Genomic DNA, 117,887 nt, shown 5'->3' on the forward strand with positions numbered 1-117,887 from the left:
CATGTAGGAAAGTTCAGAGGAGGGAGGGTGAGCAATTATGACTGGGCCACTCTGGCTGGCAGTTGTAGCTATTGGCAGAAGATGGTTTACTAGTAACTTCACACTCACCTAAGCCACACCTCTGGGCATTTCCTTTCATCCGGAGACTCACTGCAACTCTCCTCCCCATAGAAAGGACTCTGAATTTACTGGATAGTAATAATAATTAAATTACATGCTTTTTCAGCATCCAGCTCTCCCCAATTGATACATAGTTTCTGGTCTTATAAAATACGCTGATACTGGACTATAGAACAAGAATACTGAGACCTCACATCATGCTTTTGACTCCGAGATCTCACTGCACTTTACAAGGGAGGGTATCAGTACTCCCGTTTTAGATAGGGAAACTTAGGCACAGCAAGAGGCAGAGACTTCCCAAAGTCATGCATCAGGTCAGTAGCAAAACTAGCAGTGGATCCCACCTATCCTAACTCCTAGGCCACTGCCTTGGACTATGCTGCCTTATCCATTATTCCTAAAGACTGAGTTCAAATCCTGAACTGAGTTGCAAGGAAACCTGTTTGGTGGGTCTCCCCTTCAGTCCTCTTAAAAGGGCCAGGCAGTTTGTACTAGTCACCTGTGCTCACCAGAGGCCCAGAGTATTCATGGATGCAACAGGTCAGACTTTTGATGCTTGGGGAGGGGGCGCCAGGTTCGAATGGTGCCTGTGCTCACTTTGCCTGACTCGAAACAGACTTTCACCTTCACAAGCACAAACTTTGTACCTGGAACCCACCTGTGTCATCACCTTTGGAAGTGTTTCCTGCATACATGATCCTCCTTGTGTCCTCGCCTCACTAGGACAAGGTTTTCTGAACGCCTAGTTCAGTAAAAGCCCAGTGGAGGAGATGCCATCTATCAGACCTCATATGCTTTTTTGTCCCTATTGGATGAATATCTGCAGAAGCCTTGGTGTTTGTCTAGATAAATAGTTTGCCTGGTTGCTAGATGTGCCCCTAAAAAGTACCATCATGTCTCCTCACAAATGGGTGTATGGGTTTCCCCGTGTTTGTACTCTAATGTAAATATGCAGTATGCAGGAGAGAATTCAGTCCCTTATACAAGGTTTGGTTTTCTTTCTCTATCCCTTTCCTGTAGAGACATTGGATAAACTGATGAAGAAAAGGGTTATCCCCAAAATCATCGTCACTGGACCCTTGGAGGATGAGATGTCAAGTACATCAGTGGATGATCTCCCTGAGTCCAAAACCATCAAGGATATAGCTGACAGCGGTTCATACAACGTGCACACAAAACCCAGCACCATAGAGGCTTACCAAGTCAGGGAAGAAGCACCATGAGCTCTGGCTCTAGAAAGAAGCTATTCCTTATAGTGACAACACAAAGAAAGCAGGATGTGATGAAGGCCACCAAGTAGGGCCAGTTATACAGCCCTGGACCCCCCAACCATTAAAAAGGAATCCGTCACAACAAGCTCTTTCATGGTCTCACTTTCCACAGCTCTATACGACACCTGGAGGAGAAGAGCAGGAAATAGCTACATTTAAAGGTGAACTGAAAAGCGTGCTTAAAAGTAAATATATTTAGAAAATGGTTTCAGCTTGCAAGTCAGTAACAGAATATGTGTGTGGGTGGACACATGACAGATAATCATCCTAGCACTCTTCTCCCCAAACAATCCCACAGTATGGACATGCAGCACCATGGACATGCAGCCACCTCTGGAGTGGAGGGCAGTAGCCCACTGCACAACAGTAGGGGAGGGGAATTTTGGGCCAGACACCAAGGCAAGGCACCATTTTTATGTGACGTGGCTCAAGAGGTCTTTCATGTCTCCCCAGAGTAGACCGGACCTGGGTTTTTAGGGTCCTACACACAGCAACCGGCATTGAATTCCTTTCATCTATCAGACCTCAGATGGGTGAAGAGCTAAGATGATCCTGCTGGGGTCTGAACCTTGTAGTCCCAGGGAGACTAAAGATTTCAGAACCAATTGTTATATGACAGACAAACCATCAGAAAATCATTTCCTCCTCCATTTAGATTCCAAGATCCAACCTTAGGGTTCTGAGCTACCACAGCAACCACTGATGATGTCTTAAGCACCCAAAACGAAAATACTCTCTATTCTTTGGCTATTAGTGATGCTATCAGCTGTAGCCAAGGAAACACAGAAGAACCCTAAGATCAGGTTTTGGCAAGTAAAAAGCCTTTCAGTTCACCTTTTAATGTAAAAGCTGTAATCTGCTAACTTGGCACCAGAAGCACTGAGAGAGAGAGAGTTGTATGAGAATTCTCAGTTGTAAAACGTTTATTTGTAAAAAGCAGGTGAAATGTGTGTTTTAAGGCAGTGTTTCTCAACCTTTTTGATACCAGGGACCAGCTTCCTATACTGTGTCAGGGAGATCTCAGGCTTTCTATACTGTGTGACAGAGATCTCAGGGACTGGTGCCAGTCCTTGGAACGGTTGAAAAACACTGTTTTAAGGTACATACCTAAACCGCGCGTTACTGCTCAATTTTAGGTTTAAGCAAATATTTGCCAAGAAGTGCTGGTTGTTATTGAAAGCTGATTTTCCAACAAATATTGTTTTATAAACTCTCCCTTCCCCATCAGGCTAATTCTCTGCATTTCTGGTTGTCACAAAATCTATTCGCTCATCTTTATCAAGAGGACGATAATGACAAAACTAAGGACATTTTACTTTCCTCTTAAACAATTTGCCTCACCTGAGTAGAATTTTGCAAGGCTATCCTACTCAGTTTTTAAGATGTATTAGTATTAATTCAGTACTGCTAGTGAGTAGAGTCAGCCATCTAATAATAATATTTTGCACAACTATAGCAACTTCCAAGCAAGGATATCAATGTGCTTTACAGATATAAATTAATTTAAGACATACAGTACTCTTGGGAGGTAGGTTGGTATCATTATCCCCACTGATAATGGAAACTGAGGCAGGTTACTCAGGAATTCCATAGCAGAGCCAGGAATGGAGCCCATATCTCCCAACTCCCAGAGAGATTTAAATTTGACATGCTCTGCATTTAAAAGCTTGGGCCCAAATCCATAAAGGTATTTAGGCTCCAAACTTCCATTGAAATCATTGGAAGTTAGGAGCTAAAATGCCTTTGTGAATCTGGGCCTTTGTTTGTAGCTTTTAGTCTTCGTCCATTCCACAACGGTGGAGATTTTTTGGCTGTCTCCAATGTTTTCATTTTCCAAACATCTACATTGCTTCTGACATTAATGGTCCAACTTCCGCCTCATGACACTTGTGTCCTCATTAAATAATGCAGGTAAACATGATGCTGATAGCAACTTTTATCAGGCCTGAGAGACTTCTTACCTGCCCACGGTCCTTGCTGGAGAGACTATCCTGACAGTTTTAACCCAGTGTCTTTCAGATTTCCAATCCCTCCAATGAAATGTCAGGGGCGTTAAGGTGTCTGCCCCTCTTCCTCTCTCCCACAGCTACCTTTCAAACAGTGTCAGCGGCGGTCTGTCCAGCCACTAGACAGGGCCATCCAGCATGACTAGCAAGTGGAGCGGGTTTCACGGCATTGCCTTACCATGGATGGTTAGGGAACAAAACCAAACCCCGCAGCAAGCGGCACTGGGTGAACTGTGTGTGAGTGCTGGTGTGGCAGTGGGAGCGGGGGGCCGATGCGGCGTGCACTGCTAGGCAGGCTGGCCATCCCCTCCCCCTCTCTGTGACTCACCGCCCCCAAACAACCCCCTGGGGCCTGTGTGAACCCCCAACTCCGGCCTGGCTGAGAGGGGCGAGAGCAGCCCCCCTGTCCTGCTCTGCCAGCGGAGCCGTGCCCAGGCCATGGCGCACCCGGCTGCTCCGCCGCCCGCTGCCCGGGGCCGGATCCTCGCTGGGGGTTTGGACCGTGCCCAGTGCTTGGACTGTGGCCCCCAGCTCCCGGCCAGGCCAGCCCGCGCCTAGCATTCGCCCTTGGCCAGGCCGCAGCCTGCAGGGGCTGGGGGGGGCTGGAGCCAGCCCCAGCGAGACGCACCCTGCCCTCCAGGGCCTGGCCCCCCCCCGGGGCGGCTTCAAACAGGGGCAGCCCCGGGGAGAGCTGGGGGGGGGCAACTCTACGGATGGCCCCCCCCTCCGCCGGGCGGCCCTCAGCCCGCGGGCCCAGCCCATAGCAACCGTTGCTACAGACTCTGAGGGGAAGGCGAGGGCGGGCCCAGCCGAGCACTGCGCCTGCGCAGCGAGGAGGCCCTGCAGTGCGCATGCGCACTCACTGGGGCAGCGAGACGCTCCTCCCTCCAGCCCCGCCCACGGGTGCTCCCCGCCCCGCCCCCACTCTCCCCCTCCCCCCCAGTGTCTGTCATGGCGGAGGCGGCCTCCGCCGAGCCGGAGCCGGAGGTGCTGCGACTCAAGCGCCTCCGCGGCGGGGGCTTCTTCCCGGTGCCCCCCGGGGACAGGGTGAGCGGCCCCCCCGTGCGCAGCCTGGGCGGCGGGGGCGGGATGCGGGTGGGGGGATGGGAGTAAGGGGGGAGGGGTGGGGAGCACGGTAGATGTGGGGGGCGATGGGAGTAAGGGGGTGAGGTGGGGGAAGGGTTGGGAAGATGGGAGTAAGGGGTGGGGGATGGTGGGGGGGATGGGAGGAAGGGGTGGGGGATGGTAGGGGGGATGGGAGTAAGGGCTGGGGGATGGGGGGAGGGCTGGGGGGGATGGGAGTGTGGGGTGGGGTGGGGTGGGGGAAGGGTTGGGAGGATGGTGGGGGGTGGGGCTGCTCCCACCCTTCCCCAGGCAGGGCCCAGGCAGGGCCCCGAGAGCCTGGCTGGGGTCTTGCAAGGGGGGAGCCCAGGCCAGGCCCTGGGTGCGCAGAGCCGCCGGCCCCCCCAGACCGGGTGCTGCAGCATGCGTTGCGGACGCAGAGCCCCCGGCGATGAGGGCTGGGCAGACGCACAGGCCGCCGTCTGCGTGTGAAGTTGGTGGCCGTGTTTGCACGCTCCGTGGTGGTGACGGGGCGTGGACATGACAGACGTGCGCGTTTGCAAGGAGTGGTCAAAGCGTCTGCCTCGCCTGGGCCCAGCCCGGGGAGAGCCGGCGAGGCGGGGCCCTGGCACCGACGCCGTGTCACAAAGCCGGTGCATGGCAGGTTGCCCTGCAGAGCGCTGGCTAGAAGAGTGTCTGAACAGCGACGTTCCGGCAGGTGTCCCTCTCCGGCTGTGATTACAGCACGCTGCTCTCAGCCTTTCCAACGCCCCTGCATCCGCTGTCCACAGGCGGAAATGCATCATCCAGCTGTTCTAGTCTGGAACGATCATTCCCCTAGTATCTGAGCACCTTCCAGCCATACACTGAACAACACAACTAACATCTGTCCCCTGGCTGTCTCATGGCTGCGGTACAGCTGTGTAGCCGTCTCATGGCAGTGATGTATTTCAGCTTCTGGAGAGCTCCAGATAAAACTAAGGTCACCATAAAAGTCATGATCCTTTAACGCTGCCCCAAAGATAGCTCAGTAGAGGGCCCGGCTGGTCTGTGACATGGCTCTCTGCTTTCAGCTGGGAAGATGCCGGAGCGTGAAGGAGTTTGAGAAGCTGAATCGAATTGGGGAAGGGACCTATGGCATCGTGTGTAAGTGTTGTGTCTGCTGCAGACAGCAGCAGCGGGAGCCTCTTTGTTTCCAGAGGTGGGGATGATGAGAGCAGCATCTCGTGACCCAAGACGCTGGAAAATACTCAATGGCATACATCCCCAAGTCTGTGGGCAACCCTAGCACAGGCTGACGCCCATCTTCCAGGATCTTGCCTGTTCCCCGGTGAGGAGCACATTGGGGGGCTGGGGGTCATGTTAGCCCCAGCAGTGCTGAGAGGTGACGGTCAATGGTTCACGTGGTGACCTGTGTCGGTGGTGGATCAGGCATTGGCTTTGCTGCGAGGCAGTTTGACGTGCAGGTACTGACCAGGTGGTGTGTGTCACTGTTTCAGATCGTGCTCGAGACACCCACACGAATGAGATCGTGGCACTGAAGAAGGTGCGGATGGACAAGGAGAAAGATGGTAAGGGGGGCTGCTCTTCCTAGGAAGCTCTGTGGTTTTATGAGAGCCCTCCCCACTGCTAAAAACCGTTATTTAGAAATGTGGTTAGCTCTGCACAGCCAGGTCAGGCCAGGGGACTGGAGGGGGACTTCTAATGTGCGACTCACGTACCACTCTCTGCAGGAATCCCCATCAGCAGCCTGCGGGAGATCACCCTGCTTCTGAAGCTTCGGCACCCCAACATTGTGGAGTTGAAGGAGGTGGTTGTGGGGAACCATCTGGAGAGGTAACAATCCCCTTACAGTCGCTCTGCACCTGCTCTCCCTTAGGGAGGAGGTGGTAGGTCCTCTCTCTCCTACCCTGTACATGCCATGTGTCCCGGCACTCCCACTGCCCGTGGTAGGGATGGCAGTTGGGTGGGATGTCCTGGGGTGGCGGTCTGCACAGTGGGACTGCGGTGAGGTGACTGATTGTGCCTGTCTCCGGCAGTATTTTCCTGGTGATGGGTTACTGCGAACAGGATCTTGCCAGCCTTCTGGAGAACATGCAGACGCCGTTTTCCGAGGCTCAGGTATGAGTGGGTTGTGCCACGCCCAGCTGTGAGAGGGAGCCGGTTCCAGAGTGTATGGGATTGTTCTGCAGCATTGCCTCACCCCTGTCAGCCCAGGGCATCAAAGCGGTTGGTATCGGCGGCGTCCAGTGGTTGGTGGAGCTGGTGGTAGGCACTGGGAGACAGAAGCTAGTCTAGAAGTGGGCTGCCAGTCATCAGGTCACATGGCCTGATTGAATCATCACTTGGCTACCCTGTCCAGTGTGGAGTAGAACAATCACACCCCCGAGCCTCCTGTGCATTACACCCGTTAGCATTGCTGCAGTTAGAAACTTCTCTTCGTCAGAATGTTTTGGGTCTTGGGCTCCAGGTTGGGGTGCACGGCTTTATGTTAACCTTGAGCGTCTGCACAAAACGAAGCAGGGCGTCAGCTGTTGGCAGCTGCTGGTCACCTAGTTCAGTGCAGGACTGGAAGGGCCTGAGATCCTCGAGGGATGAGGACACGCTTGGAACCTGTGCGGGTACACGTTAAGTGCTGGCGTGCTGCTGTCATGTTACCCCTGTCTCCCAACACTCATAGGTGAAATGCATCATCTTACAAGTACTTAAAGGCCTTCAGTATCTGCATGAGAACTTCATCATCCATAGGTAAGGGGCAGAGTGCAAGGCACTGTGGGTAAAGGGATTGCATGGGGTAATGGGCTGGACATTGGGAGCTAGCTGTACCGGTTGGGCTGTTTCCTTGGCTCACGGCAGGGAAGGGGGAGGCCCTCCTGGAGCAGCAGGTACTTTAGCCAACATGGAATGGCCCTGGGTGAAGCACTGCCCCCAATATGACCATCAGTCACTGGCTTCTCTCTGATGGCAGGGATCTGAAGGTGTCTAACCTGCTCATGACCGACAAAGGCTGCGTGAAGATAGGTGAGCTCCCCTCCCAGCTGCCTGTCACCTTTGCTAACTCAGCTCCAGCTAGAGAGAGGCCTCTGGCGCTCTCTCCATGTTGTAATGCAGAGACCAGGGCAGGAGCTGGCGTGCTTTTTTACCTCAGCTCTGCCCTCTTTTGCAGCGGATTTTGGGCTGGCTCGTGCTCACGGAGTGCCACTAAAACCAATGACCCCTAAAGTCGTCACCCTCTGGTGAGTAGGCTCTGCTGAGCCCTGCCATGGACCTCCTCGGAGGCTGTGGGTCAGTCTGGATGAATGAGACAACGGGGAGCATCACTGATTGTAACTCCTGCATGGATTCATCTCCCTGGGGCTCTTGGTCCCTGAACCCTTCACATCCACCGTTCGTTCAGTTCCTTGCCTCGCGCAGCAGTGCCCTCGGATGATTACTTCTCTGTGCAGCACGCCCCTGCCGGTGGTATTGACTGACTGCCCTGTCCTCCATTCAGAGCCAGGCAGCGCTGAGACTGGGGAAACTGGCGCCCTGTGATAAACTAAACAGATCAAGCTTTCTACGTCTCGCACTGTCATGCACTTTCTCCAGTCCTCAAAGCATTTTTGTGACTCGTCTGTGCTCTCTCCCAGTTTTTCACAGCCTGTACAGAGTGTGGGCGCCAGGCCTGGATGCAGTATTCCAGTACTGGTCTCACCAGCGCTGCCCTCAGAGGTAGAATCAGCTTCCTTCTCACTGCTCCCTGTTTATCCATCCAAGGAGCACAGGAGCCCTCCGTGCCCAGCATCCTACTGAGAGCTTGTGCTCCGTTACGTGAGGCTAGTGTGAGATTGCACCGGGCTCCTTCCGTATCACACTGTAGAGCCTGACTTCCTTCTCTGCCCTGCATCTATTGCTAGTTCAGCCCGGAGTGGAGTATGGCACGTAAGCCCCCGTGTGCTGTTGCATGTCTCTGGCTGTGGAGTATCTCGCGTTCTCTGCGTTAGGCCTGGCTTTGCCTGAACAGCAGCCTGGCCCCTTTCTGAGTAGTCTCTCTCCTTTGCTTACGTCGCACAGGTACAGGGCCCCAGAGCTGCTGCTGGGAACGACGACCCAGACCACGGGCATAGATATGTGGTAAGGGGATCTCGTGTTGGAAGGTAACGCTCTTGCCAGGAATTTGCAGAACTAGCTGGGGGACGACCAGGTGACCGGTTGGGGGCAGGGCAACAGCTTCAGGAAGCAATGTTCACATCTGTACAAAGGTCTCCGACTGAACCAGGGCGAAGGTGGGTCTGCCTCAACCGGAGGGATCTGCTGCTGGGGGCAGAGGAGTCAGCGTCTGATGCAAGAGATTGGTGTGCCTATTCCCACTAAGCCAGGAAGTCTGTTCCCTCCCCAGGGCAGTCGGGTGTATCCTCGCGGAATTGCTGGCCCACAAGCCGTTACTCCCAGGCAGCTCCGAGATCCAGCAGATTGACCTGATCGTGCAGCTGCTGGGGACACCCAATGAAAACATCTGGCCGGTAAGTGATCGCTCTGCGTCCCCTGCCCTGCCGCTCCCTTCCCTGACCCTCACGTGTCTCCCTCTCCCCGCAGGGCTTTTCCAAGTTGCCCCTAGTGAGCCAATACACCCTGCGGAAGCAGCCGTACAACAACCTCAAGCACAAGTTCCCATGGCTGTCGGAGGCTGGGCTTCGCCTTCTCAACTTCCTCTTCATGTATGACCCCAAAAAAAGGTAGCGAACCATCTGCAGGCCATGGACCTGTCTGTGTGGTGTGGGGTCCGGCCTCCTCAGCGTGTGGGGTGGGTTCCTGCCAGCCAGGGCTGCTCCCCTCCAGTGTAGACGTCACTCTTTCTGCGGCCATGCGTGGGGGATCTGTGGGCTTCCAGGAAGCACGCGGCAGCCCCGAGCTGGGGGCTGTAATCAGTTTCTCCCCTGAGGATGGGGCAGGTCAAGGCAATCCAGCAAGACCAGCCGTGCACAAGGAGCGACGCCAGTTCCTGCTGTGCTGCGCGGCTCGAGAGGCCGAGCCCCATGCCCCTGTTCAGCCCAAGGTCTGGCATGTCCCCAGGCATCGCGGCGCTGCTTCGCCCTCAGGCTGGGCATGTGTCTGCCTGCTACGGAACAGGCTTGCACTGCGCCCTGGCCAGAGGCGGTCGAGCAGGGGGCTCAGGGACTGTGCTGAAGGAGCCCAGTGTGGGACGTACTGGGCGTTGCCCCTCGGGACAGGAAGGCAACAGCAGCAGCATGGCCCCAGCTTTGCTGAGCTGCTTGGGGGCAGGGAAGGTCTCACGTACCCAGGGGTTTCCTGAAGAAGCAGAGGGAGTGTTTGCAGGGGGCGAGGGACTTTCCCTGTAACGTGCGTTTGCCTCTTCAGGGCAACGGCGGGAGACTGCCTGGAGAGCTCCTACTTCAAAGAAAAGCCCTTGCGTAAGTGACTCCTCTGCACGGTTGGGGCCTGGGGGACTCTGAGCCCTGCCTGAGACTCACGTCCTCTCCCTTTCTCTCCAGCCTGCGAACCGGAGCTCATGCCCACCTTCCCCCACCATCGCAACAAACGAGCTGCTCCGCCCAGCGCCGGGCTGGAGAGCCAGGGCAAGCGCAGCAAACCCTGAGGCTGCCGGGTACGAACTGTTGTCTTCTGTCCCCTGGAGTCGGAGCAGCAGTGATCCAGCCCTTCAGTAACACAGCAGGGATCGGCTCCCAGCAGGGATAAGCCTCTCCCTTCAGGATGAACTGAGTGCTTTGGAAAGGCTCCTGTCCCGGCTCCGCCCATGCCCCAGCCCTGCCCTGCTGCTGTTCCTCACCCAGTGCTACCTGCCTCTCCTGGGTTGAGACTGTCTCAGTTGGCAGGGGGCTGTGATGCAGACTAGACAGAACCGCAGGTGACTGGAGGCCAAAGCCCTGGCTGGCTGCCCCACTTCGAGTATCAGATTAAACCGCTTGCAAAAGACAAGCCTAGTTCCTGCTGGGCGTGCAGAACAGGGAGCCAGTTTTCCCAGTTACTTGCCAGGAGAGGAGCCAGAAAGCAGCCCTGATGTACTGGCCTGTCTAGGAGAGCGAGGGGGGAGACAGGCCTCCCAGTCGATGTCTTGGTCTCGCCCTGGAAGGCGCCTGCTCCCGCCTGTTGGCCAGTCCAGCTCCTGGGGCCTTTAGTTTGTTTCTATGTTTAGACTCTCCTGCCCGCGGCACAGGGCGCCATGCATGGGGGTGCTCTGCCCTGCCTCTGTCTCTGCAATGCTCCCAGCCTGGGGCACAGCTTTGCTACCTCCAAGGCAGCATGTGGTCGTCCACTCCCCCCAGGGCTCAGGCCATGCTGCGGAGGATCCCCCCTTCCCTCCCCAGTCCCTGGAAGCTGTTCTCCCACAATGCCAGCAGCCTCCGCCAGTCTCTGCTCACCCACACCCCTTCGAATAAAGCGCCAGCATGTGTTCGTCTAGTTAAGGTGTAGCCAAAGCTAGAGCTCAAGAGCTCGGCCGCCGCAGAGGCGGGGAAGGCGCTGGGAGCTGAAGGGTTTGTACCCAGCTGCTGTGGGCCCCACGGCAGACGCCGTACAAGCACCTCTGGACCTGTCGGTATTCCCGGGCTGCCTCCTGCGGGGAGATGCTGCGCTGGCTAGGCGAGATTTTCCATTTAGTGCAGCTGTTGGACACAGGCTCGAGGGCCGTGGGCTGTTCCTAGCATCTTTGTACCAGGCAGCAGTCAGGGCTGACTTGTATCTATCCTCCCGCATCCCTCTGCCCACAGGGGGTGCATGCTGCTGCCAGGCAGAAGCTCCGAGGAAAGGGCAGCGTGCGAACGCATTCCATGGGGCTGAACGGAACCTCAAGCCCTGCAGCGTCTGCCTCGCCCCACAGGTGAACAGCAGGGGCAGGAGGAGCCAGCCAGCCCCCTCAGCTGCTGGGTGTGTTACAGGCTGGAAGCTGCACTGCCCAGCTCACGGGCGCTAGACGACCCCTTTGTTCCTCCTTGTGCGTCCCGTCGTCCTGCCCTCAATAAAACGTCTTGCCTGGTGTCGGCTGGAGTGGGTATTGCTGCAGTGCCGCTCTCCTAGCCAGCTCGCTCGTGTGCTCCAGGCAGCCAGGGCGGCGGCAGGCAGGAATGGCCGCCCTGCGTGTAGCGTGTCCCAGCCAGAGCCCTGGGGGTGTCACCGCGCTCACACCGCACAGCACAGCACTTGATTAGGGCCTGTCCTGCGCTGCCTGTGCCTGCCTTGGCATGCCAGCCCAACAGACCCTGAGCCGATGCTGCGTGTCTTGTGAGGGGATCTCAAGGTGTCTGGCCCGGGTTCCGGGGGCACCCTGCACGCTCAGCTCCTCTAGCAGGCACAGCTTCCACTCTGCCAGCCATCGGCTGGAGCTTATCGCCCTCCCCTTGGCGAGAGAGCCACCCATGGCACCGAGCCACGGAAATGGAAGTCTGACGCAAGAACCGCTTCTCCCCCTGGAGCCACTGCTCACGGGCAGGTGGGATGAGCGGGCCATGGGAAGGGCTCCTGCTGCTCCCGCTCCCACACCCTGCCCGGCAGCCAGAATACCAGGCTAGCAAGAACACCACTTTATTAGGTAACGGGGGAGTTGACAGACAAGGTTGTGTCTTTGCTCGGGTACAGCAGAAAGGAGGGGAGGGTTACCAGCCAGGGCTGAGTTGGCAGGGGCAGTACCCGCGCCGAGGGGCTGGGGGGCCTGGCTCGTGGAGAAGCAGAGGGCAGCAGGTTAGCTGGAAGGCGCAGCACACCTCACTCCTGGACTGGGCCCAGGGTGGCTGTATTTAGTTTTGGCTGCTTCTAGCCCCTCGCCCTGAAACTGGGGCCAGCCCAAGCACTCTCAGCTTCCTCTCCCGCAGTCTGAGCTGGGAGCTGCCAGTGCTGCACTGAACAGCGTGGCAGGAGGACACCGTGCCCACCCCGCAGGCAGCAGCAGCAGGCAGCTCCTGTTCTCTTGGGCTTGCCCGGGTCCAGTAAGCGCTGGTGTGCATTTCCAGCCCGGGAGCATGTCTCCCTAGGGGCAGGGGCTTGGCTGTCTTTTGCAGGAGCCAGCACCCTCGCCCCTGTATCCCCGAATATGGGAGGAGGAAGCCAGGCTCCAGCCCCAAGCACTTACCACCTGCCCAGGAAAGGCGCAAGTGGTGACCTGGGCAGAGGCGAGTCCTGAGCGAGCAGGGCTGAGCCGTGGGGAGATGGTAACTGAATCCCCCCGGCTCTCCGCTAACCAAGGAGCTGGGGCGTTACCCAGAGGATGCGGGCACTCCTAATGCACTGCACCCGGTGGTACCCTTCCGCCACCCCTCCAGCGCTGCTCCTCGTGACTCTGGAGAGCCCGCAGTGCCACAAGCCCAGGGAGGAAGGCAGTGGGTACTACAGGGACAACGGCAGTGCAAGCGCCTGGCTTGGTAACTGCCTGCAGCCTGCTAACCCGGGCCCAGAGCAGCTGAGCCAGGCAGGCGGAGGGAGAAGCATCACCCACGGAGAGGGCAGGTGCACACAGCTAAAAGTGTCCTTTCCTTCTGCACCATCGGTCAGCGGCACACGGGGGTGGAGCTCAAACCCCCACAGCAGGAAGGGGCCAGGCCACGTCTTCCTCTGGGCCCCTTTAGTCCTAGCCACAACCTCAAGGCCAGTGCCCCGAGCAGCAGCAGGTGGGAACAGTCTGAGCTGGGGAACCGCACAGTTCTTCCGTCCCCCGCTGGCCTGGGTTTGTGCGTCTCTCCTGGGGCAGAGCTGCCCACATGGGACCTGGCCGGAGCAGCGTCCTCTCAAGGGAATCCAGTCTCTCATCGCTCCTTAGATCCAGTAGGGCAGGCTGGCCGGAGAAGCCTGTGCACTCCGCTGGCAGAGGGAAGCAGGGCGGGGAGATGAGGCCAGTCAGGTACAGAGACAGCGCAGTGGCCACGCCCTGGACCTGGCTCCGAGGAGTTGGGGGTGTTGCACACGCTGCAGGGTTCACGTAGGCAGCTACAGCAGGGGAGGGTCTGGGGCAAGTCTCTCCAGGGCTGTAGTGGGGAGGGACGGGGGGGAGGGGGAAGAAGAGCAGCAGCTCTGCCACCAGTGGCTTCCCCTAGAACAGAACAGGGTGACATGGCGCAACTCCTGCCGCTTCCCCCAGAGGTAGGGTGTGGTTGGCATGTCCCAGGGCATTTGCCGGCAGTGGGGAGGCAGCGTGGTAGCTGGAGGCAGGCCCAGCGCCCTCCTGCAGCAGCATGTCCACCTCGGCCTTCTGTAACCACATGCGCTGCTGCGTCTCGCACTGCAGCTCTTGCATGCGGTGGCTACTCCTGCAGGTCTGCAAAGCCGCGCAGCCGCGGGCGTGCAGCAGGCAGCAGGTGGAGCAGCTGTAGGAGGGGAGCGCACCTCGGCCCAGGCAGGAATGCAGCTGGTAGCACGGGGGCTGCGGCACGTTCCACGTGCTGCTCTCCAGCCTCGGCGCAGCAGGCGGCAGCCCCCTGGCGTTCTCCGCAGCCTGGGGCCAGAGGCCAGCAGCGCTGCACTCGGCGGGCACAGCCTCACCAGCAGAGCGGGGCATTAGCCAGCTTGCGTCTCCATGTGGCTTGAGCCCTGCACTGTCAGAAGGGGAGCTCCGAGGAGGGCTCCCCACAACCTCAGGGCAGACTGAGTCACTCACCCTGCTAAGCTCCCGACGCAAGGAGATGAACGAGAAGGCGGCAGGCTGTGGCTCGGTCCGGTTTCTGTAAGGCTGCTCCTGGCCAGACTCATTAGCCCCCAGCTTGTCCCAGATCCTTCCCTCGTTTTCCCGGAGAGCCTCAGGATAAGGTACGTCAGCAGCCTCTCGCCACGGCTTGGGGCTCTGTTCCCAGCTGGGAGGCCTGAGCAGCCACTGGGGAGTCCGTCCCCACGGGGATGATTGCAGCACGGCTCCTGTGGGCTCGCTGTACAGGTTCACAGCCTCCGGGCTCTCCAGCGCACCCCTGTACAGATCGATGCTGTCAGCACAGCCAGGAGCTGTCGTGGCTCCAGCCTCTTTGTCTTGCGGCCAACTGGTAAGTCTCTGCAGCTTCTCCACGCAGTCGTCCAGGTCCCTGGTGCCCATCCGCAGCTGGATCAGGTCTTCGGCAGACACGCGGCACGGCCCCAGCCGCTGCAGGATCTCCTCCAGGATCTCGCACTCCACCCTGGCCGCGAAGAAGCCACAGGCAGCTTGGACAAGCTCAGCTTCCGGGGGCAGCCGGGACAAGACAAAGTGATGGTCATCGCGCTGAACGTATCCCATGCTGCGGAAGCTCTTTGCAATGTCGGGATCTGACAGGGCCGCCTGCAGTGAGTGCACGTACACCCCCGAGAAGGTCTGCAATAGAAGCACCACGTCATTTGCTGGCCATCGCCCAGGCCAGTCTAACCAAGGGACCGCACCACCCCTGCCTCAGCCGCCCTGTTGGCGGCCAGGAGGGGCACCGGCAAGGCCTCCTCACAACACAGCCTGAGAGCTCAGCCTCGGGCCAGCAGCCCAGAGCACGTTCACTGCAGGTCAAACTCACCCCCGGCCTCCAGCCCGCCCCAGTGGGCACAGCCACCCTGCGAATGCCGCAGCTCCTGGGCCTGCCAGGCAAGGAGGAAATTCAACTCCCAGGAAGGCAGTGGAGTCAAACGGGGGCGAGGGTGGCCCTGGGGTGCCCCCCCCACCTCCGCACCCCTTCATGTCTGACATCAGCTGGAGATGCCTCACCAAGGGACCGGCCCCTTCTGCGCAGGGTTCCTTTGGAGACACCCCCCCCCGCAACGAGGAACTTTCAACTCCTTCGCCGAGCCAGTTCCAGGTCCCACACGGCCCTGAGCCTCCTGCCAATCTCTGTGGCTTTCCCAATCACTTTGCCAGCATCCCTGAACCCACGGCTGCGTGACAGGGCCGCGTATACAGCAGGGGAAACAGCGACACCCACCAGACACGAAGGACAACTTCCCGTCACATCCTAGCCACTCAAGGCCACACAGACACAGGCGGGATTTCCGTCGTGGCGGGGTACCTTGGTCTAAAGGCCCAGCACATACCAAGGATGCAGCGGCAGGGATCCTTCCTGACTCCCCATCCTGCGGTTAGACCATGCCTCTCCCATGAGCGGGGGCGAGGGGGGTCTCTCGAGTTCACCCCGGAATCCGTCTGGGCACGCGTGCCATCAGCACTGCACGCCCACACTCACCTTGATGGTGCCGAACTCCTTGCGCCAGGGGAGGAGGTGCAGATTGACAGCTGCCCGCTCAAGGACCTCGAAGGCCCCGGCCAGGCCCCTGAGCGCCACGGGCAGGTCGTCCGCGCCCCGAAGGCTGCGGGCGAGCGTGGCGAAGACGTCGCTCTGCAGGGCGCCGTGCAGCTGCGGGTCCTCCAGCAGGCGCTGCTGCAGCGACTCCCTCAGCGGCGGGTCGGCGCAGACCCCGGCGTGACCCCGGCGGAAATCCCGCTCCAGACACCGCCGGTACTCCTGCTGCACCGCCCAGCCGGGGCCCATCCTAGGGCAGGAGGGAGCAGCTAAGAGCCCACGCCGGGCAGCACCCAGCCAGGGCCCCCCGACAGCCCCGCGCACCCCACGGGTGGGCAGCCCCGTCCCGCCCCGCCCCGCCCCTGCCCCACACCCAGGAGCCAGGCCAGCTCCCCGCCCCCCAGCTCGTCATGCAGACTTGGCCAGTCACCCCCAGCTGTGCAGGGGGGGGCTCCGCCCCACTGCTCCCTGCTCAGGGCCTGCCTCGCTGCTGGGGGAAGGGGGCTGAGGGTTGGGGGCTGGGGCGGGGCGGGGCCAACACCTCGTCTCTGCCTCCGGGCCTGTCCTGGGCACCCCACAGACACCTTCGATACCCGGGCAGGCCCAGCCCCCCGGGACATGGGGGCAAAGGGCTGAGACAGGCCCCTCCCCCCTCTGCGGGTGGTGGGGGGCTGAGACAGGCCCCTCCCCCATCTGTGGGTATGGGGGGGCTAAGACAGGCCCCTCCCCCATCTGTGGGTATGGGGGGGCTGAGACAGGCCCCTCCCCCATCTGTGGGTATGGGGGGGCTAAGACAGGCCCCTCCCACTCTGTGAGCGGGGGGCGGGGAGCACCTCTCACCTGCCGGCCCCGGGACTCTCTCTCTCTCTCTCTCTCTCTCTCTCCTCCCCGCCGGGGAACTTCCGGTTTCTTCTGGCCCCGCCCGCGGACGTCACGTGACGAGAGGCGGGGCTCCGCGGCGCCCCGCCCACGAGCGGTTCACCCTTTCCCTGCCGGTTGGCGTCACTCGCCGGGCCGGGCGCTGGGGCTGGGCTCCCCCGCGTGGGGCCTGCGGAGCCCGGGGCCCGCCTGGCCAGAGACCCCCCCCCCAGGGACCCCCCGCCCCGGGACTTCCCCCCGCCCCCCGGAGCACCCGGCAGGGCCCCCCCCACGTCACCCCCCGACCCCCCCGGGCAGGGCCCCCCCACACGTCACCCCCCGCCCCCGTCCGGGGTGGCCCCGCGTCCCGACATTCGGGGTCCCAGATTTGGGGCTTTGTCTTGTACAGGCGCCTGTGACCCCACGACCCCCCCCGTGCTGCCCGGTCCCCCTGCCCCGCCCGGCCCGGAGCAGTGGGGCTGGGTGGGGCTGGGTGCGGCTAGGGGGTACGTGCGCCCAGCCCAGGGGGACCCACGCCCCCCGCAGCCCCCTGCCCCCCCAGCCTGGCCAGGCTCCCGGCTCACCGCAGCGGTGCCGGCCATGGGCCCCGACGGGGGGTGCTCCTGGGTCCAACCCTCGCTGGTGCCGACCCGCCGGAAGGAGCCCCTGGGCGGGGAGCTGAGAACAGGGCGGCAGGGGCGGCCCAGGCTTTGCCCACCAGGCGGTTCCCCCCCCGCCCGGCAAGGGATGCAGCCTGCTGGTACCCCATGGAGCTGTCGGCAGCTGCCTTGTCTTTCCAGTGAGCTCCTGGGGCAGGGCCACGTCTGCCCCGCCAGGCTCTGCCCTGCTAAGACCCCCGCCGGGCAGGCCAGCCGGCCCATGCTGGCACCGCTGCAGGGCAGCGTAGGTGGGGTGCGAGGCTGGCCTGGCTCCAGGAATCTCACCCACGTTGCAGGGGATGAGGCAGGAGCTAATCAGGCTCCGTGGCTGGCAGCGCTCCCCTCGCTGAAAGACAGACGCCCGTCGCACCCTGACACGCTGCTTGCTGGGCCGGTTTCTGGGTGTGTGGGGAAGGGATCATCTGTGTCTGTGTCTGTGTCTGTGTCACACCCCCCTGGGTCAGGAGCTGGTCACGCAGCCGGGGTCCCCAGCGTGCACTGCAGCACAGGGAGACCGGCGCCGGAGCAGAGGTGGGACGTGCCCATGGCAGCGATCGGGCCAGGCCGTGCCAGACGGCCAGAGCAGCAGAGGAGAAGCTCGCACACGGAGCAGGGCAGGCGGTGCAAGGTCAGCGAGGAGGCCGGGGGTGGATGGCAGCTGGACGAGGAGCGGAGAGGTTGGCTGGGCTGTTTTGAGATGGATCCAGAAGCCCGCAGGTGGGGGAGCCCAGGGCAGAGAGCACCTGGCTGGGTGGCGAGGAGGTAGGCAGGTAGTGACAGCGGAGATGGAGACAGGCAGGGCCCAGGGAGGGGAGAAGAGGGCAGGGCACGGAGCAGCTGCAGCGAGTAGGAAGAGGCCGCATGGACTGGGCGTGGGGCGCCTGCATCCACATGCTGCCCTCGCTCTGGCCATGCCAAGGAACCCCCGGGGCAGAGGGGGGGCGCCGAGGTGGGTGGAGGGAGCGAGCTGTGAGGGCCTGGCTAGCTAGACGACTGGCAGGAGGGGGCCGCGCCCCAGGGGAGGGCTGGCAGCGCCCACGCAGAGCGGCGCTGAGCAGGGAGGGACAACCCGCCCGTGGGACCGGGAGGGTGGAGGAGTCGCTGAGTGGAGGGGGGGAGCCCCATCACTGAGAGGCTCCTGGATGGACCGGCCGAGGCGCTCAGCCCTGCCCCTCCATCCCGGGCATCACAACAGGCCATTTGTGAGCCAGGAGACAAAAGGGGGTGGGGCAGAAGCAGGAGGCGGGGCTAAGGGTGGTGGGTGTGACTGTGGGAGTTGGGGGTGGAGCTAGGTCTGCACCTTCCCTATTTATTGCCCCATCTGGGAGCTGCAGCCACAGCCCAGCCTGGTTTGTGGCTCACCCTGCTGTGGCTCTGCCGTCAGCCTGGTCTCCAGCGCGCCCCGGGATGTCTGCCTCGGACAGAGTGGTCGTGGTGCTTGGAGGGGCCGGCACGGTGGGGTCTGGGATCGTGAAGTCCCTGCTGGAGAGAGGTAAGGGCGGCCAGGCGGCCATCCCAGGTGCTGGGTGCATGGGGAGTTTGCCAGAGATGATGATGATGATGCATGGGGAGTAGGTTGCCTTGTTTTCTAACCACAGCCCCATGGGGTCTGGGATCCTCCTTGCTGGAGGGAGGCCCCAAGGCACCTCAGCCCTCGAGCCCCCCCGGGGCTACATTTCAGTGGACACCCACTGGCGGGAGCTGAGACCCCCCTTCCCGGTGAGACCCAGCCCCTGCCAGCTCCTTCCTTGCTCCTGGATTATTTCAGACACTTTGTTCCAGGGCAGCAGAGCGAAAAAGCTGCTGTGTCCTAGCCACGCAGCCACCGCACTCCAGGCTGTTTCTGCAAATAAAACTAGCCCTGGGCTGGAGGGGTGCTGTCGTCCTGGAGATATCTGGGGCAATGGGCGCAGGCCAGCTGGGGCGCACACTGCTCCCAGCTCAGATGAGGCCATTCAGGAGGGGCGAGGTGCCCGGGTCTCTCTAGGGCAGAGCCTGGTGGCATCAGGCTTGGTCCCTTTCTGAGCCGCCTGTGCAAATTCTGCCAGCGATGGCACCATGCGAGGTGGGCTGCCTGCCCTCGGTGCTCCTGTGCCTCTCCCTGGCTGGAGCCGGTCTGTTTGACACCTGCCTGGTGTCGACGTGCCTGCAGAGCCCAGGCTGCAGAGCCGTGAGGCTCCATCTCGGTCGCCCCTCGGGGCCGGTGGGTTGTTCCGTCTGTGTCTGCCGCAACTCGCCCTCACCCCAGCTCTCCTAGCACCCTGCTACACGCAGCAGGCTCAGTACGTAACGCTCTGCCCCAGGCAGGGATGAGGCCTGCCCATGCTGGCCCAGGGAGCCAGTGGCCGAGTGGGGAATGGAGGCCAGCAGTCCTGGCCCCTAGCCTGCAGCTCCTGCCTCCCTGGCGTGGTGCGGTCCCGTCCCTGGGGACTCCCTCACTCACCAGCAGAAGCTGCGGGTCTGCTCCAGGGCATGCCCCGTGGTGACAGAATGATGCCGGGGCCCAGGAAGCAGTGGGCAGAGGCTCTGTCTCTGGTGGGAAGCGAAGGGCTGTGCTCACGAGCGCCCTGCCAGCCGACTGCAGGATGCTGCATGCCCGCGTCTCCCCGCCGTGCTCTCTCGGCTGCAGGTTTCCAAGTTGCTGTCATCTCCCGCGATGGAAACAGGCTGGAGAGGCTGAGAAGCTTTGTGCCGGCAGCAACCCGGGACCGTCTGCACACGCTCGTCGGGGACGTGGGTAAGGCCTGGGCAGGCAGCGCTCCCAGGGAGGCTGGCAGGGGAGCTGGTAACAGCAATGCCAGGGGAGACACGGTAGTATCAGGCTGTCCCTCCAGGGAGCCCCTTATTCCAGCTCTTACCCCACTGGAGGAGAGGCCGAGCTCAAGAGAGAGGAGAGTCGTGGGGTCCGGAAATCTACCCCCACGGCCTGGCTGGGCCATGTTTGCGCAGTGCCTAGCACACGGCTCCTGGGCTGCGTCCCCGACCGGGGCTCCGGGAGGGTAAAGCGGGCGTGCTCCTGGTTTTGAAGAGGGCAGTGAGCGTTCGGTGCCCCCAGGGGGGGAAGGGAGGTGCAGAGCCGGTGGGGGAAGAGGTGGGTAGCAGCAAGGGCTGCCTGCTTGGGGCACGTAGCAGTGAGGGTCCCATTCCCACGGGCCAAGGTGCCCAGAGCACGGCCCGTGTAACAAACGCTGCTGCTCCCTGTAATCCAGCTCCTGGTCAGCATGCAGGGCGCATTAATCAAGAGATGCAATCGGCCAGGACCCCCGTGGGCAGGGAGCCCTCTGCAGCGAGGGCTGGGCTGAATCCCCTTTGCCCCTTGCAGTTGCAGGGCTGGGCACGGGGCCAGGGTCTCTCACTCGCCGCTGAAATCCTTCCAGGGTCCGAGGAGGGAGCGGAGGCAGCCAAGGGAGCCCTGCTGAAGAGCGTCGGGAAGGTCACGGACGTGGTGTCCTCGCTGGGCTTCAGCTGGTGGCAGGGAGGCCCCCCCCACACTCAGACGCTGCAGGAGCTCCACCGGGTGGGTGTGGGCAGGCGATGCAGCTGGCTCTGGGGAGGAGCCGGCAGGGAGGTGGCAGGAGAGGCCGGGATCCAGACTCCACCATGCCCTTGTAAACTGCAGCCTGGTAGCGCTATCCTGGGCGCTGAATGCGGGGGTCCGTGCGAGGCGTCAGGGCAGCGGCTGTGGAGACGAGGCTCAGCCCCGGCGGCGGGGAACGGCCCCCACCCCTGGCTGAGTCCCAGGACGGTGCTGGGGACAAAAGCTGCATCCCCGCTGCTTCCCCAGGGGTCGGGTTAGCAGGGCAGGTGGGGAGGGGGAGCTGCCCTGTCTCCAAGAGGTGGCTGGCCCCGGGGGTCGCAGCCAGTCCTGTTGGCGCACAGCCTGGTCCGGGGATGCAGAGCATCAGCCTGCATGTGAGGGGGGACGGGGGGATGGACACGGCTGCAGGCGGGTTTGAAACATATCCCCCCCCCTTCCCAGGTCCTCGAAACGCTGCTGCTGAGCACCTTCACGGCCTGGAAGGCCTTCTTCCCCCTCGTCCGGGAGAATCCCGGCGGCTCGTACACCTTCATCACAGGTGAGGGGAGACACGGGCCCAGCACCAGCCTGCATGAATGGCACCGATCCTCTGCGTCCGGCCACGCCGTGCCCTGGGCCCGCCCCTCCCCGCGGAGTGCGCCCACGGGGGCTGCCCTGCATCCAGCTGTGGGGTGCCGGCCTGAGCCAGGGCTGCAGGACACCCCCCCGGGCACTAATACCAGGCCCGCTCTGTTTCAGGAGGGGCTGGCGAGCGACTCCTCATGCCGGGCACAGGGTTCCTGACGCTGGGGGCCGCGGGGGCTCTGGCCTTCTGCCAGGTGGTCCGGGAGGAGTACCCCGACGTACCCTGCAAGCTGAACGAGGTCAGTGCGCCCACAGGCCAGGCGTGGCTGGGAGGGGCAGGGTGAGGAGGGGCTGTCACAGCCCCCATTATGGGCCTGGAGGGGGAAGGAACGGAGCCAAGAGGCCCGTCTCCCACACTGAGCTGGGCTCTCATGTAGGTCAGCAAAAGGGCCCCCACGCTCCTGGTTCAGAGGATTTCCTGGGGCAACCTGCCCACCCATGCCCCTCCACGTCTGGCCAGGCCCTGGCTCAGGGGGTCCTGGTGCACAACTGGGGCCAGATGATTCAAGTAACATGGGGCCCCCTGCAGCCGGGGCAGGTTTGTGGGTTAACGCGGGCCATGGACTCTGCTCTCGGGTGGGCGAGGGCCCCTTTGCTGGCCAGCAGGTGTTGGACGCCCTGGGAGTAACCACCTCTGCTTGCCCCTGCAGGTGAAGATTAACATGGGCGTGGCGACCCCCGAGCGCGCGGGCCCCGGCTACGTGAGTCACCTGCAGGTGGGCGAGGCGGTGGCCTCGCTGGTCGAGAAGAGGCGCGTCTCGCACGCGGTGCTGTGCGCCAGCTCGCCCGCCGACCTGCAGACCCTCACCCTGGAGGGGAAGATCTGAGGATCCTCTGACCCACTCGACCACATCCTTTGCAAAGCCTTCCGTCGCTGCGTCCGCTCTCTGCCCCCTTGTACGGGTCTCCTGGGTACGTCTGCCCCGTGCTCCGGTCCCCCGCGGGGATGGGTGGGCTCAGCTGGGATTCGATGCTGATCGGTGGCTGGCTTGGCACTCCCGGCACGGACAGCACGGCCTGGCTCTGCACTCCTGCTCACCGATTAGCGAGGCCACGATGACTTGGGCAGCCGATGGCAGGACGATGCCACCTTCGCTGCTGGGGACCCCGGACCCTCTTCTCTCCAAGCCCCTTTCCCTCGTCCCTGGCCCAGCTGCTGGGCTGGCACCTCTCCCAGTCCGAAGCCTGGGCAGGAATGAAGGCAGGACACAGAAGCGACCGTAGCAGCAGGCAGTTCTGGGAGGAGCTGCTGGGGCCCCAGCAGAGGTTAAAGCCAGGCCCCAGCTTGCCATGGGGTCTCACAAGGGGCAATCCCCACAATTCAGCTTCTCCAGCCGGTTGCCTGCGCCAGTGATCCACGGCCAGCCGGCCAGGTCCGTCTGTCCAGCCAGCGAGCTGCCTACCCAGGCCATGTCCTGCCCTACCTCCTCTTCACCTCTGCAAGGCTGCAGTGGGTCAGGCCCCTTCCCCGCTGCATGGCCTTTCCAGTGGCCGGGGCCAGACTCAGCATCCCCTCCCTGCAGCAGGGTTTCTGGGGGAGCTTGTGGGACGTGCAGGCCCCCCCAGCCCCTGCTGTCAAAGCTCTTAAAATCACATGCTGCAGTGGGCACCAGGCCGTCTGCCCGAGCCGCCGGGCTGGGCCTCTTGTCTGCCCCCTTCCCTACCTGCTCTCCCCAGCTCCCTGCTGCTGGTAGCTGCTTCTCTGTGTGGGGCGGTTTTGCATGTTTGAATAAACGTTATTTGCACAAACTCTCTCTGCTGCGTCATGGCGTCGGCAGGCAGCTGCTGCTGGGGAGAAGCCTGTGCCAGGGCTAGCCCCAGGATGCAGCCTGGGCATGAGGGGCACGTGCATGGGGTGGGGCAGGCACAGAACAGCGGGGAGGGGGGCGCCAGGCCAGCAGCGAGGCAGAGCCGTGGTGGGGCCTGAGCTAGCCGGGGGGCGGCTCCGTGTCTCTATTAAAGCACTCTGGAACCAGGGGGAGGGGTAGGAAGCCACTCACCAGCCACGGCCCTCGCTCACCCCTTGCTAGTGCTTTGCACACGGCCAGCTCGCTCTAACCCCAAACCTCAGCGCTAAGCCCCCTTCGCCCCCCGGAGCAAGGCCTGCAAGGGGGAGGGCTGGAAAGCATGTCACTATAGCCCGTGGCTGGCTCCCAGCCCCACGCCCCGCAGCTGGGAGAAAGGTGGCAGCTCCCAGGCCCAGCTGGCAATGCCATGGGCAAGGCGGTGCTTGCGAATCCGCCCGGAGAATTGCTCCTCGCCGGCCCCGAGCAGCAGCTGGGCTCCAGCAGGTTAATTTACTCCTGGTCTGCTGAATCCCGGGGCCGGCCTGCGTGCACAGAGTGTGGAGCGAAGGCCGGGACGGCCTCCTGCTGCTGCAGGGCCCACGGGCAGGGCCCAGGGAGGGGTGGGTCCATGTTCCCGCACCGGTGTGCCTGATGCGGGCTGGCATGTTTACCAGGGCGCCGAGCGCTCCTTCGCGGGCCGCTGGCCGGGAGCAGGGACAATGGGCAGCGGCGCTGTCACGCCTGCCCGGGCACATCAGCATCAGCCTCCAGCACAGTCTCTCTGCCGCCCTGCGCTCAGCTCCCTCGCAGAGCTCCCAGCACGGGGCGCAGGCAGCCTGCCAGCCCCACGGTGGCTCCTGCTCCCCCTCCATAGCACCCCACTGGCCCAGTCAGGCTGTGGCCCGTCTCCAACCCCAGCCAGCCAATGCTGGATGCTCCAGGGGAAGCAGAGCAACCCCCAGAACGCACCCCTTCCAGCCGGGCTATCCCAAACCGGCCGGACTTCTCCTCCCCGAGTCCAGCTGGCCGCCAGCTTCTTCCACGACCAGCAAGCCCCCGGCTCATGCTAGCCTCTTATCTCACCACTGGTGCCAGGGTGTTCCTGTCAACGTCTAACCCTGGCTTTCACTCTTGCTAAACTACCTGCCTCGGTAACATCCTGCAGTGGTGAGTTCCATGGGTCGCGTGGAAAAGGATTTCCTTGTATCCTGTGGTGCCAATTCACATCCCTGATTGCCCCCGGGTCCCTCTGCTACAGCAGAGCAACCGAGGGCCCAGCTGGCTGGCTCCTCGCTGGCCAGATCCCATGCCTATGGCCTCCTCTGCCAGGCACTGCCTGCTACAATGCCTTTGTGCAGCTATCTCCAGGTTAATCTCTAGCTTCTTCCTAACACAGACCGATTGCTCGGCCAACCACCGGGCCCCGACACACTACCAGACACCGGTGGCAGCTTTGCCTCCCTACACATGCCCTGGAAGCTGCTGATGTTGTGGTCCCGAGAGATGCCCTCCGCTCGCCAGCCCCGCCACGCTTTCAGCTCTGTCCTCATGCCTGTCAGGGCAGCACCTCTGACACAACCTGGCCAGTCAGCATGCCCGGCTCCCCCTGGGCCTGTACAGCTGCAGGCATCTCCTCTTCCTCCCCCCAGGGCAGCTGCTAAAGGGAACTGGGTGCCCAACGGACTGCCCCCAGCCTGCCACCGCCTCCAGCTACAGGGCCAACACCACAAGTGTGAGCTAAAGAGGGCGGGAACTTTGGCTTCCACGGCCAAGGCACACTCCATCCTTCGCTCAGCCGGGGCAGCCCCCGCGGTCAGTCAGGATGGAGCGGGGGACGTCGCTCCTTCCTTACTTCCGAGTTCATGCACCAGAACCCAGCCCAGAGGAACCAGCCACGTTTATTACGCTACAATCCCCCACCGCAGGAAGGTGCCACCGTAAAACGAAGCCGCCTTTAAAGACAAAGAGGGACAGAAAACACCCCAAGCACAGAACCAGCCCCCGGTTTGGCCTTCAACAGCTAGCAGCGCCTGGGGGGAGGGGGGACGGCTTCTAAGCAGAGGAAATCTCTTTTGTGGGCAGCCCCACAAACACGCTGGACTGACGTTCCCATTGCATCGGGAGAGGGCAACGGGGAGCTCCCATTGCTCCCTGCCCTCCCACCTAGGGAATCCCCAGATGACAAAGATCAGCCCACGGGATGAATGATCACCACGGCTGGGTGTGGTGCAAAGGCTCAGCCAACTGGAGCGTGGCCCCGACTCAGCCCTGGGCTTCTTGGTGGTGGGACCTTTGCCAGCCCTGCCATCCAGCCCAGTGGCTGGAACAACCCCGGCTCTTGACACGCCTGGGAGAGGGATCCTGGCTCAGCCACACTCCCATGAGCGCCCCCAGCACCTGCCTGGCAGGAGGGGCATTCAGGGCCCCGGCACTGTAGCAGGGATTCCCGGCGCGAAGCTGATGGGCCCGTTGTGATCACTGGGCCTACAAACCTTCCCTCAGAGCGAGCTCAGCTGCCACAGGCATGTGCAAGTTCGGAGATGTCACAATCACCCACAACAATGGGGCTTGATGGGAAAAGGTGCAACCGAAAGTCAGACAGGCTGAGTGCAGGATGTCAGAGCCACCCCTCCCTGTCTGTCTGGCAGGCAGGCCAGGCCCCTCGCTGCACTGGGTTTGTCTATTGCTATAACTCAGGGACTGCGTTAAGATCATGCCTCATAACCAAGAGATGTGTGGGACCGGAAACCAGTGAGCCAAAACTGGTGTGTAAGGAAGCAGGCGGATCGGGCGGCCCACGTAATGAGTGGAGGGGGTATTCCACCCACACTCCCTTGGGGGGTCCTTAAAGACTTTGGGGAGAGAGTGGAGGGCGTCACCATCCTGACTGCGAGCCCCACCATCTCCTCGGACTCCAGCCCATCTTCGTCCTAATCCTGAGACACATCCTGGCCAGTCCGAGGGACCCAGAGGACATCAACACCTCTGCCAGCTGCAGCTGCACCCCATCCCCACCTGGGATGAGAGACGTCATCTCCTGCCTTCTATCCCCGTCTCCTTTTGCTTCCTTACCTTATTTCTTCTCTTTCCTCTCTCTCCTTTTCCCTTCTGTCTAATAAGTCTGGCTTAGCGGCCCGAGGCTGAATATGCTGCAACCCCGCTGTGAGCAGAGGCAGCTAAAAGCAGTGCCCCAGACAGCCCACTGCTGGAATGAGCTTGCCAGGTCTTGCAGTGGCTAATCAGACCATGCGTTACACCAGTGTTTCTCCACCAGTGAGGTAGAAGAAGTCAGCACCAGAGACAGAAGCTGCATTTTCTCTTTGCTGTTCTTTTCTCTCTCCTGTCGTGTGTTCTTCTTGCCTCGTCTCCTTAGGAAACAGAATCAGACTTTATCAACAGCAACCACAGCTCAACTCACTTCTCCGCTCCCCAAAGGGACAGTCATGACCAGCCGCGAGCCTGGCCGACCGGGATTTCCATCCACGAACACTCTCTAGCTAAAGGGAAAGCAAACTGGGGGTGCTGTTAACACGAAAACTTTATTTAACACGTTCCATTGCCAAGGCTTGAACGGCTTCTCCTGCTTTCCTCTCTGTCGTTAGCAGAAGGCTGGAAGGTTTTCAGTGGCGTTTGCCATGGTGCGAAGCAGGCCGAGGTCCCTGTACACCAAATCCCAGATCTTGTTTGACACTGTCCAGTGCTGGACAGTGATGGGGTCGTTTGCACCCTTGACGGTGTCCCCCGATAGTCCATCCAAATTAATACAACCCCCCCTCCCCCCCAGCACTGCTGCCACCCCTACCGTGGGAAGATCACAGCGCTCACAGCCCACACCACGGAAACCAGCCACGCCCAGGGCAGCGCTCGCCACCCCGCCTCCAACCCTCCCTGAGCCACAAAGGAGCAGGGATGGAAGGACAGTCTGACATGGCTCCTGGGGGGACACACCAGGTTCTCCACCCACCCCACAGGAAGACAGACAGGCAGCACCTCCTCATTCACAGGCCATGTGGCTGGTTCATTGGCCCGCTCTAAGGAGGATGTCAAGTAACTCCAGCAGATCCAGTAGTTTTTCACCTCCGGGGATTTTGCCCAGTGGTCAGTTGCATTGAAAGCTCCCGTCAAAGAGAGCCCAGTACCTGCGGCACGCATGGGAAATGACTGCCCTGCAGCCCTCGCTCCCGGGGGCACAGCCTAGGGTGCAGCTCTGCCTGCCACATCCCTGCCCCGCAAGCCGCTGACTGGCCAGAACTGAGCATCCGTGCAAAAGTCACACGTGTTTCTGCCAAACTCTCCTCCACGGCCCGGCCCGGAGCATGCAATCCCCTCCCCAGGCCCCCCTCACACAGACACGCAGCAGTCTGCCTTCGCTTTGGGGCTCAGGCCCGCTAGCTCTGTCTCCATCGCCAGGCGCTGTACACAGACGCTAGGTCTGTGCTGACTGGTACTTTCCGAAGGAATCGGACTCAGACAGAACAGGCCCCGGAGGCAGCAGATGGAATGAGATGGGGACTGATGCCCGGGGTATTGCAGCAGCTCTCACAGACACACGATCTAGAGCAGACACAATTTACATACACAGTTAAAACACTGCCGCGCCCCAGGGGCCGGAACTTCAGCCGCAAGGGGTTTGGTGTCAGGGCCCAACGTCAGCTCCTGGCGTCACGCGGCTGAAACAGCCCGAGTTGCATCAGCCGTGGAGCAGCTGGCTCCACGCAGTGCCCAGGGACCCTGCAGTGGGCACACAGGGCAGGAGAGGAGTCACAGAGCTGGGGCCCGCTCCAGCCCTGCCCTCACCAACGCTCGCCCTGGCCAGACGGCTGCAGGAGGCTACAAAATGGGACCGGCCTGGCGGCCCCGCAAGAGACTGTGCTCAGTTCAAATCCTTCTCTAGATTCAGCAGTGGCAGCTGTCCAGGCAGCCCTCCAGGGCCGGCCATTGCTCCCAGTTAGAGGATGGGACCCCAGGCCTCCTTCCGGCCCCGTCCCTGTGCAGCGGTATGGAGGCAGTGCCCCAGGGCAGGCGGGAGGGAGCCCCACACAAAAGCAGCACAGACGGGCTCCTAAAAGCCATCGATACAGGCACAAGAAGCAAATCCCAGCAGCAGCCCACGCGCTGTTCTCCCCTCTCTCCGTAGTGGTTAGAGTCTGTATTAAAAGGTGCAGAGCAGCAACCCGGCGTCCCCCCCACCCCAGACCACTGCACAGAACCGGCCCTTCACAACGGGCGAGCCGAGGGGCTAGGGAGGGGGGAACGTCCGGTTCTCTCTCTTCAAGTCAGGGGCCCCTCAGCCCCAGGTAGTCTCTCAGGAAGACGTGTGTCCATTGCATCTCCCAGCCGCGGAGGGGTTCGAGGGATCAGGGCGGGGCCCATTTGCTCTGCAGGTGGACGCGAGGCCCCATTACTTCACCGTGGCTCCTCCGTGCAGGGACTCCACGTAGGACAGCGCGCTCTGCAGGGAGGTCAGGCAGTACCCTTCCTCTCCAATCAGGTATCTGCACGGAAACGAGAGAGATCAGGGGACCCTGAAAGCCACAAGGAGGGATTTCAATCAGCCGCAACGGCCAGGCACCGCCACCTTGCAGAGAGCCCCTCCCCCAACTCCGAGTGCGACACCACCTGCCTGCTCTCCTGCAAGCTCTCAGCGCTCCCCCAGCGCACGCTCCCCACCTTCGCAAGGCCCTGGCAGCGCTCACCCTGCCCCACAGACTGGCACAGAGGCAGCAACCTGCCCTGGGCAGGGCAGAATTGGAGCTCAGCCCTTCCTGCTCTGTCCCAGGCGACAGGCCCCCAGACGTCCCCTTGTGGTGAGAAGCAAATTAAAAGTTGGGTTTTTTGTATTGAAATTCAACACAGGTTTGTTTATTTTAAATGAATCTATTTAAAATTAGATTTGAAACTGACAACTTATGTTAAGGCCTAAACGTCTTCTCATCAATTAAAAGCAGGTCATGTAAAATGCAACTAAAAGCAGGTCATGTAAAATGCAACCAGAAGCAGTGCGGGTTTGCTGCCAGGTCTGAAAGACAGTCAAGTCACTGAACTGGAGGAAGCCCCGCCTAAGCTCCTGGAACCTGAGTTTGCTGCAGGCCTAGACCAGTTTTTGAGGGCGGCAGACTCTGCTGCAGGGGCAGAGAATATTTTCTTCATTTCAGTTTCTTCACCTGGTTCAGTTCAGTGACTAGTTCATTCAAAGTTAAGAAACCAACTGGAATTGAGAAGCAGGAAAGCTTGTTTCCCCTCTTCCGCTCTCTGAACAAAAACTACCTGAGAGAGGACAGGATCTATTTCTAACCCCTTGAAAGACACAGTGACCAGAAACAATCACTCCAGTTTACGAGTTGCAGACAATACTTCCTGTGTGTAATAAATCAGCTAGTTTGAAATGCAAAGACATGCTCTGATCAACTTTTTAAATAACTTTTCTTGTGTATCCAGAACTGTTAGGGCCGTTTTATTTAATTAAAAAACCATTAAAAGGCTTGTTTTGTGCATTTTTAAATCAAATTTGAATTTCTATCCAAATAAAGCTGGACACAAAATCACAAGTAAAATATTAATCACCTGGTAAATCAGAAATGCATCGTTCCCCATTTTCTAACACAAGGAAAAAACTTAAGAATCTCACTCAAGGCAAGTTGAGCTATATAAGGGTTTAAATAAATGTTCATAGATACAGTGTATCCTCCTGGTTAGCATAAAGCAGCACCAAATGTAGTGGAGAGGCTACATTTAACTGCCAATCAGCATGTTTTAATGGCTACCAACCAATGAGAATCAACCTTTCTTTAGGAAAACAAAGGAAAAGTTCAGATGCAAAACAGGATTAAAATTAGTGATTTAAATGGAGGTTTCCTTTTCCGGATTTAAATGATTAAAAATGGGTGATTTAAAGCGCTTTGATTTAAATCCGTTCTCCCTGCTAGTAGTGGGCTCACCCCCGGAGGGTCAGTCCTCTTCCCAGCCACAGGAGGTCAGAGGGTTTCGGGAGGCTGGGAATCCTGACTCTGAAATGGCTCTGGGGAGCACGTGGCTGGAATACTCCCAAGAAGCCATCCTCAGCCACCTTTGGGTGCAGATCTGACGGGTCTGCGCCACAGCGACTTCTGAGCTGTGCTCATGGGAGGTGCCTGGGCTCTCTGAGCCCACCAAGTCCCCCGCCTATTGCCAGGGACTGCCCTTCTCAAACCCCTTCTGCACACCACAAGCCCAGCAGCCGACGCTGAAGGCCGGGGGGCACCAGTGAGCGCGCTAGTGGAACGAAAGACCCTCCACTCTGCAGCCCATTGAATTGCAAGGCCCCCAACCCGCGGAGCTGTTTTTAGTCTCTTCACATCTGACCGGCGCTAACCCGACCATACGGCAGGCTCAGCAGGAACAGGCAAGAGCTCCTGTCGTGGCTCAGCAGCCCGGCTGGCACCCTGACCACGCGGAGCCAGCGCCTGCTGGGTTGCTGTGTGACCGGTCGGTCCCTGGGCAGCGGGACGTGCGAAGGAGCGAGGATGACACGCTGCTCACAGCAATTCACTGCTCTGCTTTCCCAGGGCCGCCAGCAGCAGGCCGCTGCCCTGTCGGAAGCGGCACGGACGGCGTGTCCCGCAGGCCTGGGAAAGCAGAGGGCCAGGGGCCGCGAGGCCAAGCCTCAGCCAGCCAGCTTGAGGGCTCATGCTGGGTGGGGCCCGGCCACCTCCTCAGCGGAAGTTGCCTCTCAAATAAATTCCCGTCTCCTTCCACCCAGCTGCCCGGGGCTCTCCTCAGCAGCCTGTCCTGTTCGATTAGAGTTCAGCCAGCCCCTCGCCCAGACACTCACACGCCTCCCTCAGGCTCCTCACACACCAGGCGTGGAGCAGAGCTGACAGCCGAGTGCTGGCCCAGGGAGAACCCCTGCAGCAAGGAGCCAGCGGGGAGGCAGCGGGCCGGCATGCACAGAGCTTGTTATGTTTCTGCAGGGGTCTCCCTAACGCCCCTGGAGCGTGCCGCCTTTGCCACCGGCACTGAAAGGGTTACTGCTCCACTCATCCTGAGAGGGGAAGGGCAGTCTGAGGGAGCCTCCAGACGCCTGCATGATCCCCAGCAGTTCCCCAAACCACTAAGCGCAGCTGTAAGGCGGCAGGGAGCCAGCGAGGCAGGCCCGGCATCCCACCGGCTCTCGGAGACGCCCCTCTCCAGAAATGCAGCGTGGGTTTTATTTAGTCCCAAGGAGATGAGGCACACAGCCGCCAGGCCAAGGGAGCCGGCGCTGCAGGAGTAATTACCGTCCCCCCTTCCCGCCCGGTCCTACCCTTCGTGGATAAACTCCTCCAGCGCCGCGCACTCCGCCACCAGCTGGGGGAGATTGCTCTTCAGTACCACGTAGGCCAGGATGGGTAAGAGGTCGTCGGCACCACTGCAGGGGCACAGATCACGGGTCAGAGTCCAGTCACTCTCCCAAAGGAGCAGACACCCCCCGCACCAGGTCCTTCTCTAGCCGGCTGAGGGTTTGCTGCAGACTCTAGGCCAGTGGTTCTCAACCTGCGGCCCACGGGCTGCTGGCGGCCCAGTCAGCTCGCAGCCGCGGCTCGTGTGACATCCTCAGGGCCACACCGATAGCATTAGAAGGGGCCCCCAGTGGTAAATAGGTTGAGAACCGCTGCTCTAGGCGTATCATTCGTGCACAGGAGAGAAACAAGGGGCCTGCCGGGAGCCCGGGTGCTACAGCTCGGCACCATCAGAAGAGGGAGCCCTGGGTTTTAGTCAGGGACCATCCCATGTAGGCCAAGGGGAGGTAACTCTCTGACCATCTCTAACGGGGTAACAGGACTCTCCCCACATGGGATCCAGACCCAGAGCATTAACCTTGTAAGTCAAGGACAGGAGCAGACACATCTGTTCTGCTCATCTCAGTGTTTCGGAAAATAAAAGGTGCCGCAGACCCTGTGCGTGTTTCGCTGACTGAAGTGGTTCAGCTTCCAGGCTTTCGGTCCCACAGGCCTGGACACCACGGGTTAAATTCCAGCCATCTCAATGGGCCAAGGTTCAAATGCATTCGGAGACGCCCCACAAGGCAGGGGACTGTCCCCCACCCACCAGCAGTGCCAGAAGCCAGCTCTGCTCTGTGGACTCTGCCACGGTACCTCTCCGGTGGGTGCCCGTAGCCCAGAGGCTCTGGTTGCATGAAGCCCAAGGGGCTGGGGAGCTGGCGTCTATCCTCTCTCCCCCTGAAAGGGAAGGGCTGGGTTTTTAAGAAGAGGTTGGACAACAGCTGTCAGGGAAGATCTAGGTAGCGTAGCCCTGCCTCAGCACAGCAGGTTGGACTTGGTGACCTCCCCAGGTCCCTCCCAGCCCTACACTTCTAGGAGACTCCCCCAGGGATGGAGAAGAACGGGACAGCGCCCTTGCTGTGCAGCCTGGCCCGCGCCACTCGCCAGCAGGTCGCTGCAGTTCACAGGCTTTCCTAGGGCAGCGCTTCCCAGGGGACCCACACGACTGTAACAGCCCGGCAGAGGAGCTGAGCGGGAGTCACAGGGGACGGCAAGAGGCAGCTGGAATGAGATGAGAACCCAGCACTCTGCACAGAGGGACAGCCGAGGCGCCCGAGGCCAGAGACGCCAACACGGACCAGGACGCGCCAACGCAGCAGCTCTGCCCTAGCACACGACCGCACCCCGCAGGACCGGCCCAGCTCTGAACAGCACCAGCTGGGGTGAGACGCAGCCAGGTAGCCACTGAGTGACATTGGACACGACCAGCAAAAGGAAGGTGGAAACCAGCCCAGCAGTAATGGTCAGTGAGTTTCCTCCCCACCGCTATGTGCTGCCGCGGGTCGGGTCAGCCCCACTCCTCGGCCCTGGCGTTCCTGGCTCCTCCTCTGCTTTCTATGGAGTCGGCACATTTGTTTGACGTGTCCCTGTCGCTCCTGTGGCTTCTCCCCCTTCCTCTCCCCTCCCGATCAAGCAGCTGAGTCGCCGGCCTGTCTCCCTCCTGCTGTTTTCATGCCTTTGACAGACCCGGCTCCCTCCTGCTCCCCAGACAGCCGCAGCTGGATTGAACCGCTCGCCCCCAGCCTGCGGGGACCTCGTCTTGCTGGGACTCAGAGCCCTGCGGCTGGCTAACTCCAAGTGACAGATTGGACCCTTGCTAATTGCCAGCCTGGGCCCCGGCGATTCCCGGCCACAGACGGAGCCCCACACTCCGTCCGGGCTCAGCAGGAGAAGCCTTTTGGGCCGGGCGGTGCTGTCAGAAGCGATCGGTCAAGCCCCAGCTCTGCTAAAGCACTGGCAGAGCGTGTTGCAGCGACAGCAAGATCACACCCCTGGCTGACGGGCGGGATGTGACTCCGCACACAGCACTCCCAGCGTGGCCCAGAGACAAGATTGAGCCACAGGAAACCCCACAGGGGCAGGGGGCTCAGAATCAGGTTAACCTCTGCTGCAAGGAGACAGGGGGCCCCAGGCTGCAGTTCCCAGGCAGTCCCAGAAAATGGACACCCCTTCTCCCCCAAGCAGCTGGACAAGAGGAATCTCCTGCAGGCAGGGCCTGGTCTCTTCACTAGCTGTGGAAGCGTGTAACACGCCAGCACAAACCCACCCTGCTCCTCCGGCACGGGGCTGCACAGGGCTCTGGGGCTTGACCGGGGGTGCTCAAGTGCCGCAGCTACCCCCCCCTCCGCTCCTCTGGCTGATGCTACCTTCTAACGCCCTGCCCCCGGGGTCTCACTGCCCCCCTGTTGGTGCGCCTTCCCCTCCAGCTGGTCCTGCCGCCGTGAGGCCACCCCTGGCGTGCGCCCCCCTCCGTCGAGGCCAGCGGTACTCACATGGCCGCAGGCGCTGGCTGGGGCCGGCTCTCCTGGGCAGCGCAGTACTCCTCAGCGCACTCGCAGATGACACGAAGGGCTCGCACTGCAAGTAACAAACCACCGAGCTTGAGGGACAGGCTCGTACTGCAGCAGGGGGGGCCAGGCAGCTCCCTCTGGCCACGCTGGGGCCCAGAGCAGACCCTGGGCTCCAAGTTTCTACTTGCTCTTTGCATTTGCAGCAGGAGTCTGTGCGTAGCAGCCCACATCTCTCTCCAGCCCTGGCTAACGGGCAAGGAGGGCAGCCTACTGCAGGGGGCCTCATGCACCTTCCTGAAGGAGCCACGTCTGCATACAGAGCCTGAGGCGTGGTCACCTCCCCTCCTGCACCCCAGCACACGGGCCGGCCCGTTCGTCATCTCAGCTCTTTACCCCGCTTGCTGAAGCACGTCGATGGCCCCCGCTGCCGCAGTAGCCGAGCGCCCTGCCATCTCTAAGGGATTTACCCTCCCCTTCCCGGCACCATTATCCCCACTGCACAGATGTGGCACTGAGGGACGGGGAGGCTAAGTGATGTGCCCAAGGTCCCCGAGGGAGTCTGTGGCAGAGCAAGGAACTGGACCCGGGTCTCCCAATTGCCAGGCCAGTGCCCTAAGTACAGGGCCATCCATCCTCCCTCTCTATCATGCCTACAGTATCTCCAGCCACGGCTGCCATGGGGGATGCCACCAGGGAGGAGGCCAGGTATTTCTGGCTTCTTTGAGGGTAGTTTTGCAAATAGAAACGAGGAGCGGCTGACGCTGTGTGACCAAACAGCTCTCCCCTCCTCCCAGCCAGCAGCTGGAGACCCACTAGACAGGTGGCTAGAATAGGGGAGCGGGAGACAGGTTCTATTCCCGACTACCACCAGCTCACTGCGACCCTGGGCAAGTCAATCTCACTCTGGGCCCCCTTTTGACCACCCGTGAACTGGTGCCCGCTTCTCAGAGGAGTCGGGGGCTCAAGTCATGGGTGCCTGCAAACTGCATGAAGGGCTCCGGACAGCAATGCGGCAGAGGAAGGGTTTAAAGCTGCTGGCTGCCCCACGCAAAGGGAGAACAGCCAGACTCCGAACTGGCCAATCCCTTGCAAGCAGGGTTTCGTAACGTGACCCTGGCCAGGACGTGGGCAGGAACATGTATTCCCGGCTAAGCATCAGGTACAAGCACAGAGAGGAACTGAACAGAGCTTTGCTGCCTAGCGCCTGCTGCACTCAAAGCCGCATTCAGACCCTACGGCTGCCTCTGGGAGAGAGGCTCAAAGGACTGAATGTTAGCGGTGCAGCGGGAGAATACAGACGCATCCAGTAAAGACAGGCTGTTGTGATGAGCCAGCTAAGAGAGGTGGCGAGGCAGGAGAGCTCTGCTCCGGAGATGGGCAGCCTGGGACACGGACAAGCCTCTGACTACGATCTCGAGTCACAGGGCTGAAATCAGACCTAGTCCAGCACCGCCCCCTCAGCAGGGAGAAGAGCAGACACAAGCAAACCACAGCAGTTCTCTGTCCTTCTTGATTGCTTCCTTCCACTGAAGGGTCTCAAGGCACTTATCTCACTACCCCCAGGGGTGAGTAACACCAGCTCTGAGAGACAGGTGGGGGAAACTGAGGCACATACTAGGGCCAAGACTTTGGCCTAGGTCACACAGCCAGCCAGCGGCAGAGCAGAGAACAGAACCCAGGAGTCCGGGTTCCCCTGCTCTAAACAGACTGCACTCCTGAAACGCCAAAGGAAAAGTTGATCGGTTCCTGCCCTGCCCCGGCGCCCCAGAGACAGCGCTGCAGGAGCTCACCAATGCATTCCAGCTTCTTCCGGGGGCAGCTCTGCAGAAGGATCAGCTCCAGCTCCTGCACAGCCGTGCTGTAAGGGTAGGAGCCTGGCGCTGCGGCTTTGCTGTCCTGGGGGAAGAGGTCAGCGGAGACTCCTATTTCCGAAGGGGACGTGTTCCTGTGGCGCTCCATGCTCCTGGAGAGGGCCACCTCCCGGGCTTGGTAGACTCTCCTGCGGGGTGCAGAGCAGAGGAGAGGAGGTGGCAGGCAGGGCAGGGTGATCTCTTCACAGACTCCTGCCAACTCCCCCACCTCCCGCTGCTGGGGGCTACTCCCGGCTGTAGGGCTGGGGAGCCTATGTGCTGGGTTCTGCCCTACACCCGCCTGGGGCCTGCCCACGCGACCCATGCACCACTCTGGCACTGCCTTCCCCAGGGCCGGCAGGCTGTCGACCCCAACGGAGCCCCCGCCCCCACTAACAACGCTGACCGCTCCAGCATGAGCACTCGCGCGGGGGCCAGGAGCTACCGGGCACGCTGGCCTGCGCCAGTGAACCAGCGCGTGTGAACTCTGCCCTGGGATCCGCCAGCCACCTGCGGGGCTGCTCCTGATTCAGACAAGGAGGGAAGAGATCGCAGCCCCTCTCAGCTTTAATGCAGGGGCGAGCGATGCCCGCCACGGGCACTGGGCCCCACACGCAGCGCTCCATGCCCCGATGCAAGAAGACAGGTGAGAGGGTTAAACCCCCCGGCTCCAGCCCAGCCTCCTGCTGCCCCAGCAATGGAAGCTGTCTTTGCAAAAGGGATCAGGAGGCCCCGCCAGAACGACCACGAGCCTTTGAATGTCTCCGCAAACAGAGCATCAGGCTAGCGCCTGAAACGCCAGGAATTCAGTCTGGAGAACTGGGCTCTCCACGGCAGACAGCTCCCATGTGGGCAGAGCTTTCCCGGCCCCATGCTCTCAGCCATCTCACTGCCCCACGCGGGGCAAGGCGGCCCAGAGGGACAGGCGAGCGGCGGTACCTGTAGAGGGCCAGCAGCGGAGCCCAGAGAGGGGAGAAGAAGGTTTCCTCAATGCACGCCAGGCACTGGTCTTTGGAGGAGGCCGTGTTCAGACCCTCGAAAGCCAGCAGGGTTAGGGAGAGCAGCCTGTCTGGGGATGAAGGGTTACAGACAGCAGGCCCGGTAAGGCTCTGAGAGGGGACTCGGGCTGGAGGCGGGCTGTGGCGCACGAGCCATGGCTGTCTGCCGGGCCCCTAGAGCAAGGTGCCGGCTCATCGCCTGAACAAGCTGGCAGCGACAGGGGCAGGGCCCGGCAGCCCCCGCTTGTGGTAGGAAGCGCTGTGTCGGCACGGGTTCTTTACCGAGAAGGAACAACCTGCCCCTTGCCCTGCCCAGGATACGTCCTGGAGCCTGCAGCAATCCGACCTGGGAGGCCCAGAGGGGCAGGTGAGTAGGCAGCAGACGCGTTGCAGCAGAACAACGAGGCCATTGCGTGGCCTCCAGCCCTCCCGATAGGATGGCAGCAGCTCCCAGGAGCACACCAGAGGCGCCGGAAGAGCCCGGCAGGTACAGCCGCTTCGCTCACTGGGGCCTCCGACAAACCCCCCGCTGAGAGCGCAGGGAACTGCATCCCGGGGCTACAGGGCTGGGCACCTCTGCCCTCCGCGGAGCCCTCCAAAGGGGATTCTGCCCGGCTGAGATGCAAGGAGCCCCACAGGCAGAGGGGCGCCCAGCCTCTGGCCAGCCCTGGCATTTGGCCCTTAGCCAGTAGGCCGCCCCTCGTTTGACTGAATGGAGCAGTTTCCAGACAGCCTCGCCCGCCCTACGGACCCCACCCCAATCCAAGCTGCCAAGACGCCTGGAGCAGGACAGAGCGTTGCCCGCTGGGGCACGGCACGTTAGGTCCTATGGCCGGCAGAGACGGCGAGGGCACGCTGGGTCGCTGGGCCCGCACTTGGGACTAGCGTGATTGCTACGGCATGACTCCCCCTCTGCCATTCCGGGACCAGACCAAGTCCTGGAGAATACCCCGGAGGGAACAACCCGCACGCCCCGCAGGGGCGGCCTTAAGAGGGACCCAACACCTCTCGGACACAGATACCCGTCCCCATGTGACTGTCACGCGCGCCTTCCCCTCCCCCCACACACACACCGCACCCCACGCGCCCTCACCCATGGAGTTGTGAATGTCCTTCACAATGGCTTTCAGCTGTTCCCGCAGAGAGGCCTTCTTCTCAGCTGGGGGCTGCTCCCCGGGGGGGCCCGTGGGCCAGCTCTCAGGCAGTGCTAGGAACCGTTCCAGGTCCTCAAAGGAGGTCTCTCTGTCGGGCAGGCGGGCAGCCACCTCTTCCTGCAGGCTGGTCTCCTTCTCCAGGCCACTGGCGCGCTGGTCCTCCATCAGGGGGGTCGTGGACAGGCTGTGCCGCAAATTCACCTTGTTCTCCTGGACGGAGACCATGCAGTACAGGCTCTGGGAGGACTTCAGTCTCCGAGGCCCGGCCGCGGGGGCCAGCAGTCCCTCGGCATCCAGCGAGAGGGAGGAGAAGCCCCGGGAGGCCGTGGAAGCAGCTTTGAGGTCGGCGAGGTTCTGGCTCACGACCGGATAGAGCCTGCAGTAGATCACATGCTGGAGCTTCTTCAGAAGCTGGGAAACGGGGTGATCAGGGACGCTGGAAGCAAAGGGACAACGCTCAGTACAGGGGGGAGCTGGAGCGCACGAGGGGCCATCCCATGCAGATCTAGCTGGGGAAGCACCTGGACACGCGGGCGGCGGGAGCTCAGCTACACACTGTGGTTATGAGCCACATCACGGTCCCACTGTGCCTCCCCCCTGGAGCGGGGCAGTTTGGTGGCCAGGGAGCACAGGACAGGTGCACTGCCCCCGCCCCCGGCACTGCCTGGGCAGCCTCCCCCCGTCTCTGCCTGGGCCAGGAGATCCCAGGAGCTCGTCGGCAGGACACGGCACAGCCACACACGCATTCTGAGCCAGCCCGGCACGGAGCCCACCAGCGCCTGGCTGGGGCAGACTCTTCGGCTCACATGGGCTCTCGCTAGCTGCTACCTGAGGAGGTGGGAGACGAGGCCGGACACCAGAGACAGATCTGCCGGATTCTTCTTCAGCTTGGCTTTCCAGAGCTTCGGCCACTCCTGGGGGACACAGCAGAGAGCAGGTGAGGCTGCGGCTCTCGTCGGGGGCCCCGGACAAGGCCACTGCAAAAGATAACTGACCCCCCCCCCCTCTCACGTGGCACCTGCTGGTTCCTGAGCTACGGCTGCCCACAACGCAGTCAACCACCACCCTCCAGGCTGCGCGGGCCAAGCGGCATTGCCACTCCTCTCCTGCGGCCCTGGACACAGAGACCAGAATGCCTCATCCGGGCTGGGCACTTCCCGTAACCACACCACAGCCTGCACCAGCTCCCAGCTCTCCCATCCCCTTCTCGCCGAGCCAGGGGAGATGGCTGGAGAGCCAGCAGGCGTGGAGGGCTGCGCGCTGGGGAATACCTCCCGGACGCTGCAGGGGAGGGATAGCGACCGGCCAGCCCCTTCCCAGGGCGCGAGCTGCACAGGTACTCACGTGATCCTGCTCGTACTCCAGGACGGCAGCATACAGCGCCCTCTGCTCCTGCTCCTCGGGCGTGAGGGCTATGCTGCTGGAGAACCGCCTGCCCAAGAGACACCACAGGGCAGGGTAAGAGACCAGCTGCTACCTTTGTCTGGAGAGAGCCGCCTAGCTGGGCAGGAAGGCATCCTCGCAGGCAGAGACCACAGGGCAATGAGGAGCCTTAAGACTCTAGCAATACCCCGAGCAGACATCTTGAAAGCCCAGCCAGCCTGAGGTTGCAGGATGCAGTAATTCATCCAAATGGGAACAGGCTTCTGCCAACAGGGCTGCTCAGGCTGCTGAGCCACATTTCAAGGGCCTGCAGCTGCAGGCTGGGCCCCAGGCAGGCAGGGAAAGGAACACCGGGAGCTCACAGCCGGCGCTTTGCAAGCGTGCCCACGGTGCGGGAGCTGACTCCAACGCCAGCACACGCTGCCATGCCAGCAAGGACCCGGTTTTGCTTTGGATGGACCCAGGCCTACGTCCGGCATGGGCGGGCACACGAGCAGGCGTGCGCGAGGGCGCACACAGCAGCGTCTGCGGCTCTACATCAGCTCTGCTCGTTGCAGGGCAGAGAGTGGATGGCATAGCTAGGAACCGGAAGGAGACAGGCTGGAGCCCAGGACGGGAGAGGTCTGTTAGGACTCTGGTTGGAAAGGACACAGAAGAGCGCCCACAGCCCAGCTCCCTGTGCTCCCAAAGCCCAGCTCCCACTGGAGGCAGCTATAAGATGGGAGAGCATTCTGGGTAATAACATGCAAATGAGCATCCCCATAATCCCTCTCTCCAGCACTGCTAAAAACAAATACCCTTTCCACCTGCAGCAGGCTTTCCTTTGGCTGGACAGAGCTTGGTCCCGCTCCGGCCGGGAGAGCCCATTGGGATCTCCTGGTCTGCCCTCGGCAGGCTACTTGTCCGGTTGTAGACCAGAGTGCTCTTTTTGGCTGCTTTACCCACGACCGGGATAAACAGAACGCGCTTCTGTCCGGCCTGGCACAGGGGATGCCAGTGTGAACAGGGCCCGGCTGCGAGGTCATGCTGCTGTGGGCAGGGGCACACAGGCAGGAGCGGGCCCCCACCATTCCCAGCAGCACCGGAGCGTCCAGCATTCTGGGAACGTGAGAGCGGCCACCCTGGTCCAACCTCCTGCGTACCCCAGGGCGGAGAACACCCCCAGAATAACTCCTGGAGCAGAGCCTCGAGTGAACTGCCAGCGACGGAGACGCCCCCACAGCCCCTGGTAAGTTGTTCAATGGTTCCATTACAGGGGCGGGTGCAAGGATCGCGGAGGGCACCAGTGTGTCCAGGGAGGGCCCCTGTGAGCGCGGGAGCCATGTCCACAGCAGGGCATGGCTCAGAACCCCGAGTTTCTAAGCAGACTCTAGGCCTGGAAAGTGTCTGCGCCGCCTTGTGCCGGGATGGAGAATGACACTTCACAGCACAGGTCTCAAGCCTGGGGGAAGAGGCTGCTGGGGGCAGCCACTCCTGCCCTGGCTTTAGCAGATCAGCCTAGGCCTCTCTGGGCGTGGCTGATAACAGGCTGCTGGAGACATCCCCTCTGGAGATTCCTGCTGCAGACTCACCCACCAGCGTCTTTCCAGGACTGGCTGAGGTGAGCCTCAGGGATGGGAATTAATCAACCGACACTTTGCTGTTTCCATTCCTCACCCTTCAGAGCCCTCCACCCACAGCTGGCCACCACAAAGGGCCCTCCCCGGAGCCCTGGCCCTGCTCACCTGTTGGCAGCTTCCTGCAGTCGCAGCCTGCGCTCCTCCATCTTCCGCTGAAGCTGGGACGCAGCGGAGTTAAGGCTCCATGCACCCCGGCAGCAATGGCAATGCACAGGGGCACGGCTCGTCTGAGCTTCAGGTTACAGTCCTGCTTAGCTACTGGCCTGCTTCAGCGTCACATGTTGCTGGCCAGGGGTTCAACAGAGGCAATCAAAGCAAACGGCCCTGCTCTCCACAGCAGGGCCACACCTGGCTCCTTGCGGCACCCAGAGCGCATCGACGCCACTGCTGCGTGTCAGTGACAGGGCTGAGGGGCCGCTGGGGAATCTGGCAGTGGTCCCCCCCCAGCCTGGAGAAGCCGGAGAGGAGAGGAAGCACGAGCAGAGTCGAGGCAATGGCATTAGCGGCAGCAGCCCTCACTACAAACCTGGCATTGGTCCTGCTGTATTTATGTCTAAGAGGCACCATCTCCAAGGCCCTTCCCATGGGATTCAGACCAGGATTCAGACTTGTGCCAGGAGCTGAATTTCTCCTCCCCTACCCCCAGGACAGCAAACGCTCTAGGGGGCTGCGAAACCGATTCTCCCTGTGCCACCTACCCCAGCCCCCTGCCGTTCTGGATACAGGACAATAAAATAGCAAGAGGGCTCTGTGCTCACACAGCCCCCGGATGGGAAGGATACCGTCTCCTCCCGGGCTTTGGCAATCACCAGGTTCTCCATCATCTGCCGCTGGAGGGACAGCGTCTGCAAAGCAGAGACAGGCCCCGTTGACACTCTCCCACGAGCCTGCTGCGGTCACTCCGGCCCATGTGCATAGGCCTGCGTGTGGGGTGCCCAGAAAGGCTGGGAGTTGGCAGCGCACTCTGGGTAATGGCATGCAAATGAGAGCACCCAGGGGTGGTATTCCTAAAGCCCTGGGGCCACGCAGCTGGCTGGGCAGGGGCCCCCGTCAGCTGGAAGGGGCCGTGGCCATGACTTGCAAAGCAAGCTCATTTACATGCCAGTACCCAGAATGCTCTGAGGCAGCAGCAACTGCTGGCTATTCCAAAGCAAGCTGTGTGTGTGGTTTGGGGGGGGGAGGGGGGGAGAGAAGAGAAGGAGGCCTCTCTAATTTTACCCCTCCCCCCTTATGTCTGGGTTGGACTGGTCCCGGATACCCCCCCTTTCAGCACTCTGACAGCAGGCTGCCATAGGCGCCAGGTGACAACCCCCCTGGTGCCATCCTAGCTCTCAGGAGCTCGGTTTCTCAGAGAAGCAGGGGCGGCCATCCCAAGATGCTATCCAACAACTCCCACCCTTCCGCGGCACATGGCATTAAACACGGCTCTCCCAACACCCCCGCCGGAGGTGCCTGGCTCCTAGGAAGCAGGCCCCAGTATGCCACGGAGCCAATCCAGGCCCCAGCACGAGTCTCTGGTTGGCGTCGGGACCCATTCCACGCAGGGGATACCCCTGGGGAAAGTGGAGAGGCGGCTGAGATGTGCCATGGAGTGATCGCCTGTTCCATGCGCCTTGTCCCCCCGGGTCTTCACTTGCCAGGGAAGTCTTCTGCACAGCCTGGCTGGGGTTCAGCCGGGCCAGCCGGGCCTCGTAAGCGGCTCTCAGCTTCTGATTCTGCAGCGATGCCTCCTCCAGTGGGGTGAGCTCCCTGCATGGACACAAGAGCTGCTACGTTACTCTTGGAGACGAAGGATGCCCCGGCGAGGGCTGGGCCCGCACTGAGCGTGTGACCTGGATCAGCCCTGCCCAGGGAAAGAGGCTGCAACATGAGACCGCGCCAGGTCTCTTCACCCATGCTCCAACCCAACCAAGGTCAGCCTGCACAGGCTTGCAGGACACACAATTCTCCCCTTGCTCAGGCCCACTTTGGAGCCGCGTTCTCTTCCGCCAAGGAGGAAATTATTCCTCTGGCAGGAGGGGCTGACGGAGCGAGACCCCATGTCCCGACCCCACGCCCTAGGTCGGGTCCCGCCCCGTGGCGTCAAGGCAAGGCTCCATGCAGGCAGCTGGACTCGCATTGCTCGGCCCGGGCAGCACGGCATTTACCACGTGGCACCGCTGCCTCGGGCCCGAACGTCCCTGGACCTGGGGCCTTTGCCCCCAGTCTGAAGTCTGAGGGTGGGTGCTGGAAGCCCAGCACCCAGACCATCCTTGGAGGCAAGACCCAAAAGCAGGGGAGCCCAGAGCTCTGAGGGAAGCACAGCTGGGATCTTTCGGATCAGCTGACCCTTTAGCCCCAAGAAGGGCTGAGCGGGGGCCTGCAGTGCAGCTGCCACGGGCCAGCCCGAAGCAGGAGCGCAGCAAGTGGGGACAAGGGACCCTCTCTACAAGAGCACGCTGGCACTAGGGCACCCGGGTACACTGGGGAGGGGGCGGCTCTTCTCCTCCACACGCAGCGCTCCCCAGCCTGCAGACCCGGGGAGACTCTGTGCTGTGCCTCTGGGAACGGGCACGCAGGATGCACGCCCAGCTCCACTTCACTTACTTTTTAGCGCCCTGAGCTTCGGTGATCTGCAGCTTCTGGAAGATCTCGGGGGGGAGAAAGGGAGACAGCTTTCCCCCCTCGTCTGAGAAGACCCTGCGGTGCCTGGAGATGGGAGCAGGGCTGGGGCCCCTCTCGTGGGCAGCTGGCTTCACCTTGACCTTCCCTGGGGGTTTGGGTGCGGGGGAAGGGAGAAGCAAGTGTTTTGGTTAGAAGTTACTTCAAGCAGTGAAGGCTGGCAGGGAAACCTGGAGCTGCTGAGTGCCTTGGAGCAGCAGGGCCAGGCGAGCCAGCCCTAGCCCGGCCCACGCCCGGAGGCTGCCATAACGGGCACCTGAACAAGACACTGGAAGGGATTTGCTGCCTGGCTCCTCCCAGGGATCTCAGGGCTCTGCACCAGAGGCAAGGGAAGCAGGCAATGCTGCACTCCTACTAGGGGAGCCCGCATCTGTCTCCCCTCCCTGGAGACGTGGCCCCCACAAGGCTCCCAGCTCCTGCTGGGGGAGGGGGAGAATCAGTGAAACCCACCTCCCTCCCTCCCTCCGTCCCTACAGATGCAGGTCAGCTTCCTCCTGCTGCCCCTCCCTGCCCCTGGCAGAGCCATTCACTCTATGGGGGCACGACTGTCCAGCCTGGACCGTCCCACTCATGCTCAGTCAATGGCCCATGCAGTAACTCTGCAGAAGATGCCTGTCTGCTGGAGAGAGACCAGCTCCAACCCCCAGAGGCGAGAGGCAGGTGCTTCGCACCCCAAGCTGCGAGCTGGCGCCCCCCCTCCTTCCCAGAGCTCAGCCCAGCCGGCCGTGCCCTGTCTCTGCCCTGCGGCCGAGGGCGACTCACCGAGCACAGCAGCGCTGGACCTGGCTCGCTCCAAGCACTGATCAGCGAGCTTCAGCATCTTCGGGGTGTCGGAGGTCACCACGGCGCTCTCACCTGGCACAGGAAAGGGACGGGGCAGTCGGTTTCCTTGGCAAGTTCCAGCAGAGGCAGAAAGGAACCTGCCCAGGCACCGTCTCTGCTTTCACAGGGGCTGCTTTGTAGAACCAAACAGGCAGGGGCAACTTGCCCTCCGCCCCCTCTGACTAGGCCCCTCTGTGGCCAGCACAGGGCCCTGCCTCGAGGGGAAGTGTGTCCCCCAAGCATTGCAACCTGCCTTTCTCCAGGGCCGCTCGAGACAGGAGACCTTCCAAGCTGGGCCCGTCCACAAGACGCGGTGCAGCCTCCAGCAGCTCTCACCAGCGCCACCTAACAGGCCACAAGAGGATTCTGGCTCCACCGGGGGCACCAAGGGAGGCCCCCCCCTTCCTAGCTGCACAGTGCCCAGGTGTTCTGCTGACGGACACTGGGCTCAGGGGGCATTTGCTGACCCACTCGCTCGGACTGTGGCTACGGGAAGGATGAATACGGTTACCCGCGTACCCTGCGCGGAGGCAACCGACCAGGTGAAGCAGTTCCTCATTCCTTTCAGTCCTTGGCACGCGTAAGCACACAGCAAACTGCATGCAAACTGGCTGCACCCCAGAGCAGGGAAGACAGCGTGCGCTTGGCAAAGGTGCTTGGCAAAGTCAGGACTTTGGGGTGCTTATCTTTGGATGTGCTTCATCCCTCAGCCCCCGCAGCTAGCGGAGAGCAAGTGACACGGGTGCAGAGAGTTACGCAGCACTGGGGGAAGCTGAGGGGATAACGGCCCAATACATCCCATGCGAGGCCCCTAGGCTGGGACGGGATGTTTCTCCACTTTGACTGGAAACACACCGTGGACAAGGAACTCACAGGATGCTCCATGCAGGTTACCCGTCTCCCTGCAAAGAGCACTGGCTGCCCTGGGAAGTCCCGTTGGCCCTGAGAGCCAGGGCTGACCCCCGCGCTCGTTGCTGGAGTGTGGGACATGCTTCTGTACCGCAGCATGTGCTGCCAGTTAAGGAACAGGGAGATCATGTGATGGGGTGGGGTGCTACAGCATGGCCTTGGACTTTGACACACAAACACCTTCACTTAACCAAACCCTGGGGGCCCGTCTAAGGGAGGAAGATTGGAGCAGATGAACACCTGCGGCACGTCCTCACTGACCTGCCGTCCTTCTGCGCCACTGTACATGACTCTGTGGAGGGGTGACCAGTAGGAGACAAAACACCAGGCACACGCTAACCTGCCTCTCAGCATTACAGCTATTAATCTGCAGAGGCTCTCCTCAAACATCAGGAGAGTCCTTCCAGAAACACTGGACCTGGGAGACAATCATGCAGTGACCCACGCCGAGGAGGAGGGGAGAAAACAGCATTTCAGCCGGACCTGAAGCGGTTTTGTACCTTTCGCTGCGGCTGCTTCCTCCAGCAGGGCCTGGGAAATGTAGCTGATGCTCTTCAGGTACTCCACATAGGCCTCCTATCAACCAGAGGAGAGAAGGTGGGACTCAGCAGCAGCTGGTTCTACCCAGTTCACCTTATCCACCCACCCAGTCAATGAGAAATCAGAGCTACTGAAGCTGCTGTTCGGACCCACACCACAGCCAAAATCTCAGCCAACTGAGGTCCTCTCTTGGGAGACAGCTTGGGGGAGGTGGTCAGTCTACGAAGGAGCCCCCACACCTCAGTCTTGTGGGGTGCTGTATAGCGCCCGCACCGTGGAATCTAAGGTTTCGTTCCCCCCCAGGTTCCATGCTCTCCGAGACACCCCCGCGTGGTCACTTCTCACAGCACGGCCAGAGAAAAGCTGAGATGCAGACCCTGCGGCAGGGTTTGTAGGGGTGCTGAAAAGGCCTCCCCCCCCCCTCCACTTCCTCCAGGAGAAACTGTCTCCCCCCCAAGGTGCGCTCCCATGCCCCGCCCAGGCGTATCTTTCTCTGGGATGCTCTGTATGGTGTGGGATCTGGCAGGTCATAACCCCGGCATCCTGGTTCCTGCCCTCTCACACATCGGCGCGCCCTGTACGGACTAACACAGGGCGGTTTCCTCCCCAGCTTCCAGGCAGCGAGCATCCCGCGGGGGGCCCTGCAGACATTCATTCCTGCTGCAGTTCTGGGCGTGGGGGAGGAGGAGCGGCAGGCCCCAGACATGGGGACCTGCTCAGCCCTGGACACGGGGTCTGCTCCGAGGAGGAGCCTGGGCAATTCTGTACCCGCCGCCTAGAGGAATGACTTGCTCGTGGCTATGCGGGACACAGGGGGCTGGCTGGCTGCCATGGGAGCCTGTGGCCCTGCCTCTCCGGGCTGGGCACGCAGCAGCTCAGAGCCCTGACCACACAACCAGGCCCAGGATCCCTCCCCACTTCCGCGGCTGCACGGAAGGGAACGCCCGGCCCAGCCCGGCCCCCCACACAATGCGGGGTGGGGGCTCATCACGGTGTGCCCACTGGGCTCTGCACCACGGCACGGGCTGGCTGCCAGCTGTCCCCGACCCCGACACAGCCACGCCTCCAGCCTGGACACGGGTGGGGGGGTCGTGGACCAAGGACCAGCAACGTCCCCCCCCAGCTCGCGAGACCCGCGCAGCTGCGCCGGGCACAAGGGAGACCCCCCCTCCCACGCACGGGCACGGGCACAAGGGAGACCCTCCCCTCCCAGGCACGGGCACGGCCCCCGCCCGGCGCCGCTCACCCGTGGCCGGTTCCCGGTGTCCAGCTCGATCGCCCCGGCCGCCAGCTTCATGGCGCTCTGCAGCGGCTTCACCGCCCCCTCCCCGCCGGCGGCCATGGCGGGCCGGGGCCGGGAGCGGGCCGGGACCTTCCCCACTCGGAGCCCGCCGGGCCCGCTCCGGGGCCTGGGCACGGGCAGAACCGCCGCCGCAACCAGCGACCATGCTGCTACTGCGCATGCTCCGTGACGCCTTCGCCCAGCTGGGGCGGGGCTGGCCACTAGTACAGCGCCGGGCACCTCTGCCAGGGGAAGCTGGCGCCGCGCCGTGCCAGCAGGGGTCCCCCACCGGTGGGGCTGTGGGGCAGGGACGTCCCGGATCCAAGGATCCCGCTGAGGACAGGGCGCGCTCAGTGCTGGTGCTACCGTCCACCTCGCTGCACGAGCCGAGCCCCTCACAGCTGGGAAACTGAGGCCTGGAGGCGTGCAGCGACTTGCCCCCGAGGGCAGGCGTCTGCAGCAGAGCCAGGCCACAGAGCGGCTGAAACGTGGCTGTCCGATCGCCCCCTTCCTCCGCCCTTTGTCCTCGGTGGGGCAAACCCGGGGGGTCCCTGCCGCCGGGCGTGGGTCAGGGGCCGGCCTGGAGGGAGGGCGGATCCAGCTACGGCTCAGCCGGCGGAGGAAGGGGCGTGGGGGGGGGGGTAAAGGGGGAGCAGGCAGGCTGGCTCCCAGGCCCCTATTTCCACGGAGGGAACCGCCCCCCACGCAGGACCAGCCGGCGGGGCAGAGCAGCTGCTGGTGGGAGGGAAAGGCGCGTGTGGCCGATGGGTGAGCGGATGGGACCGGCCAGGCTGTGTGAATTAGAGCCGGGCCCAGAGCGAGCAGCAGGGGCGCGACCCCCGCGCGGGTGGGTGGGTAGCGCTGCGCAGAAGGGGTCTGCCCTGGCCCTGAGCCCTGGCCCGCGGGCTGACAGAAACCAGCTGCCAAACCCAGCCGGCGGGCGGACACACGCACGATCTCCCTGGCCGTAACCCCACGGGGCAGGCGGGCCGGGCTTTCCTGACACAGGACAGCTGGAGCTGGGGCCGAGTGAGGCGGGGGAGCAGCTGCAGAGAGAGGAGCCTGCAGTGGGCTGGGGCCACCCACGGCAGCGCCTGGAGCCTGGGCACAGCTCGCGTGGGTGCCCCCGCCACCCTCCCCTCTGCAGGACCCGAGCGTGCGGCTGGGCTCTGCGGCCGGGCTGGAAGCTGGCTCCTGCCTGAGCTCCCCGGGGCTGGAGACACGAGAACAGGGGGGCGCGGGGCCGCGACACGCGTGGGGTGGCTCAGGCGGAGCCCGGCCCGGCTGCTCCGCGCGCGGGAGCCGGAAACTCGCGGCGGCGGCGGTCTCCGTTTGCGCTCCGGCGCTCCGCGCGTGGGGCGGCGGTGGGAGCGCCCGGCCGTTCCGCGCTGCGCTCCTCCGGGCCGCCAGGGGCCGCTGTGGGCCGGCGCTGCCCCCGAGCGCCGAGGCGGGAGGCAGGCGGGGATGCCCGCACCGGGCCCTGGGCGGCGGCGGCGATGAAGCGGGATCGGCGCGGCCGGTTCCTGTCTCCCGCCGGCGGGTGCAGGCCGGAGCCCCGGGCCGAGGCCAAGAGCCGGGGCGGGCCCCTCGGCGGCCGGGGCCGCCCTGCCCAGCAGGAGGAGGAGGCGGCGGCCGGGGCGGGGCAGGGGGCGCGCTGGGCCCCGGCGCAGCCCGAGCCGGCGGACGGGGCCGAGGAGGCAGGTGGGTGTCGGGGCGGGGCCCGCCGGGAGCCCGAGCCGCTGCCGGGGCCGGCTGCCCCCGCGCGAGTCCCTGCGCCCTTGGCGCTGCCGGTCTCCGGAGGGCGGCTCCCCCCACCCACGCACCCGCGCGGGGGTTTGCTAGTGCGCCTCTCACCGTGGCGTCCGGCCCGCCCCCCGGGAGCAGCCCCGTGCCGCACAGCCCGCCCCGCGGAGCTGCCGCTCGCCCCAGGAGAAGGGGGCCAGGCGGAGCCGGCCCCTGCGCCCCGCTGCCCCGGGGTAGCAGGAGATCCCATCCGCCCAGCCGGGACGGGAGGGGAGGAGGAGACGCAGGTCGGTTGTGGGGGGGGGCCCTTTGCCACGCACCCGCCTGCTGCCGTGGGGCGCAGTCCCTGCCCTGGGGAGCAGCAGCGCTCTGCCAGCGCTGGGAGGGAGGCTCCGGGGCACAAATGGCTTCTCTGCCTTGGGCTGGCTGCGTGCACTGCCGCTCTGTACCCTACCTCCTCTGAACGCAGCACAGAGGGCGAGGGCAGGTCTTTAGCACATGCTGCGCGGTGCTAGGGACAGCCGGCCTCAGGAAAGGAAGAGCTGGCCTGGCAGGGTCTTGATCTGGGTAAACTCTGACAACCAGGGAGAACCCCGCAGGACAGGCGAGCTGTGGGAGCAGCCGACTGTGGCCTGCCTGACGCCCGTTGCGGGGCTGCTGGTCCGGCCTTCTTTAAGGCAGGAAATACTCTCTCTGCTTTGGTTTCTGTTGGCCGGGAGAGGAGCGGAGTAACTCTACATCCAGCGCACAATCAAAAAAGCAAGGAAAGGGGCAGGAAGCCCGTCATCTGCCAATTCTACTCACGGGAGATGGGATTGGATTTGGACTGGTAGCTGTGTTGTCCTCAGAGCCTGTTTTGGTGAATGGCAGGTCGTCTCATTCTCTGGGTGAATACTGGGAGCAGCTCTGCTTCTGCCGGTGGAGCACAAGTACCCCGCTGTGCGTGTCTGAGAAGACGTTTATCCACTGGCAGGGTGACACACCTTCAGGAAAAAAAGAGAGAGAAATGGGGAACATCTCACTGGATGTTCAAGATTGTGTGACTAGAAATCTGCTGAGAAAAGCAGAATTAGGAAGTTGTCTGTCTGAATGAAATGTAAAGTCTGCAGCAAGTTAAGGTCATTTAGTTGTGGGGTAGAATAAAATCATCATGATGGGGCACAGATGGTCTAAACCTTTTAGCATTTAAAGATGTGTGCACATGTACACGCACCCACAGCCATTATATAATAGATATGAAAGTTACAGGAGGTAGGATAAAACTTAGAAGGCTTATCAATTGTCATGCTTCCAGGCATAAACTGGTCACCAGCTGCGGTCAGGAAGTACTCTACTTGACAGTGCACTACAGTAAGTGTGTGGGAGGAAGGGAGGGTTGTTAAGCCTTCCTCTGAAGCCCCAGATACTGGACTCCATCGACAATTGGCCTTGTCTAGTGCAGTGATTCTGCATTTCTGATGTTTAACTCATGTACGGTAGTGGGGGTTGATAGTTATACCTGAAAAAGCTACATTGTTGGAAGCAAAGACAATTTTCAAAGCAAAGACAGTTAGGCATGAAGTCAGGCTGTAACATTTGTAAGGTAGCTAGTGATAAAACTGGACAAAAGCCCAAAAGCCGTTGGTGGTGGTTGAGCTTTTTTGTGTCTGTAAAGAAACTCCGAATTGAACAGCGTGGGCTTTTACTACTGAGTGCAGCAACTGCTGCAGAAGATTGTGCAGTCAACTCTTCAGTGCAGACACGGGCGAGCTGACTGCCCTAGATTACTGCTTGGATTTCCTGGTATCAGTAGGGTTGGCAGCTGCTCCCACATCCCACCCTTCCAGTGATTTAGTATGCTCATTGGGATGTAATCCCTCTGGGTGCAAAACCCCAGAGCCTATGACACTTGACTGCGCACTCAGATGCGCCTGGTGGGGTTTCAGGCACAGGAGAAGCCAGGGTGCAGGGATGGCGTAGAGAGGCCAAGGGTAAGGCTGAGCAGTTGGGGAAGGTCCCCTGTCTTTCCTGATGCAGCCTATGATTCTGTTTTGATGTCATCTCTGTTACACTGACAAGCCCGGGTGTCCATGCGTGTTCTGGAGACAGTGTCAGGCGGGCTAAGCACACCTATTAATTGTAACACAAGTTCGCTAGGGCCTGAGTTATTGCTGATCACGCTTGGGTTATGTGACTTGCACATGTGCATGCAACCCACTGTGAAACAAAGATTTCAAAGGTTGCACTAGCTTCTCAGAGATGCGCGGCAGCGGCAGAAATCTCTTCTGTGTTCCGTTGCTGGGTCAGGTGCCGGGTGGGCACACGTGGACAGAAGTCAGCGTGTGACCTGTAGTCAGATGGGGTATAAATGGATACAGATGCATCGTATTCCTTCCCCCTCCCCACCCCCAGGAGTTTGTTTTTGGGAGAGGCTTGTCCCGGCTGCTGACGCTTCGTAGCTGTCACTTTGTGTAAGGGCAGAACCAAAACCCTCTTTGCGCAGTAATTCAGCAGGAATGCAGCGGGCTGGCACCGGAGGATGGAGTGTGACTCTCAGGCACGGTGTGGGGCTGGTAGGTGGGAGAGTGGGGGACGCAGGCTGCTCAGTCCTTGAGTGTGTTGCTTTGAAGTAATCCCTTGGGGGTGGATGAACTCCAGAGGGGCAGGAGATGTGCACGTTTGTGCACCGACGTGCTGCTTAATCCTATCTCACTGGTGTGTCCTTGCGTCTTGTTCTTAGCACAGGTTTACACAGCAATGTTTGCTAGCGTCTGAAATGCAGCTGTTCCTTTATCTCAGCAGGCATGCCTCTGACATCATTACCTCGATCTTGGGCGGGAGTGAAGGAGTCCTCTGATTGCTCTGAACCCAAGACTCTTAAGGCAGAGCACTGACTTAGACTGAAGTTGTTGTTGTTGAACATTTATACTGTGGTAACACCCAAGGGCCATGTTTGTGTTAGGTGCGGTACACACACATGACAGTCCCTGTGCATTGGTTAAAAACTGATTTCTTTTCATCACTCCTTCTTACGTAGGACTTGGTAGAGCCCTGAACACAGGATACTGCCGACTCTGCCATGGGAAGTTTTCCTCCAGAAGCTTGCGGAATGCTTTTGGGAAGGTTCCTGTAACGGGAGAGAACTCGGAGAAGCAGCGACGTGTGGATCAAGTGTTCTTCACCGATTTCCAGCGACTGGTTGGGGTAGCGGTGCGACAAGATCCTGCTCTCCCGCAATATGTCTGCAAGAAATGCCATGCCCAGTTTTACAAATGTCGTAGCGTCCTCAAGACTTTTATTCAGAGGGTGAATGCATCTCCCACAGGCCATATAAGGTCAAAAGGAAAGTATGTGTTGAGTTTTTTTAATTCTTTTTTCAAGTAATACATTTCAGTATATTTGTACATGCTGTTAGTTTACTGGTGGAATTTCCAGACAGTGAACTCCTGGGACAGGATGTATTTTTAGCAGCTGAAAACAGCAAATGGGTGAATCTGTTTGCTGTGCAGACTGCATGCGATCCTTTACCTGCTACTGCCACATTTAGATAAAAAACGTTTTGTTAATGCCCTGTCTGTAGCTACTATTATGTTCCTGGTTCTCTGACTCCCAGGAATTGCTGCTTCTTATGCTGCTTTTGTTTTGTGCATAGGAGCCCTGATGTGCCGCCTCAGCCAGATACAGAAGCCCCCTGCTTGGGTAAGTGCAGGACAGAATTATCAGAACTGTTTTCTCGGTGATCCTGTCTAAGAAGGGTTTTGGGTTTTCTACTGGACACTCAGAGGAGATGCCCCTAACTTGAAATCTGGTCATTTAAAAAAGTTCCCTTCGGTTTATTCCTTTTGTACATTTAACAGTTGTGTGTGTAGTCAGTGTCACTGTCATGGTCACTTGTACTTCGTGCACTAGATGAGGATGTTGTTCTCGTGCACTGCTCGGGGATCTCGCCTGTACGCTCTCCTGTCAGGTTCCACACCAGGGTGTATTCCAGTCAGGGCCGCAGCAAAGCTGAAAGTGAAGAGGCAGCAGTGTGCACACAGAGAGGAAGAGGGATGGCACTGAGTATAGTTGGGCTCGTTTGCCCAGAAGTCCCTCAAACCCAGCGAAGAGGCAGAAAACGGCTTTGTAGTATTCCTGAGTTGTCAGATTCTTTCTTTAAACCGGTCCATTAAGAATTCCACTCGATACATTCTTTTAAAAAGTAATTCTGGGTCCTCTGCCTGTGTGAGCTCCCCTCTCAACTCTGGATGTTTCACAGCCACGCTTTTCAGGTCTTTTTTAATCGGTTCGTCTTAGCTGTTGGGTTGTTTTGGGTATCTATCTGGGTCATTGTGCCATGCCTATCCCCGTGGTATGCAAGTGGGTACAAGCACCGTTTGGCAGTCTAGTACTGCCAAAGCAACTAACTGCTTGCATGCTTTTCTTTCCCATTTGAACAGTAGACCTGATCACATCCAGCCCCCAGTGCCTGCATAATTTGGTTACATGGACCCACAGCCATGCGGGGAACTGCCAGTCTGTGCCAAGCCTGCAGAGTGTGTTATCTTCCGAGTACTGTGGGATAATTCGAGCTGTGTGGGGCTGTGGAAATGGGCACGACTATGTTATGGATACTGATTCTGATTGCAGCACAGTGCTTGTCGATAATGCCTTGTCTGTTACATGGGAATGGAACAAGAGCACAGCACAGCGTTTGACTGACAACGGGGCAAGTGCAGACAATGCTGGAGCTGTCTCTGCTCCCACGCCTCCGCTTGCCCCAGCAAGGACAACCTCTTGCCAGCAGCCAGTCAACAGAGGGACCACATCGGAGCCACTAAGCTCAGAGAATCAGTTGCCACAGAATAGGAATTCATCTCATTCACAACTGGATAGTGCAGTGTCTTCACAGGAGAAAAATCTGCCCCAGTCAGCCTCTCCACTGAGCAGCACCCCAGGTAAGAGATCTGCCTAAAACATGACTTCCAAAGGTGTGGGGAATGGTGAAGGCCCTTTTCCCCTGACTCAGAGGCTGGGTCCATGCAGAACTTCCTGACTGTGCTGTATCCTCCAGGATGGCACAGACACCAGTGGAAATCTCACTCTGGACAGCACCTAAAACTCAGTCCATGTTGATGTTAGAAACTGACCTTTGCAGAAAGGAAGTGTATTTAAAAAAAAAAAAGTGGACATTGGGCCTCTCAACACAGGACTGGGTGCCGGAAATACTTAGCATCAAATCATAGCTCTTCGCTACTGACTTGCTCTGTGGCCTTGAGCAAGTCACTTTGCCTCTTTGTACCCAAGTTTCCCCGGCTGTGGAAAGGGATGAGACTTGCATATGCCCCAGTGGAGAGGATGAAAAGTGCTATATGAGCTAAATGTATTCTGTTGATAAAGGTTGCCCCTCTGCAATCTGGGAGCCCTCTTTATGCATTTCTCTGACTTTTCCACGGGGCGTGTGCTGACATTTTAGAGGGAACCATTTGTACACAGGGTTGGAAATCGAATGCAGCTGTTAGTTCCGTTGTGTGGCTCCTCGGCCCTGTGCTACTACTGCTGTAGTGACTTATTGCTAGTGAATAAAAGGTGGGTCCCTGAGCTGCTGCGTGGATGGACTTGCGTTCTCTCAGCCAGCACAACAAGGTGTGGTAAAGGTAAACCAGAGAGAGGCTGGTGACTGCCCTCGGACATTCACGGGAAAGATTCCAGCATTGGACAAATAAGTACTTGGTGTTGAGAGAGCTGCTTCCATTCACCCTCTAGGCCTGCTCTGGCACCTTAATCTCTTGTCCCTTCTCAAAGTGCCATGTGACACAGTTGGGGCTCATCTCCTGACTTCCAACCGGTAGGCTGGGGTGACTCCACCTTGTTTTCCAGGATCATGCACTTGAAAATGGCGTGAGTGAGGCTTTCTGGTGCTGACAAGAGGAAATGTAATTGAAAGCTTCTTAGTGTCAGATATATTACAAGCACACATCAGAAACTGGAATCTAGAATCAAGGGTGTTCACATGGGCACTGGGGCAAAAGGGATCCATACCAGTTCCTGGAGCATAGGAGGTGAAGGCCTGCAGTCGCAAGGAGTTTGGTTTGACATGTGTGGTTAGCCCATCCTCAAAGAGTGTATGTAACGAGCTGCTATGAATGAATTCGCCAATGTTTGCTGGCTTCTTTTAGCTGCTTTTTGTTTGTAATGTGCTGTGTTCTCCTTTATTTCCTAGGACAGTTGAGTGGGAAGCAGGTTCTGTCTTCAACGTCGGATGAGCGGGTAAAAGACGAGTTCAGTGACCTTTCTGAGGGGTGAGAGAAGAGTGGGTTTAAAATAGCCTAAATGTTCTTTGCAAACATGAAAATAACCAGCCTGGGGAAATCATTCTCCACAGCGTGACCTGGTCACTGGAGCCCCCTTCCTCCCTGGGACCCAGCATCTGACACAGACTGATTTCATTTAGTGATCTTGATAAAAGCTCTCGAAGCCGACATCTTGGATTTGTTTTTCCCACTTGTCTTGTTTTTCTTTAAATGGCCTTTGGCGTCCCGGATGGATGCTTTTAGCAGCTTCTGAACAAGAATTTCCCAGCAGAGCTGCCCTGTGTGCCTTTCAAGGACCCTTTGGGCTGAACACAACTGTCACAATGGCAGTTTGTATTGCCCTGCTCTGTGCTGGGTCTGGTGAGAGGATTGCCTGCACGGCAAACTCTTACAGCGTCTATTTTGCCTTATAGTTCATTCTCATTTCCAGCACCTGAGAGCCTGGATTCCAGCATGCTCATTGCTGCGGATACCCAAAGGAGAATCCATCTTGGCTGTCAGAGAGCAGAGTGCACTTACAGAGAAATCTTGTTTGTACTTACAAAAGGAGTACGTGATGTGACATTGCAGAGTGGTAGTGAATCAGACACTCTGTGATCATCATAACCCCCATAACACTGGGAGAAGATTAGGCCCAGGTTTCCAAAAGAGGGTGTCTACAGTGAAGTGCCTAAATAAGTGACCACTTAGTATAATTGCTTTGGGTCAAATGTACTAATCTGCCTTTCGCAAGCCTAATTAGCGAATTTAGGTGAGAGCCTGAAAAATGCCATGAGATTCTGTTATCTCCTTCTTGATCCCAGAATTGTCTCTGTTTATGTAGGCAGGATAAAGAGCCCAGGCCTCCTGGGCTGGTGTTAGTGAGGAAGATGTGGAATGAGCTGCAGAGTAATTATCCTTGTGTCAGAACAATAGTATTATGGTCTTGCTCTGCAGAAGTGCCTTTCCTATTGTAGAGTTCGGCTGGGACAGTTCCACCCTTCCAACAAATCTCTTTAACTGCATGGCCAGACTTTTTTCTCATAACAATATTATTTTTATGCTTGCTGGGCTGCAGTTTCATGTGTTACTCGTCTTGATGTGGGAGAATATTTTGCAGCATCGGTTGCCTTGAATTTTTTGTGCAGGAGATTAAAGAACAAATATCGATGATTGCTAAAGAAACCGGCACGTTGGAGCATTAGTGCTGAGGGTTCGTCCAAACCATGCATAATAAAGTTTCTTCTCTTTCTCAGAGACTTCTTAAGTGAAGAGGAAAATGATAAGAGAAACATGCAATCTTCAGATGACTCCTTTGAGCCTTATCCAGAAAAGAAGTAAGGGGCTTTTTTTACTTTGCTGTATTAATGGGGGACTTGGGACTGGTGCCTCTGTTTATACTCAGAATGGGTATAGCCCAGGTATTAGCATAAGTTTCCCCTGACCCTGGACACGCTTGTTTGGGGTTTTTTGGGATGAGGGAGGCTAACAAAGGGAAGGACTTTATTTTTGCTCTCACCTGACTCAGAACTTAAGCTCTCTGCATCTCCCTCACTCCTTTCCCAACTTGGTGGCACCTAGCAGTGACTTACTATGGCCCAGTATAATAGTTCACGGAGCTGCTCAGCCGGTGAATGTGATCTATCATGGATTACGTTCCTTGTCCCCTCGTCCGAAGGGCAGCGTACTGCAGATCGTCTCATGCTAGGCTGAGAGAGCATGTCTGCTTCTCCATCCCACCCCAGACCTTTGCTGTGTTACTCTCAGGTTAAACTGCTGAGCCTAGTCATGCCATTTTTTCAGGTGCAATTAGACTTGAGGAATTAAATAAAAATGAAATCTCAAACATTCTCATTCTTCTGTTGCTGCTGTTTTTTTGCCTTAGGGTGTCCAACAAAAAGAGTGAAAACAAAGACGCGAAGAAGGCAGACGAACCCAAAATAAGAAAGAAGCCAGGACCCAAACCAGGATGGAAAAAAAAGATCAAATGTGAAAGGTAACTAAACTGAGCAATGAGGCGTGGGGCCCTTCAAGATTAGCACAGTCTCAGTGGAGTATTTCTCTGCTTTTCAGAGAGGAACTGCCTACCATTTACAAGTGTCCTTACCAGGGATGCACAGCGGTGTACAGAGGGGCTGACGGCATGAAGGTAAGTGAACATGTGACTTGTGCATATTTCCAGCGTACGCGCTGCGAGGTATTAAAGGGGATACGCAGGCTTTGATATGAGCAGAGAATAATGGCATTCAGGCATGCCTTTCCCTTCTCTGGGAGGAGGGGTCAAGGTGAATAGTTCAGCTGGGTGACCCCTGTACGGTCAGGTCTTTATTCCATTCCCAGGGGAAAGAGGAACTGGTCTCGCTGTGGAGCCCTTTTGGAAATGCTGCTGGCCATTGTGCTGCTTGGGGCGGAAATGAGGCTTATGAATGTTCTATTAAAGTCCGACAGAAGGGATGGGTTTCTGGCTTGGAGGCAAGCTCGAGTTGTTTCCCACAATGAAACTAGATCTGAGGTGTAGGCCTGCAGTGCTGGGTTTTTCCAGAGTTTTCTGGCTTGTGCTGTGTACACTACTGATTAGAAGTGGGAAGTTGTTTTGTAGTGGGGAAAAAAAACTTCTGACCCCAGTAGGGTATAAGACTCTCGTCCCCCGTCCTGATTTTTAGAAACACATAAAGGAGCATCATGAGGAAGTTCGGGAGAGGCCTTGTCCCCACCCTGGCTGCAACAAGGTGTTCATGATCGATCGGTACCTCCAGCGCCATGTGAAGCTCATTCATACAGGTACTTCCTGCGGACAGCGGCTGCTCACAGCTGAAAGGAGGGTGTTATGCAAGAGCATGCTGACGTCACTGTGCCAAGATCTTGTGATGGGTATGAAACCACCCTATCACTGTGGTATTTGCCTAAAACGCCCCCCTTCTCCCACTTCACTGTTTGGAGTTTGGTACAGATAGCCTCTAGGATATGCCACCTTTTGGGAAGATTTGAGCTACTGCTGGCCAAGGAGCGCTGAAATTCACAGTTTAGCTTAAATTGCTTCTGGTAAACATGGGCTTCTGGGTACCAGTGTTTGAGGTGCTAACAATATGCACGACTCCTTCACCATTTCCCTGTTCTCGCTGCAGAGGTACGGAATTATATCTGTGATGAATGTGGGCAGACCTTCAAACAACGCAAACACCTCTCAGTCCATCAGATGCGCCACTCAGGAGCAAAGCCCCTCCAGTAAGTGCAATAAAATGGGTGGTGGTGTAATAAAATAAATGACTCGAGGGTCACCACTTGGACCCCCTTTAAGAGGTGAAGCCCTACTAGCTTCTTAAACAGGGTCTTTGACCTATTTGTTCAGTCTTCCTGAAGCCTCTACAGAACTTGGATTAAAGACTATTGACGAGCATAACGTGGAATCTGTCCGATTTCCCTCCACTAGTCAGAGTAGCAAAAATTGGTGTGTATAATTAAATGTTTAGAAAAGGCCCTATCCAGGAGTTGCTGTAAGAGACGGCGTTCTTTTCATCAGAAAATCCAGTGTGGAAGCGGAGGAGGATTAGGTAGCTGTCAAACTTTTGAAAGCAAGGGTAAGGAATTGATTTAGAGATTTCTCTGAACTTAGATTCAGAACAGTTCAAATAAACATAAGTCCTGCTGTATGGGATGATGTCCTGGGGTGCCTAGAAAACAGGATCCTGATAGACCTGCTGCCTGTGCTAGGAAGTGTAGGGATTTCTCTGCCCTCGCAGGGGGCTGAGGTGGGTAATTAAAGGGAGACATTGCCTGGCTGTAAATTGGGTTTCTGTGACTGAGTCTCCCTCTGCTGGCCCAACTAGCTAGTTACCTGCTTCAGCTCCCCGTAGATACAGAAACTAGGGGATTGGTAAATAATGAGGACTGGTCACTGATCCAGAGCGACCTGGATTACTTGGTAAAGTGGGCACAAGCAAACTCTGCATTTTGATATGGATAAATGTAAATGTATACATCTAGGAACAAAGAACGTAGGCCATACTTATAGGATGGGGTAACAGTGACTCTGAAAGAGTTGTGGGATGTAGTGGGTAATCAGCTGAACACGAGCTCCTACCATGATGCTGTGGCCAAAAGAGTGAATGTGATCCTGGGATGCATAAACAGGGGAATCTCAAGTAGAAGCATAGAGGTTATTTTACCTCTGTATTTGACATTGGTGCAACTGCTGCTGGAACATGGTGTACAGGTCTGCTGCCCACAATTCAGAAGGGATGTTGATGATAAATTGGAGGAGTCAGAAGAGCAACCAGAATGAGTAAAGGATTAGAAAACATGCCTTAGAGTGCTAGACTCAGAGCTCACCCTATTTAGTTTAACAAAGAAGGTTAAGGGGTGACAATTACAGCCTGTAAGTATCTACAGGGGGAACAATTATTTAGCAATGGGCTCTTCGGTGCAGCAGAGAAAGGTCTAGCACTCCACAAGCTGGAAGTTGAAGCTAGACATTGAGTGGAAATAAGATATACATTTTTAACAGAGAGGTATTTAAACATTGTAACAATTTACTTGGTGGATTTGCCATCTCTGGCAATTTTCAAATCAAGCCTGGATGTTTTTCTAAAAGATAGAACTGCCCCAAAATAATTCCAACAGTCTAAGGCAGGAGCAGCCAAACTTACTGATCCTCTGAGCCATGTACAATAATCTTCAGAAGTTTGAGAGCTGCAAGATACAAACTCCCTGCCCCAAGACCCCACTCTGTGCAGGGCAGAAGCCCTGAGCTTCCCCCGACACCACTACTCTGGTAGGGAGGAGCCGTGGGGGCTCCCTGAGCTGCAGTTTGGCCATGCCTGGTCTATAGCCTGTGCTAATCAGGTCAGACTAGATGATCATCGTGGTCCCTTCTGGCCTTGGAATCGGTGAATAAGATGCCTTCAGTAGCTTAGCATTTCTTGTACTGAGCTGCCCACCCCATGCACAAGAGATGTGCCATGGTGGTGCTGAAATAGTCTCAGCTGCCACCAACCTTATTCTTCATATTTCTAACCCGATTGTCCCAGATTCCTATGGCGTAGGCGCAGAAGATCGGTATGCAGTCTCTTTCATTCAGCAAAGTGTTATTCTAGTTTCTTACTTGGGATGAACTCCTGACAGGCTGAGCTGTAGCAGGGGCCCTGGTATTGTTGCTCTAATTGTGTTTTGCTTTCCAGATGTGAAATCTGTGGTTTCCAATGCAGGCAGCGAGCGTCCCTCAAATATCACATGACCAAACACAAAGCTGAGACAGAGCTGGAGTTTGCCTGTGACCAGTGTGGAAAGCGTTTTGAAAAGGCCCATAACCTTAATGTCCACATGTCCATGGTGCATCCGCTGACCCAGACTCAGGACAAAGCAAAGCCACTGGAGCCTGAGCAGATTCTCCTGTTGAATCCTCCAGGGACTGTGGAAAGCCAGGCTGTAAAACCAGAACTGACGGCACAACAGGAGCCTACTTGAAGGGCTACTGGAGGTGCGTACGGATCCAACCTTGTATAAACCATACAGCAGAGTGGGAATTTTTAATATACATTTTAATAGAGTCTCAAAAACTCAGTGGAAATAGCTTCAGCTTGCTCAGAAAAAAAGCTTTTACTGTGCTGTGATTCTCCATGCTTATATCAAATTCAGCAGTGTTGTACTAAGCAGTCTCCATCTAATTTAAGGGAATGGATATTCTACACTCTCCCACATGGTGATAGAAACCAAGTTGTACCACATCAGTTAAGTAGTTGCATAAACTGCAGGCATGTATGTAGTTCCCATTCCAAGGGGTCTACAGTTATACAGGACAGTGGAGTGACTTAAAACTAGACTTTGTTTTAAATTGCAGTTCCCAAAGCAAGTCTAAAGAGAAATTTGTAACCTACTTTTTATTGTTAACAAGAGCTTCAAGGTTTTGCTTGTAATAAATTATTTACAAAGTAATTTGAACCCAGTAGTCCTGGTTACAAAGATGGAGAACAGCTGATAACTTTCCTTGTCTAGCTATTTCTTTGGATTCTACAAAAACTGTGTCTTAGTACACAAATATTTCTTTCTGCATCTGCAGAGAGTTAGTCACCTCTCTCTCTACTGCCCTTGCCTGGGCTACAGTTCTCCACCAGCATCGCTCAGAAGAGGATTGGTTCATCATAGAAATCCTCAGCTACAGTGGGCTTCCAGGAATAGAAGAGGGCAGCTTTCATCTCTGGGTCAAACTCTTCACAGGGGTCCAGTAACTGGGAGGGGAAAAAAGCAACTGGTATTAGAGGCTTGTTACTGCTTCTTCAAAGCAAGTGAAGGTCAGCACCAGCTCAGTTTGCCTCCTAATAGAAAACTTTTCCAAAACCTGCCTCAGCTAGAGAAGAGGGACAGCATGGTGTGGTTGGGCAACAGCTGCCTCTTACACAAACAGTAGGGCTGTGATGCCAGAGAAGTACTGTGGACGTGACGTTTAATGCCATATGGTTGGGGGACAATGCTAGTTCATGCGTAGTCTTGCAAAAACAACGGAGGGCTGCATGCACGCAGACACTAAATGGAGGATGTGCAGGAGCTTATGGGGACTCGATCGAAGTGAAAAGGATGACTCAGCATACCTGGTGTATATGTATAAAGCTCTTTTTAGGGCACCGTGCAATTGATTGTAGTAGAAATTGACGAGCCTTTGTTATCACCTCTAAAGAATCCACCTAATGAAAAGACATTGTATCAGCAGGTTCAGGACAAAGTATAGTCACTTGAAATCTAGTCTATGCTTTCAGCTTTAATTAAAAAGCATGTTGACTTTTACAAGTGTTTAGGTACTTTAATTTTTACACACCTGTTGAAGTAAGTAGGATAAAGTGCATTCGAAGGTTCTCTATTAGCAAGGTTGATAGATGTGTCTATTTTATGACAGCACTCAACTTTGATCATTCTTGTACGACTATGGCACCTCCAGGCCTCAGTGAGTTGGGTGCTCTACAAGTATCAACTATGTCAGCCATTTCAAAAAGTAAATATACGTTGTACAGGCAAGTGAATAAAAGGTCTTGGGGCTAGGAGACTTAAAAGTAAAATTCAGTTAGGTAAGGGAAGAGAATGACCACCACTCACATGCTTCGGGCTGTGGAGGCTTTGTCCCTCCTGAGCTGATCTTTCAGGATTCTTCCCTTCTGTGTAGAGTCGAAGTAGCTGGATATACATGTCAACAGCGACATAAAGGAAGGTGGGCTCTCGATTAAGTAGGTTTTGGTGAAAGCAGGGGATAAGGCTAGAGAGAATTACACAAGGTACGGAATTAGTACAGCGCAAGAGGAAGCCTCAAGTAACAGCATCTTACCATACAGTTTTAAAGAAACGGGGGGCAAAGGTGCATCCAGCATTTTCACCACCCCATTTGAAAACTAACTTGCAGGTAGGATTTCACTCTGAGACTTGCTGTATTCAGCACTGGAAACTACATCCACCCCTTTGGCTTGTAACACGGAAGTGTGAATGGACACTTCTAGCAAGAGAAGATGGAATCAACAGCTGAAAATGGTAGTTCTGCTGAGCTATGAAAACATTAATAGAGTGCGAGAAGGGCTTGGAGAGCGGGGAAAGCTTTCAGGGACTGGGTCAGTGAAACAGAAGTAGGAGTGGCTTTCAGAGGGTTACAAATATTCTTTGCTTTGCGAGTTACCAGTTTGTTTCACCCGTAACACTAATGCTGAAGTGGCCAATGCAACCAGGTTGGGTGGGGTAGCTTTGCCATTTGAATAATGCAACCATCCCAACTTTTCTATTACACTATACCACTAGGAATTCTCTCCCTACACACACATATAGAATTGCTTGGAAATGGGCATGTGAGCAGCCAACCCCTTCCTTCTCCCACAAACAATTCCCTTAACATTTTTATTGTTACCTGTAGAATGCAATAGGCAACAGGCTGATGTATTGGTCTGAAGCTGCATTGTGTAGAATTTGATAAGGTCCATGGTCTGTAAGAGCCAAAGAGAGGAGAAGGGTAAAATGTCTCAGAACACTGGATCTCTGCGGGTACTGCCACAGCAGTGCAGATACTGGGCACAGTTCCTTCCAGGCAACAGCTGGAGACTCTGCATAACCTGAAGTTTGAGTCAGGTGACTCCTTAGAAGGCTTGATGGATTTCAAGCCTGTCAGTCTCTAGCAGCTGACACAGTACTGAATTTGTGTAAGTTATTCATCCTGACTGTCAGCTCCCGTGAGCTTTAAACTGGGTGGTCTCAGCTCCCTCTCAACAGCAACTGGTTACATTCAGTGAAGATCTGGCAGCCCTTCACCGGGCTCCTGCCTCGACCCACAGCAGCTGAGAGAAGTCTGAAAACGCTATCCTATGGGCACCTAGAGTCAGAAAAGTTCCTTTATGCCCAAGGGGTGCTATGTTTTCTGTGCTACTTACAGGGTGAAGAGACTCCTCCAGACAAATATATTCACCAGACCCAGAAGGTAAACCCTTAAAGCACCTGGTACCAAATTTTATATTCCCAGAGTTGGGGAGGGAGAGTTCTACTCACCTTTCTCTGCTGACTGAAAGAGAACTAGCCAGGACATGCTGTGCTCTTCCAAGCATCGGACGATCTCCAGGCACCATTCCAAAGATTTTTGAACCTCTGTCCCTTCCTGTATATTTCAGGAAAGCACACACCCCTTACTCTGAGTTGTGATTATATTCAAACAAAGAACAGCCCTAGAGTGTTTATAAAGTGCGAGGGCAGTGCTAGCATTAGTACTACGAAAAGCACAGCTAGAGCCCTCCTCTCTACAGTCAAACCCATTGATGCTAATGCCAGAGCCTCCAGATCACACTGGCCCAAGGCAGAAAGGATGCTGTAACCAGGGGTTTATCAAAAGCTGTAGAAAGAGGACCAGCTTATCACCAAAGCCTTTCCCAACAGTTCTTAGCACATAGCCTTGGGCAAGTCACTTCACCTCTCAGTATCTGTAAAAAGGGGAATATATTACCACTTATTTCACAGGAAGTGATGCGCATTAGTTAACATTCATACATTCTCCAGCTCTCCCCCTCCTCTTCTTCCACTCTCTCCCAGAGCTCATGCTTCTCTCCTGACCAGTTTGTCTCCAAGCCTCCTTTCACATCCCCCCTTGGCTTGGAACAGCCTCTCACATCAACCTTTGCCAAACACCTTCCCTTAAAAAAAATTCCCCAAACCTTGTTGCACAAAGTAATCCAGCTGTAAAAGTCCCTCTCCACTCTACTGGGTCTGCATTGTTAGATTGTCAGGAAAGAGAATCTCTTTCCTCTTGGGGACATTATCTCCTGTAAAGTGCCACGTCTATTTCCTGCCCTGTAGAAAATGACTAATAATAAATGTAAAATGCTATATAAAGGCTAAGCAGCAGCATTTGTATTAGTTCAAGTACTAGGGGAGTGAGGCATAAAGTCCGGGGGAAGATCTGAAAACGGTGAGTCAGCCAGGAAGACAAATATTAAATACTAATGTGGTAGGGAGGGTGGTGTCATAATTAAAGGAGGGCCGCTGTGTTTGATTTATGAACAGGATAGGAGAGAGCAGGGACTTGCATCATGCTCTGCCTGGGACATTCCTTACTCCCTTCTCTAGTGGGAGGATCCATCAAGCTTGGTAGTGTTGGCCTAATGGATCTTGAGGTGGCAAATCAGCCTTTTTAGACCCGTACAGCCTAATGAGACAGGGACTGGATTTACCTTTGGTGCTACTCTGGTCGAGATGAGATCCATGAGTGAAAAGAAGAGCAGGCACACCAGGAGCTGCACGTGAAAAAGGCTGCATGTTATTTATATCCTCAGCCTTGACCTAAAACTTGTACAGTCCATTCAGGACATGAGGCCCTAAACACGCCCCTAGGCTTTTCTGGGTTTGTTACAGGCAGCGGGATTCTTCCCAGCAAGACCGTGACACAAGGGATCCTGCACAGCACTCAGAGAGCTGATAAAGGTGAATCTGGGGTAGCAGCGACAGCAAGTCTTGGATGCCAGAGTCCATTTTCTCTTGAGGCAAAACTCCATATGAATCATGTAATTCTCAACAGCAAGAATGAGGATCATTGGAAGTCAGTAACCAAAAAGAATTGACAACAACATTCCCCAAATCCACAGATGTAAATGATCTTCAACACTCATGGAGCTGTGGAAGAGACAATACTGCCCAAGCAAAAGCATATTGCAAGCAGAGGCTGTGCACCTCCCACCCGTGGCAGTGCCCTCAGTCCTAACATACAACATGCCTATTATTTCTCTGCTATTCCGGTAAAACTCTGTGGCAGCTTTGTGATCAGGGTCAGAGCAACCCTGATTGTCACTTGTGCCATTATTCAGATATGAACCCGGGCCTCCTTCCTTCTCCTAACCTTCTAAGATATATGGGAGTAGAAGTGGCCAGAAAGATGTCTGAATGCTATAGACTCGGATAGCCGAGGAGAAACAACTGTGCTGCACCTTTTAACTCCACTGGAATCCAACGGACGTAGAGAACTTTCCAGACAGATGGAACGGAGAAAGCTATAAACAAATTTGCTAACAAGCTAGGACTCAATAGGAATAAGGTGTATGGAATAACCCTGAAAGTAACCCCACGCTGTTTTATTCCCAGACGGGTAACTGACCCAAACAACACGCTCCAACTTCCCATGACAGCATGGTTTACCCTTTGCCAGCTGCACAGCACATTTTGTCCCTGAACACAGTGAACAAAATTCTCCTCACAATTACACCAGAGCAACTCCATTCAAGTCAGTGCAGTTGTCCTGCTGTAAGAGAGGAGAGTTTGACCCTAGTCAGTGGCTAGGCCAGCAGTTCCCAAACTGGGGGTCGTGACCCCAAGTAGGTTTGCTTCATCAGCAGATGGGGTCACACCCCTCACGTTTACAAAACGGCTTCCCCACACAGCATGACCTCACACACACCACACGCACGAGGTCACATTGCACAGCAGATGCTATTTTGCTCCACAAAATGGCGTTCTCCATGCAGCATGACCTTGCACGCACTGTATGTGCGTGAGATTATGCAGTCCAGAAGATGCCATTTGGTAAAGGAAAACACATCCTCCTTGCAGCGTGACCTTGCATGTACAGACATCATTTTTAAATGGCAACTTCCATGCTGTCTGGGGTAGTGGGAAACAACACATCTGAAAATGGGGTCATGGCTGGAAAAAGTTTGGAAACCCCTGGGCTAGACAGTTTGTTTGTTTTGACTGCTACTGGTTTAACCAAACTCAGTCACTGCACTATTACCCTGTCCTGTTTGTCTTCTTCACCTGTTGTCTTTGCCATGTTTAGATTGTGAACTCAGAGAGTCTGTCTTTTACTTCATGTGTATTCAGTGCCTAGTACAATGGGACCTGATCCCTGACTGGGGTCTCGAAGAGCTACCACAATGTAAATAAATAGCAGTAGTAGTAGTAATAATTGACCCAATGGCAGGAAAAGGCAGGATTGCTTATTTCCACTCATGGAAGTTACTACCTGTACAGGAATTACTTTTTGTTGTATATTTTGAAATGCAAATGGTCAATATAAAAAGAAGAGATTTCTCCATGAACTTTCCTGAATGGGGGGAACTCAGTAATAAAAAAAAGGTAAGAGGGGGCAACAGCACCTCCTTTCCCCTGAAAAAGTCCTAAACAGCTCTGATTGTGCACTTATTTCCTTTTCCCCTCCTCATGTAACGTGACAGCATCTCTGAAAATCCTTGTCCACAGAGGAACACCAAGTTAATTGGGGAAAGTGGTAGACACCAGAGAAAATCTCTGGGTGTACTTTATTTCCAGGAGGTTCCCTGCATCTTCTCTCAGAGTGTAAAGAATGCCCTTATTCATGTCCTGTGTACACTTAGCCTCAAAGCTCCACGTTGCAGCCATCAATCTTCTAGCTGAGCAGGCCAAACTGGAATTCCTTTCAGAATTCACCACTGCTGCCTTAACTTAAACTGGGACTTGCAGCCCCAGAGGGCTGAGCTAGCTTCTCAGCACTCACCTCACGTTTGTTTTTCGACTCTGTTGAAGAGTTTTCCCTCTTTTCACTTATGAGAACATTCTAATGAGAGTTATACAAATCTGACACAACTTTACCCTTGAGGGGGAAATTCAGAGCTACATCACTCCCAGAAACCAGATTTAACAAGGTTTACAAGGGACAAGACAATAGCACTGGACAGTCATTTTTCTTAGTGTTACAAAAAATAAAATAAATGCAAATAAATATCAAATGTATATTTACTAATGGTTTAAGAACAATTCCAAATAGGAAGAGAACTGCAAAGGGTTAAAGATGTGTATTCTTGCCTGCTCTGTGTCAGACCTCAGTCTCTTCAGTGTGTCTCTCATTCTTCCATGTGCTGCTTGCTGTTGAACAGTGAAATGTAGAAAGGCGGCAGAAATCCAGGGTGTATCAGAGAGGGAAAATTCTGCTTCTAATGAGAGGAAGCTGGGAAGTGAAAACAATGTAATAATTCAGGAGAGAGACACCCAGGGGTTTGAGTGAGGTGAGAAATCAGGGCCTCTGGTCAAGGTCACATTAGAGTAAGGAGATCAAGAGATAAGGTCTTTTTGCCCAGGAGACTTCTTTTCTCCAACTTTCGTTCCTGCATATAGACAGTTTTCTAAAACATCCGATCAAGGGATTGTGGCCATACCAAACCCATCTGCCCAAAGATCTCACTGCACAAGGCTATTTTCCTGTCTGTCATCTAACAATAACTATCTTCTATTTTATTCTATGAAGGCCTATATTTTCCTATACTGCGTGGCACTGTCCCAAGATGAAATGGTGAAATTCTCTAGCCTGTGTTATGCAAGAGGTCAGACTAAAAGATTATAATGGTTCCTTCTGGCCTTAAAATCCATCAGTGAATCAATGTATAAAGCTGTTCTGCAAATCTCCCATCCCCATTAGCGTTTCATACTGCCAACTGAAAGTCCAGCAGTCTGTTTCAGAGAGTAGGCTTGGCACTTTATTTTGCCACAGAAAGACAAATTGCCTTGAGTGCATTCTCATTTCTGCCTACAGTCTGACACTCAGGCGCTTCAGACTCACCGAGTAGCAGAATGCTGGCATGTCCTCAGTCGCTGCAATTCCTGTGCAAGTGGAGCTTCAAAGTGAAGCCTCTTCCATTGGGAGCAAAGCACTGGCTCCAATCTCAGCCACCACAGCTGGGAAGAACATTGGAAACCAGCAAAGTTAGCAATCGCAGAACGGGGTCAGCAAAGTGAGACATGGGGAGCTATGTTTGGTCGATGGGCCAGAAGCCACAGCATCTAAAACACTGCTGAAGCTCCTTTATTGCTATGTTTACTGTCTAGTGTTGGTTAATAATCAGCAAGGTACTAGCTGCCCATTCAAGCTCCTTACAACAGGAGTCATTCTGAGAAGGGATGTTCATTCCCAGCCTACCTTCAGCCATGCAGTTGCATCTAGGCTACTTACTCCATCATTCCCACGTGGCACATGGGACAATGTGTCTTTGGTGATGCCTATAGCTATTTTCTTGGTATATCTGTGTTCTGAAGGCTTTTTGTGTGACTTTTTTATTTTAAATTTGTGGGATTTTAAATAATTGACCAGTTTGTGCGTAACAATATTTTGGGCACTTTTACAGTGTTAAAAAGAAGGGCTTGTATTTTTGCATTTTTAATGATCTCTGGTGAAGTTTGTGAAACACCTTGGCTAGGTGGCTAGCAGACTTGGGTGGGGGTCTTTTTGTTTTTTTTTAAAGAGTAGGTTTGGGCTGACTGAACTGTATGTGGATAAATAAGCAGAAGGTGTCTCACAAAGATGAAGCAGTGCAAGGTCATTATTTTTTACCAATAAAAAGAAGGTCTTTTGTGGCAGCGTCCTTCCATCAGTATCCTCACATTTCCTTAGCAGGAAGTGTGCAGAGACACTCAAGGCGTAGTGTGATGTGATCTAGGGGAGCCATGCTGAAATAGCTTAATTAGGGCAAAACTGCGAAGGATGGAACAGGCAATTCCCAAATCTGGTGGTTATTTCTAAAAATTATATTCACTAAGACAGCAACAAACAGCTTCTCATTACCACACTGGTTATCCCAAAGCCAAAAGCACAGTTCTCTTAAAGGCATCCAGCCCTCTGGCTTCCACCCAGACAGCCAAGTGAAATATGATGAGGATTACTGAAAATCTTGTTCATCATATGAAAAAGTTCTACCTATCCCAAAGGACTGATACATTACACACCAGGTCAATGAATCTTTCAGATCTTACCCAAATACACACCTACAGTCAATTCTTAATAACTAAACTAATATTTATTAAAAAAGAAAAAATAATGGTTAAATCTACATCTGCTTGAAGAATTTATAACTGTATAACTGTATAACTATAACTCTGAAGAGAAAGCAAACAGGTATGCTTGGGCAGCCTGTCTCTGGCTAGGAATAAAACAGTGAAAGCAGAGAACTGTGCAGCCTGGAAATACCCTGGTCAGAAGGGAATGAAATGTGGATCTCCACCCAAAAAAGGCAACAGCTAAGGAGCTGGATGCCTCAGAGTGGGTGCCTTTGCTGGACCACTGGGGGGAAATACAAGTGCAGTTGCCCTGAACTGTGACAACATATACACACATCATGTTAAGGTTGTGTCTAAATAATTTTTTGGGAAAAAAGGAAAATGTTAATGATATAACAATATATTATCAATACGCAATATGTTGCTAAATATTGTTAATTCTGTATTAAGGTAGGTACCCATATGTAGCAAGGCAATGTAACTAACGTCTTATTGTAAATGACCCAAAATATCAATATATAAAATATTCCTTTGCATCTCACAATCATATTCTAAACTAATTACAGTTTGCATTGTATTTTGGATCCAGTACTTAAAATACACCCAAAGAAGAAATATAATCAAGAACATTTACCGCTGCAGAAGAAAGGATAATGGGACACTTGGTTCGACATGTTGTCAAAACATCATTAACCTCTTGTGCTGATTCCTCATAATCCAAACTAGCATTCAGCAGACCCTGGAGGAGTGCAAGTGCAATATGACTAAATAATAATATGTCTTTCCTATACATTTCAAACCCATATGTTGTCAACTAATAAAAAACAGCTGTAGGTGTCAGTATTATTCAGGAGGGAAATCACACCCACAAACCTAGCCTGAACCTAGTTTTCTCCTGCTAAGAAAAAACAGCTAAATTATAACATTTCAGTACAACTTCAACACCTGCAGTCTAATCCACTCATGTTTCACTGACTCCTATGCAATATTTACATTCATCACTCCTCTTCCACACCCACAGTTCAGAATGTGTGTTTGGGGACTTTATGTTAATGTAAAGTTCTTATTTTGGGTTCTCAAAATCACTGCATAAATGCACAGTCCAGTTCTAGTAATAGTGGCAGGTCAGAGTCCTAGTGCAAGTCAGAAAATTGTTTCCTGGCAAACAATTTCAGTCTTTGCATTGTGAGAGAAATGGAGGGGGAAGATTAAACTAGTAGTTACCCTGAAGAAGTGAGCAGTGATGTCATAGGAGAGTGCACATCCTCTGGAACAGATGTTCCTCTGTAACAGAATAAGACAGACAGGCGTTCACTCAATAGTAGGTCACAGGTTTTTTAACATTCTGCAATCCTTTGGCAATACTGAACAATAGGACTAGATCTGACAGTGCAGAGCAAACCTTTCTGAAAGCCCAGTTACTTTTCCTGTTAGAGCCCCTGGTCAGGACTTCATTTCTCCTGTGAAGCAACGTTAGTCACTAGACAGTGCTCTGCATTTTTCTATCATCAGACAGTAACAGATAATCTTGCTTATTGCATACTGTGGACGATAGAAGTAGTTTTAGGCAGAGTGACATTCTTTGGATGAGTGGATTTCTCTTGCTCCACCAATGCAGGGACAGAGATACGGGAGCTTTGGAAGAGGTCATTAGCCAAGTAAAGTAAATAAAGCAGATTAATATCAGGAGAATAGAAAGGGGAGAGAGATCCAAAAGAAGATGGCGCAACCATTCTGAAGCTAGTATTTCATGTTAACTACTAAGATGTTTCAAAATACCTCACTATTTTAAAGATGGAAAATTAGCTCCTCCAGGAGCCATAACAAGGGACTTATAATTGAGGGATGGAATACAAAAAATAAATTGGTATAGTCCCAAGGATTCCCCTTTCTCAAATTCTGTGTGTAGACCCTATTTGACACAACCTGACTTAAACAAGGTCACGACACTGAAAATAGTTGTCCTATTGCTCACAAACGGGTTAAATCACCACCCTGCAGGTCAAAAGTCTAAACTACTGATCAGTGATTTTACTCAAATATGCACCCAATTGTTGTATATTCACCACATTCAATAAAGTGGCAGACGACTTCATCATACCAAAAGTTTATATATAGTATTTCCAAAGAGCCTTCTCTCATCAGCATAACATACTCATCATGAATGCAGACAGGCTAACTCAGAGTGCATTCTGCTGCAGAGAGAAAGCACACCGGGGAATACTACAGTACCAGTCATCAGCAAGTTTCACACCACCAGAAAACCTTTCCAGGTATCTGGACATCACATGCAGTGCCACAATCATCAGAAGCACAGGTTGTCTGAGGTTCCAACACAGTGACAGAAGTCCTGCTTTCAAGTATGAAAGTGTTTGATTTCTTCTCCATCCCCGACTCTCAAGTGTAATATCCCTATCCAGAGCAATTACCAAACTTGTTACTGTTTGGGAACCTGTACATACCAGCTCAGTGTTTACAAAATGAATGAAATCTTCACAATCCAACGTCATTTTCTTTCCTCTTCGGCACATCATGATGAGAACTGATGGAGGGAGACTCAACAGAATCCTAAAGCAAATTTTAAAAATATGCAGTCAAGAAGATGATAGAAAACAGCTCTCAGGCCATATTAAGCCTGACTGATTTTCAGCAGAGTCTAGAGAACTTTCCAAAACACTAATTCCTTAAACATCTGCTAGCAGGAAATGTAAGGATTACTCACTGGGGATTTTTTTGATACGGTCTCTCTCAGTATTCTTATCATCAAGTTAAAGAAGTATGGGTTGGATGAATGGACTATAAAATGGATAGAGAACTGGCTAGCATAGGGCTCAACGAGTAGTGATAAATGGCTCCATGTCTAGCTGGCAGCTGGTCACAAGCGGAGTGCCCCAGGGGTCGGTCTTCAGGCCAGTTTTGTTCAACATCTTCATTAATGATCTGGAGGATGGGGTAGATTGCACCCTCAGCAAGTTTGCAGATGACACTAAGCTAGGGGGAGTGGTAGATACCCTGGAAGGTAGGGATAGGATACAGAAGCACCTAAACAAACTGGAGGATTGGGTCAAAAGAAATCTGATGAGGTTCAACAAGGACAAGTGCAGAGTCCTGCACTTAGGACGGAAGAATCCCACGCACAGCTACAGATTGGGGACCGATAAATTAGGCAGCAGTTCTGCAGAAAAGGACCTGGGGGTAACAGTGGATAAGAAGCTGGATATGAGTCAGCAGTGTGCCCTGGTTGCCAAGAAGGCTAATGGCATATTGGGCTGCATTAGTAGGAGCATTGCCAGTAGATCGAGGGAAGTGATTATTCCCCTCTATTCGGCACTGAAGAGGCCACATTTGGAGTATTGTGTCCAGTTTTGGGCCCCCCACTAAAAAAGGATGTGGACAAGTTGGAGAGAGTCCAGCAGAGGGCAACAAAAATGGTTAGGGGGCTGGAGCACAAGACTTATGAGGAGAGGCTGAGGGAACTAGGCTTGTTTAGTCTGCAGAAGAGAAGAATGAGAGGGGATTTGATAGCAGCCTTTAACTACCTGAAAGGGGGTTCCAGGGAGGATGGAGCTAGGCTGTTCTCAGTGGTGGCAGATGACAGAAGTAGGAGCAATGATCTCAAGTTGCAGGGCGGGAGGTCTAGGTTGGATATTAGGAAAAACATTTTCACTAGGAGGGTGGTGAAGCACTGGAATGGGTTACCTAGGGAGGTGGTGGAATCCCCATCTTTAGAGGTTTTTAAGCTGTGGCTTGACAAAACCCTCGCTGGAATTATTTAGTTGAGGTTAGTCCTGCTTTGAGCAGGGAGTGGGACTAGATGACCTCCTGAGGTCCCTTCCAACTCTATGATTCTATGATTTTTCCAGGAAGTCAGAAATAGATTTAGTGTTTCAATAAAATATTCAGAGCAGTTTCAAGGTTAGCAATAGCCTTGGAAATGGTGGAGTGCCCTTCTCATCCCCAGTGGGAAGTAAAGCATGTTAATGATGACCAAACACAGGTGGTGAGATTAAGAGGTGATGGTTGTAAATAGTGGGTCCAATAGGATACAATAAATTGAATTTCTAGGACTACTACCAGGGGCAGTCTGTAGGTGAGTGTTGTGTGTTGAGAGAGAGCAATGAATACCTCACGACACAAGATTCATATCACACTAAATCAGTAAAAATATGTAATACATTCCCAACTTAATCACCGCCCCTTAGGAAAACAGATGCACAATTATTTCATTGCCATTGCGCACAGTGTAGTTGAGTTTCTGAGAGTAGCTTTAGATCAGAGAAGTTTCTCTCATTCTGGAATCCTGTTTGTACTGACCTTTTTTGCAGTAGCACTTCCTGCTCCCTCTGTAGCTGTTCACCTACAGCAGAGCCATTTCCTATAGTTTTTAACCTTTCCTGGAAAACCCTAAATAGGAAGTGTCCCTTGTCATTCAGGCAGACAGCAGGTAAAGTCTTCCTACACCCCAGCTCAAGCACCATTTCCTGGAAGGGAGAAAGAAATCTTTTCATAAAGATATGTTAGTCTGCATTTCAAATCCTCTTCCACCCCATGACACCAATGACTCAGGTGATTTTAGATTTACAACAACTGCACAGGTACCCAGAAATCCCATCCCTGGATTAACACACAATGAAGTGACAGATCTCTCTGAATAACCCCTGAAGTGAGAGAATTCACCTTTCTGAACTCTACACCTATCCAGCATGCAGTTTCCAAGTTATTCATCTGAACTTAGTTACTTTAGGTTTTGGTTTTGTAAAGCACGTTGGTGATGGGAAAACATACTTTACTAAATTTGCTTTACTCTGAAGTTGGACTCCCCAGTTTCAGTGCAATCCAGTTTTACTGATCATTCAAGTGTCTGAAGCGATTAGGTAGCTAGATGGATTATGTTTCACTTTCTGAAAGCCAGATTCCAAGAGAGTTGATGTGTGTTCTCTCTTGTTTATATTGATCAGTAGGATCAGGAAGGATCAGATTGGAAGTTAGTTTCTTTGATGTCTTAAGTGGTAAAATAGATTTGTACCTTTGAATACCAGTCATCTGCACGCAGAGATATAACCTGACTAGCTTGACAGCTAATTAGAACCAATTACAAACAGAAGAGGTACCTTGGTACTAAAATGCCTAGAAGAACTCATTTTATCTTTGCAAGATGGCAACTTTGCTTCTCTGCAACACTAATCTGGGAAACTCTCTACTTCAAGGATGTGCATGTAAGTATATTAATAAGCAGGGGGTGGAGTGAACTGCCAAAAGTCAATCCTTTTAACAGAATTCCACTTCCTAAGTGTGCAAACTGTCATCTTCTAAGGACTCAAGACTGGCTGCTTGCACATTTTCAGAAGCTGTGTTTCTGTCTCACAGCTTGTAACACAGCAGGCTGGACAGTTCTAGCGCCTTACGGGCATGAGAATTAACACACTAAAGCAGTGGAGAAAATATTCTTACTGATCTATTTTTGAGTATCCAGAGCACCAATCATCATAATAGCTAAGCACTGAGCACTGTCTTCCAGACACTGAAATTTTAGAAAAGATTTTGTCATGCCAAATTCATGGATCTGGTATATGGATTTGTATCATGATCTAAAATCACCTGTAATCTGCAGAGAATATCAGGATTGACTGTCCTGTTGTGAACGGAAAACTCTGACTTCCCCAATTGACCACAGCTGTCCAACTCTGACCTGGAATTAAAAGACACTCCTGATGACTATACCTGTAATATATATTCAGTGACATTACCTGTAACAAATTGGGAAAATGTCTGCATCATTTCTCATTAACATTATGTAACTTGGTTTCCCTGTTCAATTTTATTTTATGCCTAACTGAATGTCAAATCAAAGGAGGCTGTAAAGAGGGGTTGTTAAGGAACCCAGTAAAGGTAAAACAATGACACAGATAAGACAGTCTCTCTGATACCCACTTCAAACAACAACAATGGCTCTGCCATCAATTGAGGGAAGGAGGCTACCTGGCTGACACCAGCCAAATTAGGATGTTTTTCTCTTCCCAAGGCTAGGGCTGAAATCAAACAATCCTGAGAGGATAAAAAAGGTGTTTCTGGCAGAAAGGAAGGAGGAAATGGTCAGTTCAGCTGAAGCTAACAAAGGGAGACAGAGTCATCAGGCAGTGAGGCTGACACATTGATTTACTTGAGAGCCATAGTTTGCAGCAAGCTAGCAGTAACTTAATGTCCAGAAAGAATGAGAGACACCAAGACTAAGTTATGTCTACCTAGGGCCTTGAGGGGAATGCCAGGCATAGGTAAGACAATATGCTTTGTTATTTTTAAACCTACTTCTCTCAGCTCTGTGTATCATTTGGACAAAATAAATCATACTTTGTTTTGGAGAAACTGCTTTAGTGTCACTGCATACTATTAATGACCACAGGGTATGTGGCTGGCAGCTAGGGAGACACAGTTGGACAGTGGTTCGACTGCAGGATCCCACCCCAAGAGGAGTGGAGGCACGGACCTGCCATTGAAAAAAGTGCACATGGGGACTGGAAATGTCTCGGAAAGAGCAGCCTGCCCAGGGACCATGACACTATTGTGCTGAAGAGACTATACAAGGTGAATGGCAAGATCTGTGCAGAGTATTGAGTGGTGTTCACTGGGGAATAGAGAGGGAAGAAATCTCTTTCTTGTACTCAAGCCTTAAAGGTTTTCTGCAGCTGCTTTTGGGATTTCCGTCACGGCAATAGTCACAGGAAGGGATTAATGCTTGTTGCCACAGAAGTATCCAAGAATACTCACAATTTAGTACTCTGCACCAAGAACTTTAGTACTAAGAAACAAGGCACCTTTTATTCAAAAGCAGGGGTTTCAAAAATTCAGCTAATCAGCTGAACAACTTTAAATGCTTACTTATGAAATTAAAGTGTTAATATTTACAAGATTTTATAAAATTAGATTTTTTTTTAAAGTCTTAATTATGGTGGAAACTCATTGAGCTGTATAAGAATGTATGCTCTATTCATACAGATGTATGCAGTAATAGAATCTGATGGATGACTAAGGAAGTCAGAATTTAGTTTCTGGGGAAATCAAACACTGGAGTTAACATGAACATCTATAGCATTATGAAATATTTAGCCAAACTTGTGTTAAACCTACATATGAAAACCATTACGGAGAAGTGAGTGAGGGGCAGTGTTCTATGACATTGCTCTGGTTGAGTCGACCACTCATAGGTGGTTCTATATATGCATTAAAACCTGACATATAAATCTTTCCTAACTATGCTGTGGATACAGAGTACAACACTGCCCTATCCTGTCAGTCTTCATATTCACAATAAAACGGTCACTGTTGTGCAAGTGTAACCATGTGAGATAAAGTACCTTTGGGAGAAATCCAGAATTGTATCAGTAAGAATGCCACATGCCTTTTCCAGATCTCCATCACAGCCTCCAGAAGCAGAGGATGCTGGAAGATACCACTGGTACACAGCCCAGTAATGGAAGTCCTGCCTGCAATATTGAACAATGGAAGATTGGAATCCTATCTAAGAATGTTAATGCTTCCTCTCCTTTGTTTTACAGAGAGCACAGTACACCATGTCAAATGGAATGGCAGAAACAGGTTGCCACACAGACCTGCATATGTGATAAATCTGTATGAAACTAGAAAAGTGATTGCCCCTAGAGGAACAGATTAAAAACTAACACCTCCCTTTAAGGACTTGTAGCAATCCAGAGACCTGAAGAGGCTAGGCAACTAGTGTTTGCAAGCTGGCCTGTAGCAAGCATCTCTTGCTTCTGAGGATGGGACAGTCTGGAGATAGAAAGATGTTCTAGTGAATTCTGTGGAGGTCAAAAGTTAACCTTGGATAATTTCTTCAAGGGAAGCCAAACCCATCATTTCTAACATATCTTGACCTTTTGATTGAGATGTGGGGGTCATTAGAAGTTCATGCCCCGAGCCAGACAATTTATTTACATTGTCACCAAGCTCCAAGCTTATGGACCTGCTCCCATATTTCTGACTTAACTGGAAAAGCATTTTGAACTACTTCCATTTTTACAGGATCCTTCTGAACTTACCTTTCAGAAGCAGAAAGCACATCCTTCTCAGGCTGGACTTTTAGCTCAAACAGCAGCCACTCTCGGAAAGATAACTGGGAAAAAATAGATTCAGCACAATAAAAGAGCAAACCAGCAAGGACACATGACTTCTAAAGCTTGGTTACCAAAAGGAGCTCAACCACTCTCTCTCAATTAGTAAGAGCTCTCTCACATGGCAGCAGCACAGGGAATTAACAGTTCCCATTTAGTCGCAAGAACAATTTCTGTTCCTGAAGCATTCTCCTAGTAATAAATCTAAACCAAGCCACTACTGATTTTCAAAGACTAGTAAAAGCATTATGCATACACATCTTTGACACTTCTAACGTGCCCATGTTCTCAATATCTAGACACCAGTATGGAACATATGGCAATGTAAATCTATAATAAAAGGAGAAAACAATAATTCCAAAAAACCTATAAATAAGGCAGCCATAATCAAACATTCCATTCAAAGTAAAAGTCTTAAAATATTATACATGTACTTTAGTGTATTGACCATTTTAACTAATAGAGTACGTGAAATAAACCTAACAATACTCCATTCCTAGTATCCCATGACTTCTCCACATAAAGAGAAATCTTTTTAATGAAAAAAAAAAAATCAGATAAAAGAACATCAGATACATTCTCAAGCAGAGGTAAAATGAATAAATCTATGAAATTTGTTACCCTGTTTTATATCAATACAGGGACAAATATGTGCTGATGTGCACAAATAAACCAGGTGTTCATGTGCACTTTAGAGACTGCATGCATTTAAATTGGGCGCAAGGAAACGCTCATGAGAGTTTTCAAAAAATTTGGCCCTTCTCATAGATCTCTTACTACCAAAGATGAAACTGTTAGTGAGGCATTGGAGATTGTACAATATATTTCTGTTGTAATTAAAAAGCTTCCACACCTATTGTTCCTGCATTATCACATTATATCCTACTCTACTTTTTACTGTCATTTTCCTTATAAAGCCAAAATGCCTCATGTCCTTTCTCACTATCTGCACCTTATCTGTTGATTACAGGGATGATAACAATTTTCTTAATGCTTAGATCTGGCTGTACACATCTTCAAAGTATTGTACAAACACTGACTAAATAATAAGCTTTTACAGGGAGCAGTTATTGCCGCTCACAAGTAATAATATTGCATCTATGCTAGGAAATCCCAAAGTGCAGATCTGAAGAGTTAGCGTCACAGTCTGACTGAAGTAACGATATGACTATTACCTGGAACGCTTTCTCCTTCAAGAGTTTTTGGAAGCATGTTTGCTTCCATAAACAGAGGCTGGTTCTCATGTAGTTTACAGAGGGATAGGAGAGGGACTTCCAGGACAGTTCTGGTACATTCTCTTCACAGCCAATTCCTCGAGCCTCTAAGATCAGCCGTGGCACAACATACTGTAACTAAAATAAAGACAGTAGAAACTTACATATTGGCATTAATGAAAAAAGCCCCCATGCAGTATCCAATTACTGGAAGCAGTGAGTGTGGAAACACAGACAAGGACAGTCTACCAAAAATGTATTTTATTCAATTATTTGGCAAAAATGCGTTTAGACAAGTGGAAGCAAAGTTGAGGTGTCACTAAAAATTGGGCCCTGAAACAGAATTTATGGGTCTAGTCCTTAGTTTTGGAGCAGTATTATTGTTACTCTCTTCTTTCTAATAACTTCCCAAGCAGACCAGCATTTAACCTGGCAGAACTAAAATGTCTCAGCTATGTCTACACTGATGGTGGCACAGCCGGCAGTGCACGATCGATTTTGCTGGTTCGACTGAGCAGCAGTAAAGACTCGCTCAATCGAACCTGGAAGTTGACTCCGTAAAACCACCCCGGCAAGTAGCATAGCATTGCGTCGACGGGAGGGCATTTCCCGTTGGCGCAGTGCAGTGTAGACACCGCAGTAAGTTGATGTTAGGAAGTCAACGGGAGATACACAAGTTACTGGATGTAGCTTGCATATCTCCAGTCGACTGCTGCCAAAATCCGTGGCCAGTGTAGACCAGGCCTCAGTTACATTGGTTTATCTGTTCCTCATGCTACCGATTTACTTGACACAAAAATCCAAAACTGTTAAAAAAAATCCATAGGTTGTGTGTGTGTGGATCGGGGTTAGATCAGGAAAATCATAGAATCTGTGACAAAAATGATAGGGTGTAATATTAGATTGCTAACTCTTTCAGAGCTCTGTTAGGGAACAAGAAAGCAAAACAGAGTTGGCTACGTAATATTCCAGAGGGGTAGCCGTGTTAGTCTGTATACAGCAAAAACAACGAGAGTTCTGTAGCACTTTAAAGACTAACACATTTCTGCAGGCATAAGCTTTCATGGGCTGCAACCCACTTGCATCTGATGAAGTGGGTTGCAGCCCACGAAAGCTTATGCCTGCAGAAATGTGTTAGTCTTTAAAGTGCTATGGGACTCTCGTTGTTTCTACGTAATATTGTACATCTTATGGAATGAATAAGCCGAGAGCTAAAGCAGCTCCCATAAAGGATTCAGGATAAATACTGCAATTAATGCTAACATATTACAGTACAAATACCTGCAACAGAAAGTTCAAATGGCACTGCCTTTTTAGTAAGTGATGGCAACAGATTTTTTTAAATCGGAACAGTTACCTTTTTTATAAGACCACAGGGAAGCAAGCTGCATAAATCATCATGAGAGAGGGAAGGAAACTTGCACAAAAAATAAGCAACTGCTGCAGTACAAAACCTGAGAGGAAAGAGACAGAGAGCAGTTTTTTATTTGATTCATCTGTCGTATCTGCCCCATCTTCAACTGCTGTTGCTTTCCATCCAGGAGAGCCCAGGGCCAAGAAAAAACCAAGAATGTCATGCTTCAAAATGGTCTAAATAAAAACTGCAATGATATCCAGTGGCCACCTACTCAAACACTGTAATCATATTGGAACATTGTGGGAGGTTTGACCATGGATTTTAAAAAACAAGGTTATAGAAAAGCAACTGCACTACACTGATCATTTTAAAAGCTGGCACAGGAAGTCTGGAAAAAGGTGGGAATAAAATCAAAACATACCGGGGAGAGAGACGGCAGCCACATTTTGTGTAACTCAGGGCTGACCCAGAGCCACCCTAATTTTCAATATGTGGTTGTAGCCTGCAAAGACCACAGGTACCAACAAAAAATGCTTCATCTTGATTTGAACGGCCAGGTAGGACTTGGTGTTTCCATGGATCACACCTCCATGTTGAAAGATGAGGGTGGCTTCAATTGATTCTAAATCATGCCAATTAGATGCAATCCCGGAAATCCTCCCAAATTTCTTAAGCAGCCCATTTGTGGGCAAAGTTAGGGTACATCTGGTCTAAAGTTTCTACTTTTAAATTTTATTTTCAAATAAAAACTTTCTAAATCTAAATACTAACATGTCCAATGTGTGAGTGCCAGACATTCATAAAAGGAGACTCTACTGTATGGCAGGATGTCCTGCCTGGGACAAATCCATCCCTAGAAACAGGGAAACCTAGTATATGATGAAGGAAGAAACTCACCTCATGCAGAAGGCTAAGGACGCTCCTGTCCTGCACACGAGTAAATGGTTCCAGTATTCAGTAACAGAAAGGCCCTTTGCAGAGGCAAACTGGGGATCCTGAGATCCAATGTCCACTTCAGGAATGAAAGATCTGGATTCATTTAAATGAATCATAAAAGCAGCTAGTCCTAAAACATGAGCATCATTTAGGGAAGGACCCTGCAGACAAATAAATAAATAATAGCTGAATGAAGAGATGCATAGCATTTGTAACAAAGCAGCAAGTCTCAACTAAACCTCAAACAAATCAAGGGGCAGAATACTGCAACTATCCAATGACTAATTCAGTATAAGAGAGTAATCGAGCAGATAGAAAGCACCAGTTCAATTAGACAACTTCCTCCTCCTCTGGAATTCTGCAGCTGTTTCTGGTTAGCATCTACAGCACAAATAAGAGAATTCTACAACAGTAACTTGGTGTAATTAAATGTAATTACACCTCTGCAGAATTTTAAAGGCCCATGGCTTTTCAGATTCCATGGCATTTAGATTCATTTTATCAGCCTCATAACTTAATCCTTTCAGTACCCTATAGGGTGAAGAGCACAAAGCCAAACATTAAAAAAAATAAAAAATGCACACACAAGGTATGCCTCTGGATCTTGCACCTCGCTATGTAGAAAGACTCCGGGTCTCAACTGTCTCTTAAAAACTGACTAAGGTTGGAACAGTAGTGGACATGCATTTCCGCACAGCCCCTTTACATCACTCCAATAACAAAGGGGCTTTAAAAATTCCTAGGGGAATATATCCATTTTAAAGCATAGAACGTCTGGAAGCATAAAAGCATCTGTATAGAGTTCTCTGCTGCCTCCTCCATGCAGCCCTTAAGCCTAGGGAGATCTAGGGCAGACAGGGCTCCTTTAACATACACAATGGCCTGCACCAATTCAGGAGACAAATACAGTACAAAACCATCTTCCCCTCCCCCGCCCCCCCACAACTCTCATCCTGGAATGGACCTTCTGTGCTGTGCCTCCCTAGAGATGCAAACACAGAATCTGGCCCCAGAACTGTGATCTGGAAAATTACTAGGTATGTAATACTGCCTGTACCAGCTCAGAATGAAAATTAGAGGGGGCAAAAATGGTCTTGAGGCTGATACAGCATTTACTCAGTATATCTAATGCACAGGTGCCCCTTCTAATTAAATGTCAATGCTTCAACCTTATTATACATTACATGTAAAAGTCTCAGTTAATACAGCTATATAGTTAAAAATTAAAAAGTCTGAAATACAACAATTAATCTGGCCATGCTGCACCTTTTCTGCTTATGTACATAAAAAGTTAGTATACTTCAGTTCAGGTTGTTAAACATGCAGCACAGAATGAGTAACATGGCCAAGGTAACGTTGCAACAGTAACACTAGTGTCTGCATTTTTGGAGATTAGGTTTGAAAAGTTTGTTAAAAATGAGAACTCTTTTGGAAAATTACAAGCAAGTGAAATCCCTCCATTGTATAGTGCAGCACAGACAGGTACTCGCTTTATGTGTGGGGAGCTGAGGCCAAAGTAGCCTTTAGCACATGGTTACCATCAGGTTCTTTATGTTGGGAAACTAACCTGATGATAAATAAGCTGGCAGAGCCTAGTCAGCAAGGCAGGTAAGAAATGCCTGTGTCCACAAATCATCTTCACCAAGAGAGACGGACCAAGTCCCTGCCTGCATAGGACATAAGCCAAGTGATCATGTTACTGTCAAGGTCACTTTTATCCTTAATGTAGAAAAGGCAGCTTTAGAAATGGTAAAACATAATGCATCTGAAGCACCCAGGGGTGTAAATGCATCACATGACTATCACTCCATCAATATAATCAATTCAATGCCATGATAACTGCTATTTACATATCAACGTATATGTGCACGGTACTATACGACACGTAAGATCAGAAGGTCCCAGACTCAAGTAGCTTACAATCTAGTCACAGAAAAGAGTTCTGAAGAGACATCTGGAGCAGAGGAAGGTTGTTGGGGCCACAGAAAGGAGACCGTTGCAGGCACAGGAGTCTTCTCTCAGGATAGTCTATTTAAACTATGGTGAGAAGAAGCTGTTCAGCACTACAATGTTTCCAAAAACATGCCCCACTTAAGTTACAGGATGGTAGGGAGCTTGGAAGTTGCCAGTGAAGTTACTTTTTAAGGAAATATTTTGACCATAACATTTACAAATGTTTTGCTATGACACACACACACAAAAAAAAACCAACAACAACAAAACAAAAAAACCCAAACAAAAACAAATCGCCACACCACATTTTTCTTCCAAAGAGGAACTTCAGGTAAAGCCCAGTGAAAGTTTACTCATGCTCTCATAGCTTCTGTTTGTCAGCTCAAACATATATTTAATTTCTGAAATAAAGTGAGGCAGACCCAGGCTTAAGCTCAATGTGAAAAAATAAAATGTCTTATTCTGTGCTTGATCATGTGTCCTAAACAGTAAGCTTTATGCTTCAACCATTACATGCTGGAGATGGCCATAAGGTGAATGGTGGGGGTGCCTAGACATAAAGCAGCACTGAATGTATCAAAAAATAACCCAGAAGACACTTTAATGCTTCATGTACAAAGGCAAAGAAAAATATTCTCCTTGTGGTTTGATTTGTTTCAGCAAACAAGTGCTTAAAAAAGCCCCAGAAACTTTTCTCCAGTAACCCCTCTTAATAATCCCATCCTTAGAAACACCATGGTGCTAGTGCTACAAAAAGGCAGCACCACCATACAGGGGTATTTTAAAGGGCTATCACATAGTGGGTAGCTTATTTCAAGGAGACTCAATGACAGTGGGAGAGTACATGGTACTTTTACTCTCATCTATCAAAGTATTAGTTTTTGCATCACAGTGGCTCAGAGTAAAAGTGCCTGAAAACACCAGTATGACATATCCCACGTCATCAACAAGGAGGTCTTCACAGACCCTTGCACAGTGCAGGTATTACATGGCACTGGGCAGTTTTGACCTGCCTGTGCGTATAGTATGCACAAATACATCTTACCTGTTAGGAGGGTTAAAATAGGAAGCAGCTATTAGATTCTGGCAAAAGGATGTCAGTAAAAGATCAACGACCTGGAACAAATGACATATTCATTTCTGCTCTGTGGATCTGTGTCTAGATTTAGTTTTATGATGTGCATATACATACATAAATTTCCCAACACAATCTTAAAGCAAATATGTTAATGTTTATAATGGGTACACCAGATCACTGGTGCCTTGAAATTGAAATTAAAGTCCTGTGTTATAATCCCAGGAATGTTTTATATCCCTCTATTAATGTCCAGACACGTCTTGTAAAGGAAATCTATTTACATGGCATATAGATTTACATGGCATATAGTACACCCTTAGGTCTCTTCACCAGACATCCAAAGACTTCTGAAAGGCTAAATGTATGTTTATATTCTCTATAGAGAAATGCAAGATGCACAGATTGGAAATATATTTACTGCTTTTCCTAGACAAAGCAGCTTTTGACAAGTACTGTACATGTATTTACATTTATTCAATCAACCCCATTTGCTTGTTATTTCAGGCTCTACGATACTCACACGCTGATCCTGTTGTTCAAGTTTTGGGGCACAAATGTTAAGTTGGATCGGAGAATTGAAGAATACAGCTTCATTTTCATCATCGTTGTGTCCCAGGACAGCTGTCAATCTCTCCGAGATCAGTGCAATCTGGGCTGGCACAGCTGCAGGAAAGAGCAGCATGAGAAGAAAACCAGAGTGGGCGAGTGTGAAGGTAGGAAAGTGCTGGAATTAAGAGAACACACCCATTTCAAAGGTCTATGGATGTAAATTTTTAATGTAAGGAGAGAGGAAGGAGTGTATGCCCCATTCACTGCCTTTAAAATTCACACCAGACACTATCTAAAATCCTGAAATGCAGCAAAAGAGATTTTCCTTCCTGATGTAATTTATTCTGCATTTTGAGCACATATTTTGGCTCGGAAACATCCAAATGGTTGCCTAGGACAAAGGAGTAGATGAAACCCCTTGATTTCCAGCTCAGACCAATGTGTTCTATGTTACTGCTTTGCAGTGAACATAAGAATGGCCATAATGGATCAGACCAATGGTCCATCTCGCCCTGTATCCGGTCTTACAACAGCAGCCAATGCCAGGTGCTTTAGAGGAAATTAATAAAACAGGTAATCATCAAGTGATCCATCCCGTCAGCCATTCCCAGCCTCTGGAAAATAGCAATCCCTGCCTATTCTGGCTAATAGCCATTGATGGATCTAACCCTCCATGAATTTATCTAGTTTTTTTTTAACCCCATTATAGTCTTGGCCTTCACAACATCCTCTGGCAAGGAGTTCAAGTGCTTCTCCTTCGTATCGCTCCAGGAGTTATCAAGCCTGAAGTATGCGGAAATGATTAAGCTCCAGAATATTCCTTGCTGAGGGATAGGGAAAGATAAATCAATATGTTATTACCTAAAGGCCTCTGTCACAAAAGTAGAGAACTTCCCATCTGCTTCAAAACAAACTCAAATGTTCCTGCCAACCTGCTTTGTAGAGTGTGGGCATATTTACATATTTAGGACTAAATTACTATGATGTTTAAATACTGAATCCCAAACTTTTTTTTTAAACAAGCAGCAAACCGTTTATGTACTGTTCTCCAAGTCACTGGAAATTTTATTTTATTTATTATGTTACCGCAGGTGCATCTTATTTCATTTGCTATGATAAGGGATCTCACCATAAATGAAAGCTTGACCAAGGCAACCATCCTGACCTGCCATTAAAAAAGCCAATTTTATGGATTTAGAATAGTTTTCAGAAAATGTATTTCATAGCTGAAAGTATCTCAAAGCACTTTAGATTGTAGCGCAAGTGTAGTGGCTGTGCAGTGGCAATGGCACATCCATTACGCATTCTGTAATAGCTCTCACAGTGCTAGGTACATCAGAACTTACTTTACTGATTACAAGAATGTTAGCCAGGACACAGTAATCATCACTTGGTTTTTTAGAAAAATGAATGGGACATTTAACCCCCATCAGAGACTTGTGACAGGAACCACATTTCATATCCCATCAAAAGAAGATTATCCCTAAAATGGCAGCTCCCTTGTCTCCAATACTGCATTGCCTAACAGCAGTTACAAGCACTCGTATAGGAGTGGAGGTGGGACCGTCAACCTTTTGACAAAGATGAGTGAGTTATCTAGTGATCTTTATTGACTTTAGAAGAATAAGTTAAAAGCTCAACTATTGGAAACTCATTAGGCACACTCAAAAAATAAAATCAGACCTGGAAGAATGATATGAATTAGAAAGGTTACAGTCCTCATTCACCTTTGGCATGAAGCATAACACTATTGTTTTTGCTAGCATTAGACACTTTCTTATATTGGCCTTGTGTGAACATCACTTAAAATGTAACAACAATGTGCCTCCCTACATACCATCGTGTTTGCTTTGATCTGTGATCATCACCATCAGTTCATTCAGTTTATCCTTCAGCTGTTCAAAAGGCTCTTGGAAATGGTCAGTCTCTATTTCTATTGATCCATCTATATAAATAGAAGATAGGTGCTATAAATTATTCTTGGATTATAATATTAGAACTATAAAGCTGAAAAGGAACCTCAAGAGATTATTTAATTCATCCCTCAATACTGAGGCAGAATCAAGTATACCTAGACCATCACTGACAAGTGTTTGTCCAATCTGTTCTTAAAAACCTCCAATGACAGGGAAGCCCCAATCTAATTTGGTAACCTATATTCCAGTACTTAATTAGCCTTATATGTAGAAAGTTTTTCCTAAATCTAATCATCTCCCTTGCTGCAGTACTACTTGTGCTGCTTTTAGTGGACATGGAGAACAGTTTATCACTATCCTCTTTATAATATCCCTTAACATATCTAAAAGGACCTGATAAGTCTTTCAATCTTCTTTTCTCAAAACTAAACACACCCAGGTTTTTTAACCTTTCCTCATAGGTTAGGTTTTCTAAACCTTTTATCACTTGGGTTGCTCGCCTCTGCACTTTCTCCAACTCGTTCACATCTCAAAGTGAGGCATTCAAAACTGCACACAGTACTCCAGCTGAGGCCTCATCAGAGCCGAGTAGAGTGGAACAACCCCTTTAAGTACATGAAACTTAAAGCAACGATTCACTGATCTTTACTTAGGATTAATATGAAAGCAGAATTCACTTTGGAATATAATATAGTACACAGAGAACACGGATCTGACACAATGCACAGAAACATTTTTATCCTCAAAATCAATGTGCCATTTGACTAGTCAGTTACGAGTTTGTGTCTAGTTCAGGAAGGAATTTAACTTTCTAAACCAAGAAATGAAATCTCGCTTCATATTTTCCTTTCTACTCTCCTTTGCTTCCAGCCTCCAGAAATTATCATAAGCAAACTAGGGAAATGCGGTCTAGGTGAAATTACTATAAGGTAAGTGGTTGAAAGACTGTACTCAAAAGAGTAGTTCTCAATGATTAGTTGTCAAACTAGGAAGATGTATCCAGTGGAGTCCCACAGAAGTCAGTCCTGGGTCCAATACTATTCAATATTTTCATTAATGACTTGGATAGTGGAGTGGAGAATATGCTTATAAAAGTGATCCTACAAAATGTCTGTTCTCCCAGCAAGGCTGGGAAAACATTCCAGAAATACGAAGTTATATGCTGAAGTCTTAATACTAAGTAATCAGATTCTCCTCAAACAAGAAAGCAAGAACTATACAAAAATCTCCAATGGGTTTTGTTTGTTGAATCCCAACAGAAGGTAAGTTCCCACTTGTCACTAGAGAGATACTGCCACCAGCAACATTCCGATTCAGAGCAGTCCAGCCTTAGAAACCATCAAATAGAATTTATCATTGAATGTTTAATAGGCAGGGACAGTATCTCAGTTAACAGAGCCAAAAATAACTCAAACAGCCTAGGACAAGTGAAGGTTTCCAGGTAAAGAATTAAGTTTATTAGGGAAAAATTGACTGTTATAACAGTTTAGCAATACAACAAATTGTTAAGAGAGGCTGTTGAATCTCCTTTATAGTGATAGCCAACACTAGACCAAATTAACAGAGATGGTTTAGAGATGGACAAAATTCATCCCTTGTATAATTACACTGATGACAATGTAATTGCATCAAGGATGATATAGGCCCTATTGAATCATTTCTACTATGATGCAGGAAATATTGACTAAGGTGAGCCACTAGAGGTCATTATCAACTCAAATAATTCTTTAAAAGCTTTTAATTATCCATTTTGATCACAGTGAACTGCATTACTGTCACTTCTTAGTACTTCTGCATCTCCTGGAAACCAGGAGGACATTGGGCAGCCAGACTCTGACGAATATCAGATAAATTTAACAGCATCTCTGTCTTCATGTTAAAAGGAGTTGAAACATCGCTATATAGCAACTGCTGCTTTGTGAGATATTTTTCATGTCTGAAGTGTCCTTAACAGGAATCATTGTTTGTGTATAATCTTGTGAGCATACTTGTCAAACAGGAATATTTTACATTAGCTCATCTGACCGGCATTACTTTTGAAGTAAACTCTCTCATGTTTGAAGATATTGCCAATTTTAAAACCTTAGTGTTTTGAAAATCCATTTACTAACAGAGAAGACAGAAAGGAGTCCATTCGAAAATGTACAATAGCACCAATATGGTGGCTGTGATGAGATCTTAAATTGAATCCATCTCAAACAGGTGTGGATTGGAAATTGCAACTGTTACATTTTCAGATCTATTTCTCACCCCCATCCACATCCTTTCTTCTTGGGTGTGCACTTTTTCCCGTCCTTTGAAAGACCAGACTACGACAAAATCCAGATGAAGTACTATCATGCAGCAGACCAGGGCTTAGGTTCTCACTCTGCAGGCTAGTGGGGACAAAGTTACTCAGAGCTGAGAGCACTTAGTCTCTGAAGAAGAGATGAAGACACTATAGTACTGATTGTTTACAGAAGCACATACATGGCTTTGTAGAAGTGAGTTCTCAAATCACAGCAAGTTTTCATATGTAGAGTTGGAAAGGAATTAAAAATGGTGGCAAGAGTGAGGAGGTACAGAAATCTAACAAAGTATCTCAACCTCAGCTCCATAACCTTAATTCCTGCTCCTGTACAGAACATGGGTCATCCCCCCAGGGGAGCAGAAATTCAACTGCCTGCTTGCTAAATATGACCTGGCAACTAGATGTAGTTTTGGAATTGCCATTGTAGCAACTGATTCCTAGTCAGGCACAAGTGTGCTTCAGTCACTGTAGATGGTTTATGCTCTCATGCTCATGCCAATACATGAATGAGTTTGGGTCGATTCTATAGCAATAAAAATTACCATGCTCAGCTAAAAAGGACTTAATACAGATGCTTTCTTGAGGCTCCACAACATGGAACTGCAGTCTACCACCACACGGCCAGTTGATAAAAGCTTAACTTAGAAGTGGAAAAAAAATTTTCCCTGGCAAACGGAAAATGATTTGCAGTAATAACTATAACATAATACATATACCATAATACCTCTCTGCAGACTTTTCCATTTGCAGAATGACAGACACCAGATTTTTAAAATGTGATGCCCAAAATGACCACTAGTCCAAAGAGTAATTTGTGCCTTTATGTGTACACACCTGACTACTAGAGAAGCTGGGGTGGAAGAAATCCAGAGGCCAATGAAGTCTTAAAGAAAAGCAAAGTTCACTCATTTATTTATCTACGCATTTCTATTACACCCATCACCCTGGGTGGAGGGTATCCAAGCAAATATATTTAATAAAAATAACACCCTGATAAAACTCAGAATCAAACTACAATATATTTTATTTTATGTATTAATAAAACATCAATAATTATTGTACATATATAGGCAAAGAATCTGATTTGTAATGCTTGGAAAATTCCCATCTAAAAGCACGTTGGTGAAAACAAATTTTTAATCTTGGTTCATTTTGCTAACAAGCTAATGCTTAAGTAAATACAGATTCTCTCACCTTGTAACAGTTTCTCTTTCAAAGAATGACAGGCTTGGATATATTTGGAGTACAAGTTTGGTGGAATTTTGTCAGCTCTGCAGTAGGAGAAATTTTTTTTCGTTTACACACTTTAACCTCATTCAGAGTTCAAACTCATTAAAATAAAGGCATAACTACATTTCATACAAGAATATTTTTACATTGCTTTGGCACTGCTAGCCTGACATTGTACTTGACAACATTTTTATGTTACCATCTGGCAAAGGCCAAGATATTTGCACCATCGAGATTAACAATATTTTACAATATATGTGGGCAAGAGTGCACAAAAGCAGTGAAGATAGGGGCCAGGTTTGCACTCCTCTCACGTGCAGTGTGAGACAGAGATCAGAGGCTTTGTGACCTCCAACACCGAATAGGCAGGTATACGATACTAAATGTTTATTATAGTGCTTATAACAGGGTTAGAGCAATTAAATCAGTGTAAGTTGAAACATGCAGCTAAGAGCTTGTCTACATGGTGGGGTCCTGTGCTCTGTGGGAGTGGGATTTCTAATGCGCACTAATGTGTTGTGCTTTAATTGGTCCACGTAGACCCTGCTGGTGTGCACTACGGGTTCCCTAGTGCACTTTAATATAGTACTGTTTCAGACAGCACTACATTAAAGAACACAAGCAGCTATAAGGACCAATTAACACTCAATACGTTAGTGCAGTTTAGAAATCAGACCCCTGTATAGTGCATTATCCCACCACGTAGACAAGCCCTAAGTCTTAGATACAGTTTGGAACTAAGAGACAGGATTGAACTGGGGGAATTCATTTGTGGGAATTCGTTCTGAAATTTTTATTTTAAAGTCAGCTACAGAAGAGTGTTTTAAAACAAGATTATTCCCACAATGGGGCAAGAAAATGTCGAAGTCAATATTTAGGAATGACTGAGTCTTTAACAGGGGATATATCCTCCTTGGACACTATCCTGACATACCACAAAAACAGCTCTTGAAATATTGCCATTGTAGCAATCCCATCCCCAGCTGCAAGGCCCTGTACCTGGCAACTGCATGCAAATGTCTCTGAGGGTGAGAAATCCTACTCAGGGGATTAGCTGGTAGATACCATTTTGCAAACAAGATAGCATGAGCCTCAGGTAATCTGATTCTATAGTCAAACATTCCAACCCATAGTCCAGAAAATCAGAAATTCCATTTGCCCTATGTGCTTTATTTTCATACCTCTTTAAGGCGTCTATAAAAAACATGCGCAAGTCTGGAGGGTCAGGAAGCTGCAACAAAAAGCAGCCAAGTCAGAAATGCGTTTACCACCCATAAATATGTTTCCAAATGGAAGAAGAAAAAATAATACTAACCACACGTGGCATCAGCAAAGCAGGAATAAAACGCGACATATAATAGGGTCTTCTGAAAATACTGAAACAGAAGGTGAAAATATTCGCTGAATACGGAGGGCAATTTCATTAATATCTTAGGAATGATTTCTGCTTGCAACACTAATAAGAATATTCGAGTGTAGCTGCTTTAGTTAAAAAGCAAAACAAACTTTAGTAACCATAAAAACTCAGCAATTTAAAATGCAGAAATACATACACACGTTAACTATTCTTGTGTGGGGTTTCCTTCCTATTAGTTGCTCTGAGAATAGAGTCCAAATTCCCTGGCAGTACGCATGGCCATGAAACACCGGTTTTCACACAGTGCTTTCCTATAGACATTGATTCCTTGATTTTTAACATCCTTAAAAGATGGCTTTTTAACGGAAGCTGTGAGTCTTCCCTTCTGTGTGCATACGGCCTTTTTATCCTCTGAGTATCATGGGCACAAATAGCCTGAGCTTAGATGATTATTGCAGCACGGGATAAATTAGCAAGATTTTCTTAGGTGCTTCTTTGCTTCCATCCTAAGCTTTTCTCTTATTTTTTTCTTTGATGTGCTCTTAAAACAATCTTTTGAGAAACCTTTAGGAAGATACCATACCTGGCCTCCATTACCGTTGTTGGGATCTTCCCTGTATTTTCAAATATCCGAATGGCCTTTTCAACATCTTCAAGGGCCTGGCACTGGGGCTGGTTCACATAGATGATGAGGAGGGAACAATATTGTGAAGTCTTTAGCATAGAAGAGTAAATCATTCTTGCCTTTTGTTTCATGCTTAGCAATGGCTGTCTTATTTTTACAGCACAGAGACAAAGGGTGCAATTGCATAACTGAAACATATTGAATAGACAGTAACAGTGCAAGAATCCTGGTCAGGCTGCTCTAGCTTCTGTATTTCATGCTCTTTGGTTTTAGGGATGGGGGTTGAATTTGGTAATCATAACCTTTCACTTAACTGCATTGGCTAGAACTAAACAGAATGCAGAGTATGGCCCTCTGGGGTGTCTCAAGCAGGCTACCAGTTCCATGAAACTGCAACAACTTGTGGCAATTTCCCAATGTGCAAATATATCTAATAAAGATGGAGAGACTAGATGACCCTTTCACTTGGGACTTAATTAGAATTTGATCTTCCTAAGATGAACCACCAATGCATTCAGCTGCTGCATCACTGACATTAGCCATATTGCATGCATTTTAAAATAAATTCAGTTTCTTTACTGAGTGCCACAGTCCATCAACATGCCCTATTGCATTACCAACTAATCAAAATACAGAAAATACAGAATAAAATGTGACTCAAAAGGAACAATCAAACCACATTTTAATTATTATTATTCAAAATATATCATAAACAGGACCAAATGAAACTGCAGTCTGTAGACACATCGCCCCCAAGGGATTATTCCCCTTAATTGTGAGAGTCATCTAGGATTTTACAGCAGATAGATGCCATACAAAATTGAAAAGAATTACCATTTACTGAGCTGATGTATTGCATAGTTTTTCCATGTGACCAATAATGCAGTGTAACTTTGTACTGAAAAGTGTCACCACAGTAACAAAAAGTATAATTTACTGGAAATCATTCTAGATAATCATACAATACCTGCGCCTCTTCCTTTGTTGAGGACAAATCCTCATAGAGCCCCATGTCTTCTATAGCAACCTGTCAGGGACACAAGAAAAATGAAAAACGTCACAGAGCAGCTGATATTCCAAGGGAAAAGGATTTTTCAGGTGGAGAAAAATGCTTTTTACCAACCTTGAGATCAGTCAATCGGGTTTTGGCCAGAGTGATGTATTCCAAGAGAAAGGGGCGGTATTTTGTTGGCACAAAAGGTGGATGCATTATATGGACCTAAAGAATAAAATTCAAAGCAAGGCTTACTACTTTGACAGCACACAAATGCCAACTTCTGGTTCATCTCCTTACAGATCGTCTAGCTTCAATGCTCCCAGATATGACTAGGCACTGTTGCCTGCTTAAGAGCTCACAGAAAAGCCAGTTATATGGCAAAGGAAATCTTTTCATATACAAAATTGCTATGAATTTTAATTTAGTCCCCTGAGGTACTCTTTCTTCACTGTGTCAAAGAAGCTTCTGCTAGTTTGTTTTATGGAGAAAAGTTGGTCCTGCTTCTGAGGGACATACTGAAAGTTATAATAATATGCTAGTCCAGTCAAAGGCCATGTGACCTTGGTTTGATAAGCTAAAGCAGTCTGGAGCAGGTCTCTAACAACCCCCAAGAAAATGATCTCCATAAGAAGTTTCTCACCTTTAGGTACTGTGGTGCCTCAAAGGGGACCAATTCTGATAGGAACTCGAACAGAAAGAACAAAGCCTTCTTACTGCTACCATGGTAACCACTAGCATTCCCAAAGGAAACCTGAAAGGAGGGAAATGATAATATTGCCTTTCAGCCTTGAGAGAATTATTACCACTGCACCCTGCTAAACTCGGTGTAGAAATCCCATTTACTATATAAATCTATTATCTGACCAGGTAGTGTTTCTGCAAAAAGATATTGAGGAGGACATTATTTATAAAAATCCATCTTTTATCCAATTTCCAGAAAACCTGCCACAGTAAATAGCAAAGTTTGGTTTAATGCTGTCTCATGAAAACATTTATAGGTAGTTCATCTAAGGTAATGTACTGTGGGATTTGCAATTCAGCAGCCAACAACAAATGCACAGGTTTCTACACAGTGATAAATACAGCTTTAATAACTTTAAATAACTAAATACTTAAGCATAATAAACCTATCTATTGGTATCACACAAAATATAAAATTCCAGAGGGGTAGCCGTGTTAGTCTGTATACAGCAAAAACAATGAGAGTTCTGTAGCACCTTAAAGACTAACAAATTTCTGCGGGTATAAGCTTTCGTGGGCTGCAACCCACTTCCTCAGATGCATGCAGTGGAAACCACAGATAGAAGGTATGTATATATATACACATCCAAGGGTGAGAAACGTAACAATGAGGACTGACTCATTGAAGTGACTGACTGAAGTGAAGATCTTCTTGTACAGGTTTATATCAACACATTCTTTCTAACAGACTCCCTTGTGCACACACACACACTTCCTCTTCAGTTAATGAATGAGATTCCCAGCTAGTCCTTACTTTTCTTACCTTAAACCATTCAGCATAAGGCATGAACACAGCAGGACCCTCAAGGGCAGCCTGACGAGCAATCAAAAATGCAGTGATCATGTTTTCCATATCGTAATTCTCAAAGGCTTTTATCAGCAGACTGCTCAGTAGGTCTAGAAAAGGTGTAACAACAGACCAAAGTCACTGAATATCTGTGGTAAAAACTTGAAATGGAATCTTGGCAACTGTATTGGAATATTGCTACAATAAATGCAGACAATTATCTGTGATAAAAGAAGTCTGGGAAACACGGACAAGGGGAAGCACATAATACTACACAAGAGATTCAAGTTTGGGAGAAGCTTTGAGGCTTGGTCTTAACATCTTTTCATATATAATAAAAAGGCACTTTTGCTATTCAACAAATCCTTTAGACTCTACCAGGTTCCAAGCACTGTACAGACTACAGCAACTGAAAGCACAATAGGAAACTCAGACAAACGGAGTCTATATACTAGTATCACATTGCAAATGCACATGTGAAGGCAGAAGTCAGACTCTACAACAATTTACCAACCACATTAGCAATTAAGATGGCTATCACAAAACCAGTGCTAGTTGAATTTAAAATTTGAGAAATGGCAAAGTCATAGGATGTGGCACGTGCATCAAGGTGGAACTTGGAGTATTTGACTGGACAAGCAGAGCTCCCAAATTGTTCATTTCTTAAACACAGAAGTCTGAAACCATCTAAAAGCAGTGATTCTAAATTTAATATTATAATGGTCATTATGGTTGACTGTTTAACACCTGGAAAGCAAGAGACAGCAACACACATAGGTTTCCTACCAAGTTTCTCAATCCTCTGTACCTTTAACCAGCTGCTCTGCTTCAGACTGGCAGACTACCAATGTAGAAAAGCAGGACAGCACGTGCTGCCAATTCACCTCATGAGTCTCCAGAACATGCTGCAAATGACACATCAACTTCTCTGCACTGAATGCCACGAACAGCTGGAAGACAGTAACAGTGATTCACTTTAGCTAAGAATTCTAACCATCCGCTAGAGGGGAATCCACCCCAGTCTCTCCTCTCACAGGATACGCCTGACTTCATTAATAACACAATTCCCTTCTGCCTGATTTTGGGACAAAGCTACCTTTGCTTGTCCAACACACCAGCTTCCCAGAGCCCTAGGCTTTTTTGGCCCTATTCCTGCTAAAACAAACAATACTCCCATTTACCTCAATGGGAGCAAGCTCAAGCTCTTTAACAATCAAACAATCCAAGTGCCCTGCCATCCTTCCCCCCCACTTTTTTTTTGATTAATTACTGTTATTGTTACATTCTGGAAAAATAAGACCTTTTATTTTCATTCTCCCTCCCTTATCCACACCTAGTTGTGCAAAATTAATCAGAACAAACAAAATCTTATGACTACATTTTCTTTCCACCACACCATTGCCTATTGCTACTAGATGATCCAGATTTTGTGACTGAAATGCATTGCTCTTGAGAAGTCCCATATCAATATAGAATATGCTAGAATATGTTCTATGCAACCAGAAAATCAGAGCACACGAACTTGAGTAAATATATTCTTAAACCAATTTAATACATCAAGCCGTGAAAGTTTTCAGAAATTGAAGATGTGCAAAAATATTAACAATGTTCTCTTTGTAAATCTTGGGAAACAGACATACTTTGCGATACAAGGTAGTAAGTAATGGGCAGGTTCTTGCAAAGCTCCACTCTCTCTGCTTATGAATGGCATCAGATGCTGCATCCACAGGAAAGAAAACAAGTGTTACTTTTAGCAATGGTGAGATAAAGAATAAAACTGTGAAACCTCCCCAAAAGCTGAAATCCAGATATATTTCAGCCTGTGATTCACAACCTTTCCTCACACTTTAATCTCTGGAACATACAAATGCAGACTGCTCACACAAGGACAGTGGTTTCAGAGCAGCACCACTAACTCAAAACTAATCTGAGCTCATACATTTATAGGCCATATGGTGCTGCTTTGCTGGAAGGATTCCATATAGATGTGTATAGAAGGAACAAAGTTCAACTGAACCTGCAATTAGTACCATGTGTAAACTTCTCCCAACTAGAAGGCAAGTAGCTCCACACCACAGTTGAATGGTGCTATTTTCCACATGCTTTGCAGTCTAAATGTATTTCTTACTAGGCATCAAAGACCAGCAAGCAGCCTTCCTGCCCTAGCATTTGATGTAGCCAATAGAAAATAAACCACACAAATAAAAGTGACATCAAGCACCGGAGGTCTCCTGTGTTGTACACTTAGAACCCAAACCCTTCATCTCAACAGTATCACATTACAGCTGAGGAGCGATGCACTAGCTACAGCATGAAGAGCCAGTCTTTCCTTCCTTGATTCCTACCTTTCAGCAGAGGATTGTAGGTAAGAATCTCAGTCAGGGTGTGAATAAAAAACTGTTGCAAAGACTCTGGACAATCTGTGCTTTTGTACATTGTCACAGTGAATGTGTTCAGCCTACAAATGAAAACAATAAAAGAACTGTTCAGGAACAATGCATGGGAGCCATAATGTGCCATGAATGGAGTACAGTTCATGACTCTCTTTCCCCCCTAAGTTTGTTTTCACCAGTAAAATGCCAAAATGAAAGTAAATATTGACAGACTTTTTTAATACCACATACAAAAAGAAATTACTCTGCATTCTTCTCAAACTATCAACTTTATACAACACCACAGGATGGGACTGAAGACTGAAAGATGCATAGCAGGACTGACAAGGAAACAGATTAGACATGCTAACTGGGAACAGGATCAAAGTAGTACTAAGGGTGTCTGGAAGCAAGAAGTTCAGGAGGAGATCCAAACTGATGGCAGCTGTAGGGGACAGGTAGATGAGAACTAGGGTAGAAATAACTGTCGGAGAAGTCACAGAATGGGCTTCTGTGGGGATACCATACAATTCATGTGTGGTACCTCTATTGCCAAAATATACTTTATTACACTTACATTTATTTTCTACAGATATCATATATGGTGTTTGTATATGTATATTTGGTGAGCAAGGGGAATGCCAAAAATAATTAGCCTCACTTCTAAATTATTTATAAAAACAGGCTAAAATATGCTTACTTGATAAACTTTTATGACTATAGAAAACACACATGTAACAGTGGAAAAAACACTGACAATACTTATAGGAGATTTCTTACCAGCAATTCACAGCCTGTAATTTAGAGGAATCTTCCTGCTTTTCATTAGCAACAGCATCAAGTACCCCTGATCCCCCAAAATAAAAAATAAACACAAATAATCAGAGGGAGAGGAAGAGAAAGGAAGATGGAAAGAACAGTGTTATTAAATAACATGGAGGAACTAATTAGAACAAGCAACGTGTGCATCCTTTAAGGAGGTGACCCCATTAGGGAAATGGGCAGCAAGAACCATTCATCAGTACTCAGTTCTTATGAAAAGTCCTCAAAGTAACACAAAGGCTTAAAAACTATTAATACTAACCTTGAACCACTTTAAACGGCTCCCCAGCATGTACTAGTAATTAAACCATTTAAAGATGCACATAAATGAAAACTTAATTTCCAAATCAGGGCCCCAGATTCTGCAATTTGATGCACTAGTGTAGATCCTTGCATTTTTGCAGAGTCCCACTAAAGACAATAGGATTCTGCATGAAGGCAGGTAAGTTTTTTGCTAGCAGAATCATATATTCTTATTCTTTAGTGGATGACTAATTCCCCTCACCAGATTAAAGAGACAGCAGAATGCTGATTGTTAATTCACTAGTCAGTCCCAGCTCTGGGATTTTACCATGTTATATCTACTAAGTAACACTCAAGGTGAATACTAGGCCTACAGCTTTAATTATTGAAGACAATGAAGTGCACTGGCACTCACACCCAGTACTGTCTTGGCACATCAAGTTACAGTTCTCATCGACCACAGATTAAAAGCTTTTGCTCTGGTTTTCAAATTGGGGTCCAGAGACTATGTTTAAGATTTCCAAAGGGGTCTGCACCTCCATTAGAAATTTTCTAGGGTCTGCAAATGAAAAAAGATTGAAAACCACTGCTCTAGTGTATGTGGTAGAGGAATAGCTTTTCTGTTTCTTCCTCCATCACATTTTCAAAAGCCTCAAAATTACTGAAGGGAAATCAACAAAGCTTTAAAGATTGAGCTCTAAAGGAATAGCCCTTTGATTAGGACTGGAGTTCTCTCTTGTGAGCCACTTTTAAAAGGAAATGTAATGGGAGGCACACAAAGATGCCCCACACTTGTTCCTTATCTGCTATTTTCTTTATGTGTTCTCTCCCTTCCTAAAGAGGGATAAATTAAGATTAAATAGAGAAGAATAGGGAAGAGGGGAAAAACTTCTCCGATCTTCAGGCACAGGAGCTCACTATCACAGTGTACCTAATATAAAGCATAATGCTCCCACTGCTGCTCTCAGGCTGTCTGACACCCTCCTCTCCCACACAAACGTCTTTGTTAATCATTAAGTTATTTTATGTAAAATATCTAAGTCTGCTGTAAGGCAGATGATTAGTTACTGAAGTATAAAGAGTCCAGCGGTGTGACCCACAGATGTAAATTAAACAAGCTAAATGTAAGAATTTGTATTAAGTCCCTTATTATTTTCCCTTGCAAGTTCAAAGCTCCTAGTCAAAGAGAGCTAGTACTGTATAAAAGAACAAGAGGCTATCTGCAGTGGAAGAGGAAGCTCATCCTATAAGGAGGGAGAGGTTTCCGAGCTATCTGAAATGACTAGTGATGTACATGATGCACCACAAAGGAGGAAAAGCATTAATGGTAAACAGCACCTTAATGCCCTTGGAAATCTCCCAGGAAAGAATGGAGATGTGTCTCTAGCAAAGCACAATCCTAGTAAATTGCACAAAAAGCCCCAAATTATAAATAATTAATACTTACATGTCAACATTTTTTGCAGTACAGCATAACAGATCTGTTTAAAATTAACAAATAAGATCATTGACTGTTAACATACAACTATTTGTAGCATAAACACAATTTAATATATAGGACTGCCCAATTTAAAAAAAAAGTTTTTTTACACTACTTCACAGTATTTTAAACTCCACAATGGAAAGGAAGCGGAGCAATCAAGCAAAATCTGTTCATAGAAAAGAAAATGGTAACCCTGAAATGAGTGACTGTGACAATTCACCATCCGAAAAAACACCCTTACAAAGCATACTGATTTTGAAAAAAAGCCAGTTTCATGAATTACTTCAGGAAGGTCCATGATAAACTCTCCAAGAATCACCTCTGCATTGGTCTCCTCATTGTCTGATTGCTCATCTGACTTATTGTCCTGTCTATGTTAGACTGTAAGCAATTTGCAGCAGGGATTGTGACTTATTCTGGGTGCTATAAAGCACCATGTATATCAATGGTGGATTTTTATATATAAAAAGCCACATTTATAAATAGTACCATTTTGCCCTTACATGGGGGATTTTCTGGAATTCCACTTTTTTTCCCACATCGGCGGTTTGCTGAAATCCATTCTGAAGAAACACGCTGACAAAGTCTGCAAATCAAGAATGAACAACTATTTCAGCATTCTCTCTTACCTACAATGAAAGAACACATCCAGTCTCCCAAAAGAGCTAGTGCTTGCAAAATGTCATTTGTTATACAGCAGAGTTAGCCTACTGTTGGGCAACCTAGCTATCTCCTGAAGGGAGACATTTTTTCATGTACAGGAGGACTAGACGGATCACAGAGGTGCTCAGATACCTCAATGACAGGGGCCATATAAGAACTTAGAATCTAGATCAGGCAGTTTATTGACTCACATATTCCAATGTCATGCAATCAATACAATAGAATGCCAATATGTTGTTTGTTACACATCTTATACAAAATACTTTTTAAAAAGTGATTTATTCTTATCTATTCCTTAAGCAAGAGATTCAAATGCATGAAGAGCTAATTGACTCATCAGAGTTTTACACTTCAGGTGAGCCTCTAACAGAAGAGAAATCCCACTGTGTCTGAGGACTCTTGTGAGAAAGAATTAACCCACACCATCTCGGTGCAGACAAAAATCTCAGACAATGCTGAGTTTAAAAGAATGCATGTATATGAACAATAAAAATACAGAAATCTCAGTCAAATAACTGAGCTTGCCTGACGGTACCTGACCAAGTGCATGGATCAAAAGATCTGACTGTTACTCCTCAGTCAAACGATCAAGCTCTTAGTTTTTTCTCAACCAGAAGAGAGAAGCACGAAATTAGACAAAAAAGTGAGCAGAGGAGAAAACATAAAATGGAATCCAGGTTAGTATCCAAATGGATGTGGGGTACTATATGGAGGTGACATCATCAGCATGTAGGAAATGAGTTCTGGCAACACACATCAGCACCAGCACCCCTTGCTGGTCAAAGAACTGAACTTTCAGTCTACTAACACATAATATAACAGAACATAAAAAGTTTACTTTTAATGCTACATGCTAGAAATGATGAAAAACAAATGAATAGAGGGGACAGGACAGGATAGAAGGAAAAGGAACAGAAGATTTTAGCCAGTGCACGATGCTGAGCACCACAACTCTAATGATCTATCATGACCAGTACTGGAATGGAAATTCTCTTAATTATTAAAACAAAGTTATGAAGGAATAAAGAAACCTGGAACCATAATTTTCTCTTAACAGTTGAAGAATTCAATTTCTTAAACTCCCTTAGTGTAGAATGTAGCCCTCTTCATCAAAACAGACAACAAAAGAATACAAACTGAAGACTGTGTTTCCACACACCTAAAGTTCTGAGTTGAACGTTGTCTATTGTAAATTCTAAAGCATAAGTACTTTAGACCACACAGTGTTAAATGCCTAACTCAAAGTGTTACCCGAGAGTATGTGCCCAGAAAGCTCCAGATCCAGGGAAGAATCTACTGTCTGCTTACACAGCAGACAAAGACTGCTGCATAGCCACTCCACCACAGCAGGGGTGTCTGAATTGCTGAGAAGACACAACAAAAGCACATTTGGTTTGTTTCACTCTCTTTATTGTGATATTTGTTTTCCCTCCAACTAACATTCAGTCACATTCATGGAAAGGACAGATGCCTTCACAGCTGGCTCTGTGTCTGGTATTTATTTCTTAAAGTTGTGCCAACTGAAAGCTCTATTTCCTTTATAAAATATTTCAAAATGAATGTATCCCCAGAATGAGAACCAAGCTTGAAATCTCATGGTAAATTAGTTCTTTATTTCTACCACAAAAATATATCCAGAGAGAACTGTTAGAAAAAAGCTTTCTTAGCCTCAAAAGGAACTACCTAACATCCTGTAGATGATTTCTTCAGGTCACATGGTTGGTTTTTCAACCATGCAATGCATGCAATAATCCCACCCAATATGAGTAAAAGGAAAATAAAGCATTATCAATATGAGGGAAACCAAGAAATCTCTAACTTCCTCACATATCATAAGACAATCATCTTAAATACACAAGTAATGTTGATTTTCCTTATTAGAACACTGTGGGACACACTTGCAAAATTCTGTGCAGGGTTTCAACCACATGACTGCTAAAGGAACTGAAGATGTAAATTCTCAGGATGCCATGCTTCCTAAAATGGGACCCATCAGAAAGCACAATCATTCTAGTATATCTTAACTTCTAACTTTAGTCTATTACTAAGGTTTCTGTTCTAGATCAATTTATAGTGTAGAGGTAATTTTATTCTCTAGGGCAGTGGTTCTCAACCAGGGGTACATGTACCCCTGGGGGCACAAAGAGGTCTTCCAGAAGATACATCAACTCATCCAGATATTTGCTTAGTTTTAAAACAGGCTACATAAAAAGCACTAACTACAGTCAGCACAAACTAAAATTTCATGTGGACAATGATTTGTTTATACTGCTCTATATACTATACATTTCAGTGTAAGTACAATAATTATATTCCAATTGATTTATTTGATAATTAAATAGTAAAAATGAGAAAGTAAGCAATTTTTCAGTAATAGTGTGCTGTGACACTTTTTTGTATTTTTATGTCTGATTTTATAAGCAAGTGTTTTTAAGTGAGGTGAAACTTGGGAGTACGCAAGACAAATCAGACTCCTGAAAGGGGTACAGTACTCTGGAAAGGTTGAGAGCCACTGCTCTAGAGTATAACTCTGCCAAAGCTTGTTGTAATACTTTGCCTTGTAAAGATAGAAGCATGCAGCTTGCATAAAGCAAGATCCCAGTTCTAGAGCAATTTTACTGTGTAATGGCCAAATAAGAACTTCTGCAGCAAATTTTAGGCCAAAACACTAACTAATCCCAGATAAGGTTCTATAGGTTTTGACAGAATAAAGACATCTGCAAACATATAAAGCTCAGCTTACCTCTCCAGCAGCTCTCCCAAGCTAACAATGTTGCCTCTGTGCAGGTGCCACACAACTTCCAACACAGGAGGGTTCTAAGAGGAATAATACTACAATCAGCTGATAGTGGATAACATTTAACACTAACAAACTTTCCAGTGGCAAACATTAAAGAAAATTAAAACCTGTTTGTTAAATTAAGAGTATGAAAAATCTGAGCTCATCATTTCAACAGTAATATATGAAATACCAGTAAAAAAAAAGTTACAATAGACCTATTCTCTCCTAACCACTTTTGAAATGTTTATTAAAAATGATAAATCATTCAGGTCACTTTCTCTCACGGGAATAATCCTGATTACATGTCTTCTAAAGGAGCAATGAACACCTGAATGGATTGGTAATAACACAGTCTTTCAAATCTAGTCACTAGTTCAGATCCAGCACAGGATAACAACAGAAAGTTGTAACAATCTCCTTGCTGTTTACTGGCTTACATGAAATGAATGTGGTGCTCTCAAGTCTAATTACTGATAGTCAGACCACAGAAACAGCCATCCACAATTGGCACCCTTTTTAGCAGCCTCAGGAAAGGCTCAGTACTGAATGGAGCACAGAAGAAGAATATCGCCTGAAGTTCCTGCTGCTGAATGCAAGGTCAGCAGTCAACAAAACCTGCATTATCCATTACCTCATTTTGAATGAAGGTTCTGGCCTTGCTTGCATCATTGAAGCATGGTTTAATGCTCCCTCTGACCCTACCCTAACCTACCACAGCTAATCCCCATAGGATACTCTATCATATGTCACAAGCCAAGACGACTCGAGAATGCATCAGAAAAAGGAAAAGAGGAGGTAGTGCAGCCACCCTCTTCCGCTTCAGCCTCAGATGCAGATTACATTCCATCCCAAAAACATATGAGTGGATCCATATGATCTGGGAGGCAAACCAAGGTGAACAAGAGAACCTAGGATTCCTAGTGGCATACAGACCTCCAGATGGAAGTTCTTCCTGGAGCAACTTACAGAGCTGCTGCCCAGTCTGGTACTGGAATGCCCCATATTCCTTGTCCTCAACTTTCACATAGGCAATCTTAATGATACAGTAATACTTGGTCTCATGTCCCATGTGAAAATTGTGGGATCCTCCCAGGAAGTCTCCGGACCTATACATGTAGTTGAACATATGCTGGATCCTATCTTCAGTTTAGCACTGGATACTGGAGAAGTCACTGACATATCACTCTCCTGATCTGATCACCACCTCATTCAGACAAAGATTTGAACTTTCCCTATTTTGCTTCAGTCTTCACTAAAAAGGCTAATTGTGACCAGTTGTTCAACACAATTAATATTAACAACAAGGGGAAAGGAATGCAAGCAAAATAAGGAGAGAACAGGTTAAACAATATTTAGATAAATTATATGTATTCAAGTCAGCACGGCCTGACAAAATGCACCCTCAGGTACTTAAGGAACCAGCGGAAGCGATTATCTTTGTGAATTCATGGAGCACAAGTGAGATCCCAGAGGACTGAAAAAAGGCAAATCTAGTACCTATCTCTAAAAAGGGGGAACAAAGACAACCCAGGTAATTATAAATCAGTCAATCTAACTTCTGAAATAACCTTCCAGAGGAGATGAGGTGAATCCAGGATCTGACCATCTTTAGAAAGCATGGCAAGGCCTTCCTTTTGAACACTAATAATTCAAACACCCCTTTTATTTCCAAACTTCTACCAACTTCCCTCCTCCCCCCCACAAACCTACCACAAGCAGGGTTTTGATCCCAAACAGGGGAAGTGCCATGAAGACCACAGCAGACTTCACAATTGCTTCTGATACTACATGGAAGGCATTCAGATAATGAGTTATGATATAAAACCCAAAGATAGACAGACATTAAGAGTAAATTACCCTTCCCTACAGGGAAGGATGGAAACTTACAAAGCTACTGCCTGTGTTGTACATTTTTTGTGGAAAAATAGATTTCAGTCTCCAGTGCTGTCAATCTAGCTTTTTTCACAAATGCTAGCATTCACATAAAAAGCAGAGTGACAGGTAATATCTTACATTCATTACCAACCTTTGATGCCAAAAGCCAGTCAGCCAACGCTAAATGCTACTGCTCCCTTTTCCCATGGCAAGAGTTGAAAGCAGAAGCCAGACAGGTGGCTTTAAAAAAATGGAAACTATATAACACACTAGCTATACTGCAAATAGCTATTAAATAATCAATAGCATATGTAAAGGCACATTTACTGTTCCAGATGTCAGCATGATTCAGAGGCACTATGAAGCAAAAGGAAAGCAAATTGCTTTCAAACACCCAGGAAGTCCCAGTATTAAGAATATAATATGCATGCCCAAGAATTTTCCATTCTTTTATTTAAACTTTTTCAGGATGCCTACCAGTATTTGTCCTCTCCCTCCAGAAGTGCTGATAGCACTATTTAAAAATACTGCCCTACTTTGTAATGAAACCATCTCCTGTTCACCTGTTGCAGTCCCTATCAAACAGCCATTAATATTTGGGGGAAGGGTAAACTTATTGGCTTAATTCCCCAGTATATATGGCCCTTTTGGCTTAATTCACACAGCTTTAATAGATTTTAGTTTTTAAATATTTTGAATGGAAAAACAATATTTCATCACATAAAGACAGAATTATGCTTTTAAACTACCAAAAATGCCATAGTGATTCTCAGGAGGAATTAAAGATGGCCACCATCCACCAACAAGTAGGATCAATACACTCCTGATCATGCTGCTATAGGCTATTAACAGTACTGGAAGGAGGAAATCAGATTACTAAAATAGACTGCAGACATCTAGAGTTGCCCCTTGCATTCAGGGGATACATAACAAGAGAGTTTAATAAGCACTAAATGTTCTGTCCTTACAGTCTGCAGGACCAACATTTGTCTTCAAAAGATCTTACCTGCATTTTCCACATTTCTTGACAGAAGAGCAAGCGACAGAAGGCATTGTGCACCAACAAATCCTTGACAGTTTGAAGCAAACCGGACAATTTTTTCTGGAATTGCCCCCAGAAATAAAATGGAAAAAAGTCCCCTCAGTAAATATTACATGTTGTTATACAAACATTTTCCTGTTTTCCCTGATTTGTTTAGTTTTAAGTGACTGAATGGCTCAAGGGATTGATTGATGACGAGACACTGAACCTTTCACCTTTGGGTTATGAGTTCAAATGCAGCCCACATCAATAGTGACTGAAATCACTGTCATAGGACAAGTGTTCAACTATTTTTGTGGACCCAATGATGACAGCACAGTGATGTGAATTCATGAATTCAAGCATCAGAAGTAAGAGTCACCCTTATACCCCCAGGACCTGATGGCTGCTCAGTGGCTTAGGGGAACTGAGTTGATAGCCTCAGTACAGTTGCTGGTGTCCATACACAAAAACCAACACAATAATTAGCTAAAACTGCAAGCAGGGATGCTAAAACTTAAACAATGGACACAGCAAAATGAAACTCTTGGAAGGGCTGAGGCATACTAAAGAAGAGTCATATACAGGAAGCTTGCACTGCCACTACTCACACCGCACTCTTTCTATGGAAAAACAGAGGACATCATTCCAGGGCTGTCAGTTCAGTAGCTTTCATGTTTAGGAAAAGAACACTACATTTCTACGAATGTTACAACATACAGATACGAACCACCACCTATCTAGTTCCATTGCTGGTTCTGGACTTTTTTTTAAAATCTTTTGAGGACTACAGATAAATTTATGGGGGGCAGACAGGGTGGGCTTAAAGAAAGTGCAAAAACAAAAATAACCATTAATACCCTTTCCCTTCTAATGTTCATCTTTGTAGGCATAAAAGCAAATTTTCCCCTTACTCTCTGCTCCAAGTTCAACAGTGCAGCTTGGCTGGACTCCATGGAAGCCTTGCAGATCTGGTCAATGTTGGTAGCAGTAGTTTTGGCTGACAAGATTCCCATTGGTACACCCAGCTTCGAGGCCTGCTCCTGCAGAATGGAGACTAGAAGACAAAGCAAAGTTAACTGTGAAATAAGATTGTGGGCTGAGGACTAGACTTGGAACCAACAACTCCTGAGTTTTAAGCCTGGCTAACAGTCTCTCCATCAGTGGCTTTGCGTAAATCATTTGATCTCCCTCCCTGCCTCATTTTCCACCCATCCACAAAATGGATGGAACAACTCCTACCTGAAAGGGGCATTGTGATGATCTCGTTTGTAAAGTGCTTGCTGACTAACAATATTAGAGCTATCGTTTGTCTCAGAGTGACAAAATCTGAAAATAACCAAGATATTCAGAGGCCAGGGGACTTTAGCAGTCAGTTATAGACTCTTAAGAAGAGCTACTGTCATAATTACAGGGCGACTCACACTCTAGATCTGTTTTTGTCCCTCAAGTGGATCCCTCAGCTGACAGGCCTTACTTTCTTTATCTTCCTAAAGGACAGAACCATATGATACAACCACTTTGGGACTGGATCTCTGGGTGGCTCCTTAAATCACATTTTCAGAGGTGGTCACTAGTTGTGTTTCTCATTTCCTGGGTGCCCACTTTGAGATCTGGGATCTGATATTCAAAAGTGCTGAGCACTCTCAATTGCAAATGAAGGCAATGGGAGCTGTGCTTGAATATAAAAGTGTAACATAATGCTGAGTACTCTGAAAAATAATTTTGTATGTGTCTCAAATTTGGGCACCCAAAATTAATTGATACTTTTGATTTTAATCTCTCTGTGCCTCAGCTCCCCATCTATAAAATGGGATAATACTTATCTCACAGTGGTATTGTGAAAAATAATTAGTTTTTGTTTGTGAAGCACTCAGAAATTATAGTGATAAGTGCCAGAGAAAAAGCCCATGAGGACATTAATGCTATCTTCACAGCATGATTTGAATAGTATGCAGTAAATAAGGCCTACAACCATACATTGAACAATGAGGGTAAAACAAAATATTGAATAGCTGCTAATTAATTCAGCACCATCCATCCTGTGCACTGAATAAGGCAGGTGTCTGTGGAAAAAAAGAATGTGTAATAGATATGGCAATTTCCTGCATTATCTTTGGGAGAACTTCTTGAATTAAATTTAAGTATCTTTCAGATCCAGTGTACTAAATGAATTGTTTATGTATTGTGGGACAGGATTGTGTAACCTCACAAAGGGGGAGATGTGGCAGATGTGAGCCCTGGGAATTCAAAGGATTATACTGAACAATGTGTCAGACAAGAATGGACTCCTGGAACAAGAAGTGTTAAGTGATTTTCCTGGGGAATATTTAGGAGGAGGTGAATGTAAATTCCCCGACTCTGATTATGCAAACACCCAGCCTTTTGAAGCGGTGCTTTGAGGAGCGGGCACCTTCAGTGGACCAAGAAGGAGGAACACAGGTGCAGTTGCCCTTGAACTGTGACAGTGATCATGTAATTAAAAATCATATCATAATGTATACACACAAGGGGGGCAAATTAATTTTGACATTTCCTAACCTACAATGTAGGGGATTTTTTGGTGTAATTTTAACCAAAAGTTGTAGTGCCTTAGAAAAGGTAATTGGCCAGCCTACTTTCAGAAGTCCCAAGCAATATGACTCTCCCCATTTTCTCTGGGAGACTAATGAATCTGCAACAGAACCTGACACTTTAAGTTACTAAGAAGATACAATTTTAGTAGGCAGATTGTTAAAGTCATTTTGCCAAGGTGCCAAAATAGGCTATTATTTTATAATTAGGGGCAGAGATAGGCCAAGTGAAGATTATTTTATGTCTTTAAATGCTCTCTCTCTCTCCCTCTCTCACAATACTTACTATGTACCTTACTATATACCTTACTTACAATACTATGTACCTTACTATAAGAGTGGACTGAAGATGCTCTGAGGGAAGTGGCTGACTGCAGCTGTGTACTTATGCATACCAAACAAAGTACTCCCATAAATACCTAGGGAGTTACTCCTGGGGGTCTCACATCTTATTGCTTTTGCCCACCAAATTCATTGCACACACTAGGAGTTCCTTGCATCCCTCCATTCTCCCTCACAAGCTCCCTCCCATGCAGACCCCCTGTATTCCCCTCCAACCTCTCCCATGTCAGGGGTTGTGTCCCCTCATTCCTCCTTCTCCTCTATACCAGGGCCTCTGTCTGCTCCCTCCCCTCCATTCCCCTCTTCGCCATGCCAAGGACTCTGTGTGCACCTCCATTCTCCTTCCCCACCCTCAGGGTGTCAACATTTTAAAAGTGAATTGTCAGAACTAAAACAAGGAGCATTTGGAAGAATGTGGTAATGGTCGCCATCAACTAGTTAGTTCCTTGATCTAAGGATAATTACAGAGCTGGTTGGAGCTGCTAGCTCTGCTACCCAGATGCCAGGGGCTCTGTGTATCCCTCACTTGTTTCCCCTTCTGGTTTTCCCATTTTCACCAAAATCAACAGGGTTCTACCCTTGATGCCCTGAGCATTCCCTGAAATTTTGGAACTGACCAGACATAGTGTTCAAAAGTTATCCCATAAGACCTCACAAACTCGGCCAGCAACAGGAAACATGGCTTGCTGCTCTCCTCATTCTACCCAAAAGAGAACCACTGTGCTCAACACATACTTGCAACTGTATATCTATTTCAGAGGAGAACACACTAGCAGACTGATAGATAGAACAAGAAATTAAAGGCATTTGACACGTAGAAATTCAGTGGGTCAGGAAAACAATTTCCTTCTCTCTCATGCTCACCCACAAATGATTCTGAAAAAGCATTTTGAGACTCTGGACCACTCTGTTCAGTTGATTTACTGGAACTTTCCACCTAGAAACAAAATAAAATCTTTTAAATGTCTGTTTGTACATGTATATAAACATATTGCCTTTATATGGCACTTCCCAGCTGCAACATTCTAGGAACGTAAAGCAACTGAAATAGAACTTATGTTAAATAATACCTCCCAGCCCTTATATAGCACTTTTCATCTGTAGGTGTCAAAGCACTTTACAGAGGAAGGAAGTATCATTATCCCCATTTTACAGATGGTGAAACTGAGGCAGGAAAGTATCTTGCCCAAGGTCACCCAACAGGTCCATGGCACAGCCAGGAATAGAACCCAAGTCTCCTGAATCCCAGTCCAGTGCTCCTTCCACTATGCCTTATATATTTTGTAAAACGTTACAAAAAACATTAGGAACTAGAAAAAGTCAGAGTTTACTTTTAAAGGGTGATTATTCTGTAGTACTCCTGAGAAAGAAAAGATCCCAGACAAAAAAGACTAGTAAGCACCTGCTCTGTCTATAAAAGTCCCCAAAAGCAAGATAATGCACAAGGTGTCCATGTATCTATCTCACGTCTATAAAGCCAGTAACATTATGGAATAATAGGTGGCTCTTAAGAGAAAGCTGATGATCTCCAGTAACTTTTGAATCTGTTCACAATAGATCAGGGGTTTTCAAAGTGGGGGGCATACCCCTTTGGGGGCAGAGGGAAAGTGATGAGGTTTTCAGTGAGGGCACAAGGATCTCAAGGGCCATGCTAAGAGGCCAGGCTCAGGATGGAGCTCTAGAAAGGCTCTCTCTACTGTGGCACAAGGCTCCTTACCCATCTTCACCCCTCACTCCCACAGCTGCAGCAGCCACCAACAGGCAGTTACCCTCCTCTGCTGGATAGGCCAGCAGGGACTCTGTAAGCAGGAAGCCAAAGGCTGCACCTCGAGTACTGACCCCCTACTGGACAGAGCCTCTTCCTGACCCTAGCCCTTCAGCGCAGCCCCAGGGCAGAGCCCATCTGCTTCCGCTCCCAAACAGAGCCAGTGCAAGAGAAGTGGACAGGGACATGATGAAGGGCCAGGATCAGAAAGGGGCTGTGTGAGCACAGGGCTAGTACTTATGGGGTGCAGCCTTTAGCTCCCCTGCTGACCCCAGCACTTCCACACAGCCCTGTTTGCTTAGCCTGAGCAGGATGGGAGCCAGAGAGGCAGGAAGCTAGATTCCAGCGGTTGAGACTGCCCAACCACTGCAGAGTCTTCTTCAACTGCCACCTGGGGAGTACCCCTCCCTCCCTGTACTCCCCATGAGTACAGGATACCAAGCACCCGTTCCCTCCATCAAGTTTCTTAGAAAGTGGTGGGCATACAGAGGACATGAATCTCTAAAGGAGGAGCTCAGCAAAGAAGTTTGGGAACCTCTGCAACAGATGAAGCCAGTTCTGATCCCAACAAAGAGGATGGTAATTTACCACCATATCTGAAATTTGAATTAGCTCTATATAACCTTAAGCACATTATAATGAAGTAAGAATTAATGTAAATCTCATTTCTAAAAGGAAAACCACTTGTCTTTTTCCTTTACACCTATTTCCCACATTTTCACTTACTGAAAATATTCTGCTTGTAAGATGTCTACCTTAAACCTATATTAGACTTTGTGACACGCTGTACCCCATAGACACCCTTATGGTGTGATTTGTATATCATTCATGTTCACCCTGACAGTGTAACTGTGTATTGTCTGATGCAAAGTATGCCATGTAAGGTGTTTCTAGAATGCTCATGACATACTGAACATTATTGTTCTGGTAGTATGTTTCCTGCAATGTCATACATATGTACAAATATGAAACTCTGCTGTGTCATATCCCCAAATGCGTCTCTCCCATGGCTTGAATAAGAACACAAAGCTGTGTTTCCATGTCCAGCAGAGGCATGCATACAGGAACACTGGACTGGCCTAAGCACCTGTGAGCACTTTGGCTCAAATGGAAGAAATCATGCCCATTGCCAGACAGGGCAGATCACTTGACCCAGAGAGTGTTGGGGAAACTTGTTAAAAGCTGAGGCCTCTTTGTCTCAGGCTCTTCCCTGGAATCCATCTTCTAAGCTACACCAAAGACTGAGAATCTACCCACAGGGGATGGGAGGCCTGCTTGCAAGAGGCACCACAACCCGCCTGTGTGGTAAACTGAATACAGATTGACATATTAATCTTAGGTTAAGATGTGAGTTATCTTGTAGTTAATTGTGATTAACTCCTTGGCTTATTAATATTCTGACTTAGGTTCACTTAAAATCTTGCTGTATTGTAGTCAATAAACTTAGTTTGTCTTATCTAAAACAGTGCATGTGGATTGAGTGCGTGCAGAGACCTCACTTAGAGTGACAGAGCTGGTGCGTATCAATTTCTTTGATAAACTGATGGACAAATATAAATGAGTTGGCAGGGTGCAGTGTGCAGCACTGACCCTTGCAAGATGGCAGTTCCCAGGGTTGCATCTGGGACTGGGTGTTTGCTGGGGTCTATCCCATGACTGGCTGGCCAGAAGCACTCCTTCACTAGGTCAGGGACCGATTACATGCAGGCGGCTGGGCATGTGCCAACCCAGGAGTCACATGTATGGAGACCAAACTTCAGCAGGGTTCCACAGAAACCCAGGATATGACTGGTAAGTTTAAAACTGCTAGCTTCCTTACCTCCAGCAAGAGGTCATTCAAGTTCTGATGGCAACTCAGAAGGTGAACAGCTGCTTCCTGGAGTTCCTGTCCACTTTCAAATGTGCATTTCTGTTTCTTGATTCTTCCTCCTAAGAAATTTTTTTTAAATTAAATTCGAGGTTTACTTAATGGCTCCTTTTCTACTGTTTTGCTTCTAGAACCCGTGAATTTTGTGTTCATGAAAAGGAAGGCTTGACACTGGCAAGAGCCGGATGTAGCACAGGCTAATGCCACACAAGTTCCTCCTTGTACAGCTCTGCCACTGCCTGCCTTGTGATCCACCAGGCTTCTCCTTATTCCAGACCAGAGCCCTCTAAACAGAAACTGCCCATTGGGCCAAAAACAGACAGACAAACAAGGAATATCATTTTTTTTTTTTTTTAATAAAGGCAGATAGGTCAAAAGGCATCTTTGCAGCATGTGGAACAAACTATAGCAAGACGGACTGACAGCTTTAGGGTTAGGGTCATGGTTCTCAACCTGTGGCCAATGTGATGAGGTAGTCTTAGATGCCACCCATATAGCACATTGCGAATGATAAACAAGTCGAGAACCACTGCGTTAGGATTACTTTGAACTGGATCCCAAAATGGATCAGGAACCTATAAAGATGTTGGAAAAGGGGGGCATGGCGTGGTTACACTGCTTGGTGCATATGAAGAAGGGTGGCCGCAGAATCCTGCACGCTGGGGAGCTGAGGCTGGCAAAGGCCACAGAAGGTGAAGAGTGATAGAGAGTTCAGTAAAGATGGAGCGAGGGAAGTGACCAACGTGTACATCTGCGAGGCAAGAGAGTCAGCCTCACAAACATGGAAGACACAGCGGGAGGACCAACTTTTGGTTCCCAATCTTGTAAAGCCGCTAGAATGACCCCGTTACTACTGCAGCAAATCTTAACCCGGGGCAAGAGCGGGAAGGAAAGCAGCAGTTTGCTCCCTGGGGAGCTGTCCACAACTGGAGTTAGGTATAATGTGCCGCTCTGCCCTCTTTGAGCGGCCTAGCCCCTGCAGCAGTAGCTCGGCGGGAGCCTTCCTGAATGCCATGCCATGCCCTGTCCTGTCCTGTCCCCGGACGGGCACCTACTCTCCGGGGAACGCAAACCGAGAGGGGCAGCCCAGCCTGCTGCCAGGCGGGAAGCTGCAGCAGAGCGTAGGACAGCGCGCGGGGGAGGGGCACCCCGGGCCCCGCCACACACACACACGGGGCTGGCAGGGACGGGCGGGCCGCGTCCTCCCTCCCGCCGGGGGCTGAGGAGCGCGCGGGCGAGTCCCCGCCACGGCGGGGGGCGGGGTCGGTCACACCTAGAGGTCCGGTCCGGTCCGGACACCCGGCGGCGAGCGGAGCGACTCGAGCAGAAGTCGGACACACATAGAGCGGCCCAAGGACCAATCCCCCGCCTCGGCCCGACCCCCTAGGAGAAGAGCCGCCAGGCAGACGCTGCCGCGGCCGGCCCCTCTGTCCCGCGGGGCCTGCAGGCACAGCCCGCGCCGGGAGGGGAGGGGATGGGGCGCGCAGCGGGCCCCGGGGTGCGGACGGGCCGGCGAGGAGCCCCCGGCTGGCGCCTACCCAGCAGCTCAGAGAGAGCCCGGCTCCCCCTCCGCCCGCCTGAGCCGGCGGCCATCCCCGCTAGGCCGAGCGCGGTGCCGGCCGTTAACCGCCTTTTCCTCACACAGTCCAACGACTCGGAGGCGGCGCGCGCGCGGCGGCGGCAGCTGCTGTGCTCCAGGCACACGACACAGCCGCCCTGCGCTCCTATTGGCTACGGCTCCCCGCCAGCCATTGGCGAAAAGCCTCCTTTTGACCCCGCCTACTGACGGTTCGCGTCCGCCATCTTGGTTGTGGCAGCAAGTAACAAGGCGTCCGCCATCTTGGTTGTGGCAGCAGCTCAGGTATCCCCGACTCCTCTCTCTAAGCCAGCAGGTTGTTCCTCCTGCGTTGTGGCAGGGCTGGAGTTTAGGAAGCAGGCCTACTGGCCTCTGCGCTGCTTGGTTAAACAATAAGACACGGGTGTGAGGAGTTAGCAACTGTCTGAAGGCTTGGGCTGTAAAACTGAGAGGGAGCGGGAGCATTCCTGCTGGCTGTAGCTAGGATAAATGGATTATTACCTGTGGAGTATCCAGGAATATTTCCTAGCCCTGGGCTTTGTTGGCCTGGTCAATGCTGGGATAACTACCTAAGGCACATCTGAATCAGTCCCGAACGTAGCATAGCTGCAAATGCTGCCAGAGCCAAGGCAGGGTCAGGTTAGCAGAATGGCTAAAAGCATCCTGTTTAATTAACACGGTCCGGGAAAGTGCTGGAAGCCGTGGACCTTTCCTCTGTTCTCAAGCTCCCCTGGTGGGCTCCTCAGTGGGAATTCTTTGGGAGCGCAGACAGCCTCTAGGAACACCCTTTAGAGAAAAGAACATCCGACTGGCCAAAGGGGAGCAGCAGAATTATTAATGCTGGACAGCTGGGGGATGCAGCCTTCAGGCACATGAGGCAGAGGAAATCCTGCACTTGTGCTGGGGTTACTCCGCAATTTCTTCCATCCAAAAAGTTTAGGCTTAAGTTCAAGTCAACAGGATAGCTGCAATTGGGAGTTTTGTTTGAGTTTTTTTTCATTTACTTTATAAAAGTACTACAGGCAGAGATTCGTTTTATTTTCCCAGATTGAATCTATGGGTTGGAAGCCAATAAGACAACTCAGATAATCAGGCCATCAGAATGTATTTTATTGTATCTGGCCTGAAACAGGAACTGCAGAGATCATAGTTTCATTGTAACTGTCTTACTGAATCACAATAGAGATTGTGTGGTGTAGCCATGTAGGTCTCAGGAAGAGAGACAAGGTGGATGAGGTAATATCTTTTAGTGGACCAACTTCTGTCGGGGAAAGAGACAAGCTAAATAGAGCTTGCCCTGACACCTGCTTCAACCCTGCTATGTTCTGGAGCCTGCATCTTCTTGAAATAAAATTTTATATTCCAGGACTCAAGCACTACAGTTCTCTAGCCAGGAAGTGATAAGGTTGCTACTGCCCAGTGCTTTGGTTTTCTGGGAACAGAAAGCTTATCGAGGTTTCATTTCAGGGGCCAGGAGAAATCCCATTTTAAAGTGTGGTTTGTTTGTTTGTGTAAATGTCTGTTAGTAATACAATCCCAGAGAGAGACATAAAGCATGAGGTGTAATAATTCATTCTGAGCAGCACAAGTGCAGTATGTACCAAATCAATTAACAACTGTGGGATATTTACCATGAAGTAACAACCTTGTTTCTTTTTACAGAAACAGAGGGATTGAGAAAATGGCCTGTTAGAATTGGTTGCGAGGCATTCTTCTTCTTCCCCTAGCATTTAACTCAGCCATCCTTAAGAATGCTGTGTGCAGAAGATAACCTTTTACAATGCTTGAAGACAAGGCTCATGGTTTAATATCTGAAATGTAAGTAAACTTCTTAGAGAGTCTTCCTCTACCTTTTCTGCACCACCATGTATGCTGTTGGTGCTTGATAAATTATAACACTGTTCAGTTACTCTGTTGTCTATGAGGCTGGTTGGGAAGAGCTAGATTATAATGCCCAGCTGTTTGAGGAATGCCTGTGTAAATGTTCATCATCCTTATGAGTGCCATACTGGTCCATTTAAACTCTGAAACTGGTTAGCTGGGGATTGAGTGGTTTAAAAGAATAACCTCCCTGAGACTGTGGTGAGGTTCAGTCTGGAGCTGAAAGTGAAATAAGTTTGTTTGTTAGACTCGGGTCACTGATGAAGGCCTCAAGTTTGTGGCATTCCGTGTTTCCCTGTAACACGGTATATAAGGGTAGATCGTGTACTTCAGCAAGAGCATTTGAGAGTTCAGGACTGGGAGCTGGCACAGTGAGGCAGAGGAATAGTTGACTAGCTTCTCAACTCAGGAAGCATAAGTTCAAAAGTGAAATTGAGTTTAGCCTCAGTCTTGTGTACACAATCACAAAACACCTTGATCCGAGGCAACTGGGATTTTCTACTCAGAAGTGGCTCAAGACTGGCACGGCAGGGGGTGCTGCAGGCCAGGGCTGAAGTGTCTGAGCAGAGCTGTGTGGGTAGCCAGGACTGGCATAGTAAGGAGAGCTGCCGGTCTGGTTTGAGGTGTATTGGCAGAGCTATATTGATTAAGCTTTTATATAACACTCAGGATGATCCTGTCAGCCCACCTAATTTCACGTGCCCTTAAATGAGGCAATTTCAAAGATGGGCAGGACTGAGTGGGAATTTAAAGCAGGAAATAGTTGATGATCTTACTAATTCTGCCATTCTTGTTTCCTGAACATTAGATCTGACGTGTGCAATAAATATGTCTTTGGGGAGGAGGAAATTAAGGGCCTGATCTTACAATGAGGTGTGCATGGGCAAATGCCTGTGTCTGCATAGACCCCTGTTGACTTAATTGGGCTGCACACAAGACACGTAGGTCTACCTGCATGTAATTCTCTGTAAAATTGTGACCGAAGGTGGCTAGTTAAAGTCATTATAGAGTCAGATTTGGGTTTTTATTTTAATTCCAACACTCCATCACCAAGAAATATGTTTAAAACAGTTTTTGATGGGACACAGAAGAACACAGTGGATTTTGCTGATTTAGCAACTGTAGCAAACAAACCAGCACTGTTCTCAGTGCTATGAAGGTACCATAAGATCTGATGATGTTGCACACAGATAAGCAAATAAAAAATTGTGCTAGAAACAGAACAAAATGCTGTGTTTGCTCTGTGGTCTTCAGAGAGAAATATTTCATCTTCACATTCTAAAAGTGTTTTATAAGTAATGAAGAGGGGTTTTTAAGTAAACCGGGGAAAGAGTAATCTCTGAGAGAGCCCTGGGTTTGCATTGGGTAGCAAACTGGATCTCAGTTTGCCATATGATATGGCAGCAAACAAGGCTGATACAATTTTGGACTACCTCTGTGAAGATGTTACAACATGAAGCAATCAGTTTATAATCTCTCTCTTTATGACTGTGATGAGATGGCAAGTGGAATAGTGAGTCATATTCTGGGGTCACTAAAGAAAAATGTACAAAAAACTGGAGGGAGATTAGCGAGAACAACAGAAATGATTAAGGGACTTGGAGGATTACTTTGTGAGGACAGAATCAAATATCTACATTTGCACAGATTGGCTAAGTGACAATAGGTAAGGTAGGAAATAACTGCTTTACAACCATCTGAAAGTTGTAAATGTGAAGAGAGGGAAGGAATTCTTCAGCATGGTACAAAGGGATAAAGCAAGGCATATGGGATGAAAGTAAGGGGAGGATAATTCAGGCTGATAACAGGGAAAATCATCTTGTCTGAGCTACATCCTCCCTCCTGCAAAGCCTGAGTAGCTGAGTTTGACGCAGGGTCACTCCATAGAAGTTCGGGAGAAAAGGAACCACCTCCAGGTCACAGTTCTCTTCTGCTCTTTGGTCCCAGTTCTGCTGGGGCAATTGCTAATCGCTCTGTGTAGCTCTAACTCATCCCTTGAATCCTGCTGCATGGAGACAAGCATGGAACCCGCACAGTGGTTGCAGTCCCCAAATTCTGTCCCCACCCGCAGGCTGCAGAATTGCACGGA

The 117,887-nt window shown here is 50.6% G+C and overlaps 6 protein-coding genes across 13 annotated transcripts; 3 read left to right on the plus strand and 3 right to left on the minus strand.

The window, feature by feature from the left end:
* The first annotated feature begins 4,342 nt into the window (after positions 1-4,342).
* Positions 4,343-11,425, plus strand: CDK10 (cyclin dependent kinase 10). 2 transcript variants are annotated; one of them, XM_067536766.1, is made up of 14 exons: positions 4,343-4,444; positions 5,533-5,605; positions 5,959-6,030; positions 6,193-6,295; positions 6,499-6,580; positions 7,140-7,207; positions 7,428-7,480; positions 7,626-7,695; positions 8,513-8,572; positions 8,838-8,961; positions 9,035-9,174; positions 9,818-9,870; positions 9,952-10,064; positions 11,188-11,425. In XM_067536766.1, the coding sequence occupies exons 1-13, from the start codon at positions 4,349-4,351 to the stop codon at positions 10,053-10,055; spliced, it is 1,098 nt and encodes a 365-aa protein (XP_067392867.1). In that variant the 5' UTR covers positions 4,343-4,348; the 3' UTR covers positions 10,056-10,064; positions 11,188-11,425. The 2 variants fall into 2 exon arrangements, with proteins under 2 accessions (XP_067392867.1, XP_067392866.1); XM_067536765.1 differs by having other exon boundaries at positions 9,952-11,263.
* Positions 11,426-11,694: 269 nt separating this feature from the next.
* On the minus strand, positions 11,695-16,523 carry SPATA2L (spermatogenesis associated 2 like). 2 transcript variants are annotated; one of them, XM_067536763.1, is made up of 3 exons: positions 16,489-16,523; positions 15,592-15,898; positions 11,695-14,741 (listed from the first exon to the last, which is right to left on the minus strand). In XM_067536763.1, the coding sequence occupies exons 2-3, from the start codon at positions 15,895-15,897 to the stop codon at positions 13,497-13,499; spliced, it is 1,551 nt and encodes a 516-aa protein (XP_067392864.1). In that variant the 5' UTR covers position 15,898; positions 16,489-16,523; the 3' UTR covers positions 11,695-13,496. The 2 variants fall into 2 exon arrangements, with proteins under 2 accessions (XP_067392864.1, XP_067392865.1); XM_067536764.1 differs by lacking the exon at positions 16,489-16,523 and adding an exon at positions 16,190-16,212.
* A 1,250-nt stretch (positions 16,524-17,773) lies between these two features.
* Positions 17,774-23,186, plus strand: LOC137145807 (peroxisomal trans-2-enoyl-CoA reductase-like). 3 transcript variants are annotated; one of them, XM_067536735.1, is made up of 7 exons: positions 17,774-17,882; positions 18,550-18,657; positions 19,795-19,902; positions 20,543-20,682; positions 21,145-21,241; positions 21,442-21,566; positions 21,978-23,186. In XM_067536735.1, exons 2-7 carry the CDS (start codon positions 18,573-18,575, stop codon positions 22,152-22,154), a joined length of 732 nt encoding a protein of 243 aa, XP_067392836.1. In that variant the 5' UTR covers positions 17,774-17,882; positions 18,550-18,572; the 3' UTR covers positions 22,155-23,186. The 3 variants fall into 3 exon arrangements, with proteins under 3 accessions (XP_067392836.1, XP_067392837.1, XP_067392835.1); XM_067536736.1 differs by lacking the exon at positions 21,145-21,241 and having other exon boundaries at positions 17,807-17,842; XM_067536734.1 differs by lacking the exon at positions 17,774-17,882 and having other exon boundaries at positions 18,449-18,657.
* A 3,257-nt stretch (positions 23,187-26,443) lies between these two features.
* Positions 26,444-47,675, minus strand: VPS9D1 (VPS9 domain containing 1). Its single transcript, XM_067536748.1, has 15 exons — positions 47,107-47,675; positions 45,821-45,896; positions 44,352-44,444; positions 43,515-43,677; positions 42,566-42,677; positions 41,711-41,773; positions 41,034-41,086; positions 39,271-39,358; positions 38,755-38,840; positions 37,866-38,362; positions 36,714-36,843; positions 35,715-35,923; positions 33,907-33,991; positions 31,396-31,500; positions 26,444-28,609 (listed from the first exon to the last, which is right to left on the minus strand). Exons 1-15 carry the CDS (start codon positions 47,200-47,202, stop codon positions 28,516-28,518), a joined length of 1,950 nt encoding a protein of 649 aa, XP_067392849.1. The 5' UTR covers positions 47,203-47,675; the 3' UTR covers positions 26,444-28,515.
* A 188-nt stretch (positions 47,676-47,863) lies between these two features.
* On the plus strand, positions 47,864-61,067 carry ZNF276 (zinc finger protein 276). 4 transcript variants are annotated; one of them, XM_067536753.1, is made up of 11 exons: positions 47,864-47,910; positions 51,902-52,211; positions 52,517-52,563; positions 53,304-53,801; positions 55,067-55,145; positions 56,393-56,473; positions 57,022-57,132; positions 57,210-57,285; positions 57,800-57,917; positions 58,262-58,361; positions 60,314-61,067. In XM_067536753.1, exons 1-11 carry the CDS (start codon positions 47,907-47,909, stop codon positions 60,597-60,599), a joined length of 1,710 nt encoding a protein of 569 aa, XP_067392854.1. In that variant the 5' UTR covers positions 47,864-47,906; the 3' UTR covers positions 60,600-61,067. The 4 variants fall into 4 exon arrangements, with proteins under 4 accessions (XP_067392854.1, XP_067392851.1, XP_067392853.1 ...); XM_067536750.1 differs by lacking the exon at positions 47,864-47,910 and adding an exon at positions 48,446-48,843; XM_067536752.1 differs by lacking the exon at positions 47,864-47,910 and adding an exon at positions 48,446-48,843 and having other exon boundaries at positions 60,341-61,067.
* Positions 61,068-61,226: 159 nt separating this feature from the next.
* Positions 61,227-114,009, minus strand: FANCA (FA complementation group A). Its single transcript, XM_067536747.1, has 43 exons — positions 113,880-114,009; positions 112,294-112,403; positions 109,574-109,646; positions 106,709-106,851; positions 105,780-105,875; positions 102,860-102,933; positions 101,368-101,480; positions 99,957-100,039; positions 99,418-99,451; positions 97,686-97,752; positions 96,879-96,991; positions 96,174-96,250; positions 95,342-95,483; positions 94,510-94,643; positions 93,646-93,756; positions 93,132-93,227; positions 92,976-93,035; positions 91,967-92,055; positions 91,342-91,402; positions 91,208-91,257; positions 89,991-90,067; positions 86,428-86,535; positions 84,562-84,704; positions 84,009-84,079; positions 82,578-82,677; positions 80,972-81,171; positions 80,075-80,171; positions 78,679-78,855; positions 77,432-77,505; positions 76,730-76,858; positions 74,976-75,066; positions 73,692-73,858; positions 71,840-71,945; positions 70,602-70,661; positions 70,012-70,116; positions 68,167-68,282; positions 67,416-67,557; positions 64,817-64,879; positions 63,645-63,750; positions 63,013-63,088; positions 62,220-62,376; positions 61,721-61,813; positions 61,227-61,360 (listed from the first exon to the last, which is right to left on the minus strand). Exons 1-43 carry the CDS (start codon positions 113,932-113,934, stop codon positions 61,253-61,255), a joined length of 4,347 nt encoding a protein of 1,448 aa, XP_067392848.1. The 5' UTR covers positions 113,935-114,009; the 3' UTR covers positions 61,227-61,252.
* Between the last annotated feature and the right edge of the window lie 3,878 nt (positions 114,010-117,887).

The sequence above is a fragment of the Emydura macquarii genome, unplaced genomic scaffold (genome assembly GCF_026122565.2).
Source record: "Emydura macquarii macquarii isolate MOO-44397 ecotype Brisbane River unplaced genomic scaffold, CSIRO-AGI_Emac_v2 contig_3647, whole genome shotgun sequence".
Taxonomy (NCBI): domain Eukaryota; kingdom Metazoa; phylum Chordata; order Testudines; family Chelidae; genus Emydura; species Emydura macquarii.

Excerpts from the sequence above, each read along its gene's own strand:
- CDK10 (XM_067536766.1), top strand. The coding sequence starts at position 4,349 with ATGGCGGAGGCGGCCTCCGCCGAGCCGGAGCCGGAGGTGCTGCGACTC. Across the intron at positions 6,296-6,498 it reads GTGGGGAACCATCTGGAGAG|TATTTTCCTGGTGATGGGTT; the intron begins GTAACAATCCCC and ends TGTCTCCGGCAG. Across the intron at positions 7,208-7,427 it reads GAGAACTTCATCATCCATAG|GGATCTGAAGGTGTCTAACC; the intron begins GTAAGGGGCAGA and ends CTCTGATGGCAG.
- SPATA2L (XM_067536763.1), bottom strand. The coding sequence starts at position 15,897 with ATGGGCCCCGGCTGGGCGGTGCAGCAGGAGTACCGGCGGTGTCTGGAG. Across the intron at positions 14,742-15,591 it reads AGGAGTTCGGCACCATCAAG|ACCTTCTCGGGGGTGTACGT; the intron begins GTGAGTGTGGGC and ends CTTCTATTGCAG.
- LOC137145807 (XM_067536735.1), top strand. The coding sequence starts at position 18,573 with ATGTCTGCCTCGGACAGAGTGGTCGTGGTGCTTGGAGGGGCCGGCACG. Across the intron at positions 20,683-21,144 it reads CGCTGCAGGAGCTCCACCGG|GTCCTCGAAACGCTGCTGCT; the intron begins GTGGGTGTGGGC and ends CCCCCTTCCCAG. Across the intron at positions 21,567-21,977 it reads TACCCTGCAAGCTGAACGAG|GTGAAGATTAACATGGGCGT; the intron begins GTCAGTGCGCCC and ends TTGCCCCTGCAG.
- VPS9D1 (XM_067536748.1), bottom strand. The coding sequence starts at position 47,202 with ATGGCCGCCGGCGGGGAGGGGGCGGTGAAGCCGCTGCAGAGCGCCATG. Across the intron at positions 45,897-47,106 it reads ACACCGGGAACCGGCCACGG|GAGGCCTATGTGGAGTACCT; the intron begins GTGAGCGGCGCC and ends TCTGGTTGATAG. Across the intron at positions 41,087-41,710 it reads CCAAAGCCCGGGAGGAGACG|CTTCAGCGGAAGATGGAGGA; the intron begins GTATCCTTCCCA and ends GCTGCGTCCCAG.
- ZNF276 (XM_067536750.1), top strand. The coding sequence starts at position 48,639 with ATGAAGCGGGATCGGCGCGGCCGGTTCCTGTCTCCCGCCGGCGGGTGC. Across the intron at positions 56,474-57,021 it reads GAGCCTTATCCAGAAAAGAA|GGTGTCCAACAAAAAGAGTG; the intron begins GTAAGGGGCTTT and ends TTTTTGCCTTAG. Across the intron at positions 57,918-58,261 it reads TGTGAAGCTCATTCATACAG|AGGTACGGAATTATATCTGT; the intron begins GTACTTCCTGCG and ends TTCTCGCTGCAG.
- FANCA (XM_067536747.1), bottom strand. The coding sequence starts at position 113,934 with ATGGCCGCCGGCTCAGGCGGGCGGAGGGGGAGCCGGGCTCTCTCTGAG. Across the intron at positions 75,067-76,729 it reads ATTCTGGATTTCTCCCAAAG|GTCAGAGTTGGACAGCTGTG; the intron begins GTACTTTATCTC and ends TTTTAATTCCAG. Across the intron at positions 71,946-73,691 it reads GAAGTGCTACTGCAAAAAAG|GATTCTGTTGAGTCTCCCTC; the intron begins GTCAGTACAAAC and ends AATTTGCTTTAG.